Source organism: Mustela putorius, unplaced genomic scaffold, assembly GCF_011764305.1.
Source record: "Mustela putorius furo isolate JIRA1106 unplaced genomic scaffold, ASM1176430v1.1 tig00000596_pilon_pilon_pilon, whole genome shotgun sequence".
NCBI classification, from domain to species: domain Eukaryota; kingdom Metazoa; phylum Chordata; class Mammalia; order Carnivora; family Mustelidae; genus Mustela; species Mustela putorius.
In genome coordinates, this window is record NW_025421428.1 from 12,716,008 (window position 1) to 12,824,788 (window position 108,781).

A 108,781-nucleotide genomic window follows, 5' to 3' on the forward strand; every position below is an offset into this window, starting at 1 on the left:
CTTGTGTCTTCTTGCTATCTAGAAATTATTTAGTGCTCTGATATTGACACGGCTTCTGTAGAAAGATTTAAAGATAAAAACGCAATGTATTCAAGTGCTGATCATTTTTCATTGTCACTTAGTGACAGTACAGCCTGGAGTCAATTGCAGCAGATTTATCTTTTGTGATATTGATTGCGTGCATGTGTGCCTAAGCTGTTTGCAAATACCTGGCTCCATCAGCAAGGGGGCATTGCGGCAGGGGCGGGGGGCACGGGGAGGTAGCAGGCCAAAGAGAGGGGCCCAGTGGGGACCCTGCCCCAGTACCGGAGTCTGGATGGGCACTGCCGAGAAGGTTCTGGACCAGGAGGCCCAGAACAAGCCGGTCATTAAATGCTTGGTACGTGTGACTTGATGTTTCACTGTCACTCGAAGCCCCGTGGGACCCAAGGGACAAAAGCCCAGAGCGCCTCGAGGCCTGAGCAATAGCTTCTTTGAAGTTTGTCTCTCTTCCCTAAACATGTGGGCAGCTCCCCAGTTTGGGAGGACACTGAGCACTCACATGGCACCCTTGTCTTTGTAATGACATTGACTGGGCACCTACTGTGTGCCAGGCACGACACAGGAAGTTCCCGGTGCGCCCTCCTTACCAACAGCCACCCCATGGGGGAGGGGAACTGCAGAAGACAGAAGGGGGCTGGTGGTCGTGACCCTGCATGGTACAGAGGATGCCGAACCTTTAGCAAAAGACTGGCCCAACCACCTGCCTTTTGCTACCTAATCATTTCTTTTATGTTCTCTCCAGCGATGGCCCCTCCCTAGCTGCCTTGGCAGTTTTCCCTCAAAGCCAGCCCCAAATCTCACCGTGCCCCTAGTAGGGAATGGTTCTCACCAGATCTCAAGCCCTCGGTAAGAAAATAATAATGATGATGACGATGATGACAGTGCAGTATAAAGAAGAGAAATCAAAAAGAAAGGAAACCATTGGCCTAGAAGCTGGTCATTAGAATTCTAGACCTGGCTCTGCCACTAGCTTCTTGGGTGACCTGCCTAGTTAGCATCTGTAGAAGTCAGTTTCCTTACCTGTAAAACAGAAATGAAACAATATATTTCCCATTGCAGGGGGTTAACCTGAAGGTGCACTGAGATGAAAGCAGTTAGTGTTATTCTTTAGTTGATCCCTGTAGCATATACTTGCTGGGACAAGGTTAAGGGTTTTCACCTGTTGTGCAGCACTGGTACGCCTTCCATGGCAGGGGAAGGTTCTGAGCTTTAGTGGGTGAGTCCCACTGTCACCTCTTCCTTACTGTGTGGTCATAGGCAAGTCATGGAACCTCCCTGACCCTCAGTGTCTTTATCTATGCTGTTGAGATATTTACTCCTGTTTTGGTGGCTTTGGGGATAGGAGGGCCCTTATGTAAAGATTCCCTGTGTGTGTGTACGTGAAGTGTGTGTGTGCCCAGCAGGACACAGGTTGAAAGCACAACAAACATGAGAGGAGCGCAAACACGGTATGTTCAGGGTCTCCGCTCTCCACCCGCCCATGCCTATTTTCCTGCTGGCAGGGATGGGGGCTCTCAAGTGCTCCTCCCCAAACCACCCACCTCCAGCCATCCTGGCCTTCAACACCCCGGGTCCTGCAGAGACCAGAGGCCCAGCCAGCGAAGATCAGCTCAAGCCTGATGTTAGGACGGCTGAGCGTTCTGGCTGTAAGTGCTGGGACTTTCTAAAAAGGCTGGTCTCTCGCTGTCAGGGAGCTGGTTTTCCATGCTTCGTCTCTACCGCCCGCTCCCGGGTCTCACAGTCAAGCCTCCCTCCACCCCGACTCTGCGCTTTCCAAAGCTGCTCCACGCTGTTGTGATACATGTTTGGGTGCTCCAAACACGACCCGGAAAATGAGGGCTCATCTCCTGCCCCCCTGCAGCCACAGACCCTAGGCTTTTGGAGACGAGGGCGGGGAGACCTTAGAGGTCATCGCATGTCCCGTCATCTTATTTTATAGCTGGGATAACCGACGCCTGGAGAAGGGATAACCTCAACAGAGTTTCAAGGTCACGGTTTTCAAGACAGCTTGGCCTTTGGAATATAAATAAATAAGGATTTTTTTTTTAATTTGAGCGAGAGAGAGGGGGGCAGAGGGAGGGGCAGAGAGAATCCTCGAGCAGACTCCCCCGCTGAGTGCAGAGCCCCATAGGGGGTTGGATCGCACAACCGAGGTCATGACCTGAGCCGAAAACGAGAGTCAGAAGTTCAAACACCCAAGTGCCCCTCCACCTTTAAAAAAAAATAGATTGATTGATTGATTGATTGATTTTAGAGAGAGAGTTGAATACAAACAAATATAAAATTAAACAAAATGAAACAAGTCATTGGATTTTACTGGCTAAAATAATGCATACTATGATCACGGGTAAGGTCACCTGACTGGAGCTTTTAGCTCAGTCACAGCTTAATACTATTTACTGAGCACTTACCTCCTGTGAGGAAAGGAAACTCCCCAGGCAGGTGATTTCCCTCATTCGATCCTCCCAGCAATCCTGGGAGATGGGCCCGATCATCCCCATTTCCCAGGTGAGAAGACTGAGGCTCAGAAAGGTTAAGTTCACTTCTGCACGGCCACACAGCAAACTAGAGGCAGAGGTGGGTGTCCAATTCCAACGCCAAAAAGGTCTTACCTCAAGCCCATCATTTCAGTCTTGATGACATTTGAGATGAGAAGGCAGGAGAGCGGCAATAAAGCCTGAAGAGGCTCAAATTTCAAAGATGGAAGAAGAAATGGCAAAGTGCTGTCCTTGGGGACCAAGTCTCTTGGCCCAGGTCCCAGGAAAGAAAGGGCACGGCAGTGTGTTGCGCTGTTCCTTCTGTGCTGGGAGTGTCCTGGGCACAGGCATGGGGCTTACTCATCCTCGTATGCACAGAGCCCGGCACAGGGAAGGCACTCGATGAACGTGTGGTGAGTAATAAATGCAGAGTCTGGAAGATGACCTCACCGAAAGGGAAGGCTGGAGAAGAAGCACTACACAGAAAGCGCACACTACAGTCCGCGCCTCCCAACGTGACACAGCGGGGAGGACACCAGCGTGTGGACATCACCCCAGACAGAAAGGATGAACAGCTGGCCGAGATCCCGCCTCAGACACGCAGAAAAGGCTGGTGTTGCCGACTGTCTTGTGCACAAGGTCCTAGAAGCTGCATTTACTGAAAGCTTACCGAAGGTCAGACACGGCACTAGCAACTCCAAGTGCATTATTCCATTTAAGACTCACACCAGCTCCCAAGAGGTAGGTGCTGTCGGTATTCCCACCTGACAGAGGAGAAAACGGAGTCTCAGAGAGGTTAAGTGATTTGCCCAAGGCTGCACAGCTAGTCAGAGTTGAAGCTGGAACATGAAACTCAGCCTGTTAATTTGAAGGTAACCAGTTCACTTGAAGCTATTGGCTGGTGGTTCTTCTCATTGGATTGCACACTTGAGACCCAAACAGCCATCAGCCTGGAAGCACCACTGGAAAAATGGTATTGTGATATCAGTGTATCAGAATTTGACAAGGATCCATGTCTTACTTTCTTGTTCTTGTGATTTATCTTCATCTTTTCAGATCCCTCTCCCTACTTCTTTAATCACTGCTTGTCACCTGCTCATCTCCTGGAGGGGTGTGTGTGTGTGTGTGTGTGTGTGTGTGTGTGAACTTCTGCAGTCATCTGGAGGATATCTTTCTAGAAAATAATACAATCACATTACCACTTTTTTCTTGATTCTTTTAGAGAGAGGTGGCCATTGAAGTACCAGGGTACCATTTGTCAGAGTACAAGCTCCAGGAGGACAGGGACAATGTCCGCTTGGATGCCTAGAACTGTAGTGAGTGCTCACAAAATATTTGTTGAGTGAATGAAATTCCAGAAATGGTACTGATATCTCCAAGCAGGGTAAGATGCCTTCTACCCTGCATACAGCCCAATCTCTGATTTCTCAGTCTCTGGGAAGATTTTCCAGAAGCCTACCATTTCTCCTTCTTTGGTCCAGAAACCATAAAGGACTGCCTGTTGGGTCAGCATGACTGGCTATCCAGGAGCCGAATTTTCCTGTACCAGAGCACCCTCCCAGAGGATGATGAGCCTCTGGGAAATGGATGTCTGGCCTCCAATGAGCCAGGTGACCTCATACAGAAAACCCCCTGTCCTCTGTAAGGACACGTTCCTAAGTAGAGGGTCAGGAGCCCAACCAACCTGTGTGACCCAGGATGGAGTCTCTGGGGTAAATAAAATTCTGGAGGAGAAGAGGGGCATGGAGGTCCCACCCAGGGCACGCATATCTGCTCTTTGAGTGTTCTCCATAATCTTGACTATTTTTCCCATGTCACTCTTCTAACTAAGGTTGCTCTCTGCCTTTCTTTCAGCATTATTTTTGCATTGTTCTTCTCTCCAGGGAGTATCCTGTTTTAGACTTTCCTCCCAATTGAATTTGTCTTTCTCTCTCTGAGCCAAATCTTATTTTGTTATTTTCCATCAATATCTTTAACCCCCTTTGAGGCATCTGCATTCCTTCTCTGCCCTTCTTGGCAATAGCAGCACCTCCCAATTAAGAATCTTATGCAAATTTCATTAGTGTGCTGTTTACTCCGTCTTCCAGATCATTATTAAAGATGTTACCTAAGAGCAGAACAAACATCAGTCCCACACACCGTCAGGGAGGCCGCGCTCTGTCATTTATCTTTGGTTTGCCTGTGTGCGTTATTTCATTTCCAGAGGAAGGTTCTTCCAGGTTTCAATTTATTTTGTAAGAAAAGTTTCATAGGAAATTATGGCAAATGTTTTAATAAAACCTGATCTTACAGCCATCCACAGCACCCCTGACCTTCAGGTCCCAGCAGAAGAAGGAGCGAGCTGAGGAACCTGCTTGTTTCCAGTAAAAACTCTGCCAGGGAGTCAGTGGTCTTTGGGATGTTAGCTGAATTTTCTCTAGTATCTCCATATCTCTTGGTTGACCAGCCAAGAAGATATATGAAATACCTACAAGCTTCTGGTTTCCAGGGCTCTGGGGAGACACAAGAAAACAGAGGAAGCGGTCCTTGTCCTCAAGAACCTTACAGTCCAACTGAGCAAAGGAACATTGGCACACATTCACCTGCCACACAGGGAGACCAGAGCAGACCAGGATTCTGATGAAAGTGGCATGCGATCAGGTATAAGCTGCATTTAAAAATATCTGAGTGTGGCATGTGTTTGAAAACTTGAACTCTTCGTTATGGAAAATGTCAAACACACACACAAAAATGGAATGAACATGAGCCTCCATGCACCCCTCACTCAGGGTCCATGGCGGCAACATTTTGCTGTTTTTATTCTATCTCTTTGATCCTCATCTTCCTTCTCCTTTTTATTTTCCTGGAAAGCTGTGTTTGTTTGTTTGTTTGTTTGTTTGTTTGAAGTAGGCTCCATGTCCAATGTGGAGCCCAACGTGGGACATGAACTCAGGACCCTGAGATCAAAACCTGAGCTAGGATCAAGAGTTAGACATTTAATCAACTGAGCCACCCAGGTGCCCCTTCCCTGGAACACTTTAAAGCAAACCCCAGACATCATATTGTACCAGTAATTACTTCAGAATACACCTGTAACAGATAAGGATTTCTAATGTGTGTGTGTGTGTGTGTGTGTGTGTAACCACGAGACCATTATCACATCTAACCCAATTAAAGGTAATTTTTATGACACATCATCTAAGATCTGGTCCTTGTTCAATTTTTTTCTTGGATTTTCTACAAAATACCACTTTGCAATTAGTTTATTTGAATCAGGACCCAAAGAAGGACCACATTTTGTATTTGGTGGACATGTCTCTTTAATCTCTTCATCTACAACATGTCTTTTTTAAAATGCCATTTACCTGTTGAAGAAACTAAGTGATTTACCCCATAGAGTTCTCTGTGTAGCCCATCTTAAAGGACATTTGTCATGTAAAATAAACACAGAGATATATAAATTAGGAGACAGTCTAAGAGAAACTAAGAATGTCAAGACATGTGACCTTTGGAGCTAAAAGGAAGCACTAAAAGAAAGCCTGGAGATTGTTCACATGAACCCAGCCCCCGCTTCACCCCGACTTTCACCCCGAATACAACCACCTTGTCAGCAATGACCCTGACAGATGTCTACCCTCTTAACTTTGCAGAGGAACTCACTTTGGGATTCTTTTGTATGACAAATCGTTCCTCTGCAGGTAAAAAATACATATTGTTCAGCTTAGCAAGAATGACAAAATATGTCTATACAGATGTATAGCGAGCATCTACTGACCCAAACGCTCTTTGCCGGGAAAAGCTGTGGAGGGAGGAGGAGGACAAGATAGAAACAAAAGGAAGCAAGGGGCCGGAGGTATGAGGAAATCCTGACCTGAGTTAGGGAAGCTCAGAAGGCTGAGCGTGGGTGGTGTTTGAAGCAGAAGATGCTGAAATCTGCTGAACTAGAATATGGCCCTACTACCTGCCAAACTGTCTGCGTCTGACCCGTTCAATCACTGGGTAAGGCCTCAGCAACGCCAAATGTGTAATACCCAGCTAAGATGGACCACCCCAATACCACACTCGCTGGGTGGGATTCCTGAAAAGGCTTCAGGTTTCTGAGCTCATCTCCTCCTCATCTGAAGGGTCATTGCAACCACGAAGACAAAGGATGCAGGACACCCCACACAGGGGTAAGACACATGGCTCGAGCTCCGCGGCAGAGCGCTGAGATGCGTGCTTGCTTGGGCTCAGTTTAGTCTGTCCCACACCAGACGGACGGCCTGTTTGTTCCCTCTGGCTGACAACAGGTCCTTGTCTGGGGAAAACCCATCAGCTTGACTGGCTCTAGTAACAGTCTGACGGGGGTGAGGGGAGCAAACAAAACATCACCAAGGGGAGAAAGGGAGCAGTAATTCTGTGAGTCCTTTGGGGAGGTGGCCTTACGGGTGGCATTCTCAGTTTGGGCGAGCGACTGGAGAGCAACTTCTCTGTCTTTTCTGAGATATTTGTATCACACACAGATCATCTTGCGTTTCCCGTCTCAGCTTCAGCCTATATCATTTTCCCAAAATACTAAGTAGGTTAGGTAATTCCTCCAGGGCCCTGGGAAGCTCACCGCCCTGATGTGCTGATGGCGCATTTGTTTACCCAGAGGGAACCAGGCGAGGACCCCCCTCAGCCTCCTCCTCCCTCCCAACTTCTAGCACGTGTGCCCCAGGCTTCCACAGCACCCCGGGCTTCCGCGTGCTCAACCTTAAGACAAGGGAGCAGGACCTCAGTTTGCCCCATGCCCCTTCCGTCCCTCCCCACAGGGATCTGGAGCCGGGGAAGACGTGAAAACTGCGTAAAGGATTTGGGCGATCACAAAGAAACAGGAGCTGCTCTTGGTGTCATCTCAGTATTGATCAGGGCTCCTAAGGCTTAATTCCTTGCCTTCTCCCGGGGTCCTGAGCCCCCCCAGTCTTCAGTCCTTGTTGATTTCAGGGTTCTGCTGAAACCGGGTCAGCCCGCCAGCTGTTTGCTGTCTCCCTGCCGGCTCACCCCCTCCTCCTGTATTAGCAGACTCTCCACCCCTCTGTTCTTCTCTTTTCCTGGCCGGCCGGCCCTCAGCAGGTGGTCTGGTTTCAGGACCACCAGAGACTCAGCAAAGCTCTCCTTAGTCTAGTAGAAACCCATCATTTAGGATGGTTACCCCGACTTCCTCCCTAATCCCTCTCCCCTGACCTCAAAGATCGGAAGACCCCCCGAATCAGGGAACCGGGTGTTGGGTTTCCTTGAAGGAAAAGGCCTGCCTGCATCCAGAAACACGTCAGAACACGGGTCTTCCTTCCTCTGTAGGTGCAGGAGGGCAAACTCACTGCTCCCATTAGGCACCATCGACTCCAAACGCACCTGCGGGCCCACGAGAGCTCTCCAAGTCCTGGCAGAGAAGGAAAGTGAGAAAGGGAGTGATTTCTGAGTCCTTCAAAGCCGGTGATTCAGCCAGAACTCCTCGCTGCTATTGATGTCCAGCAATCAATAGTTTCTTTTCGATAAGCAAGTCTCATATTCCATCCTTCTCTCCACAAGCCCCCAAAATAGACCCAGCCGGTCCCTAAGAGCCTCCCCTCCCCCGCTTCTGGTGCTCAAGGCTGACATGAGTTTCTTTTTGAAAATGGGGATTTCCTCCATCCCCTACCCCCCCATGAGGGACCCCCTGGTCCTGAAAATACAGAATAGAAAGCAGCCACAAAGAGCTGATGTCTCTGTAATTAATAAAAACAGTGACAGCCAGCCCGGCCCACCGCCTCCCCGAAGATCAGCAAGCTTTCAGGCTCTTTCTCTCGAAGCAAGGTCCACGGAGGCCTCAGTCTAGCTTCTCCAATCACATCGTCAGTGTATTAATAATTTAGCCCCGGGGTGGGGTTGTCTCCGCTGGTGAGTAGCTTCGGGGCCTCCAGTTATCAAAATACTAATGCTACCCATTTATCAGAGCTGGCGGATGGAGTGCCAGAGGCTGTTGGAAGTTGCAGGGGAGGGGGTCCTGTCATAACAGGGAAGACCTTGTCCAGATGGGTTTGGAACAAGATTTCCTGTGTGAGGAAACACACACTTGCCCATTCTATGCCCCTGGCCGTCCTGGGACTCTTAGGCTCAGAGCTCAGAGGCAGTTAGCCCCACTGCCCCCCCCATCAAGGACCAAGGGCAAAGGGGCATGGAGGGTGTGACAAGCCTGGCGAGTTGGATTTCTGTAATCTGGCACGGGGACCCCCACCAAGTCTCCTTATGGATTATTTCGCCGCCTGCCAACGTGTGGGACGCGTGGCCCCAGTGGTAAGTGGAAAGGGTTCGGTGGAAATCGGGCATGACGTGGATAACGTCAAGTCAGAGTGAGGATTTCTCCCTCTCCAATTCGCTTTCAACCTGCACGTTCCCTAAAGGGAATTCTGTGACTGGGGGGCTCCTGTGTCATCCCCCCCTCCGCCGCCTCCCTGTGTCTTCTCAGCCTCCCTCACACCCACTCATCTCCCTCCTTACCGAGGAGAGCCGCCCCCGGGCTCCTGGCCTGGAACAGGAGCATTAACTCTGGAGACTGACAGCACTGTTTGGTTTCGCTGTATTTATTTTCACAGTTACCTGAGGTTTGCAGCGAGTTGTACTGATTTTCCATTTACCATTGTGATATAAAACGTTCTTTTGAACTGCTTATTTCTGAGTTACACATCAGATCATTCAAAATACAAATATGAAGTCGGCGATAGGCCCGGGGGTGCATGGATGCAGCGGTTCGTGTGAGGGCGACATGGCAGCGCGTGGGGTTGAGGAACTCGGAGCCGGTTTGAGTCGGTTTGACCCCGGCGGGGTCAGGGCTGCTCAGGGAGACTGAACACCACGGGCTCCTCTCTGGCTGCCAGCAGCCCCATCACAGGTGTTGGGGGACACACAGTATACACTTCGTGTCTACCCGTCTGCCTGATACCAAAAACTCACTTTCCTTCGGGGAAGTGCAGGGATGATCCACTAACTGGGCGTGTGACCCCAGCCAGGCCCACAGAAGTCCCGCCCCAGGAGTTTTCATGCTGAATCAGGAGGGGAAAGTCCCCTTTTCCCTAGAGTTCTGGAACTGGAAGGCTGTGGGCTGCCTACAGCTGCTCTCTCCGACAGACAGGGGGGCTCAGAGTTGAGATGACAGAGGGACAAAAAGATACATCTCCAGTCCCATCCGAGTCGCTGGATGCAGGGAGCCCTTCTGCTAACTCATATTGGCCTGTTCGCCCAAACCAACAAAAACACACTCCTTCGTGCTGACGGTGGTTTGAGGAAGGTTTCTGTCTCTTGCGTTTCAGAGGGTCCTGATGAGGACGCCTGGGTGGCTCAGGTGGGTGGGCGCCTGCCTTCGGCTCGGGTCATGATCCCAGGGGCCTGGGATGGAGCCCCACGTCAGGCTCCCTATTCAGCGGGGAGCCTGCTTGTCCCTCTGCCCTTCCCCTGCTTGTAGTCTCGCCCCCTCTCCCTCTCTCTCAAACAAATAAGTAAAATCTTAAAAAAAAAAAAATAGAAGAAGAAGAAGACGGAGAAGAAGAAAGAGAGGGAGTGAGTGAGCCCTGCTGAGATAATTCTATGAAAAGGCGCTCAGTAGCCATCCAGGAAATGAAAATCAAAGCCAGGGAGGCAGCACTTCACACCCACTAGGGTGGCTAGAATCAAAAAGAGAGTGACAGGTGCCTGTGAGGAGACGTGGGAACCTCAGGCACTGCTGGCGGGAAAGTAAAATGGTGCCACCACTTCGGGCAACAGCCTGGCAGACCCCCAGAAGGTGAAACACAGAACTACCGTTTGATCTAGAAATTCCACTCTTGGGGACATACCCGAGGGACACGAGAACGTGTCCACACAAAAATGTGTCCGTGCACGTGGACGGAACTTCAAGGCGTTACGCTAAGCGCAGGATGTCAGAGAAAGAAAAATGCGATCCGATGTCCCTCGTTCGGAAGTTAAGCAACAAAACAGATGAGCATAGGGGAAGGGAAGGAAAAAGAAGATACGATGAGAATTAAGAGGGAGACAAATCCTAAGAAACTCTTAACGATAGGAAACAACCAGAGGGGTCCTGGAGGGGAGGGGGGAACGGGGTAAGTGGGTGACGGACATTAAGGAGGGCAGGTGATGTGGTGAGCACTGGGTTTTGTCGGCAACTGATGATCCACTAGATTCTGCCCCTGCAACTAATAATACGCTATTATGTTACTATTATATTATATATTACATTATTATATTTGTATATTATTTTATATATTATAATATATATCTTATATATATTATATAACTAAATTGAATTTAAATAAAAGAGTGAGTATGAGCACATTCATAACAGCATCATTCATAATAGCCCAAAGAGCAAAACAACCCAAGTCCTCACCCGCCATCCACTGGATAGAGAGAATTCGCCCTCCGTCCACATAGTAGGGCATCTTTTTTTGGCAATGAAAAGGAACAGAAGCCAGGTACATGCCACAACATGGATGAAAGTTGGACACATTCTCTGAAGTCAAAGAAGCCAGGCACCACAAAAAAAATGCCGTGTGATTCCATTTCATAGGAGATGTCCCGAATAGGCAAATCGATAGGGACAGAGGGTACATGAGTCATTCCCAGGGTCCCGGGAGGGAGCCCCACATCAGGCTTCCTGCTCTGCAGGGAGTCTGCTTCTCCTTCTCCCTCCGTACCTCCCCCTGCTTGTGTGCTCTCTCTCTCTGACAAATAAATAAATAAAATTGTAAAAAAAAAAAAATAGGTTTTAAGAGCCCCAAGTGGTATCATGGTTACTGGCGTACTTGGGGAGCCGAAGCAATCTGTGCAAACGCTTCTCTCCAGATCAGCGCCGCCGTAGGCAGCCCTCGACCCCCATGGCTGGCTGGGTCACTTCCGGTGCCTCTGCCAGCAGGTCCTTGGGTCCTTGACCTAAGTAAGGGAGATGACTCCAGGACCTCAGGGGCCTCGGCGACAGGTGACGGGAGCTGGTGGCGGTGACCCTTTCAACCTAGGTCTTTTACGTTGCATAGAATTTAAACGTGCGGATGACAGCGGGGAAGGGAACGGTGTTCCAGGCAGAGGAACAGCACATGCGCTGTTGAGGTGAGAACTTGCTGCTCGTGTGCCGGAGGAACGGGCAGCTGGATTTGGAGTGGAGGGTCCCTGGGGTGGGGGAAGGAGGAGCTCGGCAAGGGCAGAGGGGCTAATTCTCTTGAGACCCCAGGGTATTCGTCTCATGATGGTCCTCAGTAAAGTCTCACTGACCGGTCACGTCTGGGAGCCTTGACCTTCACTCCTACCAAGACTGAGATTTCTCACTGTCTTTCCACCTCTTTTCTGCGTCTGCCTGAGAAAGCAGGATATGAGGGCTGGGCCTGCGGGATGCCAACATGCGGGCTGAGGTGATCGGCCTGCAGAGAGCAGGGTTTGGAAAAACAGAACCAGACAGCTGCTTCCTTAACGAATCATCATAATAATCAGTAACGGACACTTCCCGTTCCCTCGTAAGGCGCCAGGATCGGTCCCGCTCACACACAAGCCTTGTCTCTCCAAATCTTCAACCAGCCCTTGAGGTGGATGTGATCCCTGTTCTATAGATGAGGAAACAGGCACAGAGAATTTCAATAAGTCAGTTATTAATGTATTAATTAATATATTAACTCCAGATCTCTGCCTTGGTGGTCCCCTTGTAGACACGGTTCAGGTGACGCATAGGTATGTTGTGTCACTTCCTGAAGAACACGGATGATGGGGAGAAGCGAGTGTAGCACTTTACCGTTTACGGAGGGTCAGGCATGGTTCCAAGGTTTCAGCGTGTGGGATCTGGGGGAGTCCTTTCAAGAGGACTAGAAATGGGGTTTTCTTACCCATATTTTGCAAATGAAGGCTGTACAACACGATTTATGAAGTTTGGGGTCTTGCCTGGGGTCACTAGTGTGTGACAGAAAGAGGACCCAAACAGGGCCACGTGGCTCCAAGTCCCACACGGGTGAGCCCGCTGCTGAACGTGGGCCACAAGCCAGAGGGCCCCAGCACAGGTCCAGCCTGGCCTCAGGCCTCTGCACACCCCCCCCCAACTCTCTCTCCAGCCTGGGTCCCCATGGCTCTTTCCCCGCGCAGAGCAGGAACTCTGCCAGGCTGGGCCCGGGCACAGGTCTAGTCCCGGCTGGCGTGGGAGGCGAGGCCGGGGTGGGGGGCGGCCAGCAGAGGACAGGGACCTCCTCCGCTTCCCTACCTATAAATAGGGATATTTAGGTTACATCAAGAGCAAATGAGAACAGTTTGGGAAAGTTCTAAACATAGGGAAATTGCTATAAAAAGGTAAGGGGTATGGTTGATGATGTCATACGTTATATTTCCTTTCCCCACGAACCCCTGGACCCAGCTTCCTCCCAAAGGACGGAGACTTGGGAGATGCTGATGGGGTCTCACTCGTGCCATGCTCTGTGCAGAGGCTTTTAGACACGCTCACTCGCCTTCCCAGCCCTCGGAGGTGAAGGGGGCCGTCCTCACCCTCAGGTGAAGGTGGAACAGGTGTGGAGAAGGCAGGAGAATTACCGGGGAGCCCGGGCTCACAGCCCAGGATTCTCTGCCAAACCTGCCTTCCTACCCCCAACACCTTCCTGCCTGATCTTCTTATCAGCAAGCAATTGCATGATTCCCAAATCTCAACCACACAGGAAAGAGTACAGACCCTGAGACGCCTGCTTCCAGGGGTCTTCCCCCCACCCCGACCACCCCACCCTGCAGACAAGCATCACGTTACCTTCCTAGCTCCCTTTCTAGGTTCTCTATGCAGACATAAATAGAAATATATATATATATATATATATATATATATATATATATATATATATTATATCTAATATACATATTCTTATTTCGCTTCTCCCTTTTGCTTACAAGAGTAGCATGCTGTGAGCATGGACCCTTCCCTCTGTGGCCGTTTCGTTGAGCGATGTGTCCTGGGGAGTCCCCAGCGGCGGCGCGGGCTGCTGCTCTCATTCTTGGCAGCTACATCCTCTTCCCCTGGGCAGCTGAGTGTCCCATATCCAACCAGACACTCACACGAGACACCAGAATCGTGTCTGACCATTTGTTCTTGTAAATAGCACAGGGCAAGATGTCTTGCCCATCATTTCTTATTTGTGCAGAAAGACCCGTAGATAGATTCCCAGACGTGCAGTTCTTGGGTGAAAGGGAACATTACGGAGAGTGTCTGTAGGCAGTCAGATGGCTCAGACCAGGGGTCCCCATGTCTGCCTGGGCATCCCAGTGCCCTGGAGGACTTGGTAACAATACAGATTTCCGGGCCCCGTCCTAGGCTTGCTGAAGCCTTAGCTCTAGAGAGGGAGCCTAGGAATCGTGTATTTCATGCAGGTGTTCTTACAAACCGTAATGATTCTGTTTGCTTGCTTCGGAGTTTTCTGTCTCTCCCGCTGGAATGGTAGCCCCCAAGGCAGGAGCCGTATCAGTCTCACTTGTGCTTGGATCCCGTCTGGCTCATCAGAGCTGAATATATGAACGGATAGATGAAGGACTATCAGAATGCCAGCCAGGCGAGGGGCCATGAGTTTTCCTCTGCTGCCTCCTCAGTAGAAAGGGTCACCTGCATGGCACTAAGGTGTCCAATTTCTGACAGCAGCAGGGGGGTTGGAGGGAACTGGAGAGGCAGGGTGATGTGTGTGGTGTGCTGCCGGGGGTTGGCTGGACACAGAGAGGGGTCAGGACCCCGGCCATCTGGGAGCTGCTGCATCCCTGTCAAAGTCCGGCACGCAGCGGGCACACCGCGGCATGCACAAAGACGCCGGCAGCCCCCTCCCCCCAAACATGGTTCCTGACGGCCTTTTGGACAGTGTGCCTTGGAAGCTAACCCATCCTTCCTGGAATGATGAGAGCAGGACCATCCAGGGACTCAGTCTCGTCAGCTGGGGCGCTCCTGGAAAGATGGGGGACCACAGCGCTGCCCTGGTTCTCAGAGTGCAGAGCTCACCAGTTTCAAACATGCGAGCTGATTATTTTCCTTCTTGAGTAGGGAGGATGGGTTTGCACTGGATTACTCTCAGTGCTGCCCAGAGGACCCATGTTTCCGAGGGGGGATAGGCTTGGGCGTGGACCATGTATCCAAAGTGTGGCGCCGTGGCACTAATGAGCCCCACAGCCCAAGGTTAGAGAGGCGGGTGGGGGTAGAGCCTGGGGAGCTGCAGGCTCACTGAGCATGCTCGCTCTAGATTTTAAGGGTCTGGGCGCAGGTCCTTAAACTGCCACAGAAAGAAGTGAGTGCTGCCTGAGAAGGCCTGTTTCAGGCACCAGGGCAGCGCAAAGTGCAGTATTTCCCTCCGGAGGGATGACGACCCTCCCCTCCTGCAGCTGCCCTCACTTCTGGGCGTCGCAGCTCGCTAGCTCTTTCGAGGAGCAGAAGGCACCCTTTAAGCCCTGATATGGGGTGAACCGTGCCTGCCCCCAAAATCTGTATGTTGAAATCCTAAACCCCAAGACTTCAGAATGGGATTGTATTTGGAGATGAGGGTCTTTCAAGAGATAAAATGAGCTCATTGGCTTGCCCTAGCCAATATGACTGGTGTTTTTATAAGAACAGGTTAGGACACAGACGCAGGCAGGGAGAGGAAGGCCATCTATAAGCCAGAGAGGCCTCAGGGGAAACCAACCCTCCCCACACCTTGCTCTTGAACGTCCAACGTCCAGAGCCATGAGACATAACTTCCTGCGATTTAACTCCCCCATCACCCCTCATCCCTGGCTGCAGTCTGTATTACAGCTGCCCTGGTAATATAATATAGGGTCCCTCATATAGGGCGTACCTGGCCAGCCACCTGCCCTATTCTTTCCTGCTTTGGGTATTTTTGACCTGCCTTTGGTGATGGAGATGCGCTCAGGTACGTTCAGCCCCACTTTACCAGGGAAACCTGTGGCCCAGGGCACAGGCAGACCTGGATATCATTCCTGCCTGAACCACTCTCTAGCTGGTGAGCTCAGCCCGTTTCTTTGCCTCTCTGAGTCTCCTGTTTCCTCGCCTGGGGTGTGAGGGGGATGCGGCATCACTGGTGCGAAGTGAAATCACGGGCGTAAGACACTTCGCATCCAACACTTGCTTCGATAAATCGCCATCCCCTCTCTTTTGTCTGCAGTATATACTAAGCCCTTCTTAGGTGCTAAGCACGGTTCCAGGCACTGGAGCACAGCAGGGAGCACTGTGGGCAGCAATCCCTCAGGAATGAAGTCCGGAGAGACTGGCGGTAAAGGCGATGGGTCCTGCTCTGCTCTCAGCCTGGCTCTCCTTGCTTGGGGCCGACCGAAGGATGGCCTCCCTCCAGCATCCCCGGCCCCTTCCCCACGCACTCCCCAAAGATAGACCCAGGAAGGCGGGGATTGCGTGAAATTCAGCCTGGCGCCCACAGCTCCTGGCAGAGACCTCGGATTTGTAGCATCTTCCCATCATCGTGGCTGGAAGCGTGTTCTCACCTCAATCCTCGATACCACGTACCCTCCACGAGCTAAGCCCCTCAAGCCGAGCCTGAGGGACGAGTTTCCGCTTCAGAAACTCTTCCCTGTACGCCCCTGTACCCCAACCCCCCAACGGATGCTCAGGCCTTTGCATTTTGCCAGCAACGCCAGCCTTGGTCTACCTCCCCTTGGTAGGCATCTGTGTCTTCTTGAAGGTTCTAAGCGTCTCGCCACGCCCGTGGCTGAGCTCCAGGCAGGTAGAGCTCTCGGGTAGATTGAGAAGGCCAGACAGCTCCTGGCCGGCGACTTCCCCTCCCACGACACGTCAGGGCGTCAGGGATGGTGGGGGACACGCTCCCCCCGCTGCTTCTGTTCCAACTTATCATCTGCAGCCGGCTCCTGAGCAGGGCTGGGCCACGAAGGGCAGCCACAGCCAGCCCCCTCGACAGCCGACTCCCCCCTTGTTCTGCTTGCTCGGGCATTTGGCTAATTTCAACCCAGAAATATGTCTGGAGCTCCCTAAGACCTTTCTCAAGTTTCCATCCTGCCCTTAGCAGACCTCCCTTCCTTTGACCAATGGACCCCATCACCTCCCTTTGGATGGAGGTTCTGCTGATTTGTGTAAAATCTACATTATAAGGTACTCACACTGCTCAGCCCTGGCCGTGGCCTTCTCTCAGCTTCCTGGCTCTGTGCTTTCCCAGGAAGGTGAGGAAGTGGGCAGAGTGGTGAGCAGCCACGCCGTGGACACCGCCCCCACCGCCTTCCACCACCTCCCCTTTCAGTCTGGCCGCACAGCTGACCAAGGCACCCTCGTGCTGGGCTCAGAGTCAGGCACTGTGAGATATCCGCACCTGAGCAAGGGCTGTCCCCGGCTGGACACACTAGCATCCTGGTACGTGGGGCGGGGCTGGAAATAGAAAGCTCTCCCTGGGTCAGCTGTGATGAGTCATGAGGAAGGTCCAGACAGAGCCCTTCTTGGCTGCCAGCTTCGGGGGGACAGAGAGAGCGGCCCTGGGAACGTGGCACTCGACTCTAGGTAGAATCAGAGGCGGGGGTGGGGGCAGGGAGGGGCCATGAGTGGTGACAGGAAGCAGGTGGATCGGATCGTTCCTAAGGAGAGAAGGAAAGTTGCTCCTACCGGGCATCTAGTCTGGGCCAGTGTATTAGTTTCCGGTGGCTGCTGTAACACGTTATCTTACACTTACTGTCTTAAGACAATACAAACGTATTATTTTATGGTTCTGGAAGCCTGAAGTCCAAGATTGGCCTCTGACACGTCAAGGTGTGGGCAAGGCTGGGTTCCTTCTGGACACTCTGCAGGGGAGAGCCTGTTCCTGCCTTTCCAGCTTCCATAGGCTGCCTGCACCTGTGCCCCAAGGCCTCACATTGCCATGACCTCTGCTTCCATCCTTGTGGGTCCTCCTCTGACTCTGACCTTCCTTCCTCCCTTTTATAAGGACCTTGGTAATTACACTGGCCCATCCAAATAATCCAGGGTAATCTCCCCATCTCAAAATTCTTCATTTAAAGACATCAGCAAAGTTGCTTTTGTCATGTAAAGTAGCATATTTACAGGGTCTGGAGATTAGGACAGGGACATCTTTGGGGAGCCAGCAGTACTCAGCCAGCCACAGGCGGGAGTTTACAAACAGCCTCATTTAGTTCCCGCCTAAGTGCCCAAAGCGGCTTCTAATTCCCATTCGACAGATGTGGACCTGGGTTTCTGAAGGTTTACTAGCACTTGGAGGCTATAGCTAGTGAGAAGTTCATGGGGGATTTGAACTTGGTCTGCCTGACTCCAGAGCCTTCTCCGCCCGTAAGGGGACCATTCCGGGATTCTCTGGAGCAGGGAGGATTTGCAGTGGCCCTGGGGAGATGTCGCCAAGAGCTCTGGTGGCAGGTGAAGTCAAGAGGAGTGCAGAGGGGAGGGGTAGAGGGGGACGAGAAATCCTGCAGCGGGACACCCGCGATTCGGCCCATCTGTTCTGTGTGGGGGAAGGCCCAGAAGGAATGCGATCAGAGGCTAAGTGTAGGGACGTCTGTAATGCAGAGTTTGTGGGGCTGACCAAAGAGTGGGGAGATACGGCTAAGGATGGGCTCGGTTTGGGGTCGGGGGGAGGGCAGAACTGGCAGATAGGGGCCAAAGGTGGAGCAAACACGGGCTGGAGACAGAGTTCGAGGGTCAACCACTCGGGTGAACAGGAGGCCATAGGGCGAGGGGAGGTCGAACCAGGGGAGGGAACAGAGCCGGGGGAGACGGTGGGAAGGATACCAAGATGCTATGAGGAGAGGCTGGCAGGTGGTCGGGGGCACAGCACCAGACTCTGCCGGGGTTGGGGGGAGATGCAGACTCTCAGGAAGAGGTGACCAGCCGTGGCAAACACCAAGCAAACCTCTTGGGTTTAGCAACTCTCAGGTGGTCTCGGGAAGGGCTGAGTTCGGTGCCGCCCAGGCCAGGATGGCCACGAAGACTGACCCAACCCTGGGGAGATGGGCAAGCCCGACAATGACCCTTCTCAGTGGGGGAACGGAATGCATCTGAGCAAGTGACCCGTGGTGACTCGCGAACAAGTCCTCTAGTCCTCTGAGGTTCCTCCCGTAACAATTCTGGTCCCTGAATATGGGCTGGATTTCCTGACCCACTTCCAGCAAATGGATTGCCTCGGTGCGGATGTGACTTCTGAGACCGGGTTAGCAAAGGGGTTCGCTCTCTCCTCTCTCCCCTCACACGTGCACACGGGCTTGGGGCGCTGAGCTGCCCTGTACGAAATCTGGGGGCTCTGAAGCCGCCCAGCTGAGCTGATGAATGGAGCGCGCGGAGAGACAGGCTCCCCCACTGCTGTGCCTTCGCTTCTGGCAGATTCTGGCCTTAGCCACTGTCTAGCTGCAAGCACGAGAGGAACCCTTAGCCAGAACCGCCCCGCGGAACCGAGTCAGGCCCCTGCTGTGGGAGGAACAGTCACATTTTTTTACAGTTGAAGCCGCTGAGCTCTGGAGAAATCTGTTGCACACGGTTAGGTGACTCGGCTCAAGGGCGCTGTTGGCAGTTTGGGGTGAAAATTTGGCAAGACAGTCAGGGGTCCGTCGGCAGGCTCCTTGGTTCCCAGTGCCCCACCCCCGCCCCACCGTGTTCACTCTATGCTCCTCCCTCTCCATCGGCACAGCCCCCCACGACTCCACAGAGCCCTCTGCAAGGTCCAGCTTTTGGCGACCCCATCCATCAAGTCTGCTTTAGGGAAACGATCTGCATTGAATCCGTGGCTCTTTCCTTCCAGGGGCGTGAGCTAAGCCTACACCTTACACCTGAGCCATGCCTGGGAAAGGAAAAATTTTACTCCACATTAAAAGGATTGAAGAAACCAGGAAGGGGGAGGGGAGAAGTGTCAGTGGATGAGGGAGGGGTCCGCTCTGTGCTGGAGGGCCCATCTCCGGAGCTGGTCATTAAAGGTTAAAGAATTGGTGAGCTGGTTGTTAAACACATTAGATTATAAGATTAAATTAGATTATTAGATTATTATTATTATCTAGTAATAAGCTATTATCCATAAGCAGACTCCCCGCTAAGCACAGAGCCTAACACGGGGCTCTATCCCAAGACCCTGAGATCACAACCTGAGCCGAAACCAGAAGTCCTGAACACACCCATTATTAAAAATTAAATTATGTAAGGGTCGGCTAAGTGTCTGACTCTTGGTTTCAGCAAGAAGTCTGCTTAAGACTCTCTCTCTCCCGGGGCACCTGGATGGTTCAGTGGGTTCAAGTCTCTGCCTTCAGCTCAGGTCATGATCCCAAAGTCCTGGGATCGAGCCCCACATCAGACTCTCTGCTCCTTGGAGAGCCTGCTTCTTCCTCTGCCTGCCTCCCTCCCTACTTGTGATCTCTGTCTGTCAAATAAAGAAATAAAATCTTAAACTTATAATTAAATAAATTATGTTAAACACATTAAATATTCAAAACTCCTCCCTCCTAATTATTTTACCACATTCCGCTAGCCCCTTCCTCATGCGGTTGTTTGTGTGGTGGAGGGGGGCCCAAGGATGGCCGCTGAGCATCTATTCCCAAACTCACATTCAGCGTGAAATCAACCATGGCGGGAACATTTACACCATGGAAATTGGCCAACTCTATACACCAGAGCTTTTTTTGCTTTTTTTCTTCCCCTCCCAGGGAACAGGTTGTAGAACTTTTACAGATTTTGAGAGGGGGCTGAGAGGAGCAGCCATGCTTCTTGTAGCTTTTCACTTGGCAGCTGGGGATTTCGTGTGCCTGCCGTGAAAGTGTGCGTGCTGTTTTCCTCCGGCCTTGTGTGAACAGTCTCTGGGCTGTGGATCCATGCCTTCTGCTCACCCCGATTCAGAAGCAAATGCCCTGTGGTCCTCTCTGAGCCACATTCAGGAGGTGAGGGAACAAAAATGAGGTGAGATCAAGATTTCCCCGAGGTCTTGCTCCCTCCATGCTCTTACTTAGAACTTTAGCTTTTCGCTCCCCCATCCCATGATTAGGGGGAGCTCGACAGCAATAAAACCCACACTATTCTTTTCTTTAAAACATAATTTATTTGGGTGAAACTCAAGCGATATAAAATTAAATACTGTAAAGTGGCATTCACTAACACTTAAAGTGTTTACAATGTTGTACAGCCACTACCCTATCCGGTCCCAAAACAATTCTGTTACTCCCCACCCACTATGTACTCTTCTCCCATCCAGACCCCGGTGACCACCGGGCTGTGTTCTGTCTAGAGATCTGTTCACTCCAGAGATCTCCTATAAGCGGAATCTTACAATATTTGATCCCTTAGCATATGTTTTCACACTGCGGCATGTATCAGTACTTTGTTTCTTTTTGTGGCTGGATAATACAACGAATCCACTGTGTGACTCCATCGCGTCCGGATCCATCCTCTTGCACCTGCTGGCCGCAGTGAACGTGCCGTGGGAATGCCTGCGCTGGTTTCCATGCCTGTTTTCAGTTCCTTCGGGTCTGTGCCTAGGAGTGGAACTGCTGGGTCCTACAGTGATTCTGTGTTTAGATTTCTAAGGAACCACCAGCCCTCCACCTACTCCTGCCGGGCGGTACTTCTGTCATTGTGCCCCGTGAGGCACACGGATCTGGGTCCCCCCACTTACTGGTGGGAAACCCTGAGCTCTTTCTTCAGCTGTGCCAGGCTTCAGTCCCATCCCCTGCGAAATGGGAATTATCAGGGCACTTATTACCTCTTAGGAAGGTGGGGAGCATATCACATTCTTCGTCCAGGGCTTGGCCCACCCGGAGCCCTCCATGAACGGTCACAGTGTTCAGACGGTCCTGTCTGTAAATGGGGCTGACATGAAAAATGACAGAGCTGTGAGAACTTGGGCACCATGAGGACATAGGGGCCTCCCTTTCCTAGTGTCCTTGACCTGCTATGAGAGCCCCTTTCTCCTCTGCCGACTCTAGGAACCCACTCAGGGGGAGCCACTCACACTCTCAGCCCACTGGTCCCGCTCAGCCTGGGCAGCTGTCAGGAGAGGCAGCTAAGCTAGGGGGTGGCTGACTTAATGGACCCCACAATCCCTGAGGCAACAGAAGCATCAGAGGAGGGCCTGCCCTCTCCTAGCTCTGCCGCTGGTCACATCTCAACTGGTCCTTGACTCCCAAGGGCAGCACCATGTGTAGCATCTGGGAGCCGGAGCTCTGGAGCCCAGAGGATGGAGATCAGCCCCAAGGCGGTCATGGAACCTAGGAGTGTCTGTCTCCGCTCCAGACTAGGGTGGCAAGGGGACGGCTTCACAGCGTTCCGAAGGCTCCGGCCTCACTATTTTCACATCCACTCACCTAAATCACACCCAGCGGCCGGCGCCGGAGCAGACACGGGAGCAGACACCCAGGTAATGGGCTTCAGTCAGTTAACAGTAGGTTCTAAGAAGGCTGGCATCATTAACGATCATAAAGAAGAGTGAGAGGGACAGTCTTTTAATAGGCCTTGAAAAGGAAATTCACTTGTGCCAGGAGACAGAGGCCTGGAACCTTCTAGCCACATGGCCTCAGGCACTCTTTTCCCCTCTAGGGTCTCAGTGTCCCCATCTATAAAATGGGAGGGAAGGGCCCTGAGGAGGTTTCCAAAGTCCCGTCCAGCACAAGCACAGTGAAGATTCCAGGAAGGGCTCCCGTGGACTGTCCGATGCCCTCAGATCCCCGAGGGGCAGCTGACCCACCACCTCAGCCCGCCCCCGCAGGCTGGGATTCAGCCGTGGTCCGCCCCTCCCCCACTCCCTGCCAGACACAGTGCTCCTTCCCAGAGAAGGGTCCAAACAGCTCTCCTGCCACTTGTCCCCCCCACTGATGGGGGAGCAGGCTTTGTGGAGAGGCTTTTAAACCTTCCTGGTTGTGGCAAATATTGATTAGCTTTGTTCTTTAATGGGATTCTTCTGTGCTCTCCGCTGGTCTCCCCTCCCCCAGCCCCCATCACTCCGGCCCACGGCTGCTTCGGGCCTCTTTCCTGGCCCTCCACGCTGAAGACACTCCTCACAGACAAGCCAGGTTGCTGTTGGGGGGCGGGGGGCGAGGCGGTGAGCAGTGCCAGGGCCCTGAGCCCCTGTCACGGGAGATGGCTGGCAACTGAGCTTTTTGTCCTAGAGGTTCCTGGCTATTTGGCTACTGCCCTATTGGGGTCAAGTCCTCGGAGCCTCTCTTTCCTTCCCTCCTGGGTCCCGGGGAGTGGGGACCTCGAGTGGGGGTGGCCTTGCCACAGCATGGGGCCTGCCTTCCCCACTGTTACCAAAAAACTCCCCAAAAATGTATTTCTAAACATTCCACCACGGCTTGGGGGAATGATGGTGGTTTGGGGCCGTGAGTTGCTATGGATTCTAACTCTCTACAATTTGGTGCCTTCACTGGCCGCCTGCCTTGGGTTCTCTGACTTCCTTTACAACCAAGTCAATAAAAACGTCACCTCACCCTCCTCTTTTAGCATTTATGTTTCAGATCAATGTGAGGCCCGAAGCCCGTCGATTACCCTCCGATGAGTTGCAAAAAAGTGCAGTACTAAAAACGGCTGGTTCTGAGATGGACCCAGGGAAGTCTCCAGTAACACGAGTCCAATCTTTTTCGCATAGGGCCACATCTTTTATTTATACGATTGCGATGCCCGCCTCTGTTTCAGCCCCGTTAACCTCCCCGGCGGCCTTTGGGGACCGCACGTCCAACCCTCTGTGCTCTGCGTCTGTTGGTTGCAAGCCCTTTGCAGCAGCCTCCGGTCTCTGCAGGTGGCGTGGCACTTTTTGGAACCACCCCGGAGGGGACATCTTCTCCAAAGAGACGGCTCCTGGGCAGCTGCCCAACTCATGGCACACCAGTGAGGCTGAATTTGCCTCATGAGGCTGAAGATGCCTTTTCTGGGTACACGTAATACTCCTGATGGCCAACCGATATGCAAGGTACGGGGTCAACCCCCCTCAGTTCACATGTTCCAATAGCTCCGGCTCCAGCCATTGATAAAGTGGTAAAGACAATGGTCATCTCCAACTTTGTACTGGGCCTAGAGCCCCTTCCACAGCGGACAGCATGCCTCCAATGTCTGGGAAGGGGACACAGGTGTGTGCGGGGCTGGATTTAGGCACCCACGTAAGGGATGCTGCGACAGGGTCTCTAAGATGTAGGCTGGAGACAGGGAGCCCTGACCTTGCTCCCACCAACAATATCCCCCAGGGGATGGTGTGACGGGGATGAAAGAAATGAGTGTGCAGGCTTTCAAAACAGAAAGAAAACATCCTGAGGATTTGGCAAAGGGGGCAGAGTGCAACCAGGTCTGCAAAAGATCATGGTTTTCTTTTTCTTTTCCTTTTTTAAAAAGATTTTATTTATTTATTTGACAGACAGAGATCACAAGTAGGCAGAGAGGCAGGCAGAGAAAGAGAGGAGGAACCAGGCTCCCCGCAGAGCAGAGAGCCCGATGGGGGGCTCGATCCTAAGACTCTGGGACCATGACCTGAGCCAAAAGCAGAGGTTTTAACCCACTGAGCTACCCAGGCCCCCCGTGGTTTTATTTTTCTTAATAATTTATCATTTAGGAAGCAACAGAGCATAATGGCAAAAGAACACAGACTGTGGACCTAGGTAGACCTGAATTCCAGACCCAGTCCTCTCCTTCTTAGCTGTGTGATTTTGGGCAAATGACTTAACATTTTTGAGCCATTGGTTTCCTTATCTGTAAATTGGGGATAGTAATAGTGCCTGGTTGATGGGGCTGGGGACCGTGCGTGGAATGGAATGACACAGGGAAAGTCTGGCCCTCATGTCTGGGCCAAAGGACACACCTGATTCTTTTTAGCTGGTGCTATTGCTTCTGTGCAAGATGCTGTTTTAGGCACTTTCCTGTGCATTAATTCTTTGGATCCTGGATAACGGTATGGCCAGCCAGTCATCACCATAGTTTCTAGAAAAGTGCTTGTAAATCTGAGAATCTGACCAGTGTCGGTGCGGTGCTGGGTCGAGAGGGCTCTCTCTTGGTGGGGGCGGGGATTGGCAAGGGGCTCGTGATTGGAAATGCAGGGGCAGGTGACCGAGGACTCCTGGCTGGGGGTCATTTAAGGAGGCGGACCACATGCAGCTTTGTCTCTGGCTTGGCTTCTCACATGTTCTGTTTCTTCTCTCACTTGTTTTATCTTTTTTTTTTCCAGGCAAAATTCACATAACAAATTAGCCGTTTTAAAGTGAACAATTCAGGGGCATTTAACACATTCTCAGTGCTGGTCAACACCACTTCTCCCTCATCCCCAAACATCAGCCCAAGGGAAAGCCCTGTACCCTTTGGCTACCCTCCCCACTACTTGCCCCAGCCCCTGGCGGCCATCTGTCCTGTCCCCGTGGACCACACTTTACATCACGGAATCATACAACGCATGGCCTCTCGTGCCGGACTCTCGACACTCAGCACAACGACTTCAACACTCATCCACCTTGAAGCAGGTGTCGGCAGCCCATTCCTTTTCAAGCCCAGATAATAGTCCACTGTACAGACCTAATGCATCTCACTGACCCATCGCCCGTTGGCGGCCAGTTGGTTTGCTTCCGATTTTGATGGCTGTGAGTCACGCAGCTGTGAACATGGGGGTGCACCTCGCTACTGATCGACGACACTCAGAGGTGCCCTCAAACCTGTCACTTCTCTCTTCCTGCTTCTGGGCCTCTGCACGTGCCTGTCTATCCCTGAGGTCCTCTCTCCCCTCTTTAACTCCTACCCACACTTCAGGGATCGGCTTCATGCCACTTCCTCCAGGAAGCCTGCCTGCTACTCTCGGACAGATGGGTGGTCCCCTTCCTCAGGGGTTCCCATAGCACCTGGGATCTCCCGGGAAGCCCTTCCATGTGTGGTTATGGCTGCTCACGCATCTGTCTTCCCTGAGGGGGGCCGTAGCTGGGATTGTCGTCGCTAACAGTGCAGCCTCAGAGCCTAGCCGAGGACTAGATGCACGACAGGGACTTCCAAAATGTTTGCTGAATGAATGCGTGACCGTCACCTCTTTAACTGCCAAGTCTTGGTGGCAGCCTCATGGATATTCTGACCTGGGAACAGTCGCCGGACCACAGGCTGGCCTGCGGTCCCTCTGGCAGGGGAGAGGAGCAGCCACTGCCACTTAATATTCCCAGTGGCGAAAGGCCCTTTGGGAGACTTGTTGATTAAAAATGCAGTATGAAAATGGGAGCAAAGCTGCCATTAAAAATGATTAATTAGAGTCCAGCTCATTATTCTGTTTGGAATGATGCTATTAATATTAATGACCCTTAAAAATACTTCGCATACAGGCACTTACCCCTTATTTCTTCACTTCCTGCAGTCGGGTCCCACCCCTTACCCAAGCTCTCCAAACCTGGGACTCTTCCCAGAATTGTCCTCTCTGGAGGGCACACGGCCAGCATTTCTGCCACCCACTGACTCAGGGACGGTGACCATTGTCTGCCTGACCCCCAGCTGCAGGTGCTGGGCAGCTCAGAAAGCACCCACTCCAGCCAGGAAGCAGGGACTGTGTGCCTTTTCATCGTTCTATTTTGTCGTTCAAAGCCATGGTGGTTTCTGGGAAGAGGAGGACACTATCGGACCCTGGGGAGCAGGGCTCAGCTTTCCCTAATACGGTGGCAGCAGAGATGACAGAGACGAAAGGACGGGGCCGCTTCCTCTCGTATGTGTATGTTTCCTGCCCTTGCGGCATTTTTATCATCCGTCTACCACTTAGGGTCTCCTACCTCCGAGACCAAAGGTGATGGCGTGGACCCAGCTAAAAACTCTCACGGGCCGGGACCCTGCCCGCCGGGCTCCCTGGCGCCCAGCACATAGATGCGTTTTCAAAATCCTCAACAATGATCATGATGACAGTATCATATCCCCAGAGCACTGAAAGCGACTCTCAGTTGTCTGCGATTGATGGGGGGAGGGGCAGAGAACATGTGAACATCTCTACTTGGCTTAGGAGGGACTTTCTTTCCTTTTTTAAAGAAGATTTATTTATTTGAGAGAGAGAGAGAGAGAGCAAGCACGAGCAGGAGAGGCAGAGGAAGAGGGAGAGAGAGAGAATCCCCAGCAGACTTCACGCTGAGAGTGGAGCCCAGCACGGGGCTCGATCCCATGACGCTGAGATCCCAACCTGAGCCAAAACCGAGAGTCAGATGCTTAACTGACTGAGCCACCCAGGTGTCCCAAGAGTGGCTTTGCTTGACCATGTATTTCCTTACAAATCTATTCATGTCAGGAATTTAGCAGAAATTTTCTTCTCTGGGTTCAAGATAAGTCCATCTTTTTTTAATGCAAGTGACATTTATTGAGCACTGGGCATGCCCCTGGGCCTGCTCTGACCGTTTCCGTTCACGAGCTCACGTAACCCTCGGACACGTAGTATGACCGAAGCCTCACTCTCCAGCTGGGTGAGCACCTAATCAGTGTGTCCCAAAGAAGAGACAATCTGCTCTGCCCCCGCCGCGTGCACACCCCACCGCCACAGAGCTGCAGGCCATTTTAGCGATTGTCTAATATAAAAAGGGTTTACAAAGCATCAAAGGTTAAAAAGACTCCCTCACTTTACCCAAGAGTCACATTTCTCACTTTCTGACCTTGATCAGGGAACTGAGGCTCAGAGAGGTTAAGGAAGCTCTTAAGGTCACAGACCTAGAAACCGACAGACCAGAGGCTACGGTGCTTGTTTCCCTGCAAACTGATTCGAAACCTAGGCTAACAGGATCTTTCTCTGATTTGCTATCCCGTGATCTGCTCCCAGTCCTTAAACGGAAGCGAGTTGGTGCTCCCTCTGGTGCTCCCTCCGCCTCCGTGCCCAAGGCAGCCACCAGCAGCCCACGGCAGCGTTTGCAGGCACGGCCGCCCCTCACCTTGTCAGATTGCTTCAATCCCTCCAGCCGATCAAGCTGGTCTTCCCCGGCTCCCTGGTTCCGCCTTCAGTTCAAGTCCTCTTTAATTAAACAGCAGCTCTCCCTGGAAAGCAATTGAATTATCTAATTATGCGCTCCTAACCTGATTGCTATCATTAATGCAGGACGTGGTGACTCACGTGTTGATGGGGCTCTACAGGAGCCAGCGCTGGTGAGCTGCGGTGACGGATGTGACCCCCACGCCCACTTCCCGCCCCCACCCCCAGCCCGGGGCTCGCTTCCTTGGGGTTGGGGCAGGGCCCCCGCAGACCAGCCCCTAGCCCCAGGCAGCAGCCCCTGGAGACTTGGCCACCACTGAACTCTCCCAAGTGACTTCTAGTCCACCTGTTGGTGGCCGCGAAGGACGGGTGAGGTAACACAGCCCCCAGAACCCCCACCACTCCCACTCGGACAGGGCTCCTTGGACCACTCTGCAGCACCTACAATTTTTGGGTCCAGGACCTCCTGGGTCATCTTGTGCGCTCAGCCTGTGCGGGCTCGCTGCCAGGACCAGGGTGTGGCAGCGGAAACCTGCTGTCCCCTGACTACAGTCCCAACAAGACCTTCCCCCCACCCTGCCCCCGAGCCCCAGGGCGGGGGGTGCTGCTGACTCACCCTCGCCTCCCCTCAAATCACACCCAGAGGAGGGTTCAGAACATACCTGCGAAAATAAATCATAACTATGAGGGTGAACGTCTACTATTGCATGGGCGCACAGCGACAGTAACCACATTATTGAAAGAGCTCCCTGAGACGCAGCCAGCGCGCGCTTGCTTTAAATTAAGTGTCCTTGTTTTCTGTTTTCTGCTTTTTAATCCGAAAAAATTTCAGACATCTGCAAGAATAGTAAAGTATAGCCTTCGCCTAGACTCCGCTGCTCCCCACGTGCGCTGTATCCCCCCCCCCGCCCCCGCCCCCCCCCCCAGTGCTGGCCTTGGTGGTGGTGTTTTGCTGAATCATTTAGGAGTAAGTCTGTGGACGTTGTGCCTTTCACCACCAATCACTTGCAGTTTGTGTCTCCTAAGAATAGAGACGCTTTCTCTCTCTTTTTCCCATATATTTTTGAATGCACAGAGGTGAAATGTGTGTCCCCTAAAACGGACCATTCCAAAGTGAGCAATTTCGTGGCGCTCAGCACATCCAGTGTCTAGTCCGGAACACTTCCCGCAGCCCATCCTCAAACCGGTAACCACGACGGGGTCGCTTCCAGTCTCTTCCCCCGTCCCAGCCGCACCTGCCTGCGTTCTGAGGGCTGCTCCCGTTCACCGCTTCAGGATGGTCATCAGGGCAGGACTTTCCCACCGATGGAACTCGACCCCCCGGTACACGGCCCATGTGCACATTTTGCTAATTTCCGCAGCGCTGTTCCTTCTGGTGATTTCCTTCTTTTCCTTGGCGTGGGATCCAATCCAACAACCCACGCTGAGTCGGGTTGTGCTGCCTCATCTTTAGGGCCCCTAAGACCAGTGGCTCAGCCCTTAAAAATTACAGACATATATGTTTTTTTTTTAATTTTGGAAAAATTCTAGATTTACAGAAAAGTTGCAAAGATCGTGCAGAGAGGTGCTCCAGGCCCTTCACCGAGTTTCTCCCGGCGTCAGCATCCTGAGTAACCACGACACAGTGGTCAAAACACAGAAATTAGCGCTGGCACAGAACCGGTCAAGGGTTCCACCCCTTTTTCCGCTGACATCCTTTTTCTGCTCTGGGATCTGGCTTTGCATTCGGGCCCAGCCATTCTGCCTGTCGCGAGGCTGGCCGATGTCAGGTTCCTGCACAGCAGTCATTTTAATCTCAACGACTCTAAGACGGAGGGACTTTATCGCCGCCCTGGAGAGGAGAGGAGGCAGGGAGCAGAGGTGAAGTGACTCGCCCGGGACACTGGGTAAATGAGGAAGCCTGACTCAAACCCCATTGCTCTGGCCCCAAAGCTTCCTTCCCTCCATCTGCACCGTGACTGCCACACGCACACTCTCTCACACACGCACAAACACACACCATGTACTCACACACACAGCTTGCTGCCCTATTTAGCACTGGGCCTGTAGGAAAAGTGTTCACGGAGCATCAGATGGTCAAATAATAGCTCCCTTAATACAACAGGTACGTTCCTGAGAAGTGAGCTGTGGTTCTCTAGAAGAACTGACCAGAAAGCTGGGACACGTGGACTGCGTACTGTGCGCTGCGTGCTGCGTGCTAATTGCTAAGTGCTGCGTGCTAAGTGCTGAGTGCTAAGTGCGTGCTGCGTGCTAACTGCTAAGTGCTGCGTGCTAAGTGCTAAGTGCTGCGTGCTAAGTGCTATGCGCCGGCATGAATCTCTTCGCTGGATCAGCGTGCAGCCCTCGGTGGGGTGTGCTGTTACACCCATCTGACAGATGTGAAAACTGAGTACAGAGAGGAGAATTGACCCATTCCAGGTCTGATAGTTGGGTATTAGCCAACACAGTTCTTTAAATGGCTTTTTCTCCCCAACTCCTCTCCGTCTCCAGGCCCCCGGGCTCAGTAGGACCCACTTTTAGGTCTCGGGGTCCCCCGGTGTCCTCAGGCACCCCGGTCCAGTGGCAGTCACAGACTCTGGGTGGAGTGGCCACAGAGTTTCCGGGGTCTGGCGGAGCGAGGCTTCTCGCGACTCTGCCTCAGGGGCCCCCGCGCCTCCGGAGGCCCGTCCAGCCAGCTGGACGGCAGCCGCAGGCCCTCCGCACTCACGCAGAATGTGCCGATCCTGGGGCTCCTTTTTAATGACAGGTCTAGCTGGTAGGAGCTTTCATTTCAGTAAAGTGTGAATATTGTTGCCAGGGAATGCAGCCTTACGCCCGGGAGCAGGAGTCACCGGGAGGAGAAGCCGCTCGGTTGGTTCCATTTCTCCAAATTTCACTTCCCTCCGTGTGCTTTGCCACCGGCTTTCATTTTCGTCTGCTTGGAAAACTGGCACACGAATGACGTTTGAGTCAAGGCTCAGACTCTCTCTTCCCCACTCTCCATATGTTTACAAGCTACCCCTTCTGGGGCTGGGTCGGGAGAGGGGAATGAAACGGTTCTTTTTCCCACCACGCGTGAAAAGAGCATCGGTGGGGAGAAGGGAGCGGGGCTGGTCCACCGCGGCCCACGTCGAGTCCCGCTTCCCATAGGACGGTGGTCCCCGAACTGCTTCTCCGTCGCTCTCCGCTCCTGTTCAACCTGGTTTGAGAGTCTCGGACAAGAAACGCTGGCTGGGAGTCCTCAAGCCTGCTTGGCTGGGCGCGCGTACACATGGGAGCGCCCTCTGCAGCCACTGTCCGTGGTGGCCGTGAGCACCCCTTTGGGACCCAGCAGGCTGCTTCCCACCAGCTGGGTGATCTCAGGCCAGTGACTTCACCACTCTGAGCCTAGTTTCCTCGTTGGCACGCAAGGGGGCTACAGCACAGTTCCGGGGGGTAGAGGTGATGGTTGTAGGGCGCACGACCCCACACAAACCAGCTGCGTGGCTGGGACTTGGCAATTGTCTTTCTGTTCTAGTACCACTTCCTCCTTCCTTCCTCCCAAGGGAGTGGGGGTGTGAGGGCAGGAAGGCACGGGAGGGAAGGAAAGACTAAAATGAGACATGAGTGGTCCCTGACGTCAAGTTCTTCGCAGCCTAGAAGAGGAGGGAGCCATATGTGCACTCGCGGCAGCGTAAGTCAGACCGTGATCACGTCCTCACGGCCAATGCCTGCGAGCGCTTACGACGCGTTACCCTCGGCTCGGAAGTCACACAGTCACGCTCGTGCGTGATTTCTTCCCATCTCCAGAGCCATCCCGTGGGAGACCCTTATGCCCGTCCCGCCGTGGGGGAGGCTGAGGTTCAGCTGACGTGTCCAAAGTCATAGACGTCCTGAAGGCGTGCCTGGGACCCCAAGCGTCGGCAGTCACGAGTTTCATCGTCACACTGTGTCTTCTCCCCAAGAGAGTCTCCCGGGGGCCTCAGGGCGAGGGCTGGGGTTTGTTCTTCCAGGACGAAGGCCAGGGTTGGCTTCTCCGGGAAGAGAGTGTGGGTGCCACAGCCTTTGAAGCCGAGCAGAGCTTCCTGAGACCCACGGAGGCAGAGGGACCCAGCCAGAGAGCTTCGGATCTGCTCGAGTCCACTTAAGTGCCTGCTTCTCTGTTACCAGTGGCAGGCAGATCTGGGCAGGGGACATCCCAGGCATGTTTGGGACCCCCCCCGCCACTGACTGGGGCAGGAGGGGGCAGGGGTGGGGCCGTGAAGGGATCACGCAGGTAACCTGGGCAGGCACCGACGTATCAATCTCGAGCCTTATTTTCCAGGCTGAGAGCTGAGTGTGGCCAGGTATGGAACAGAAGCGGGGAGGCAGGGGCCTGGAGACATAGAATCAAAGAGAGGAGACAAGAACTAAGCTGTCTGCTGGGGGGGACCCCACGTGGTGAGCCATTTATTCCCTGGACGCACTTTTCCTTTTTTTAAAGATTTTTTATTTTATTTATTGGACAGACAGAGATCACAAGTAGGCAGACAGGCAGACAGAGAGAGAGAGGGGAAAGCAGGCTCTCCACGGAGCAGGGAGCCCGATGAGGGACTCGATCCCAGGACCCTGAGATCATGACCTGAGCCAAAGGCAGAGGCTTAACCCACTGAGCCACCCAGGCGCCCCTCCTTGGATGCACTTTTAAACTAAGCTGCTTTCCACCCCCCCCCCCAACTCAAAAACTCGCTGAGGTCAGACGGAAGAACATTCTTCTTGGGCGTTCATGGAGCCGCAGGTCACACACACCCCATGATTAGACGCTCCCCGGTCAGAGCATCAGAAGCGCCTTTTGTGCTCGTGCAATCACAAGGGAAACCTGGAAACGGGATGGCAAGACCAGGGCCGTGTGGCGGGCGGCCGAGGTGGACCCCACGTGGCCGTGGTCCGTCTCGCCCATGGCGGGAATTCCTGGTGCCCCCGGACCCAGTGTGGGAGTTGCAGACAGGGTGGGAGTGCTCAGACGGGCCCCGGGATGCATGGGACGCCGAGTGAGGCACACGTAGTCCTCCACGCTTTTTATCAGAGTGTGTCGTCCAAGTCAACGCCGACAGTGGAGACGGTTCTATTTGGGGGAGAGGAAGCGAGAGGGGAGAGAGGAAATGAGCAGGGCGCAAGCAGGAGCAGAAAGGAAATTTGATTTTAATATTCCAATTAGCAGCGATGCCGAGCCTATTAACCCACTAATTACTCAGCTTTACCTGTGCACACGCGAATGATTTAGAATCAACAGCATCACACCCTCCTGTTCCCCACTGCCTGTCCATTTTTGCAGGCAGCGAACACTGACCGGGCACCTACCGTGGGTTAGACCCTGGGAGGTCCCCGTCGGCCAGATGGGCACAGCTGTCGCGGTGGAAATCACGCTCCAGCAGGGGTGTGGGGAAGGGACATCGGGAACCAGGAAATCGCATACCGCGTGGGAGCCTCCATGCGAGCGAAAGCCTGGGCTCTGCTGGGAGCTGCCAGGCCCTGGGGTCCCCATCAGAGGCCCCATAGCTGTCTCCTGACCCATCTGAGTTTTACGACCATAGAACTATGTGGGTCTGGTTCTCTGTCCCACCCCCAGACAAGGCACACAGAGAGGCCCCCGTGGGCACTTGGAGGAACTGCCATCACTTTCGAACGACTCCTAGGGGCCGGCCTAAGGCATCAGCAGCCCCTCTAACGCTGTGGGGGTGCAGCCCTTATCTCCTTTTTGTAGAGGAGGGGACTCAGAGACGTGACTTTTTCACGGGGGCCTAATGAGTGGCAGAACGGGGATCTGCGCCTGTTCTCACCCACGGACTCTCCCAAGGTCTTCTCTCCCCGGCACTCTTTCCAGCAGCACCTGCAGCCCCTGGACAGCCTGCGGCAGGTGGAGGCTTCATAAGGAAGGGCAGGTGGAAGGGAAGAAGGAGGGAGAGGCAATCAGGAGCCGTGGGTATCTAACACCTTGTGATTCGGAAGCTCAAGGGCCCCCTGACTCAGCAGGATATTAATAAGCCCGGCTGGTCCTTGGAGGGCGGCTCAGCTGGGGAGGCGAACAGCAGGGCCGTATCCACCCCCTGCTACCAACAGCAGCTCACACACCGCCCATAGTCACCTGTCTGTCTCCCCACACTGGCCGGGAACATCCTAGAGCTGGTCTGTATCTCCACCGGCCGGCATGGAGCTCAGCATACAGAAGGAACTCAAAAAACAGCTGTGAAGTGGGTGGGTGGATGGATGGAGAAATTAACTGACCCTCAAATGTCCCCGAACTATCACTGCTCATTCCCCTCCCCGCTAATCGTCCGCGTAAGCATGCACAGGACGTCCTCGGTCCGTGCAGGGGACTGAGACCAGGCTGCACGTCCTCCTCCACGAGCAGCATTTCCCAAGCACCTATTTGTGTCTTGTACAATTCTGGGCTGTCCAAGGGGCGGACAGAGACTCATCCACTCCCTCCCGATCACGGAGAACGATGTAAGGTCGAGCACGTGTCCCCAGATCCATCCCCAGAGAGCCAGACCCCTCAATCGCAGCACTGTGTCCTGATAAGCTGGGGTCCTGCTTAAGACAGCCCTAAGGGTCATCTGGTGAACTGGACCCTGAGGGGTGCCTGGGAGTGGGGTCTTCCTGAAGACATCCACAAGGGACCCTGTGAGATAGCAGAGAACTGCACAGCTGGCGTCTGGGCTCAGAGAGTGGGGAGGGGTTTTGGCCAGCAGTGATCATTAGAACAGTTCATGACCCGGAGGCCCCAGGTGCTGACCAATCTGATCATTTGTACTGGGTGATCTCAGACTGTGGCCTTGGTACAGAACCTGCCAGACCAGTAGTTCGTCAGAAAATGCTTGTGCTGGGAGGACCTCCTCGCTTGCAACCGTGAGGGTCCTGAGGCCCAGCAAGGGAGTGTGAGACTCAGGCAGTGTCCCAAAGCTCGCAGGGGACAGATTTGGGGTGAGAAGCTCTGAGCCAGTGCGGTATGGGGGCGGGGCAGTCAACAGCATGGGCTGTGGGGTCAGGCGGGTCTGAGGTTGAGTCTGAGCTGTGTCACTCTCTGAGCCTCAGTTTCCCCATATGTAAGGCAGAGGCAAAGAAAGAGAACCTCCCCCTGAGGTTGGACACATGGTCTGTTAGCAGTTGATAGAGATTTCTTTCAGCCCCAGTAGTCTCTCCAGAACTCTGCTGTCCAGAGTCGCCCTGGCCGCACATACAGGCCAACGGGTGAGCTCAGGTGATCGGGAAATCCCAGAGAGGCAGGGTTTGGAAGAGAGAAGGTCGTGCTCCCAGCCCTGCAGGGGATGGTGATTTGAGCCGACCTCTGGGGGTGGGGGGGTGACGACAGGTCCTCTGCACAGTGGAGGACTTGAGTGATTCCCTACTATCCTGGACCATGCAGTAGTTTGGGACTTCAAAGCACAGCTGCTATTTCCCCTTTGAGGTACAGGAGCTGAGCACATCCTGTCGCTGGAGGCTGTGTGGGATCAAGGGCCAACCTGGCCCACCAGCCTGATCCCAAGGGGGGCCCCTTGCAGCCCTCCGAGCACACCCCACAGCACCAGTTAATGGCTTCATTATGGGATCCTCATCAGGAGCCTCAGAGGCGAGCACTGCTGTGGACCCCGCTGTACGGATGGAAAATGGGGGGCAGTCAGGTGTCCAGGGGAATAAGCCGCAGTGCGGGGATGCTGCGCCCGGCTGTCGGGGTCTGCTGCTCTGCTCGGAAATGCCAGGCCAAGTGCAGATGTGGCCAGAGACCCTCCCTCTGGGTCTGAAGGCTGTGCCTGGCGGGGGAGGTGGGGCATCGCCCCTAGTTCGGCGAGCGGAGGCCCCACAGCGATGTCCGGAGCAGTGAAACGAGCAGGTCAGAGGCAGAGGGATCCATGCGCGATGCAGACACATCTGGATTCGGGAATCGGCCGAGGCCAGACAAGGAGGACATTGATCTGGAGCTTGTGTTTTTCCAGATTAAAAAATAGTAATAATAACAAACATTTCTGGGAGTCCTCCGCTGGGTGGGACGTCAGAAGCCGTGACACAAAACGCAAAGCATGCGGTCAGGTGACCAGCTGACTTGTCGTCCCCAGCCCTGGACACATCTGTTAGTGAGAAGGGGGAGCAGGGAGGGGACCAGAAGGCAGAAGCGCCAGGAAGACCCCAGAGAAGACAAAGGGTCATCAGGACCTCTCGGAGTGGGAGGAGCCGTCCTGGGAGCGGGGGCTGGGTGGGTTAAGTGTGGACAGTCTGGAGGTCGCGGGCGACAGACAGCAGTCCACCGAGCGAGGGCAGGGCGTCAGCTGCGAACTGTCCCTGTCCCATTAGACCAACTGCTGTTAGGAGAGAAATCGAAGCAGGTTTCTGGGATCAAGAGTCACGCTTCACGCGTGATGGTGCCTGCAGCTTCTCGGGGGCCCTCATCCCCAGGCCCCACTCCGGGCAGAAGAGCTTGGCCAGGAGTGACAGGGAGAGCCAGAAGTTCCCAGAGGCACAGCCGAGGGCCCTTCGACCCCGGAGCCGGAGTCCTAGAATTCAGTGTTTTCATGGCAGAGAAGTTTGTACGCCCGGCGGCCCCCAGACGACAGCCTGATGAGGAAATTGTTACAGGCAACGTGACGCACGTGCGTGTGAATGCCCAGCAAGGACCAAGCTGGAGGGAAAGGCTTTCTGCGGTTTCTTTCTCTCCCCGGGAGCTCTTTTGGAATTTCCAGGCTCCTTGTGTCGCAGGGACTCTTGTTCCTGGCTGGTCGCCATGCAGAGGTCGGTCTGTCCAGGACGCAGCCTGTCTGCTTGGTGGGGGACGTGAGCCCCTCCAGGGTCCCTGCGCTCACAGGGGAGCAGGAAGGAGCCGGCCAGCGCGGTGCAGCAGGTATTACTATAATTGGGTGAATTATTTTGTGATCGGCACATACCGGAGAGGAAAACCACACCGGCCAGCTGTCTGGAGGCCTGGATCACCCGGTCGGCAAGAAAGAAAAATGTTTTCCTCCAGGCGAGGAGGCCAGGGTGGGAACAACAAGCAGCTTCCTCTGGCTGACACGGCCTTTTCCCTCGGATTGCCGGATTGCTGCTCCGACTCGGCTTCCGTCTCCTGGCTGGTGTGGACCCCCACCTCCAAACACCCCTCACGCCAGGCAGCCCCGCCAGCTGCCTGCACACCCGGTTAGCACGGGGAGGACCCAGGTGTAGGATGGCACCTGTGAGAGTGGGCGTGGCTCCTTCCTCAGCGCCCCCGGCTCTCCTGCCCCCCACACTGACAGCTGGGAGGAACATCCCACGTGCCCGGGGAGAGGACCGGGTGGGGATGGGGGTGGCCGTTCAGCCTTCGGAGAGCAGATTTCGAACTGTGCGGATTTCGAACTCCTTTTGCTAGAGGAGCTGCCTGGGCCTGGAGGAACACTGGGGCTGGTTTCCCACATAGTTCCCAGACTCGAGCGGAGGAGTCCCCTCTGCTGGTCCCCCGGCTCCCACGGGGTCCTGGACTTGCCCTCGCAGAGATGCTCCGGGGACACTCGCCAGAGCCAACATTTACTGAGCATTTACTACAACCAGAGCTGGGGATTCCTAGGCCCCTCTCCGAGAACCCCCCGCCCCCGCGACGACCGCAGGGAGTAGGTGCTGAGCCTCCCCACTTGGCCGATGACAAAACTGAGGCTGGGAGGGCGGAAGTCAAGGTCTGGGTTCCCGCAGAGCCTGGTTCTGGTTCTGGTTCTGGTTCTGGTTCTGGTCGCTTCCTCCCTCCCGTCCCGAGAGGGAGGCCTTGCCTCTGCAGTTCCCTTGGATTTGTCTAGTGTTTTCTGGCAACTCGGCAGCGGGCACACTTACATTGGGCCTTACACACACGCGTGTGCATGCACACACACACACACACACACACACACACATTCCTATTTCCCCAGACTCAGCCACCCCCCCTTAGCTTGACCTGACTGTGTCTGGCACACGGTAGGTGCTTAGCAAACCTTTATGAGGTGCACGGGCACCTCGGCGCCTGGGACAGGAATAATCTGAAGGCGGGACCCAGAGGACTTGTGATCACTCGCATCCCCAGGCCTGGTGGGGTGCCAGCACACAGTAGGCCCTCCACGGGTAGCCCACGGTCTCCTGCAGGGAGACGTCTCCACAGATGGAAGCTGGCAGGGCCAGGGCGGTTACCCGCCCCCACTGATCTCCGCCCCTGCTTCCCTCCATCTCGCAGGCCTGAAGGATTCCCCCCGAGACTCCGGAATCCACAGGGGTGAACAGCAGTAGGCTAGAGACTCCGACTGGGCTGAAACGCGGGCTGTCCACTGGCCTCCCCAGGAACTGGAGGGGGGCGTCCTCTTCGCAACAACCTCCCCCCACCAGTTCCCAAAGGAGCCAAGCCGCTGTGCCTGGAGGAACCAGGCTCTTCCTCCTGGGCTGTGGTACACCAGCACATCCTGCCATGCTGCCCGGGGCTCAGGGATGGGACTTTCTCATGCAGATCCCGGGATCCGAGCAAGGCTTGGGGTTGTGGGAGAGACCAAACACCAGAGAGCCCAGCCATGAGACATGAGTTCAAATCCTGACGCGGCCCTAACCCAATCACCCAGGACAGGCTCCTCAACCTCGGCATTCTCATCTGAACAATGGAGAGGATCAGAGCATTTTCACAGGGTGGTAGGAAAGCAGAAATGTGAGAACATGCGTAACATGCTGAGCACCATTCCTGGTGTGGAATACCAGAGCCACCTTGTGTTAAGCACTTTCTAGAAGCCAAACAGGTCTCAAGCATTAGCTCATTAAATCCTTCCACCAAGCCAAGGCACTGGATACCATCATTACGCCCATTTTCCAGAGCAGACAACCGAGACTTGGCAAGGTGAGCCCAAGACCCAAGGTCACACAACTGGGAAATGGTGAGCAGGAGTGTGAGCCCAGGGTTGCTTGTCTCGGAAGCCTCGAACCCCAACCTTTACTAGAGCGTGTGCTCATTTAAGACCTGGAATTAACCCTCAAAGCTGGTTGGCGATCCCATCTTACAGTGGATAAGACCGAGGCCCAGAGATGAGAAGAGAGCAGTGCGGTCACGGGACCGCTGCAGGAACAGGTGTCCGGCCCCCACAGTCACTGTTCCCACTAACCTAGCACTTCCCATGTGCCAGGTATGAAGCCCTCCCTGTGTATCATTGCACGTCAGCTTTATAATAACCTTCGGTGGAAAGATACTTGTATCAATCCCATTCTTTGTTTGGGTAAACTGAGGCAGGGAGGAGCAGTAGTTTACTCAAGGTCACACAGCTAATTCACGGGAGAGGTAGGACTCATACCCAGTGAGCCAAACTCTAGAGCCCTTCTCCAGGGCCCCCCTGCGGCACACAGAGCTCAAGCCAGCCTTGCCCAGCCTTGCAACTTGGGTCCTAGGCAGAATTACCTGCCCGGGGCGCCTGGGTAGCTCAGTGGGTTAAGCCACTGCCTTCGGCTCAGGTCATGATCTCAGGGTCCTGGGATCGAGTCCCACATCGAGCCCCACAGGGCTCTCTGCTCAGCAGGGGCCTGCTTCCCTTGCTCTCTCTCTGCCTGCCTCTCTGCCTACTTGTGATCTCTCTCTGTCAAATAAATAAATAAAATTCTTAAAAAAAAAAAAAGAATTACCTGCCCGGAGAATGGGTTCTGCAAGGCCCCCAGGGCACGGCCACCCCCAGGCAAGGCAGGGTGTAGCAGGAGCCCCCAGCTGGGAGAGCATGGCGTGAGCTACACTACCCAGGGAGATGGGCACGGGGCTGGCAAGCCCAGTCTGCCCGAAAACCATTAGCCCCCTGCCTCTGCGAAGAGAAGTTTTTCCAACAAAATGCAGGCGAGCAAAGAACACGTTCTGCTTTATGTGTCTCTTGTTGTAGGCAGTGCACATCTTGGGAGATGTGTGGATGAAAGGCGCCATATAAAATGCAATCAATTATGAATCACCATTACTGAATTAATCACATGTATGATTAATACAGTAATAATAATTAATGGGACTATGGTCTGGAGATTGGAGCGGAGAACTGGCAGGGAGGAGTCAGGGTGCTTCTTGAAGGCTCTGCTGCTGCCTGGAGCTGTCACCTTGGGGAAGGCCCTGGGCTTGGGCCTTGGTCTCTCTCCTGCTGCCTTGGCTGTAGACGTAAGGGCCCAGAGATGGCTTGAAACCCCCTGGATGGTCCTGGGCTAGTTCCCTGGATCTTAACTATTCACAGCTGCATCGCAACTGCTCAAGTTCAGGGGGACAAATCAAAACCTTGGTCTGGCAAAACAGAGACCGGACGGAAGGAGATGAAGGGTGAACACACAGTGGGGGTGGTCTTCAGCGTCCCCTTGACTTGAACCAGTAACGTGAGCTCATTTTTATCTGTCTTTTTGTCTGTCTGCAGCAGGATTCGCCTTCTCTCAAAAATCCCAGAGGGCCTGGACCTCATCTGCTACCTCTCGTTGCAAAGCTACTAGATCCTTTTTGAATGTGACTTTATGATTTCCTATGACTCGTCTACCTCCATCCATGCAGATGTCCTCATTGTACAGGAGTCAAGCACACGGGGAGATTATGTATGTAATAAAGCATGTCATTCCCCACCCCCATGTCTCCTGTTCATACTTTGGTATCTTTATATTATATATAGCCTTAAAAAAACATAGATGGAATAAAATTAAATGCATTGTTCTGCAGCTTTTTGGTACTAAGATGTGACATACACAATTCAAATTAAAACTGCATCTCAGAGCCAAAATCACGCAACCGGGGAGGGTGGTTGGGCTTCTCCGGAGGGGGGGCCGTCAGCAACAAGGATTTCCATCTTATTTCATTTTATTTTGGTGGGGGGAGGGGAGATTCATTAACCCTTTCCTGCCCCTGGTGCTCAGCTTCCTTTCATTACCACCAGGAAGAGGTCATTTGTCATAAGGTACCTTGATGAAGTTTTAAAATGAACGTCTCTTGACCACCTGGTCCCTACACGGCCAGAATCCTATTTGTTTTCCATCTTTATAGTGCACTTGACAGGACCCACGTCTTCTGGATGTTGCCTGCGGCTGCTGTCACAATCATCGCAAAGGGACCACCTTCCCAGGCAAACCTCTCCTTATGCAGATGGGGAAACTGAGGCTGACAGCCGGTAAGTGATGACCCCATGCCACATACCTAGTTAGGGGCTGAACGGAGAAAAACCCCGGATCCTGACTCAGGTCAGTGCTCTTTCTACCATCCCGTCATTTCCAGGGCCTGGAGATGGGGAGACCAGAAGATAGTTTCCAGATGGGTCCCTGAAGACGTTTGTTGGCATCAGCGTCTTGGTGAGGCACGAGGACAGGGGAGAGCAGGGCTGGAGAGGTATTGTAAGCGTTGTTTCCAGTGGCCCAGAGCTTTGCCTGTGGGCCCCTTAAAGCGTAACAAGAGGACACGCCCCAGCCCCTGCACTGTATTTAGATGAACCACAGCCTCGTCTTGTTGGCCCTTGTTGGCATCCCGTGTCAGGGATGATGGAGGAGCAGGGCGTTTCCAGGGAATTGATGTCCCTGCCTGGGGGCGACAGCAGGCTGAGGACCGACCAGGGTCATCACTCACCCTGCCTCCACAGAAGCCCCACACTGTGCCCTTCTCTGCTGCCTGCAGGCCTGGTGCCTGCAAATCAAAGGGCTGGGATCTGTTCGACTCTGAGGAGCCTCCTCTGACTAGATGCTTTGGGGCCAGGGAGCAGGTGACCAGGCTGGCACCGATCTGCTCTCCGAGACAGCTTTGCGGAGTGAGCCCCCCTCCAGCGAGAGGGTTCCCAGAGCCCGTAAAGGAGGAGGCACTCAAAGGCTGTTCTGACCCCTCCTTGGAAAAGAAAGATTCACATCTCACAAATGGGTAAACTGAGGCCCCAATCTGTGCTGGGCCCCAAGTTAACCGGGAAGCCAGGCAGTGGCAGAGGACCCCCTGGGAGCCAGAGAGCCCTGCCTACAGGCCAGAGTCTTCCTGGGCTGTGTGACCTTGGGCAAGCTACTTACCGTCTAACTTGGGACTTTGCTAATAGGAGTTAAGTCAAGGGGTCTGTTGGGAAGAATCCGTGGCAGATACACAAAACCTGGTTTGCATGAAGCCTGGCCTAAAACAGGTGTTCAAGAAATGTCAAATTATTGTTACTGTTATTATTATTAAAGCAGATGACAGTCTCTAATTCCGCATTGTCTGCCTGCTTTGCGACAAGAGCTGACTGAAATGGTTCTCAGCAGTAGGGCCCCTCTCCAAGCTAAGGGAGGAGCCAAGGGCAGGGAGGGGTCAAGGTGGAGGTGAGAGGCGGCAGAGGGGTGGGGCACTAAGGTGCTCTCTCTTGCTCCTGTTCCTGGCACCCTCTGTGACCTTGGACCAGTCCCTCTCCCTCCCTGTCCTCGGGCTTTGTTCTCGATGCATCCAAACAGCAGGGCTGGCTGCCTGAGCACTGCAGTGGGAACCCACCCCGGAGGAGGAGGCCGCCGGGATCACCTGAAATCCACATGTCCCCCTGGAGGGTGGAGGCAGCTCTCTGCACAGCCCTGGAAGACAGCACTGGCAGGAAACCTCCAGGGGGGTTCAAGAGCCCGGGGCTGCCCAGGGTTGCCAACTCCTTGGCCTCTCCCCGGGCCCCCTGCAGGAGTCCTCCCGCACCCCTCCCGCCCTCTCACCAGGAGTGAGGCCCCTCCTGCCCCCCTACTCTGCGCTCCCTCCGGAGCTGGCTTGGCTTCATCAAAAGCAGGGCCCATCAGGGTGGAGGCGGCGATGTGTCAGCTGGTATTCAGGCTCTGGTTGTGCGCTCAGATCGCTCCCCCTCCCCATCTCCCCAAATCCACCCACCCACCCTTTTACCCGCTGCTTGGGGCCTTCTGGGTGGCAGCACTTCACAGAGGGAGTCAGAGCGGCAGGCTTGAGCCCTTGGCTGTTGGGGGTGGGTGGACTGACTCACTTGGCCCCCTCCCTGGTGCCGATGGGGCAGCCCCCACACCCCTGGGCGCTGGCACCCCGTCAGGCCCCAGGGTTTTGGAAAAGGAAGCTGCAGCCCCGCGGCGCCTGACCCGGGCCGGCTGAGGATGCGCCCTGCGCGCAGGGACCCGCCGGCCCCCGAGCCGGGAGGAGATGTTTAGGCAGCGACCCCCCAGAGCAGGCTCGCTCCCGCGGCCGCCTGCTGGGGCCATCCTGGCCGCGGGCCCGCCGGGACGCCCCTGCTGGCGGCGCCCCTCCCCGGGCCGTGGCGCGTCCCCCGAGTCTCGCAGTATTTCCTTCCTGCACCTTTAAGAAGACCGTTGCTCCGTGGTGGGATGGTGTGTTAAAGCCACACAGAGGAAGTTACGCAGCCCGGATCAGACCGAGAGATAAAAGCCCCGATGGTGATCGTGAGAGATGGCAAGAGGATTTAGCCCCGGCATTAACTTGGAGCGGAGTGCAGGGGGGCGGTGAAGCGCCCCGCCATCTGGCCCGCGCCGCGCCGGGGGGAATGCCCCGGCGCCCCGACGAGCCGCCGCGAAGCCCACCCGGGCCGGGGGCTGCCCGGTGCCCGCGCGCCGGTCCTCTCCGAGCCGCCCAGGGGGCCCAAAAAGTTTGCACTTGTTAGAGGCGACCTCCCGCTCGGCCCGGGGCGGGCGATGCGGGCGGCGCGGGCGGCCCCCTCCCCCGGCCCGCGTCTCCGGGACGGCTGCGGGCGGCCCCCCCGGCGGCCGGAGGGCTCCCCAGCCCCGATCTGACGGCCGCGGCGGCGGCGGCCACAGCGGCGAGCGGGAGCGGCGCGCCGAGGAGCAGCGGCTCGCCGCCCTCCGGCCCGCGCCCCCACCCAGCGCCGGCCAGGGCAGGCGGAGCGCCCGCGGGCGGCGGTCCTCGGCCTCCCGGGTCTGCGCTCCGGGAAGCTGCTCCGAGCCGGGGTAAGGCGGGCGGGGAGGGCCGGCGGGCGCGCGGGGGGGGGAGAGCGGCTGCAGCTTGGCCAGCCTGGTTTCATTTTTAAAGGGCTTCGGTGACCGTGCAAGCTCCCCGGGGGCCCGGGAGCCACTTAAAACGGCCCCGCAGAGGCTCGGATGCAAAAGTTATTTGGTGGCTGCTGTTACTAGCGGAGGACTGGAGTCGCCCGAGAGGGGTGTGTGAGTGTGCATTTGTGGCAGCATCTTAAAGGAAAAGCTTGTCTTTCCGGCTGGCGTTTTCCTACCAGGGTCTTTTTCCATCGTGTGTGTGAGCGCGCGCGCGCGCGAGTGTGTGTGTGTGTGTGTGTGTGTGTGTGTCCGCGCGCGCGCGCGTGTGTGGTGGGGATAGATGTTGCAAGAATGCGTGCATGTGTTTGTGAAAAGGAAATTAACCCTTCTCTCGCGCTCCTCCTCCGCCCCAACTGAATCGCCACCCTCGACCGCCACCCGCCAGCCCCGCTTCCCCGCAGCCCCTGCCCATCTCCCCGAAAACTGGGTCTGTGCGAGTTGCGCAGAGAAACTCTGGGCCAGCCAGGCTGGAAACTTCTTTCTGCGCCGTGGAGGGGTGGGCTAATGGGGGAGGGGGACGAGCAGGGACCGGCTTGGGGACGCGTGGAGTGGAGCCTGGAACTGGGCTGCGCGCAGACTGGGGGAGCAGAGGCAGCGGGAAGGCGGGAAGAGGACCGTGGGCTCGCGGGGTCCGCCCGCTCGGAGTAAGTCGCCCGCCCGGGCGGGGGGCGGCGGAGGCAGGGGCGCTGCTGGAAGCCGCGCGGGGTAAAAGGAGGTAGCTAATTCCCGGGCGCTTCGCTCGGTGTCTTCTAATTGAGGGAGGCGGTGCCAACCGAGGGGGCACCCTCGGTGCCGGCGGGGCTTTTATTAAAGTCCTGCTTATTAATTGCTGCCGGGGCATGCACTCAACTTGGGAAAGACAAAACGCAGCTGCGGGACTGGGGGGCACGCCCCTGTGCGATGCATACCCCGGTGCAGCCTACCCGTCGCTCGGACTCCACCCCGACCCCTCGCCCTGCTAAGACCGACCCCCGACCCCCGCCCAGCCCAGGCCTCTTTTTCGCGTCCCACCCCCCAGCCCTCAACTTTCCGGGGCTCCCCGGCCGCCAAGAGGCACTTGGGGGGGGGGCGCCAGGAGCCGAGAGGGCACCTGTTCCAGGGCTGGGGGACACCCGGACCGCGGGTGGCAGGATGCTAGCTAAGCCAGCGGTGCCCGGAGCACCCCGGAGGACCTGGCCCGGGGTGGAGGGCGGGAAGGTGACCCGGCGGCAGCGGGCTCCCCTCTCCTTCCTAGACCCCGGGCACCACCCCCTTGATGGCAGAATTCATTCCGCCCCGCTGCCCCCATGGGAAGGGAGAGGGAACCTCAGGGTGGGCAGCCCACCCCCCCGGACCCCTCTTCCAGTGCCCTCCGGGGTGCCCGCGCCCACAGCGCCAAGTTTCCCACGAGGCGAGGGCGCAGCGGGCAACTCCGGGAGGAGCCCGCTCTGAGCCCAGCCAGCTCCGAGAGGCGCTAATTCAATAAGACAGAGAAATCAGAGTTCAGAAATCCTGGTAAAATCTAATTTTCGGGTTTTAATACCCTGGCTATCAGCCCCCCTCGGTTCCTGAGGACTCTTAAAAGAAATAAAGCGCATTGATTCTATTTGTTCCTGGGAGCTGCAGTTTCTTAATAATATCAGGTGAAGATTTATTTTCCAAGGAGAAAACGATCCACCGGGATACAACCTCTTACTCTGAAATTTCCCGGCTGGCTTCTCACTCCCCGCGCGCCGCCTCCTTATTCCGGGGCCTCTTGCTTCTCTCCTCCCTCCTTGGTTTTTGTTTTGTTGTTGTTACTGGGTTTTTTGGGTTTTTGTTTTTTTTGTGTTTTTTTGCTTTTTTGGCAAAAGCCGCTGTAAGATTCGCTTGTTGAGCTCACTAATCTCGCTGTACTACCAGCGACGCCCCGCTGATTGACGAGTTGTAAGCACATTTGCTACCCCGCCCCCAGCAGATTGGGTTGTACTTGGCTTCCCCCACCCCACCCCCGCCCCAACCACCACCCCATTTTCCAGGGAATGCGCCCGCATTTAAACCGAGAGAACTGCAAAGCGTTTCCTAGATTTTCGAGTTGCTCCGCACTTGGCTCTCCGTGGCCTCCGGGCCTCCCGGCCTCGCTGCCTCCCCGCCGCCGGGGGAGGCTGCCCGCGGCGCAGTCAAAACCCTGGGCAGCGGCGGCTGGTCCTGCAGAGGAAGGAAGCCCGCAGCCAGCGCCCTGGCGTCGCCTCCCCCGTCAGGAGCTCTCTACCTGTCCGTGAACAGTTGGGAGTCCTGGGCTGGAAGAATTAATTAGGGACGTGCTGTTTTCTGGGCAGCTCGAAGCTTGGGGAGAGGCATCCAAACCTTTGCCGGCCGCGCTATTTTATTTTTACGACATTTTCTCAGGTTGTAAAAATAGTCGCCAGGCGGGTTCTTTCTGAGAGTTTTCTAGCAAGGAGCGCATTCAAGGCCAGGCAGGTTCTAAGACAGGTTTCTCTTTAAACAGCCAGAGGTGAGCCCTGAAAATGTGGTCCCCACTAGGCTTCTCATTCATCTCCATCTGGATCCCTTCAGCGAGGGAGAGGGGCAGGGGCGGCCTTAATGCTGATTTATGACTCCCGGGGACTGACTGGGGGCTACTGTAGGAGCCCAGGGGAGCCGCCAGCCCCCTCTGGACAAAGTCCGCCCCCCTGGTTTGTCATTTTTGGCAGCAGAGTGTCTGTGTCTGGGCGGAGAATGGGGTTTCATGGCAAAGTGATTAACTCTTTAGGGAGGCTTCCCTGGAGGGGGTGGTCCGAGGGGGTGGCAGGTGAAAATCGCTGAGGTTAGTTAGCACCAAAGCCCAAGCAGCATGGGGATGAAGAGACAGTCATCGTAGGTCTAATAACCAGAATAATTAATAATGGGGCTGTCTGGTGTGACTCATCGCATAACCTTTGCCCTACTGGCTTGTGTTTTTGGCCAGGATCCCACACTGGTCGGACTCAAATTCTCCTGGTGATGTACACACCACGATACCAGAGTCATGTTTTCTGCAATGTAATATTTATCTTCGTTATAGCTATTTGGGCTCTTAAATAATTATCAGTAGCTTAAAATAGTAAAGCAATAATCATAATAGTGACTCCTTTATAGACACACCCTCCAAAGATGATTGCAGAATTTTGGCCTTGATCAGAAACTCTAACATGACCAACCATCGTCACTTCTGCGGTAGTCTTCACCGTCCCTAGTTTCTTAGCGTTGAAAATCCAATGGACCGTTGTAGAATTTGGGGAGAGACTTCTCAGCACCTGGTTCTTACTTGTTGGCCCACACTTGGATCTGTACCTGTCTGTACAGGCTTGTTGGTACTCAGGGTGACAGCTTTGACATTCTGACTTGTCAGTCGCAGTATCGAGAGCCACCACTCCATCCTGACCCCTGAGCATGTTTTAGGAAGTCGGTGACCCCAGGCAAGGGCGCTTCTGCTGCCCTAATAACCTGAGAAAAGAGGGGGGAAAAGCGAATCCCCTTCTAAATAATGTGCCGAGCCTGCAAATGTGCAAACCTAATATTAATAAAAATAACCCGGCTTTCTCGGGAGACCTTGCTAATGCAGCCTCATTTGGTTTTTTTTTTTTTTTTTTTTTTTTTTTTTGTGCACATTTTGCCAGAGAGCTTTTATTCTTATGCATCTTTATCGCCCCCCCTTCTCTTTTTAATTTGTTGCAGGTGTTGTTGCTAATGAGCTCTCTTCCTCCCCTCTTACAATGAAAGACAAGCCAGCCCCCCGGTACCTGGATGGTTTGAGAGCCGAAGTGTCAGAAACTTCATAATAAGTTGCCGATGGCTACCAGCCAAGGTCAGCTGGCCCCCATTAGTGCCTGTCCCCACAAAGCAGAGCCAAATAAGCTTCTCCCCAGTTAAGAACCTCAGTCGCTTTTTTACGTGGCAGTCCAGCCACACAATTGTTGTCACTTTAAGCCCATGTGAAAAGAAATCTCTTTTATGGGTCTGAGATGCCAGTCCAGTCCCACAGAGGGAACACGGTTCCAGCTAACACGTACACCTCCTGATTTTATTTTATCTTTACAACGCAGGCTGGAGGGTTGTTTTGCAGTTCTGTTGAGCACATCACACATTTAAGGGCCCTTTAAAGACCTGGATTGATTGGAAGGACAAAAATTAAAAGCAATCTGATCCGGCCTCATGCCAGATCCCTGAGGATTTGCTCCCTATCCCATTTCCATCCACTGTCACAATTCGAGAGCCTGCCTGATTTGATCAGATTCACCTCGGGGAGAGGTGTAATGCCAAGGTTAGGAGGACGCGAAGTTACGGGCAACTTTTTGATCTGCCCATCAGCAGTCTGAGAAACGCTGGCTCTGAGTTTTCTGAATCGGCCTTTGGGAAGAAACAAGTTGCTCGCTCTTCACAAGCCCGCACTGCTCCCGTCCCTGGGACATCCAGCCACCGGTGCCTGGTAGATGTGGCACTTCCATGCTGAGGCCGAGAGTCCCGCCTGACCCAGTCGCTGCCTCTCCAGGGCCTGTCTGGGCCACGCCCCTGCGGACTGCGCAGCCATGCTGCCCCTGCTCGCACTTTTCCTGCACTGCCTCCCACTGGCCTCGGGGGACTACGACATCTGCAAATCCTGGGTGACCACGGATGAGGGCCCCACCTGGGAGTTCTATGCCTGCCAGCCCAAGGTGATGCGGCTGAAGGACTACGTCAAAGTGAAGGTGGAGCCCTCTGGCATCACGTGCGGAGACCCCCCTGAGAGGTTCTGCTCCCACGTAAGTCAGCCCCCCACTGTTCTGTTTGCTTAGGCCAAGGGGGAGGGGGTCCGGGACAGACTCTGCTGACGGGTGGGCAGAACGGCAGGACCAGAGAGATGCAAGGTTGACTTTCCCGAATCTTGGGTTGGGAGCAGATGGCTGTCCCACCTTGGAAAAGGGCCCAAACCAAGGCCACCCCCAGGGCTCTGCGGTCATGTGACATCATTCTCTGGGGTGGGTACCTTCTTGACCAGCTGACCACCAGATCCTTTTCTCTTGGGAAAACCATAGTAGTGATGGGTCCTGGGCCGGGCCGTGCAGACAAGCCCCGCCTCCCCTGAGCAAGGGAACAGGGCACAGAGCGCTCTGTGCATCCCTTCTATGGTACCACGTCCTAGCCCACCTGCTCCAATCCGGCAGACGGTGTTGCCAGGCCAGTGCATGCCACAGGCCAACTGGAGCTCTGCAGGGGAAGGTCTGATGCAAGTGCAGAGGGGGTGCATAAGGGGGGCTGGCTATTCCATCCCTATGTGTGGTGACTGCAGTCACTGGTTAAGTCAGGGGGACAGCAGCTGTTCAGGTGTTGTCACCTGAACCCTTAATTAGAGAGGGACGGGGTCTTAGAGCCATGGAGCACTTGAGTAACTTGTGTTACCAACCACAACAGCGGTGATAATAGGAGGGACCATTCATGGGAGCCCCTCATGTGGGCTAAGAGCTCGATGTGCGGGTCCTCCCATTGGCTGACCCAGACTGATTCTCTGTTGTATCAAGGAGGAGTTTTAAGGGGTGGGCTCTGAACCAGTGGCATCTCTGGGCCTCTGTTCCATGGTCTGTAAAATGGGCATTGTAAGGGGCAAGTGAGCTGATTCATATGTGTGAAATGCCGAGTAGGGCCTTTCACAGAGCAAGTGCCCCATAGGTATTAGCTGTTGTCATTCCTGTGGTTCAGATGGGGAAACTGAGGCTCCAGGTCGCACCAGCAAGTGGTAAAGCTGTGATTCAAGGGTCTGAACTAAGCTGCCCGCCGAAAGGGACCTTCCCACTTGGCCAAGCCTTAGCTCTCCATCCCCACCCCCTGTGCCTGGCAGGAGCCTGGGCTGGGCAGCCAGGCTGCAGGAGCTGCTCGGCAGCATCTTCGGGGTGACTGCTGCCTCTGTGTGTCCTTGAGGGAGCTTCCAGGTCTCTGGGCTTATGCCTGGACTGAGCTGGTATTCCGCTGGGCTCCTGAGGACGCCTCAGTCCCACGGGCGGCAGCATTCCGATCACAGAGCAGTCAGCCTGGGAAGGTAGCTTCCTGTCTGGACTGTCAGCAGTTACTGTGGCTGGTGGCTGGGCCGAGGGAGCAAGCGGGGGGGGGGGGGGAGGCAGCAGAGGGCTGGGAGCGGGCGTGCGGGCGTTGCTGGATAGCTCATGGGGATCGCTGCACTGGAGATCCCAGGGCTTCACGGTTCAGGGATGAGCAAGGGGGTCAGCTTGTAAAGGTCAGGAGCAAGGCCACACTTGGGGGGCAGTGGAGCTCAGTTCTGAGCCTATGTACTCAGAGAGCGACCCAGCCCAGCTCATGCAAAGACTTCTCCACACACTCCCGGGACAGAGTCAACCTCCGCTTCTCGCATTAGAGTCCTGACTGTATTTCTTCTCTTAAATATTCATCAATACTTTAATGTACTGGGGGGAAGAGTGTGGGATGGGGCCACTACATCATAACTCACTGGACCAGCATCTGGTCAAGGGCTTGAGGGGTGGAGATGACCATCAAATGCAAGTCTGAGGCCCTCTCCTGGCCGAAGCTGGTTCACGATACCCTTAGCTCTGGGCCTCTGCCCTGCCCCCACTCTCATAGGGAGGACCCAGGGCACCTGCCAGGGTGGGGTACTCACCCTCCCCCAATCCTACTGTTGTCCCGCCTGAGCCCTGGCAGGGGTCATTGAGTGCTGGGGTCTGGGAGGAGCTGCCGTCCCCTCTCCTTCTCTCCCAGGACAGGAGGAGAGGAGGAACAGCCTCTTCAGCATCTCCTGCCTCGGTCCTGCCTAGGGTCCTCAGTGTCTCCACACCTGCCTGATGGACTTAAATGTTTCATCACAGGCTGCCATCCCGCTCTGCCTATTACTACAAGTGTGCGGCCAACAAGAGTGGGGACTCTGCCTGGCCAGTGGAGGGGGGCTGGCTTCTGCAGGGAGCGGTGGGGGAGGGGGTCACATCCAGATAACTTCAAGCCCGCACCCCCCCACCCCGCCCCGTGCTGCCGCCCCAGGGCCGGTCCTGCCTGTGTCTCATTTAATCATCTCTAGGATGCTCTGAGTGGGTCCTGTTCTAATCCTGTTGTAGGGATTAGAAGGGGTTGCCTAAATCCCCCCAAGGTCACTCCGTTTGGAAGGCAGACGGCAGCCTGTCTGCAGCCGGAGCCCACGCTCCCCCACCAGGTGGCTCCGCCTTCCCTCGCAGAGGTTCAGCTTCCTGCCGGGTAAAGGAGAGATAATCCCGTATGCGAGGCATGGAGCCGGCCGGGGAGAGCGAGCTGGCACACAGTGGGTTCTCAATGTGCAGTAGGAGTTGTGTGTTTACCATTATCGTTAGGACGGGCTCAGCAGTGTCCCTGGCTTTTCTTCTTTGCCTCTGTCCGGCCTCCAGAATGGCACGCCCTGCATTCCCAGTCCCTGGGCAGCTGGCCCGTCCTGGGTGGTCCGGGAGCTCCGACTCCTGCAGGCCCAGCCGGCGGCATGAACCACCAGGGGGCGCCCTAATGGTATCCGGCTTCTCACTGACCCGTTAGCCAGGCCAGTGCCCAGTGGGTCCCTGCAGCGACTGCTGGACCTGTCCCCACATGCAGCCAGTGAGAGTGTGAGCCCTGGAGCACCCCCCCCGGGTGCACGGGGAGGGCACGAAGCAGCCACTGTTTTCAGGGTTCAGGGTGCGGACCCTCCCTCCTGCCAGGCTTCCCGTCCTTCCGCAAGGCCACCTGAGACCTGAATTGTAAATTCCAGCCTGGTGAGGAAGGGGAGCGGGGAGAAGACCAAGATAAATGAATAAATAAAAACCTATTGGCTCTAAATGCACAATGAGAATTAATAGGGATGAGCTCTCAACCAAGGATCCGAGGGCAAGGGCAAAATTTCAATGAGGACTGCAGGAGAGCACGGGCGGCCCCCCACCCTCCATTCCAGGCCGGCGGGAGAGGGCCAGCCTGGCCACGCGGCAGGGCCCAGGGGGCAGGAGAGGCCGTACCCGCTGAGGCTTCTCATCCCCTGTGCTGTTGGGTGTCAGGATCAGCCCCACGGTGCCCCCAAACACTCTCCTTGTGCGTCTGGAGACAAAAGCTGACCCTCGGGTCTCAGGAGAGAGATGGTGAGGAAGAGAGGGGGTGGGGTGCTGGCCACAGACCAGGCAGGTGGTGGTTAAAGCGACCCTACGGGTCCCCCCTTGCTGCCTAAGATGTAGTCCTTGGATTCACCTTATTAAAAATGCAGAATCCCAGGCTTGCCCCAGACTGCTGAGCCAGGAACTGCATTTTAACATGCGATCCAGGGATCTCAGAGACATCCAGGGTATGGTCCGAGGTATGTAACGGCCTCGTGGTGCGCGTACCCCACGGCTGACGTTCCCAGGCAATCCGCGGGGGCTATGTGACGAATCCCTGTTCAAGGAGATGGTGGGGAGCAGCAAGCCCAGGAGTGAGGGCTGGAGCTGGGAGCTGACGTCCCTGAGACCCTCTGGAAGCTTCCACAGAGAGGCTGTGGGTACCTCGTCTAGAGCCACAGGCCTGGGGTCTGAGGACCCATCCCTGCTCTGCCATTCTCTGGTCACTTAGATTCTCTGAACCTCGGTTTCCTCGTCTGTAATGGGGGGCGATCCTGGGCTGCCTTGCCCGCCCCACCAGCTTCCTGGAAGAAGGAAATGTTTCTCTCAGAAACATTGAAGAGGGTGAGTTCTGTTCTCGCGTCAGGCTTTGATATGATTATTTTTTTTTAAGATTTTATTTATTTATTTGACAGAGATCACAAGTAGGCAGAGAGGCAGGCGGAGGGGGGTGGATGCAGGCTCTCTGCTGAGCAGAGAGCCAGATGTGGGGCTCGATCCCAGGACTCTGGGATCATGACCCGAGCCGAAGGCAGAGGCTTTAACCCACTGAGCCACCCAAGCGCCCCTGATATGATTATTGATCCAATCTTGATCCTCTTGATTTTGAAATAGATGAACATTAAACTTTTTATCCAAGGAGACTTTACATGTACAGGACCCTTGGTCTTGGGCTTGATGGGAAACCAGGAATAGGCCATGAGCACCCTTTTCCCTCAAGCTTTACCTTCTCTGTGCCTCGGTTTACCCAGATGCAGAGCACATGGTCCTGTCCCCCAACCCAAGGGGACTGCTGGGTCATGGGGATCCTTGAGTCCTCAAGCCCCTCCCGACCGTGACATTGAACACCATATGTAGAATCAAGGTCATAGATGTCCCTCCTCCCGCCAGACCACCATGTTCACAAAATGTTCCCACCAAGCCACACTGACCTGACGGCTCCGCTGGCTCAGCCCTCCTTCCCCCTCTGTTTTCCTGGTCCCCAAGCCCGCAGGGGACTCTCAAAGAGACAGACCGGCAGACAGATGTTACCCATAAACACTACCAACAGGTGGGGAGACAGAGCTGCTGTGGTGGGAGCCCCCGAAAGGTGAAGATGCGTCTCTTCAGCTCACCCATTGTATTCCAGCCCGCCACGCTTCCCACCTCTGCACCCTTCCCTGGGCCGCCTCCTCCACCCAGAATGTCTTCCCTTGCTTCCTTCATTTCCAAGGCTTCCACATTTACCTGGAAACCCCAGCTCAGTCTTCAAGGTTTAGGTTGGACCCTCCCTCATCCAGGAGGCTTTCCCTAATTCCCTAGCCCAGGTGGGCAAAAGGCCCCCATCTGGTCACATCCCCGTCTTCCTGCTCACGGATGTTGGCCTAGTGGTTTAGGGCGTGGGTCCTAGGGGCAGAGAGAGATGGAGGTTAGAACCTCATGCTGTGTGACCTTTGGTATGAGGCTTAACCTCTCTGAGCCTCAAATTGCTGCTATTAATAGGATAGGCAAACAGGACTGTGGTGCACAGCCCCTGGCATATGGTTGACGCTTATTCACGAGGGCTATTGTACTCCTGGTGCTTCGTTTGCCTTGGACTGTGAGCTCCCCAGAAGGAGAGCTGTCCCATCTTTCTGTCTCCAATCTGTGCGAGGCACGCGTTTAATGAACAAGTGGTCGGGTAAGTGGAAGGTGAGTGTGATCCAGGAAAACTTCTCAGAGGAGGAGAGATTAGAACTGAGTCTTACAGGAAGAACTAGGGTTTTGATCAGGGCAAAGGAAGCACCGGAAGCTCCCGCTTGGCTCCATTGGAGCCCCTGCTTTGTGGGACTGGCATGGGGTGACAGCAGGCCGTCTGCACAGCTCTGTCCTTAAGTAGAAAGTCCTTTGGAACCAGAGCTTCACCCAACCCTTAGTTAAGGCAGCTCATTCTGTTGAAACGCCTGAGGCAGGGCCCAGCTTGGGACAAGAATAGTTCCATGCATGACATCTTCCTGCACAGTGAAGTCTCCTTCCTGGGGAGCGGATGAGTGACAGGCTGGGGGCAGCGTTGCTGGGCGGTCAGTGCCCGCAGGTGTGAGATCCTTGCCCCTGACCTTTCTTAAGGGAATGGCTTTGGGTCCAGACACCCCCTGGAGGGTGGTGGAGAGGGGAAGGAGCCTGGAGGTGGTAGCCTCCAGAGTCAGAAGTGTCAGAAGGCAGTGTCAGAAGCTCTAGAACTTTCCAGCATACACACCCCTGCCTTCCCCAGGCTCATCTTCCTCTTCCATCTCTATCTACACTCCCCAGCTTTGGTTTTTAATATATTCTCACGTGTCTCCGGCGTTGCCTGTATGATCCCCGGCTGCCTCAAATCCCGCATGCGGGGAGGAAGGGGACGGACAGCTGGACAGCCGGGCAGGCGACCCCCCACTGTGGGTGAGAATCTGGGATCTGGGAAGGGGCAAATGAGAGGGCTGTTACCCCTAGGACTTTGGCCGAGTCCCTTGCACTCCGAGGCTCCATGTTCTCATCTGATCGTTGGTCAGCGGCCACAGGCTCAGAGGAAGGCTGACGAATGAGAGGAGACAAGCCTCGGAGAGCCCTCAGCTGGGCGCCTGGCACAGAATGAATGTGCCAAAAAAAGGGATTTTCTTTTTCCATCCCAGAACTTAGCTGGAGAGACAAAAGGAGGGACAGTAGAACATAACACATAGAAGGCGATGCTGTTGGCCAGGCCTGGAAGGGGAGGTAGAGTCCGCGTGCACGGTGCGAGTTCAGAGATGGGGGGCCTGGGGTGGGGCGAGGGGTCGGAGGGATGCCGAGGCGTGACAGCTGGCGCGAAGGTCGTGGGGTGGGGGTGTGCGGGGGACCTGCGGAGGGGGCGTGGATGCCTGGGGGGAGGGGGGGACGAGCCATGTCACCGCCTTGTCCCATCTAACCCCCCTCCCTGTAATTCTGTGCGGTGGAGCGCTTGCGGTTCCATTAGGCAGATGAACAGAGACACCGAAGCTTCCCTAGGTCCACTCAGTGGTGCGGCTGGGATTCTGCCTTCTTCTCTCTGGCTCCTAGTGTTGGGGGACGGCTGGGGGGTTGGGCCAAGGATGTGGTGGGAGGGAGGGGGGAGGGGAACAGTGGTCAGGCAGAGGCCGGAGGGGCTGGAGCAGAGTGTGGCAGGCCCAAAGGAGGGGGGCCCCTTGCCGCGCAGCCCTGGCCACCCCAGGACCGGAGCCCGGGCTGCAAAGCTCCTTTCCCATCCCACAGCCCCCATGGCCCAGGCTCCCCGGCGTAGACCTGGCCGGGGTCCATCTGGCCCACGAGCGCCCCGGGCACCAAGTGCCGAGGAAACTAGGAAGCGGCGGATGATGCAGAAAACGGTTCTGCTCGGCTTCGCTTTGCAGGTTCTGATCTGTTTTTCCTTAGCGGCAGATTTGCTTAAATATATGAAAATGTGTTTCTAATTCCCTGCGCACACACCAACTGCTGGCGGGGGGTGGGGGAGCGTGCGAGAGCTGAACAAGCCCCAGAGGGGAGCCAGGCGGTTCCAGTTCTGCAAAGCCTCCTGCTGCTGGCACGCCAGGCCGGGCCCCCTTGGCCTCAGTTTCCCCCGCTGCGCCATGATGCGGTGTGCCTAGATTCACCAGCACTCCAGGTGGATGGCCAAATAGATTCTGGGAGTTTGGAGAAATCTGGGCTAGGGTTCAGCTTTGGTCACAGGCAGAAAAAATGGGGGATCCCAGGGCACATAGAGGGGTTCTGAGTGCCGAGTCCAGCGCTAGACTTTTTTTCAAGTTCAAACTCTTTTATTATAGTAGTTTCATAAATGAAAATCAAAACAAAGAAAAATAAAGATGAGCACTAAAAATACAATGGTACATCACATAATTTCCTTCTGGGTCTATAAATTCTTTTTTTTATTGAGATATAATTAATGTACAACACTGTATTCGTTTCAGGTGTATAATGTTACAACTTGATATATGTAGATATTACAAAATGACCACTATGATAAACTTAGTTAACATCTATCCCCGCACATGGTTAAAGGTTTTGGGTTTTTGTTTTTTTTTTCTCCTTTTGGTGCTGTTTTTAAAAGAACTTAAAAAATTTTTTCTGACTGAGGTGAAATTCACATTACGTGAAATGAACCGTTAACATTTTTTGTTGTAGTAACATACACAGACCATAACATCTGCCTTTTTAACTATTTTTAAGGATCCAGTTTCAGAACATTCAGTACACTCAAAATGTTGTGTGACCACCGCTTCTATGTAGTTCTGAGACACTTTTCATTACCCCAGAAGGGAATCCCTTCTCCACTCGCGGTCACTCCCCAGGCCCCCTCCCCCTGGCCCCTGGCGACCACGAGTCAGCCTCCCGTCTCCATGGGTTTGCCTCTCCTGGACCCTTCGTGGAAGTGGGATGATACAACACATGCCTTTTTGTGCCTGACGTCTTTCACTTGGCATCACATTCTCGAGGCTTGTCATGCGGTGGTAGGGGTCACTACTTTGTTCCATTTTTAAGGCTGAGGAATATTCCACTGTATGGCTAGACCACATTTCTGCCTCCGTGCCCCAGTCAGTGGACATTTGGGTTGATTTTGCTTTGGAGCCGTTAGGAATAATGCTGCTATGTCCTTGTGTGTGCACTTTTTGTGTGGACATGGCTCTGGGGCTACACCTGGGAGTGGAATCGCTGTGTCATATGGTAATTCCATTTTTAAGTTTTTAAAGAGCCACCAAACTGTCGTCCACAGTGGCCACACCACTTTCCATTCCCGCCGGCATGGGACGTGGTTCCAATTTCTCCACACTCTCACCAGCACGGCATATCTCCGTTTTTTTTTTTGTTTTTTATTATTATGGCCAACCTAGTGGGTGTGAAGTGGCATCTCCTACGGGTCTGATTCGCCTTTCTCTAGTGACTGGTTTACTGATTACTTGTGTATCTTCTACGGAGAAATGTGTATTCATGTCTTTTGCCCATTTTTTCACAGGATTGTCTTCTTTTACATGTCCTTGATGTGTGTGCTAGGTGCTAGATCTGTATCAGACATACAATTTGCGAATATTTCCCCAACTTGGTGGTTAGCCTTTTCACTCTCTTGATGGTGTCCTTTAATGCACAATATATATTTTTTTTACTTTAGTGAAATCTAATTGATCTATTTTTTTCCTTTTGTTGCTTGTGCTTTGGGTGTCGTATCAGAGAAACCCTTGCAAAGTCCAGTGTCACAAGTGTTTACCCCCATGTGTTCTTCTTAGACTTCTAGAGTTTTCGCCCTCATGTCTAGATCTATGATCCATTTTGAGTTCATCTGGGTCTGTGGTGTACAATAAGCCTCCGGCCTCCTTCTTTTGCACAAGGATAGCTAGATCCCCCAGCACCGTGTGATGGAAAGACTGTTCTTTCTCCACTCCGTGTTCTTGTCATCCTTGTGGACAACCCATGACCATCCGTGCGAGGGCGGGCCTCTGGGCTGTCCATCATTTCCCAGGAAACACTGAGTATCCCGTGCGTGGTGTATCCTCGGGTCCTCCCAGAGAGCCTACAGGATAAAAACCACTTTCCCCATTTTACAGATGAGGAGACTGAGACCCCAGCATTAAGTGGAGAGTCTGGGCTTGGACTCAGATGCCAGGCATTTAATGCGGTGCCGGGGTGAAGCCGGAGGAGGGGGAGCCCCAGTGCTCCTGCCCTCCCCCTCCCTTTCTGTCCCTCGGTCCTTTCCTCCTCTGTGTCTCCTTTATTCCCGACCAAGCTTTCAGGCTGGGACGTTAGCGCCGATGCTCAGGGGAGGGTAACGGGAGGGGTGCCCGGCCTGTGCTTCTTTCCAGTCTCAGAGTGGCTCCTCCTTAGCTTCTACAGCAACCTGCTCCCGGACCCACTCAGCAGGGCACCGGAGCCTGGGTCTCCCTTCGCCCCCCGACATATAAATGCCACTGCTAATTATCCTGCATCTCAAGTAGGGAGTGCAGGTTGGAAGGGGTCTGAGAGATTAGAGGAACCGAAATACCTAGGAGCACATGCCCGTGGGACTGATGGCTCAGGGGAAAGACGGCTCCTTGGACGGGGCTGCCAGTGACCCCCTGCCCCGACCCGAGGCCCTGAGCCCCTGACCCCCAGGCAGTCCCAGGACTCCTGTGAACACAATGGGAAACCACTAGTGACTCCAGCTCCCTCGCTTCCTACATGAGGGAAACGGAGGCCCCACAGGATGCAGTGACTTCCTCGGGCCCCCAGGGAGGGACGGCAGACCCACAAGGGTCAGCTGTAGGTCCCGGGCTCTCCTGAAGGAGTAGACCGGAGCCCTGGGGACAGGTGGCGTTCCACACCATGTTTCCGTCATGCACTTGTGCCTGGGATTTGACCTCACGGCATTTGTCGGGGGGGCGTGGGCTGCCTGCCTGAAAGCCACCTGCAGCCCACGGGGTGGGGGGGGCTCACTCTTCAGTGTAGATGTGACATAAGGTTAACACATTCCTTTCTGGGCCCCTTGGGTGAGCCTCTGGTGACACGGCTGTTCTCAGAGCTGGCTCTCCAGGGTCCTGGGGAGCTCCAAGGCCCCCATGCCAGCCTGCCCACGAGCTGTGGTGTTGTGTGCTGGGGCAGGGCTGTGAGAGGCAGACAGGAAGGGGCCCGGGACCCCAAGGTGTGGCTGCGCAGGGGTCACCTCCATTAGAGAAATGCAACCTATCTCCCCCTGCAGAAATTTTGCACATCTGATCTGCCCTCCACACCTAACCCGGGGATGCTCTAGGGCTGCCCTCCCCGGCCCCCCCAGGAAGGGAACTCGGACCATCAACAACGATCTGGCATCCTTGTCCCCCAGCCATTGCCAGGGTGCTGTGGGACCATTTGGACCCCTCCGTCCCTCATTCCAGTTCCCTCCTTCTGCCCGTGTCATTCGTCCACTTGACTCCAAGTGTCGACCAGGGAAATAAAAGGAAATGAAACACGACCAGGACATGTTCCCCCCGGTCACAGCGGAGGCTGTTGTTGGGCAAAGGTGAAAAGGAGGCGGGGAGACGCAGCCTGCGTGTAACCCTCAGGCCCCTCCCTCTGCTCCAGCCCACGTGGATGGTGGTGCCTATTTGGGGTTCTTGGGGTGTCCCCTCCCTCTGGGTATCAAGAGACAGCCAAAGGCAGGTGACAGTAGAAAGAGAAGCCAGCCGGCCAAAGGGCACACTGTCTCTGCCCCTGTCCCCACTCCAGACAGGCATCTTCGAAAATCCTCACCAGCAGCTCTGGGGCTGACACTGGGCGGGGTCTGGGCTCCCCACTGCACTAGCTTCCGGGAGCTGGGTGACCTCAAGGCAAGTCTTGGGGTGGAGATTTCCTGCCTGCACACTCCCCTCAGAATCCTACTGCATTCCTTGGTTCTGTTTCTAGCCTTTGGAACTTTTAAACTTGGAGAGTAAACCAGAGAGGGGAAAGGAGAGGGAGAGAGAAGGAAAAAACCAGTAATGTCCCAGACACGCAGGAGGACCCGGAGGGGACAGGCAAAGCTAGAGCCCAAACCCACACCTCAGCAGCCTAACCCCAGAGCAGAGGTTCCTGCCTTTGGGGATTCATGGTGCTCATTCAGGAACAGTGTGTGCATGTGCACACACACACACACACCTGCAGGGCACACATGTATGGCTGCAAATACTCATGGGGCTTCCCAGACCACCCTGAGTCCACCGGTGGACCCCTGTGGTCCGTCTGGGGGCCCCTACACTCAGGAAAACCAATGTTTGTCTTCCTGTAACTGAATGGCCCCGTTATCTGAGGGTTTTCTTGATTTTACCTCTTTCTCCTCAGAGGAGCAACAGCTTACACTTATTGAGTGCCTATTGTATACCAAGCACTCAACCTAAACAGCTCATGGAATCCTCACAGAAGTCTTATGGTGGATCCTATATTTATACCCATTTTGAATACAAGGAACCCAAGGTCCAGAGAGGTTAAGGCACTTTCCCAAAGTCACACAGCATTGAAATAGAGGAGCTTGGCCCCTCTACCCTGAGCTGCCTGGCCCCAGCACTTAGCTGCTAACCCAGCCATCTACAGCTGATATGAGGCACTCTGGGTGTCTTAGAAGGCTCCAGATGGATAGAGCTAGTTGTCATCTGTGTGCGCGCGTGCGTGCTGTGGCCCTCTGCGCTGGGTGAGCGTATGGTCCCTGTCAGCGGGAGGAGGGAGGGCAGGGGAGGAGTGAGCGATGGTGGCAGTTACGCACCCCCCCACCCCGCCCCACCCCCGCCGCCCTTTGAGACATGGCGGAGTCTGCTAATCCACTTACTTGATAATTCACTTATATCATGTCTGTTTGGCAGCGTGCACGCTCCCACGCACCAGCTCTGGGGAAGGCGAGATGGTTTTGCCTGGAGGAACCCGAGCTGTTTTTCTGGGGAAGGAGTGGGAAAAGAAATACACCCAACAATGGACAGTAATGGACCTAAAAATAGAGGGGCGGGGGAGCTGCGGGGAGGGGGAGCGTGGCGACCGCCTTCCACCCAGCACGTCTGCCTGGAACGGGCAGCCCGGCCCTTCCCACCCGGGGTTCCCCAAATATCTGGCCGCCTCTCAGTGTGGGGGATGGGCATGGAGAGAGCAGAGGTAGGAAGGGGGGAAGAGGGGCCCCGGGGCCTCTCCCCGGTGGAGAATTGTCCCATGACAGTGTCCTGGGGCCAGTGGCCCCAACCTTGGCCGCACGCTGGGAGGGAGTTTGTTCTTAGAACCCATCCTTGGGCCTGAGCCACAGGCGCTCGCTTCTTGCTCCAGCCTTGGGGGGCAGTGGGAGGCCAACCTTCCCCTCCGATGTTCTGAGCCTTTCGCTCCCAGGCTCTTAACCCCTCTTCCTTGGAGGAAGGACTGGCCAGCCAGAGCCAGGGCCTTCCGGCAGCTGCTAAATGTCAAGATGGACGCTGGCTCCCTTACCTCCCAGGCTCCCCGCCGGCCCTGCCCTGCCAAGCGCATTAACTCTTTTCTCCCTGCATCTCTCCCTGTGCAAATTCTGCACAACCCGTCTGCCCTTCACTTGGCCTCACGGGGCAGGGCACTCCTCTCCCGGCCCAGTTAAACCTTCCTCCACCTGTCCACATCCTGCCCGCCCTTCATCCAGGCCTGCCGGAACCCCACCTTCCCGAGGAAGCCTTGCTGACCATCCCAGCCAGTTCCCATCCAGGCTTGTCATCGGGGCCATTTGTGGGGACCAAGCCACAGGTGGCTTTTCTGGGGTCACCTCAGAGGGCTCAGTTGCTCTCGTAAGAGCTCAAAGTGCCCGGGTTACCTGACCTTGAGTCAGTGCCTGGCCTCTAGGGGCCTCAGGTCCCTCCTCACCTATGGGGGTGACGGTGAAAGCGAGGCTCCTGGCGTAGAATCGGACCCCTTCTTCGGATCAGCTGCACCAGGCTCCCAAATCTGGCCGGGCATCCGAGTGCCTGCAGACAGGGTTGGTGGGTTGGCTGGTTGGCTTTCAATCCGGAGCAGAATTTCTGGCCTTAGGGCCCGGGCATATTTGCCTCTTCCAGGAATTCTGATAGCAGCCAGGTCTGATGGCTGCTTCCCACGACGACTTTGCACACAGCGGACATTCCGAAATAGTGGATGAAGAAGCGAGCGAGCAGATGAATGAAATCTTGCAGGCTCAGTCTTACCACCCCCCCCACCGGTTCCTGCACAGAGTGACACACCTGTTCAGGGGTGCCCAGCTGGGTCCTGGGGGAGCAGGCCCAGGGGTCCTTCCTGTCTCCTCTGCCCCACCGCTCCTTAACTCCTTGGAGACCAGGAGGGAGAAGAAACCCTTGCCGGTCCCAGCTTGCGGTTGTTGGCACGGCCGTCCCCACCCATCGCCATCCGTCTGGGTGCTGTATGGACTCCGGAGACTTCTATGGCATCCGGAGGACCCAGACAAGGGACCTGCCGAGGAGGGGAGTCACTCTGCAAGCCTTAATTAAGCGCCTTACAGGTACGGGGCTCCGCCTTCCGGGAGCACACATTAGCCCCAGAGGGTGCTAAGGAGAAGAAAAGGTGCTCATCTCCAGACTGGGGGCCGGCCTGGGCGAGGGCAGTGGCCAGGGATGCAGGCCCTGACGAAGGGACAGTCAAGCAGACACCCTCGGGCTGGAGGGGAGGAGCTCCAGACAGGCTGCCCCACGCTGAAAGCCAGGGGTCAGGCGGGGGCAGCAGGAAAGGGAGCTGAGCCCAGAGGACTAACGAGGCAAGAAAATGACTTCAATAGGACCATAAAACAGTTTGTCAAGCCATCTGTGGTGCGAAAATCCCCTCCGTTGCCCCTAAACCAGGGAGTGCTCGGGGCAGCGCGTTCGGCTTCCCGGCTTCCCGCCGCCGAGCGCGTGATTTGGAACTTCTAACCCCGGTTCTGCCTTTTGCTCACCAAAGTGACATTGGCCACGTTGCCTGGCGAGCCTGACCCCCGTTCGTCATGGGAAAAACAGAATTCGGAGTTGTGCCTTAGCTCACAGGATTGTCATGCATAGAGGAAATGAAATTTTGCGGGAAAAACCAGGATCACGATGTCCGGCGCCAATAGCAATACTCCGTGTGGAAACCGAAGGCAGGGGGAGCCAGGGGAAGGTCGGGACAGTTTGGGTTTGGACTTTATGGGAAGGGGCAGCCTCTAGGGTTACTGGCGGCTCATACGGGGCGTCTGGTGGGGGATGGGGCAGCCGGACAAAAGTTAGGGGAGGGGCTTCGACCTCACCCCTCCTGGACCCGCCCCTTTCCGTGGGTGCTCCGCCCCCACCGCGCCCCCCAGTCCCCTGGCCTCTTGAGGGACCACCAGGCCCCATTGTTCTGTTCTCCTGCAGGGAAGCCAAGGGCCGCTCCGGGAGAGGAGGAGGGCGCCCCTCGACCCCCACCCCAGTGTTTAAATCCTCCATGCCCAATTTTTTTCTCCTCCGTGATAAAATATTCATGTCAGCAGAGCAGGCCCTCTTTGGGAAGGCTGCATGTGTCTGGCTTAGGCTTTGCACAAGCTTTTAAAGAGCAGGACGCTTTTCCTACTCTCTAAGCATTTTCTGAGTCCTGAATCAATAAAGCACTTTACTGGGCTTCTCCGGCTGCGGCTCTTCTCCTGCCGGCACCCTGCCCCCCTCCTGCCCGTCTCTCTCTCTCTCTCTCCCCCTTTCTCTCGCTCCTTCTTTCTTTCAGCCTCGTGTCTCCCCCTTCTTTACTTCTCTTTACTTTTTAAAGAGGGATTAAATGAAAGGGTTGGCTCTTCGGGAAGGGGACGCAGAGAGCAGCTCGGCCGCGCCCAGGCTGGAGGTCCTTGGCTGAACAGGTCGTGTCCCTGCACAGCAGGAGGAGGCCAGCGGCTGAGCCTTCCTGCTGGCCCCGGTGGGGAAGCGTTTTTTTGAGCTCTGGGCATGGGGGAGGAGGAGAGCTTGGGCGAATCCTGCTTCTCTCAGTGCTTTTTCAGATCAATTAGAAAGTGTTTACAGCATGACCAGAGAACACAGGACCAACATGTGACAGAAAGGGAGCCCGGAACAAAGAGACATGTGCAGTGTGAGCCAAACCTATTGCCAGACTTCCTAGGGAGCAAGCCGTCTCCTTTGGCCCTTCTGCTTCTTGTGGTAATGAGCCCCTGTCACTGGGGGCATGCAAGGGGCCGGGGAGCCATTCCTTGTCTGACTCAGACGCCGACGCAGGTCTGCTCAGTTACGTTCCGCCGGGTGAGGGGCTGCGGTGCAGAAGTGGCCCTTGCGGGAGGGGGGGGGGGCACACAGACCAGCCCAGGCTCTCTTCAGTTGGGATAGAACCTCCCACCCCAAACATTCTAGAAATTTGGCTGTGGGAAGAATCCACACATGCCAGGGCAAAACAGAACGTACCCTTTTTTTCTAATGTTTTTTTTTGAACAGTACAGCTGTCCCCCGCCCCCACCTTCTCCGCGGTGTCAGTTAGCCACAGTCAGCCAAGGTCTGGAAGCAGGTGATCCTCCTCCTGGCATGTAGTGAGAAGGTCCCTCGTAGCCTAACGCTTCGTCCCCACGCCCACGCCCTGCCCTCGCTTCATCACATCACCCAGACATTTTATCTTCTCACGTCACAAGAGGGGAGAGGGCGGCCCAGGGAGGTGTGTGTGGAGAGGGTGGCCGCATTCACGTAACTTTTATTCCAGCATTTGGTTATGATTGCTCTATTTTATTATCAGTCATCACTGTTAACCTTACCATAGGCGTGTCCATACAGGCAAAAAAAACAGTCTATGTAGGACTTGGTGCCATCTGGGTTTTCAGGAATCCCCTGGGGGCTTGGAAAGTATCCCTTGTGGATAAGGGGGGAGACCACTACAAGAGTTTAAGCTCCTAGAGAGACGAACTCTTGTCTGGCCAACCAGAGCCCTGACAAGACGTCGCCCGAACCCTCTGACCGTTCAGCCGTGGGAGGAAATCGGTCTTTCCGGGTCTGCGATCCCGGAGAGCAGCATCCGGCATTGGCATCCCTGCCCCTCTGCCCGGGGCTTCCCAGCTGACCCTCTCCTGGACAGTCCTCCAGGGCAGCCTGACGCCCTCGGGTGGGCAGAAGGTCTTGCTGGCTGTGTCTGGTGGGGAAGCCAGAGGTCGGTACGGGACTGCGGACCCGGCGTCCGCGCTCGCTGCCGCTCCCCATCTCTCAGTAGTCCCTTGACCACGCTGTCCTCCCTGGGTGGCGCTGGGCAGGCCGCTTACCCTCTCTGAGCCGCACCAGAGCGATGAGATGGAGTGAGACGAGCGAGAAAGTGCCCCTCATGTACACTCTCGTGGGATCCAGGTGCGGGGGTAGGAACGTTTAGCAAATACCACTACGTGCAAATAGTCACTGGGGGTGTAGAGCAAGGGGGGGCAAGACCTGGTCCCTGCTGGCCTAGAGTCCAGCCCTAGTCATGGAAGGTTCTGGAAGGAGGTCTGTTGTGGGCAGGGCTGAAGTGAAAGGCCTCCCTTTCCTCCCAAACAATTTGGGGAATTGGGCAGAGGAGAGGTGCTCTGGGCAGCTGAAGACCTGAGGGCAGGGCAGGTTCGGGGGGTCTAACGTGGCTCCTTCATTAGCAGATGTCCACGGTGGCTGGTTCAGAGTCGAGGTCTGGGCATGACCTGGTGTGGGGAGGCGGTGGCTGTCGCCGTGACCTCTGGATGCTCATTGCCAGGGTGGATGAGCCCGGGGAAGACCCCTCATTCAGGCCCCTGGCCTTCCCAGTGAGTAGTGGCTGGGCTGGGAAGAAACACATCTGACAAGAAACCAAACCCAACAGCAGCAAACCCCACCCCAACAAGAGAAGCCTCCCTGGCCAGCTGCCGCTCCAGCCCTGAAGCAGCGTTCTGGTGGTTTCCGCTGATTCACGGCGGGGGTGGGGGGTGGGGGGGTGACCTTGCTGAGGTCCAGGCTTCGGCTCAAACAGAAACCCGAAAGGGAAGGGGAGCGAACCCCGCAGGCAGAGGGAAGGGAGAGAGAGAGAGAGAAACAGGACGGGGTCAGTGGAACCACCCAAGGAGCGGGACGGGGAGTCTTGCGGGGCCGGGGGAGGTTAGAGACGGGCAGGGCAGCGAGAATTAGGATCTGTTCCCAACAGAATCTCGTTTCCGCTTTGTTAATAATTTATCCCCGCTGCAACTCTTCTCTTACCAATAAATAGGAAATAATTTGTTAGGGAGAATTCCCCTGATACCCCAGCTTTCTCCATGGAGTAGAGGTGGGGATGCCAAAGGGTGTGGGAGACTGAGGAACGTGGGCTGGGGAGGCCAGGGACAGAGCGTGATCCTTTCATGAATGGGGAAACTGAGGTACGGATAAGGCAAGGCCCCACCCAAGGTCATACGTGGTGGTTAAGAACGGTCTCCTGTGTCCCAGCTCCATGACCCTATGGGTCAGGGAACTTGTTATTGACCTACACACTTGCCCAGGCTGGAAGAGTCCCCCCCAGAGTTCTAGAAGCATCATGCAAGGTGGAGGCTGGGGCTAGCTCAGCTACCGGTGGGCTTCCCCCACCTTTGCTCTTCCCTGAGTCCTGTTCTGCAAGAGGGAGCTGGCGGTGCCTGGATGACCCTCAGAGCCCCCTGCCCCGCGTCCCTCCCCCTTGGTGTCCCCTGCCACCCCTCCCTAGGGCTCCCCTTGGCCGCCGTCCGCCTCCCACAGGCAGATGCCTCCAGCCGTGCCGAGGTTGATGGGCTGAGCACGAGACGGTTCAGTTGGCAACTCGGCAGACAGGTTCAAAAAAAATCTGTCAGCTGCTAAACTGTTCCCTGGGCCTGCCCACACGCCTGGGTGGCAGAGCCATGGGCTGTCTGCCTCCGGGTGGAGCCCGAATCTCAAGGGAGCGGCCCAGGTCTGGAGGCGGTGTGTCCTTCCCTTCTGGGTGAAGGGCAGAGTTTCCTGAATTGCCCCTGAGCCCGACTCCCCAGCTTCTGGTCCCCCCTCAGCCACTGGGAAGCAGTGTGACCTTGAGACATTGCTCGGCCTTTCCTCATTTACAGAGTATAAATGGAAGGACCCCATCTTCCAGGATAGCGCACGGGCGGGGCGTGGACCCTGCTTTCGTGCTCCAGCCGCAGGATTGGTGACAGCCGGCCGGGACGCTGTCCCTCCACCCGTCGCTGGGGAGCTGGGACCACGCGAGGTGCTCGCCACGCAGCACCTGCTGTCGTTCTCACAAGGGCCCCAAGGAGTCAGCCTGCCCACTCCCCTGGAGTCCATCCACTCCACCAAGGTCTCCCAAGGAGCCCCTAGGAATGCCAGGGTCTTGGCTGTCGTGGGGAAGGAAGCCGATGAGGCCACTGCCCTCGCGCCGCTTCCCCTGCAGAGCAGGCGTTGAGACTTGACTCTGGGAAGCAGAGAGACTTGTACGTGGCCGGGGGGGAGCCTGGAGGAGGGCTGTCCCATTTGCTTATCCTGCCACAAATCCAAGGGCCCTTCCCACCATGCTCTGGCCCGCTGCTGCACACATTCCCCAGACCCGCCGCATCGGAGCCCAGCGAATGAAATTTCATCTCGACACAGGTTAGGATGCAAGGCTCGTCCGCACAGAGCTGTTTATTCCTCTGCCCGAGACTTGGTTACGACTCTGGTGGCCGCCCCTGCCCAGGCTCCTTGGTAGGGACCCCAAGGTCCAAACAGCCAGACTTCCCCTGGGCTCGGTTACCAGCGTCCCTGCTAATAGTCAACTTTCCCACTCAGTTATATTTTTTTGCCCAGAGCTTGTCCGCACTGTTTACAGCCTGGCCTCTGACTCCCAGCTGTACCCTTTGCACAGAAAATAGCGCAGGAGCAAAAGCATTCAAGAGACCATTGAAAGGTCTGAAATTGGTGGTATGAAATGGCTTCTCCGTGGAAGAGTTCTTTCCAGGCGACTCCTGCTCAGTGTCTCCGTGGGTCTGTTCCCATTCCACTCCCTGGCGCTGTGGTCCTGGCTGTCCGCCTTCCTCTCGCCCTGCACCCCTGCCTTCACCCCTCCCAGTCACCCCCACCACCTAACCTCGCAGGTGACTTGCCTTGGTGCGTCTGCAGAGACAGGAAAGGCATGATAGGACGGGCTCGGTGTCCCCAAGAACTCCTTGGCTAGTCCTACTCTGTTCAGAGGAAGGGACGTGGGGCTGGCAGGTACTGGGATTCTCGGCCTGTGAAGAGGAGGCAATTCTGCAGCCCTGCCCCCACCCCAAGGGGCTGCTGGGAAGATGCCATGCAGAATGGCTGTGATGCGCCTCGCCCAGCCTTGGTCTGAATGCCATGGTCATTACCCACTTCTGAGCCCGCAACCCCCCAGGCAGTCTGTGGCTGGTGTGACCTCCTGGTTTTACCGTGAATGAGCCGGTTGGCCTCCGCCTTCCTTCCTCCCTTTGAAGGTTGCCGGGGGAGCTCCTGAGCTAGCGTATTGGGAGCTGCTCTGGAATAATTATTGCTACCATTTGGAGAGGTTTTCTAGGTATTTCATACACATTATATCACATGCTGTTGGATGAGAGACTACATATTCAGAGAGGTAAAGCAACTTCCTCAAGGTCACACAGCTTCAATGGATAGAGCTGAGGTTAAAACCCAGGAGTTTTAGACCCCAAAGCCAGTTTCCTTAACTGCTCCAGAACAGGGGTTCCTCCCTGGGACGATGGGACCCCATGTGTCCCCAGAGTTTGCATAGAAAATGTGGTGTGTTACATATTTCGGAGGGATAAAGTTTCAAAGATGGAATCAGGTATGGTTTTTATTTATTTACTTTTTGGGAAATATTTATGAACCGTCTAAAAAAATAATTACTGCTTTCAATAATATCAAATGTTGGCTTTGGTATCATCCTAAAAAGTTTAGGGGTGCCTCCAACACCCCTAACTTTCTCTCTGGCTTTAAGTCAGGTGTTGTCTGGATTGTGTTTCATGATTAGTCTGATCTCATGGAGATGCGTGGAAATGTGCGGACCAAGAAGGCGCGCAGCCGCGGGCCCTCCAGCCCGGCCCCTCCCTCCCCCGTGCCATCTTGAGCTGTCAGATTGAGGCACAGCTCTGGGGGTGGGGGGCTGGGGGTCAGCTGGGCTCCCAGGCCCAGGCTCCTCCTTGGGAACCCTCGCTAGGGGAGAACAGAAGGAAAGCCAGGGAGAGAGCAATGATGCTGGGGAAGAGCTGCCGTTTCAGCAGGGTCGGTGCCTTGAACAGGAGACGCACGCCGCACCCCGAAGCGGTTAAACGGGATTCCAAGATCTTGGGGCGGGAGGGCGGGGTAAGGGAGAAGAGAAACAGGAGGGCGAGAGAGAGAATTGTGCTGGCGATGGCTGGGGATTTATTTATCGTGCTCGCTGTTGATTAAGCCCGCTCAGCAGCAGGCGCGGGGCTGGTAAATACACAGGCTGATTCATTACTTTCTGACCATCTGCTTCCCGGCCCGGGGGGCGGGGGGCCAGCGGGCCCCGCAGGTGATGGCAGCGTGGTGTCGGCAGCCGGGCCGGACCCCCGTCCCCTGGCAGAGCTGGCTGTGTCAGTCTTGCTGGTGACAGCCGGGAGCTGTGTGGGATCCCACGGCCCGTGGTGGGGACTGCCAGGAGGCTGGGCAGGGTGAGGGAAGTTAGGAAGGGGGGGTGAAGCAGGACTGGGGGAGGGGGAGGTGTGGGGTGACTCACAGCAGTCCGGGCGTGACGGGAATAATACCAGCATTCAACATGAAATACAGTAATACTAATCCAATGGTCATGATATTAATGACTAATTAATGGGATGAGAGTAATAACTGTAATTGAGTGAGCGGCTACTGAGGTCCAAGCCCTATACAGAGGATTTACTATGTTGTCCCAGATAAGCACAGATGTCCCATGATGGATGACAAGTGGACTGGGTTTAAATAGGGAGTCAGGCAAGGAGGGCTTCCTGGAGGAGGCGCGTGGGGGAGGGCTCTGAAAACGCTGAGGAGGGAGAGTGGCTGCGGGAACATAAGCTCAGAGGTCAGAGGGGTTGAGGCAGCCAGAGAAAGGGCACAGCCTTCGGTGCTGGGTGGATAGGAGTTATCCGGGTGGGCAAGGCAGCTTGATGTCCGGTACCCGTGGGCTCGACACCAGGCTTGGAGAGCGACGCTCCAGACAGAGGGTCTATGGAAATCATCAAAAACTCACATGTCAGTCCTCGCACCCTGACCTTCCCCTCGCCCCAGCTTTCTAGGGCCCAGGTGGTGTCGGAGATCTATTTGCTCGGGGCTCTGGCAGCTGGAATCTGAGATCAAAGTCGGCCTGACCCCTGAAGACCAGGGCGGGGCCGGTTTCCTCAGAGGCCCCTCCCCGGGGCTGGCAGGTGGCCGCCCTCCTGGCCGCCCTCCTCCTCTTCTTCACATGGTTTTCCTCCGTGCACGCTCGCCTCTGGGGTCCCTCTACAGATCTCAGTTTCCTCTCTTTCCAGGGACCACAGTGGTGTTGGGTCAGGACCCACCCTGACGGCGTCTGTCGGGCCCTCTCTCCAACCAGTCACATGCCCACAGCCTGAGGTTTAGGGAGACACAATGCAGCCCCCAACAAGGTGCCGGGGACAGTGGAAGGGGGCCTGGGAGTGAGAGGAGGGGTTGCTGGATGGTGGGCAGGGATGCCAACCTAGGGGCAAACTGTGTCCTCCTGCCCCCAGTGTCCATGCGAGAGCTCTGCCGGAACTCCATCCCAAATGGCATGACCATGACCAGAGCCCATTCTGCCTCCGGACTGGGTGTCCTTCAGAGCTGTCGGCCGAGGGACTGGGGTGGGCGCTGTCCCCCACCCCACAGGCAGGCTTGCTTCCTTTAGTCACCAGGCCTGGCCTCTGCAGGCCAGTGAGCCAACCCCAGGGGCTTCTCAGCCCCTTCTCATGCGGGATGGACAGTGCAGGGTCACTCCTCTGGAGCTCAGGGAAGCTGGGACCTACAAGGTAGACCCTTCTCCCTGCTGGGAAGCCTGTGAGGACACTAGCGTTTCAGGACAGCCCCGAGGTTGTCTGGGACAGGAAGAGTTTCCTCCTCGAACACCACCTGCTGCCAAGGAGGCCTGGGCCAGTCCTGCCTAGTCCCCGGCCTCCAGCAGTTTCCCCATCTGCTGAACGAGGCCTTGGACTCGGTGGTAAAACCCTTTCATCCTGAGGTTTGCGGGTCCTAAGAATCAGCAGGCCTGGGCCAGGTGGGGTGGATGGTGGCACCACAGGGGACCAAGGACAGATCTATTTTGGTCGAGGAGGGCTTTGTGGAACCTGCCTCAGTAAAACCCTGGGCCAGCCTGCCCACCGAGGACCCCTGGGCAGCCCGGGAGTGTGTCCCCCATTAAAGGGCATCAGCGGCGAGGCTGCCGTGGTGTTGCCGGTGGGGGCCTCAGCTCAGCTGCCCCCCAGGGAGGCAACAAGACCAACCCCCACCCCCCGTGGGAGACGAGGCGCTCATCTTGGAGTGAGAGACTTTAACTCAGATCCAAGCTGTTTGTCTCTGAGCAAACCAGAGACGTGAAATATTCATCACAAAGAGATATGAGTGGTCTGGGCGCTGTGGTTCTTCATGACAGTTTTGGGTTTTTTTTAAATTAATAGACCCTGTTTTAGAGCAATTTTAGGCTCACAGTGGTGGGAGTTCCCAGCGCTGCCCTTGCCTCCCCACTACTACTCACATTTGCACTGGTTTGGTACGTTTGTCACCGCTGATGAGCGACGCCTATAGTTACGGTCAACCGGAGCCCTTGGGTCCATCAGGGGCCGCTCTCAGTGTCGTCGGGCCGGTGGGTTTGGACCGATGCACAGTGTCCTGCCTCCACCATAACGTGTCACACAGAATCGCTTCACTGCCCGAAAATCCCCCCGTGCTCCTCCTAGTCACCCCTCTAGCCCCGGGCAGTCCCTACACGGGTGACGTCTCTAGGCCTCCGGGTGAGTTCACGCTGTGGGCAGACTCGGGAAATGGATCTGAACCACCAGGGAGGGGAGCCACGGCGGGTGCCCGCGGGGCCCAGGAGGGGGGGGCTGCCAGCCTTCTCTGGGTAGGACAAGAGGAGAGAGAGCAAGTGTGGGCAGTGCCCTGTGTCCCGCAGCCAGCATCCACCCCTGAGCCTGCCGGGCCTGTGCCAAGCCCCGGGAAATGATTCGCCCCCTTGAGAGGACCCTACAGGCACTCAGTGTCCTCCCAGGGTGTCCCGACTGCACACGAGGCGGGCACACCACCCGGGAGGCAGAGGCAGGCCTGACTGCTATGCTGGGCAGCAGAGCGGCCCAGGTGTGGCTCCCAGCGCCTGGTGGGTGCCTTGGGTCAGCCCCCCCCCCCACCTTCCCGAGCCCCGGGGTTCCTTCATCCGGAGCCTGGAGCCTGGAGCTAATCATCGTGTTCTTTGTTGGGGGGTGAGACAGCAAGCGGGAGAAATGAGACACTGAGGTCTATAGCTGGCCTCGCGAGCCTGGCATTGCAATGTTTGCCGGGACTTTGACTTCCTCTCCCAGGGCCACGCCTGTCGCTCTCATGCCGCTGTTTTAAGGGTCAGGAAGGTGTCTTGGTGCAGATGTTTGAAGAGTTAAGAACCTGAGTAGGAATTTTCAAAGCAGACAGAGGGGAAGGGTCCGTGGAGGAGAGGGAGTGCCATGTGCGAAGGCTCCGGAGGGCAGGGAAGCGGGGTGCGGAGGGTAGGAGTACTGGGGGGGGCGGCTGGGCAAGGCAGCCGGGGTGGGGGGGGGACTGAGAGCAGGGCCTGCGGGTCCCGAGGAAGGACTAAGGACTAAAGAGTTGCATTAAACAGGCGGGACTTTAGGAGCCACAGGGGGCCTCGGGAGTGGGAAATGGGGCAGATCACCAGCCCAGGGGAGGCTCCTGGTTCTGGACCCCAAAGCACAGGTTCTGCCTCGTGGGGTCAAAAGCCCTGGCGGTGCGCAGTGGGGGCCGGGTGGGTTGGAGGCTCCCCGGGCCCCGCCCCCGGCCCCGCCCCGGCCCTGCCCCCCGCCCCCACGCGGTCAGCGCCAACCCCTCCCGTCTGCTCCTCCGGCAGGAGAACCCTTACCTGTGCAGCAACGAGTGTGACGCCTCCAACCCGGACCTCGCCCACCCGCCCCGGCTCATGTTCGACAGGGAGGATGAGGGCCTGGCCACGTACTGGCAGAGCGTCACGTGGAGCCGCTACCCCAGCCCGCTGGAAGCCAACATCACCCTCTCGTGGAACAAGAGCGTGGAGCTGACGGACGACGTGGTGGTGACCTTCGAGTACGGCCGGCCCACGGTCATGGTCCTGGAGAAGTCCCTGGACAACGGGCGCACGTGGCAGCCCTACCAGTTCTACGCCGAGGACTGCATGGAGGCCTTCGGCATGGTGGCGCGCCGCGCCCGCGACCTGTCGTCCTCCGGCGCCCACCGCGTGCTGTGCACCGAGGAGTACTCGCGCTGGGCCGGCTCCAAGAAGGAGAAGCACGTGCGCTTCGAGGTGCGGGACCGCCTGGCCATCTTCGCCGGCCCCGACCTGCGCAACATGGGCAACCTCTACACGCGGCTGGAGAGCGCCAGGGGCCTCAAGGAGTTCTTCACCCTCACGGACCTGCGCATGCGGCTGCTGCGCCCCGCGCTGGGGGGCACCTACGTGCAGCGGGAGAACCTCTACAAGTACTTCTATGCCATCTCCAACATCGAGGTCATTGGCAGGTAAGGAAGACCTGCTGGGGGGCGCTGGGGGGTTACCTGGTCCTGGACTGCCGCCTGGCTCTGGGGATGTCAGCTGGTACTCAGGGTGGTACCTGGTTCCCAGGATGTTACCTGGTTCCTGGGATGTCAGCTGATGCTCAGGAGCTTACCTGGCTCCTGGGACATTATCTGGTACCTGGGGTGGTACCTGGTGTTACATCAGGGGGCTGTCTATGGTGGCCAGGGCTGCACAGACAAGACACATGGTTTTTCCTTGGAAGGAGGTGAATTATGGCTGATGATGTCCTCTGGAGGGCCTGGAGAGCTGGAAGGTCTAGAGAACCAGTGGAGCTGGGCAGTGTGGGCAGGGCTTGAGTGAAACCTGGGCGCTCAGGAGATGCTCTGTAACTGTCCAGCCTCTTATTGAATTGGTGCTAGTGTCTGGGGGTCCTCAGGGCTGCCCTCAGGCTCAGTGATTTTCTAGAAGGACAGAATCTAGCAAAACAGTACACTCTCAATTACAGTTTATCACACTGAAAAGACATTAAAATCAGCAACCCAAAAAGGTACGTGGGTGGCTCCTGGAGACACCAGTGCAAGCTTCCGGTTTTCCCTTCCAGTGTAATCCTGCAGACCGTAGTCAGTCCTCCTAGCAATGATGCATGATAACGTGTAACATAGCACCAGCCAGGGAAGCTTGGCCACGCCTTAGTGTCCGGGGTGTTTTGTTGAGAATTGATCGTGTTGGCATGGCTGAGTGCCTGTATGGTTGACCTTGGTCTTCAATCCCTTGACCTAGAGGCCCCCTGCCCTAAATCACATCACCACCATCAACCAAACTAATGTGTCCCAAAGCCCCAGGTAAACAAAGACACTCTGACCAGTCAAGACATTCCAACCTCTCAGAGATGACCTCCGTGGAGGCTGATAAAGGACCAAACTTGTCTTTGGCATATGCAGGGTGTGGACAGCCCACACCTGCTGAGCTAATCCTTTACTCACAGCTTTGGAGAAGAATATATCTCCAGGCCACTTTGGGTGGAGGCAAAAAACTATCTAGATTTAAAAAAGCCTTTGATCCCCGGGAAAGGTGGCAGATGATTAAGTGACTGCATGATACCTGAGTCATTTGTTCCTTGGACAGATAATGTGCGGGTCTGCGGAGACAAGAGCTCTGCCCCTGAGCCAGCTCCCTAACACCCCGGTCTGCACTCAGGAGAGGCTCGGGAAGGCCTCATCCCTGGGTCAGCGAGGGCTCAGTGATAGGGAGCAGCCCTCTGTGACGCTGTCCTCATTTGACTCTTGGACAGGCAGCCTCAGCGGTACTTGGAAACTTACTAGAAATGTACATTCTCGGGTCCCACACCAGACCTACTGCATCCTAACCTCTGGGGTGGGACCAGCAATCTGTTTTAGTGAGCTGTGCAGGGAATTCTGATGGGTGCTCTAGTCTGAGAACACTGGTGCGCCAGGTGGGAGCATGGTTCTGGAGCCAGACAGCCTGGCTGGATTCCCGGCACTGCCAGCCACTAGCTGTGAGGCCCTGGACAAGGACCGTTCTGTGGCCCAGTTTCCCAGTCTGTAGGATGGGGATGATAACAGCCATGTCCTTCTCATGGGATGGTGGTGACAGTTAAACAGGCTAACGAGGGGCTTAATTGGGATAGGGAGCTTGGCTTAGGCCATGTGGGCAGGGGTCCCACCAAGAACTCCACTGGGACAACATACACTGGGGGCATCTTTCCACAGCGGGCTCCAAAGACCCCAGGTATAGAATTGCTGATGAGAGGAAAAAGCAATTTGTTGCATGGTGTGTCTGGTATAACCCCTTTTCTGTAAAATGTATAATACACCCGTGTGCATAATTTCTACATCTTGGGGAGGCACTGGAAAGAAATCTGTCTGGACATAGGAAGAGCATCAGGGCTTCGGGGCAAAGGCTGGGAGCTTGTATGCTGACCGATCACGATGGTCCTGCCTGCAGAGTAGGGCTGTCGTTTTCAGCTCATGTTTGCATTTTATTTCCTGTGGATTCTGCGTGTGTATAACGGGGGGGGGGGCAAGGCAAAGACAAGTGGTTGATGAGATGGTTCAGGGTCAAGGCTGGCAGGTGCACATGCGGGGTCCTGTGGTTCTGACACCTGTGACTTCTAACCCTCCCCCACTTGGGGCAGGATATGTTAAATCAGGAATGTTCTGGAAACCACCTGACAAATGGCCACTGTTGTGGAAGCTCGGGGTCAAGGTGAAGCTAGCTCTCTGATCCGTGTCCAGGCTATGGGCCACTGGTCCTCTCCGTGACCTCTGCCTGCCCGGGGAATGCAGTGACTGCTTCCTCCACCCGCAGTCCTAGCAGGCTTAGCAGCGTGGTGGGGATTGGGGATTGTGGTCGCCTTTCTGATCTGCCTTTAGCTGCTGCAGGGGGACCCCCCTCTTCAGGAGTCTGGTCAACAGCCCTCCTTCCACCTCATTGGGCGATCTAGGGCAGGTGAACAGGTCCCAGCCCGACCCCTCTGTGCCCCTCTCTGTGCCTCAGTTTCCCACTTGTAACTTGAGGACTGGGTACCTGGAGACCATGTCTCCCTGGCAGGATGGCAGGGCGGCCCCCGCTCAGCAGCTCCCAGCTCCCCTTGGCACCCAGCCTCTGCGGGCGGCGGGGATCAGACATAGTGGTGGCGAAAGTAGGGCTATCAATTCACTGAGGGAGTAAGTACTCTTCAGGCGGCTGGTTGGCAGGAAAGTGGCAGCTTGGCTTATCGATTAATTAGGTCTGGTTAGATGGTTCAGCAAACGGCTGCAACTTCCTCTGCTTTTCCTTTTTAAATTCCGGGTGGGAAAGCACAGCAGTGCCAGGAAGCCAGAGAGGGCCAGGGAGACAAGATGGGCAACAAAGGCGTATGGAGGAACCGCCCAGATGGTGCCCTTGATGTTTCTGAGTGGGCACCTGGGGAACCTGGGGGTTCTCGGGTTCTGGGATCTCAGACTGAACCGTTCTGGGATTTCCTGAGTCTCACAGCCCGAGTGCCTCCCCCTATAGCCTGCCAACAAAAGTAGCTGATACTTACTGAGCATTTGCTACAGTCTCATTGACTGAGTCTCACTGAGCTCCGAGCTAAGGTCTGCATGGGCATTTTCTTATTAAATTAATAGTCGTTTGACTCCCCAGTGGGTTATTGAATTGCTAAGATCCCACAGTCAGAGAACGTGACATTGAGCAAGCCGGACCTGATCCCCACCTTGTAGAGCCTTCCCTATAGAGACAGCACTCCGCTCTACCTCCTGTTTTCAGATGCAGAGGCTGAGGTCAGGGAGTATAAGGAAATCACACAGCTAAACTAAACACCAGACAGCTAAGACTCAACCCAGGCATGGCCAAGCTCAAGTACATCTCTGTACAGGGCCATCTCACTGAGCAAAGCAGCTGGAGAAAGCCCAAGGACCTGTGGAATGAGGCACAAGTACAGAGCAGGCGTGAGGGGAGAGGCTTCAGCACCTTGAGGCCTCCTGCCCCACTGGCCTTGCCTCCCCGCCTTCCTGCAGGCTCCTGCCAAACAGCCTTGCCCATCCTGCCCACTCTGGTCTGGGATAGAGGGAAGGGGGGGGTCCTACCTCTTATTCATTCCCGTTCCTGGAAGGCCGGAGGGGGCAGGGAGCTCTTTTCTCTTCCACACGCTCGGGTGTGGAAACTGAGAGCATCAGGGTTTAACTGCGCAGCAGATCCAGGGTGACATCTGGGTGGGGAGGCGCTTGATCATCCCTTTACTGTCCTTGAAGCAGAGACAGAACCCGCACCTCCGCCCCAAGTGGCCGGCGCAGCAAGGCCCAGACCCGGCCGGCGCCCCACAGGAGAGCTTTCCAAGATGACGCGTTCCCCAGACCCACCGCGATGAGCCTCGGATCCCGTAGTTTGGAGCAAGGTCCAGAAAACCATGAAGCGAGCTGGAGAGGCAGGGCGCCGGCCCTGATGAGCTCGATCTCCTTAATCGAACTGGGCCTCAGTGTTCTTATCTGCAAAGTGGAAATTCAGGAACTCCCTCACCAGCTCCGGGTGAGGATTCAGTGCGCCGGTGTGTGCGCGGAGCTGACCCAGCGTCTCCTTCCTCCCTAGGTGGCAGGAGAGGTAAGGGAGGGAGGTGTTGGGGGCCAGCGCTGCCTGGGTGGGGGTCCACCGCTACATCCATCCCCAGAAACCGGAGCTCAGAAGAGATGCAGGGAAGCATGCGTTCTTGGGTTAGTACGGTGGCAGCCTCTGTGTCTGCAGGGGCCCGGAGGACAACATCCCTGGGTGACGCAGACCCATAGAGACAACAGGGAAGAGTGAGGTCTATGGAGAAATGGGGCGAGCAGGCCCTTCGCCGAACAAGAGACCAAACATTGCCAGGTCTTCTGAGGTTGCAAGAGAAGGCAGGTAGCAGGTATCTATGTAAGGTCGCTTGGTTTTGGGTTTTTTTTTTTTTAAGATTTTATTTATTTGTTTTACAGACAGAGATACAACAAGGGAGGGAACACAAGCAGGGGGAGTGTGGAGAGGGAGAAGCAGGCTTCCTGCTGAGCAGGGAGCCCAGCATGGGGCTTGATCCCAGGACCCTGAGATCATGACCCGAGCTGAAGGCAGACACCTAATGACTGAGCCACCCAGGTACCCCCAGATCTCTTGATTCTTAAAATTTTGGCACTTACTTCAAAATTATTTTTGAAAACCCTGCACAGGTACAACAACAAAAAAAAACACTGGTGGCCCAGGGCAGCTTCTGGGCTGACCGTGTGCCCCTCATGCGCTGAGATGTCCCTGTTCTGTCCCAGCTGTGACAGCAGAGCCTCTGTACTAATAGGATTCAGGAGGCCCCCAGCAGGGTGGGCACCCAGGGGCTGTGGCGCAGGCAGACCAGCAAAACGGTGTTGCCAGTCCCGCCTACTCTGGGTCTAGAACAGAGAGTAGATGGAGGTCATCCAGTTCTCAGCCCTAAGCCCTGACCAGGGGCAAATTGCCCTGCTCAGAAAATTCTTGGAGGCTCCAGGGAACCAGGCCAGCTAGGCCTTTATCACTGGGGACAGAGAAGGAGGAGTGAGTTCCCTGTTCCTGGAGGTATTCAAGCCCAGCTCCGTGGTGTTTGTGGGAGACGATGGAGAGAGCTCGGTGGGTCACATTAAGGTCCTGTGCACCTGTTCCATACAACAATAATTAATGTTGATGAAGTGAGCAGGAGCTTATAGATACCACTTAGAAATTCACCGGGTGTTAGACTACAGGCCTTGGGTCCTCACTGCCTTTTTACCCAGAAAGAGCTTGGAGAGGGGGGAGACATTCTCTGTCCCAGAGGCAGAGCTGGGCCCGGACGGGCGCGTCTGACCCCGGACTGGCGGAGCCTCCCGGCTTCACCAGTTTCTGCTCGGAGTCCCTGGGCCGGCGGACACGCGCCTGGTCTTGTCCCTCCCCCTCTTCCCCCGTCTCGCTTTCTTGTCTTTTTCCACAAACGTCCTGTCCCTATTGGTCACCCGGTAACTGGAGATGGGCGGAACTCAGGATGAGAATAGAAACCTCAGAGGGAAGGTTTCTGCTCTGGGTGTGAGTGCAGAGGACAGTGGGGGGGGGGCGGGGGGCGCATCAGAGAGCGGCGCTCCCCCCCCCAACCTGCGTGCCTGGCCCTCCTTCTAGACTCTTCCCCGGGCCTTTCTGCGGGGAGTGTGTGAATTCCTGCAGATGCTGGGACCCCGCTCGAGGCAGAGCAGTTTCACTCCTAGGTGTGACTGAGAAAGCAGGAAAGACGGGGGGTTCTGAACCTGCTACAACGTGGGGGAACCGCGGGGACCCGAGGCTGAGTGAGGCAAGCCGGACGCGAGCAGGACAGCTGCCGTCTCCCTCTGCTCAGACGTGGTGCCTGGAGAGGTCAGGATCAGAGCAACAGAACAGAACATAAGGGCTTGGGGAAGGCGGGGCGCAGAGTTACCGTGGAGCAGGGGCAGAGTTTCGGTGTGGGATGATGGGAATATTCTGGAAGCGGACAGCAGGGGCACTGGCCCAGTAACGCGAATGTCCTGACTGCCCCTGAACCACCTAAAAGTGGGAGAATGGTAAATTGTATGTTATGTGTATTTTGCCTCGATTAAAAGAAAAAGAAAGAAAATTGTTGATCTCGGGGTCAGGAGTTCAAGCGCCGATGTTGGGTGTAGAGATGACTTAAAAACATAATTACATAGAAACCTGGGCGGGGGGGAGTAGAAGAAGGAACAGGTGGTGTGGACGGCTTCCATGTCAGACGGCCTGGGGCAGACGCCGCCCGAGCTGTGTCCCGGGGCGGGGGACACCAGCTGTCCGGGTCTTCTTTCCCACCTTGCTAAAATGGAGACAGCGACCATGGGGTGTAAGTGAGGGGAACCAGGAAGAGGGTTTGGGGCTGTGGCTGGGCCCCGGGGAGCATCTGGAAGCACCGAGGCCGGCATCGTGCCCGGGAAACGCCAGGTGGTGGGGGGCATCCCGGAGGCCCTCCCCCGCCGGGCTGTGTGCTTTTCGGAGGGTCATGCAGGCTTTGGGAGCCAGGAGCCCTGAAGGACTGGCTGGGTATCGTGTGCGGTGTGGGTGGTCAGCCTGCCAGTCGGGCCCCAGGTTCTAGGCCGTTCTCAAAGGGGGCCTGTGATCCCGAGTATTTGGAGAGTCATCCTCGGGTGCTGGTTTTTTTTTTTTAAACTGACACTGGGGACGGGGATTTCGTTAGGGGTCCGTCATGTCCCCTTAGCTGGATCTGCTGAGCTTCCTGAGCCGTCCTCCCCACCAAAGAGCAGATGTGCACAATTAGGACAGAGTTGTCTGTCTGCTGAGAACTGGGGGGAACAGGGGTTCTTGGGGGAACTGCATGGGGGGTCCCTTGCCCAGGGCAGCTCCCCTGTTCCCCGCCCAGATTTGGCGCCCTCCATGAGTACAGGGGGCAGGAAGGGCTCCTGGTTCGAACGAGTCACCCAAGATGTGGGGTGGGTTGGGAGTGGACCCCCGACAGTGCCAGGAGAACCGTGCCCCCCTTTCTCTTGCTGAAGGAGAAGGATTTCCTGAGAGTTTTCTCACTATCGTATTCAGTCATTCCACAGATATTTTTAATGCACACTTTTATTGGTGTCCTAAGGCCACCAGAACCAAGTACCACAAACCAGGTGGGCTTAAAAAAACCAAAACATATTGCCTTGCAGCTCTGGAGGCGTGAACTCTGAAATCAAGGGGTGGGCAGGGCCACCCATGCTCTGAAAGGTGTAGAGGAGAACCAGTCCGTGCCTCCCTGCCAGCTTCGGAGGCAGCCGGCGACCGCTGGCCCAGCTGGCTGTCGCTGCGTCCCTCTGTCCCAGCCTCTGTCTCCTCCCGGCTGCCTGTCCCAGCCTGCCGTGCTCACTGGAGCTCTTCTTGGAAGGACAACAGCCCCGTTGGATTAGGGTCACCCTACTGGGTATCACCTTACCTTATGTCTTAGTCATATCTGCAAAGACCCGGCTTGCGTATAACTTCATGCAGCAGGAGTTAGAAGGGCGAGTGGGAGCAGGTGGGAGAGAGACATTGCCGGCAAGAGGACAGCAGGTGCAAAGGCCCTGCTTTCGCACGCATGGTGCCTTCTAAGAACTTCGTGTGACGTGGCTAGATTGTGTGAGTGCCCTAGGACAAGAGCAGAGGGGACGTGGCTGGATCCTGCCGGCCCCGCAGCCGTGGGAGGGAGTTGGTTTTATTCTAAGTTCCTGGAGAGCTCTTGCAGGATGCTAGGAAGTGACGTCATCTGATTTCTGATGCTTCGACATTTGAGTTGGGAAAGGACCAAGGAGTGGCAGGGAAACTAAGCAGGTTCTTCCAAGGCTGACACTGGCCGGTACAGGGTCCAGCAGTGGAGGAGGGATCTGGGGGCCGTCTAGGGATGGGGGGGCCTTTGGCAGTGGCTAATCGTGCGCCTGGTGGGGACAGGGAGCAGGAAGCTTCCAGGGAATTCCCAGGATTCTGGTGTGAGACCCTGGATAGATGGAGATTTTACCTGGTCACATGTGGACAGCTGGGAGGGACATTTCCAGAGGAGGTTGATTTTACATTTTTACATTTTACTTTTTATTTTATTGTACAGTAAAAGTCATACCTTGGGGGCACAGTTCTATGAATTTTAACACCTGCACAGATTCAGGTGACTGCCACGACCCTGTGGTGGCAGGACACGTCCATGTGCCATGAAACTGCCTCTGGTTCCCTGTTGTAGCTGCCCCACCCCCAATAAACACAGATGTGCTCTCTGTTCGGACAGTTGTCTTCCTGAAAATGTCCTATAGGTGCGGTCATGCGGGGCGTGGGTGGCCTCTTTCTCTCAGCACAGTGCCTTTGAGGAACTGGCTGTTTTGTTGCTGGGTGATGTCCCACTGTGTGCTGGGTGGTGTCCCACTGTGTGCCGTCCGTACCTCTATTCCTGTGCTCATTCAGCCGTTGTGGGGTATTTCAACGGCTTCCAGTTTGCGACGATCCTGAGTAAAGCTGCTGTGAACATTCATGCAAAGGTCTCTGGGTGAACCTAGTCTTCACTTCCCTTGAGTAAATGCCCAGGCGTGGGATCACGGTGCCTGTGATGAGTGTATGTTAGACTTTATAAGACACCGCTGCCCGGTTTCCTAGAGGGCTGCACACGGGGAAGGGGGACCTGTGGCTCTGGGCCGCCCTGGAGGCCTCCCTCTGGAGTGCAGCCCAGACCGAGCCCTGGGACCTCTGGGGCTTCGAGAGATTCCGACTCCATGGGAGCCTTCGAGAACCCATGGGGAGACGGGAAGAGCGTCCGGCTGGGATGGAGCCCAGGGAGGCTGGACAGGGCAGGCCGGACGCGGAGCACGGGCAGCCGGGAGCGGAGAGTGGCCAGAGGGACAGAGCCCAGAGCCAAGCAGGAGCGCGTGCCGGTGCCGCCGGGGGTTCCCGAGGGAGGGTTCCCGAGGGAGGAGGGCGACGCGGGGGTGTGGATTCAGCAACAGGGACATCAACGGTGACGTCCCCAAGAGCGGATGGGGTGGAGTCGGGGGACAGAAGCTGTCTTGGGGTGGGCTCCAGGGTGCGTGCCACGAAGTGAAAGAAAGAAGGTGAAGGAGGGAAAGCCGGTGCCGGGAAGACCTTGAAGCCTGCGAATGGGGGCGGCGCCCCAGTGTGGGAAGAGCCAAGGGACCTACGAGGTGCAGGGGGCTGCCACGTGGGGGGGGGGGACGGAGGGGGGCCTTGCAGCCCATGTAAGGGGGAAAGGCCCACGTACGCCACCGACAGATGCAATATTTGGGTTAGAAACCTGACTTCTAATATTTCTGGCAACCAAGGATGGCCATGCCCGCGCCCCAGACCCACCCCGCACCCGCCCAGAGGCTCCAAGAGGTCCCTCTGTGGTGACCAGGCTCCCGGAGCCCAAGGGAAGCCTCCGTTTGCATCTGACTCTTTCCTCTGCGAGGTTCTGGCCCAAGGCAAGTCTCCCCCGCTTGGATCCCCCTGTTGGGAGGCTCCTCCAGCGCCTGCCGGTTAGCTCAGGGCCCCACACCGCGGCTGAGCAAGAAGTAGGCGCCCTTGTTACACAGAGTAACTTGAAAACAAGGAGTCTTGTTTTCACTCACTTGAACGCAAAACTCACTCCAGGTGTGCGGCCCTCACTGGAAGTTGGCAGGGGATCCTCTGGGTCTCATCTGCCCTCCCGTGCGGTCCCCACAGCCTGGCGGCACCCCGCGGACGAACCCCGGGCCCCAGCAGGCTGTGAGCCCAGCCCCCAGTTTTGTGACCCGTGAGACTTGGAGGCGTGGGCATGGAGCCGGCGGGCGGGCCGTGGAGGGGCAGTGCGAGTCGGGGCGGGGGGAAGGGGGGTCCGTCTGAGTCTGTTCTCAGGCCTCGGCCTCCGCAGCGGAGTGAGCAGGGGTCAATGTCGCCCGGCATCAAGCATGGGCTCGAGTCACAGCTGCTCCCTGCCCTGCACCGTGCCACGCCCCCCCACACGGGGGTGTGTCCTGCCCCACCCCACCCCCACAGGCAGAAGCCCGCTTGCCCAAGCACCCCTCGTCGCTGAACTCCTCAACCCCTGAAGCATGGCACACCTGCTGCTCACAGACTCCCAGGCTCTGGGCCGTAGGACGCCCTGAGGCCTCAGTGGGAACCTTGGGTCCCCGAGGGGCCTTGGCTCGGCTGTCTGGGACTTGGGGAGTCTTGGGCTTCCCCCCATTCAGAGTTGCCCATTCTGAGCTTGGGATCCTGGAGGCCTCTTTCCCCTCTGCGGGGCCATGCCCTCCCTCTAGATGCCTACCCAGCCCTACACACCCCTACACACCCCACTCCCGGCCTGAGCAGGTTCCTTACATGAACTCCTGTCACCCCTCTGCCCCCCAGAGAGCGACACCACCAGCGCCAGGATTTCATCTGGGAAGATGTCTGGCTTCTCTGCGTAGTGTTGCCCCTTCCGTGCAGAGGGTTTTTTTCCCAAACACAAGTACAGCTGGGTCCCTTCCCCTTTATGGCTTCCCGCAGCCCCTGTCAAGTCCGGCCCCTGCGGCTCTGCTCCCACGGCCCACGGCCCACAGGCTCTGCCCCCCTCCTCTGGCAGCCTGGGCTCTGGGTCCACACAGAGCTGGGGCCCTGATGTTGGGTCCCTCTGACTCACACTGTTCCTTCTGCCTGGAGCACGACCAGGCCATCTCCGCCTGCCCCTCTGGCCGGTTTCTCCTCGCTGGGGCTTGGCTCAGGCGGCCCCCTCTCTCGGGCTCCCAAAGGCTGGAGACCTGGGCAGCCACCCCTCCATGTCCCGCTTGGGCCTTCATGGAGTGTGGCAGTCCCACTGCTTGGCCGCAGTTTCGGAGGCCCTGCATGGACACATCTGAACCCCCGCCCCCACCCCGCCCCAGGCACGGAGCTGCGTGGGGTCTGGCTCGTTCCCGCCCCCCCCCCCAACCCCGTGAGGCTGGGGCCGGGAGCCGGCTGGGCATGTTGTGCGTTTCTTGAATTCTGTCACTCATTCATTCGTGAGCAAACGCGCTCTCCAGCAGCAGCTCCTTGCCCAGCAGAAGGGAGCGGCCTGTTAGCAGCTCCGGGGCAGGGAGGCAACGCGGACACCCACCCTATAGCTGCTCCCTGCCATCCTACGCACCCAGCAGCCCCGATCACCCGACCACCCGGGCCTGGCCCTCCCTTCACGGGGGGAGGACACAGATCTGGCTTTAGTAAACGGCCTGGCCAGGCTGGGGGGCGAGGTGGCCTTTCCAGGCCCTCCCTGGCCATACCCGCTGTGTCGTCCACAAGCCACACACTCGGGCCCACCAGTTCCCTTCCACAAGCCTCTCCCGGTGGCAGGGAGGCTGCCTCTGGCTCTGTAATGGGTAATAGGATTTATCAATAGTCTGGAGGAGGTGATGTACGTTAAAGCACTTAATATAAAAGGACTTCGCACAGAAGCCCAAATTTGATTTGGCCAATGAACTCAATTGCCGGCCTGACTGCGTTCCAGGAGGAGCCGCCGGCGGTCGTCCACAGGAAGCCGGAGCCCGCCCTGCCGCTCTGCCCTGAGGCTCCTGCCTCCTGTGGCCCCCGCGGCCCCCCCCCCAACCCTCCTCCCTCCCTTCCAGACCCAGCCCCGCCCCCTGCCGCTAATTCACTGCCAGCATTTTACTGGGTTCCCCTCCTCAGTGTCCCTAGTGTGCCTCTCTGGTCCCTCGTCACCTCTTGATCCAGCAGGAGCTGTAAGCTTTCCTCCCACCATTGCTTGCTTCTGGAACGGCCGCCCATCCCTCCACGCCGGTGCGCCCCAGCCAAGCACAGTCTCTCCCTCCATCTTCCCCCCCAAAAAGGTCTATGGCCCCCAGGCCATGGTGTCCCCTTTGTGGGATGTAAGGACACTTCAAAGGATGACCTTTGGCCAGCAGCACCCTGAGACCCAGCCGTTTCCATGGCACCTGCTGGCTGGGAAGGGGTACCCCTGCCCCCGACTCTTCCAGGGAGCCCCAGCCCCCTCCCAAGGCCACATCCTCCCTCCTTGGCATGCAGAGCCCAGCCCTGAAGCCGTGAGCCCCTGAGTGCCCCTGGGGCTGTCACCTTCTCCCTGGTCCTGCACAGCGTGTGTCCAGCTTCTTGTGCCAACACGTCCGTCCACGTCCAACACGTGTCAGCACAGGCTTGGGGCGAGCTTCCCTCTAAACCCTGCAGCCCACTGACATGTCTCCCAGAAAACAGAACCGTCTTTACCCGAAGGCACAGGCTCTATCTGGCAGAGAAATGGGCAGACACCACGACTGCTTCAAAATAGTCGCTTGTCCCCAACAGCTCCAGGCTTCGGGTGTCGGGAACACGCAAGTCCTCTCTGTTCGCCTTGCGTGTAATAACAGTCGGAGCAGCAGCCAACTGGGGGGGACGCCGGGCAGAGAGGACACAGCACCGAGAACCACCAGGGCCCTGGGCTCTCCCTGAGCCCCCCACTGTGTGCCCCATGGCCAAGGGGTCCCTGTGAATGTCCCGAAATCCTGGCGGGTTTGACCTTGGAGGGGAGCCAGCCCCAGGCCCCTCCTCCCTGCTGGGCTCCAGCACCCGCCTCTCTCTCTCTCTCTCTCTCTCTCTCATCGCCCCCACCCCCACCCCAGGAGCGATGACATCACTCTTTCCGGCTGCCAGGCGTTGACCTACATTCCTCCCGCCCTCCTGTCTGGGAGGCGCTCCAAACACCCGCTCCTCTCACCCCGAGGAGGGAAGGGCCCGCTCACGATTTTTCGTGGAGCACTGGTGCCCGGCCCGCGGCCAGATGGCGCTCCTGCCGGCAGCTCCGGGGCACCGCCCGCCCTCCCCCCGGGGCAGGGCACTGCTCTGGTCTGGCTGGGGCCGCTGGCCCTGGGGTCCCCAGGCTCATGCGGCTGCGGAGGCCCCGGTCAGGCCCTGCAGGTGGACAGGAGGCAGTGATGGCAGCGTGCCGGTTGCCTCTTGGCGGGAGGAGCAGAGCGCGGTCCCCCAAGAACTGGGTCGTCTGGGAAGGCCTTGCCATGGAGGTGAGGCCTGGCCCTGCCGCAGACAGTTGCCGGTCCCGGGGGCTCGGGGCTCGTTAGGGACTCATTGATTGGAGAAGGGGGCGGAGGCCTCGGTCTGGAGGTGAGCAGGAGAGCCAGCTTCCAGTGGGAGAGCGGGTACAGCCCATGCCAGGCCTTAAGAGGAGTCAGGGGTCGGGCTGGAAACCCATGATGCAGACCCGTACAGGAGCAGCGTGGCAGGCGAGGTGCCAGAGAAAGTGCTCCGTTAAATGTGAATTTCACAATAATAAAGAAATTTTAAGTATAAGTTTGTCCCAAATATGCCGTGGGATATACTTATACTAAAAACCTATTCATTATTTACCTGCAATTCTAATTTAATCAGGCAACGTATATTTTTATTTGCCACCTCTGTCTCCTCAGGAAAGGGTGGCTCCAAGATGACAGTGTGTATGTCCCCCCTTGGGGACCCCCAGGGCGTGGAGAATAGGCCAGCTGACCTGGGAGCGCTGGCCACGGACAGGCTCTGGGGTAGAAAGGACAGAGGAGGGAGGCTGTGTCAGGCTGGGCACCGGGGGGCTGCCACGTAAGGGCAAGGCCCATCTTTATTGCTAGGAACCCTCCGCTCCCAGCTCTGTGACCTCTCAGCCGCTAGCGATGTGCGCGGGGCTTGCTCTGTGTGGGACCCCGTGCTGTGCTCCCCACGTAACGCTGCCCCTCGTGCCCAGCGGCCCTGTCAGAGGGGAGACTGACACCCGGAGTCTGGTCACCTGCCACCAGATGTAACACTGCCTGGGTCTTACCAGAGCAGCCGCTGGCCCGATGCTGGGATAACCTCACTCATTCATTCCACAGACACGGAGAGCCCATGGGGGCCCCGCAGTGTGTCGGGCACTTGCGAGCAATGAAATAGCAGAATTGAAACTCTCAGATGTAATTCAACCCTTCCAAGCTGCAAAGGAAAGGTCTGAGTCCCTGAGAAGTGACTTGCTCAAGGTCACCCTGCAAATTAGGAGCCCGGCTGTGCGTCTGGATGCTGACTCAGCACCTCTCCTGCCCTGTCCTCTCTTTCTCCGTCTCTCATGGAGCTGCTCTGGCTGGGTCCGTAGACTTAAAGCCTGGGACCCTGAGATCCGGCCGGGGGTGGGAGGGGTAGCAGACCCGGGCGGGCTGGAAGTGTCCGCCAGCCGGTGGCAGGTCCCTGGGGGCTGGCCGGCCTCACGCGGTCCCTCGGTTCATTATTAAATAATGCTTCCTGACGGATGAGCTGGAAAGTGCTGTGTCGTGGGGTCAGGTGGCTCAGGGGATGGTTTTCTGGTGAGACTGATGGTTCTCAAAGGTCAAATTCAGAAAACAATTCCTTGGGAAAGTTGATCCCACGGATGCAGGAGAAACACTCAGGCCGGAGGGAGAGCAGCACCCCCAGGCCTGGACACAGGCGGGGGCCAGTGCTCGGACAGAAGGTGGGAAAGGGGCTTCTTCTGAGGCTGTGCTAGGACCAGGCCTCAGAATTGTGAAGGTTGTGGGTGGGGGCACAGCCTTGTGCCCCCTCTCCTGGCCTCGTGCGATCAGCACGTCCAGCGGCAAGAGGTGGGAAAGGGGCCGTGAGGTCCACCGCAGGCACCCGGGAGCCCTGAGTTCAAATCCCGCCTGTCCACACCCAGATGCCCGGAGTGAGTTACTGACAGGGACCCACTGGCGTCCAGCCCCTCCCCTGTGACGTGGGGGTATCGTGCTTTCTGGGTTTTCACAAGGATTCGGTTAACGATGCACATTTGCACAGTGCCTGTCCACGTAGGCGTGCCCAATAAATTATTGATATGTGCTTGCTTATTTTTTTATTTATGTCATCTCCCGCGGCCTTCTGGAATGGCGAAGAGAAACCCCAGAAGGTCAGCAAGCAGCTTGAGGGAGGGTGGGAAGGGGCGTGCCTGTGTCTGGGCGACTGCGGGTGCGTTGCCTTCCTCTGGGCCCATGTCTGTCCCACAGGCAGTCCTGGACACTCTCCAAGCCACTGTCCCCTGCCTGCTTGCGGCCCTTCTTAAAGGGGACTCAGCAGCTGTGTGGCCTTGGGCAACTCCCTCCCTTTCTCTGTGCCTCCTTCCCTTAGCTGTAAGATAGAGATGACAGCAGTATTACCGTTCATAAGGCTCTTGCAAAGAGTTGATGTCTTCATTCCTGGAAGCATCTCAGGATCCCTGTCTCTAGGAGCTCTTAAGTTTAAGGAGTGAGGAAACCAACCGGTCATAGACCACATCTCCATTGCGTCTTACGACAACCCTGGGGGGCAGATGCCACTGCCACCCTGTTTTACAGATTAAAAACTGAGCCATGGGATGTTCCGCAGCCTTCCTAAGGTCGCATGGACATGCCAGGCTAGTGTGACCCGGGGCCGGGGCTCCCATTGTGCAATCACCAGGAAAGGCTGGAGGAAGCGGCGCAGACCCTGCCTGGTCCCCGCGGTGTGCGGTTAGTGACGTGATGTGGCAGGTGCGTCACTCCTGTCCATTCATTCATTCCCTCACTCACGGGTGACCGGCACCACCAGTCCTCAGTAGGCAGGTGACCACCCTGGGACTCCCGGGCTCCGTGGTGCCCCCACCCCCACTGGCCACCAGGGAGTTCAGGCACTGAGTGTGGCTCTGGCTTCGGGCTGCCTTGATTCGAGTTCTGGCTTCTGCCCCTTCCCGGCGGGGGGACCTCGGGCCATTCACATCCCCATCCCGGGCCTCAGTTTCCCAATCTGCTCAGTGGATATGATCATGGTGTGTTGTTCACGGGATTGCTGGGAAAGGGCGCACGGCCTTTCCCGTGGGGCTCTCAGAGCTGAGCCACGTGTCCGCCTCCTCCGCCGGCGGCCCTCTTTAAGACACAGCGTGATACGTTTGATACGATAGTAAAACACGCCTCTGAAGATTTCTAGGAGAGAGAGGATAATAAAACCCTGTTTCCCGGGCTTCGGTCACATAAGTGACCCCTTCACAATTCTCCCCAGTTATTACCCATCCAACCATTCATTCATTCATTCGCAGCCCCCTGAGATATAATTTACCACGCAAGGCACCCATTTAACGTGTACAATTCAGTGACTTCAGTCCGCTCACAGACGCACCCAGCCGCCCAGGCAGGCTTTCAAACACTTCCATCACCTTACAAAGAACCGAACCCCTCCCCTTCTCCCTCCCCAGCCCCCTGGCCATCGCTAATCTACTTTCAGTCTCTGTGGATTTGCCTAATCTGGACATTTCCTATAAATGGAATCAAACAGCCGTTGCCCTTTTGTGTCTGGCTTATTTTTTGCTAAGCCTCGTGCTTTCCAGTTTCACCCCTGCCGGAGCAGGTTAGGAGCAGGTTATCCCAGTCCCGTTCCCCTTTATGGCCCCGTCATATTCCCTTGCATGTGTTTTGCTTTTCTGTGGACGAGCCCTCGGGTTGTTTCTGCTTTTCGGCTACTGTGAAGGCGGCTGCTAGGAGCTAGGAGCGACCCCGCACACCTTCCTCCCTCGGGCGGGCGTGCCCTCCTGTCTGCGGGGTGTACACCTGTGGGCGGGATCGCTGGGTGGCGCCTTGTCCTTGCCAACACTTGTCACTGTCTGTGCTTTTGATGATCAACATAAGATACGCCTCGGAGGGCAACGTGTGCGGGATTTTGATTTGCTTTTGGCTGACATCTTGTCACGGTCTTGTTGGCCCTGCTTGTGTCTTGGGGAAAGGGCTTGGGTGAAAGCGGATCCTTTCTCCACTTTAAAAACCGGGTCATGTTTTGATTACGGAGGTGCAGAAGCTCATCCAGTAGCGTAGACACAAGCCGCAGCAGTTTTCTCCCGTTCTGTGAAGTGTCTTTTCACTTTCTTGATGACGGCCTCTGACACGCGCCAAGTTTTTCATTTATATAAAATCCAATGTATACATCTTTTTCTGCTGTTGTCTATGCTTTGGGTGTCTTGGCAAAGAAACCGCCGCTCTACCCAGAGTCAGAGATTTGCCCGTATGTTTCTGTTTTTCTTGTTTTAGCTCTTACGTATATGTCTTCGACCCGTTTTGAGTTACTTTCTGTTTGTGGTGTGACCTCACCCTCGTGCATGTGGACATCCCGGATTATTAATTTCCTTGCTTCAGAGTTGCTTTAAGTGAATATGCCTTATTGCCTCACCTGGGCGATGATACGTTTAAGATCCCAGGTCTGATGCGTTCGTCACTTAAAAAAAAAAATACTGTGTTCAAAATAAATACAAACCCCGAAACTGCCTTATGGTTCACGCGTGCCTCTCCCACGGTCACGTCGTGTGCTCCATGGGGGGAGACCGCACCGACGCTGATGCTTACTGGGGTGAGGAACAGTGTAACAGGGGCCCACAGAGCTGGGACCGTGAGAAGTCCCCTGCACAAGTGACATCTGGTCTCAAACCTGGCGCTTCCCCCAGTGGTGAGCTTTAGAAGACCGGGGCAGGGCTCGGCAGCTGCTCCAGGTGGAGGGAACAGCGTCTGCGGAGGTCCAGAGGAAAGCAAGCTCAGAACCCAGGCTGGATGGAGATGGCGAGGGAGAGACAGAGACCCGGAGAGACAGGGAGAGATTCGGAAAGGCCAAGCCCTGAACAAGGGTGCGCACCTGTATAAACACAGAGACAGCGTCTCCCAGTCCTTCCTGCAAAGTCAGGAAGTCTAAGAAGCAGCTCCATTGATGGGGTTCCGTGTCTGTGCCAGCCCTGGTGAGGCTTTCCCCCACTATGTGGGCTTCTCCTGGCAGCCATGCCCAACGGGGAACTTCTCTCCTTGGGGGAGGAGGCACCGAGCTCATTCCAGGCTCAGCCAGCAAGGGTGGAGAAGCCAAGACACCCTCTGGGAGCGGAGGCCTGTGGGAGCGGAGGCCTGTGGGAGCGGAGGCCTGTGGGAGGGCCTGGCCAGTATGGAACTGGGGCAGAGCCCGGGTCAGGATTTGGGTCTTGAGGAACTAGCTGCGTGGCCTCGGCTTCTCCCCAGCCTGGGCCCCACGGGCCTGTCCAACTCTGACACCCTGGACTCCCCGCCACGATCACTACAATCTGCTTCTCTGATTCAGCCAGTCTTTATGCATTTTTAACAAGCCAAGGTCAGTGTTATCACCCAAAGTTGAGATGGCAATCTTTTCTTTATGTAGCTGATCTCTAAAAATATCCCATCTTTGGGCCAGAGGCATGGAGTATGTTCCTGGTTCCACACAGCTGGGGGGTTCCTCTCCAGCTAGCTCAGTGGGATGTTAAATAGGAATTCAGAAGGGGAAAAAAAAAAATCTGAGGTCAAATTCGTTTTGCAAACAAACTTCTGTTAGACAAAGTCAGACAGGTTTCTTTCCTGCAGGACTTGTCAGAGCCTGTGATCTGCTAATGGGCACTGTGGGTGTGGGGGTCAGGGAGGGGGGCGTGAGGGCATTAAGGAAGCATCGTGTGTGCTGACCAGTAAGGTTAAGCACAGGACCTCTCTTTGCCAAGGACTAGCTCTGGAGTCCGGTTGCCCAGGAAAGAAGCGTCACCAGCGCCAACAGGTGCCAGCCCATCCCCCAGTGCCTTTCCAAGAGCCGGGCACACGGTAGGCCCCCTGTGCTTTTGCGGCCGCAGATTGGAACTCTGAAAGAGTGAACAGGCTTCTCCATGCCCCATGGAGCCCAGGTCTGAGCTGCAGTAAGTTCTCGAGAGGGTCAGGCCTGACCGCCTGGTAGAAAATAACATTTGCCATCTGCTTCTAAACCTAAGACCTGCTCATGATAGAGCCTGTAGGAAATGCGCAACGACCAAGAAAAAAAGAAAAGCCACGAATCAGCCCATCTCCTCCCAACCTAGGACAACCACGCTGAAGCCCAGTTACGTTTTTTTCCTGGTGATTTGGGGGTGGATATATGTATTTTAAATGTAACAGGAAGAGATACATGTTAGCGTGCCTGGGCTCACCATGGCTGGATACTGCAGACTGGCCTGACTGGGGGCCTCCATGACTCCATCCGAGCCCAGGCCTGGGCTCTCCGCCTCCAGTCGATGCCCAGCTTTCTCCCTGACCTCCCCAGCCGGGCTCTGGCTCCCCAGGTAAATGACAGAAACAGTGGGTCAGGGCAGACCACCTCCAACCTCCCAGTGGCCTCTGTGTCCTGGCCTGGCCCCCTCCCACCGCTGGGCTCCCCTCAGACCTCAGGGGTGGAACTCTTCTCAGCCCTAGTAGGGGCTCTCCTCCTGTTCTTGCCTCTTTCCAGGAGGTTCTCTCCTCCTTGTCTGGCAAACTCTTGATCCTGCTTCAGGCCTTAATTTTAAACTTTTCTTCCTGGAAGCCTATGCTGTTCCCCCAAGACTAAGTTAGGACCCGCCCTTACACCCTCTCCTCTGTATGGTGCTTAGGCACCTGTAACGAGTGCCATGAACTAAAGATTGGCACAATGACTATTGTCAAACTAACAGACGTCATGTTGGGGAGAGGGTCCCCGATACCCGGTCTCCGTGAACATCCGTGAACACGGCCCTCCATCATTACTGCGGCGCTAGTGGGATCATTCGCTACAGGCGATGAGCAGTGCTGTGTTACTGGGAGCCAGAGCCCACAGGCGCATCGGGGTCCCTCTCAGGGTTGTCAGCTCTGTGGGTTTGGGCCAATGCACAGAGTCCTGCTGCCACCATGACCTTGTCCCACAGAATGGCTTCACTGCCCTAGAATGCCCCCTGTGCTTCACGGATTAACCCAATCGCTGGTTTCATCATTCCCCTACTAGACAGACTGTATACTCTGTGGGAGCGGGGACCCCCCCACCCCCACTTTGTTGGTCATTCCACGATCTGCTCCCCAGCTCAGAGCCTGGCACGTAGTTGGTATCCGATCTCTATAGTTTTTGCACATTTTAACAAAAACAGGATTCTACTAAAGGACGTTATTCTGCAAGTTGCTTTTTACAAACATGGACAATACACCTTGGAAATCTTCCCGTATCAGAACCGAGAGCCCTCTGGCTTTCTTTTTATTCCGGAGGATTTCCACCACGGATGCCAGCCGAGGACCGCCATATACCTGTCCCCCCGAGCCGGGGAGCTACCAACCCGTGTTCTGTCGGGTCTCATCCCCATCTCGGGCCACCTTCTTCCTTTCCGTGTCACTCTGAAGCAAATCCCAGAGCCCGGTTCACTTCCTCTGTAAGTACTCCAGTGTAGATCTTGAAAGGAGAAGGACTTTAAAAAATGTGACCAGTTGGGGCACCTGGGTGGCTCAGTGGGTTAAGCCGCTGCCTTCGGCTCAGGTCGTGATCTCAGGGTCCTGGGATCGAGTCCCGCATCGGGCTCTCTGCTCAGCGGGGAGCCTGCTTCCTTCTCTCTCTCTCTCTCTCTGCCTGCCTCTCAGTGTACTTGTGATTTCTCTCTGTCAAATAAATAAATAAAATCTTTAAAAAAAAAAAAAATGTGACCAGACCACCATCCCCGCATCTAACCAGCGTTAACTTAAGGTCATCAAATACAGTCATTCTCCGTATTTCTGATTGTTTCATGAACGTTTTATTTGAGTTTGGAGGCTGTTTGAATCAGGATCCGGATGCCCGACGCCTGCGAGGCTTCTCTTGGTGTGGCCCCCCCATCAGTCTTTGCCCCCACCCTTCATCCGGTAGAAATGCTGGCTGGTCACTCCCGGAGACCCCTCTGTCCGGGCCGACTGCATCCCGCTGCTGTCGTGTGTGTGTCTCTGGCCTCCGTATTCCCTGGGATTTTGTAGACAGATGCGGAGGCCCCATCAGATTCCAGTTCAGCGGGCTTGGGTGAGACCACGTCAGGGTGCCGTGTGTCCTTCCGTCCGTCGGCCGTCGGGTGCCGTGTGCCTTCTGTCGGTCGGCCGTCTCTGCGAGGTGGCGGCGGCTGTGGCTCCCAGCCTGGAGCCGTTGGCCGGGGCAGGGCTGCTGCACAGCGACCTCCCACTCCCGCCTGCTTCGGTTACTAGCGGGGACGCTTCTATAAAAAGAAACACCCCCCATCCACAGTTCGTTACGCGGGGGTACAGTTTACACAGGACACACAGGACACGCTGGATTCTCTCCCTTTATTTACTGGATTTCAGAATAATGAGTTGCCTATAAATATTTGAATGAAGGAATGAATAATACATGTGTGGACAAACCCACGGGGTTTGGGAGTAGGTAGGGGGTTCTCTCCATCTGCCCTCAGGGGTGTGGGTGTGGGCCGAGGCTGAGAGCTGAGGGGCGGCGGGGGGCTGGGACCGGGTCTGCGAGGGGAGAGCTGGTGAGCGGCTTTTGCTGCCTGTCATCCTGCCTCGGTGGAGAGCAAAGGTGATTAGGACACAGCGTCTGGGTCAAGGTCACCCCGCCACCCGCCCTGGGACAGTGGAGAGCGCCGCAGGCACCCACCCACCGTGGGGTGGACCCGTGGCGGGGGGCTCCGGGCGCAGCTTTAGCCTGGGAAAGGGTGGATCAGGTGCTTTCTGAAGAGCGGGGCGATCGGGGAGTTTTTGTCCCAAAGGAGAGTCCCAGCAGGTTGGACGGGAGGCCCCCACGTCACCCTCCCGTGCCTACCTGTCCAGGATTCACGGACCTCTCTGGCCCTCTGGGTCCCCCCTAGGTGCAAGTGCAACCTTCACGCCAACCTGTGCTCCGTGCGGGAGGGCAGCCTGCAGTGCGAGTGTGAACACAACACCACCGGCCCCGACTGCGGCAAGTGCAAGAGGAACTTCCGCACCCGGTCCTGGCGCGCCGGCTCCTACCTGCCGCTGCCCCACGGCTCTCCCAACGCGTGTACGTACCCCCTGCCCGACCCCGGCCCAGGGGTGGGGGGCTGTGGTCTCCCCCGCTCTCCACCCCAGGGGCTGTGGGTCACACACACACACGCATGTGCGGATACCTGCGAGCGTACGAGCACGCACCTGTGCAGACGGGCGTGCCAACGTGTGCCAACGTGTGCACAGATACAAGCGTGCACACTCACCCTGCCCCCCGCCCCCCCGTTACGAGGTGCCCCTGTCCCCTGCAACACCTAAGCCGCCCTTCCCACCCCAGGTGCCAGGGGAAACCCCAGATGAGCGGCTCAGCGTCTTTCCTGCTGTCCTTCCTCTGCCTGGCCCTGCAGGCTGGAGAGACAGCACGTGGGGTGTTGGCAGGGGGTGGGGGGACCCTTGCCTCCAGGCTGTGGTGGGCAGCACCGTAACCAGCTTCCGGGGCGTTTACAGCCTGCCACTCGGGCGCCGCATGCTGCACGGTCACCACACCCTCGACCCTCAGCGTCACCCCAGGAAGTGGGTCTCTTTTATCCCATTTTAAGGAGGGGTCCTTGGAGGCCCTGGCCCGAGATCCCCACAGGCCTCTTTTCTCTGCCTCTGTGCCAGGGCTAGGGTGCGCCCAGACGTGCCTGCGTCGGGAACAGCCCGGGGAGGGCCACTCATCAGGGCCCCCCCCCCACCAGAGTCCATGGATGTTTTCATGAAATCACAGATCCCAGGGCGCCCCCGAGCTGCTGTGGGGAGGGGCTGGGGCTCAGCCCCAGGGTGGACTCTCCCTGGCCGGCCCCCAGTGACTTGGCTGAGGTCCGACACTTGCCCAGCTCCCTGACAGAGGCGACACGGAGCTCCTCCCGTAGCCCTCACAGCTGCCCCATGGGCGGAACGAGTACCCCCCACTCCCCAGATGGGCACACTGAGGCCCAGCAGCCCTGGTCCAGCAGCGAGCAACTGGTTTGGGCCCAGTTCCCAAGCCAGAGCAGGGCGGCCGCCCCCGGCCCCCGGACCCCCCCACCGCCTGGGCATCCTTGTGGGAGCCCCTCCACTGGCACCCTCCCTCCACCGATGTGAAAGATTTATGTGACTTTACGCTGATCAAAGCTGAAAACCTCACAGCGAGGCCGTGACAGGCATGTCGTGTCTGGGCCGGGCGACAGGCCTTTGAAGGGGTGACGTGCCAGGCGCTCACGGCACTCTGGGCCTTCAAAGGCACCCAGAGCTCTGGGCGCTGACAGCCGCCCCGCCCGGCTCCCTCCTCGCCAGGTGCCGACCCATCTCTCTGTTGGAGCCATTGCCTGAGCCCTTTCTTTAGTGGCTGTCACCTCCCTCCCCGGCAGTCTGCCTCCCCTCATCTGTCCCTCTGGCCTCCTCCCCCTGCTCTCTGCCTCACCTCCTCACCTCCGGGAAGGATCTGCGTCTCCTGACGCTGGCGGGTGCCCAGACCCGCTCGGACCGAGGGGGCCACCCTCTGTCCAGCCCGCCGGGGGCAGACATGCACCCGCACACGTAGACCAGGCTTTGCCTCTGGACCCTCACCCCCCTGTCCTGCAGGGGCAGGCCAAACCCCTTCATCTGGGGGACCTCCTGGAGCTGGTTCCTGCTTCCCCAGAGTCCCCGCCTGCCCCGGGAAAGAGGGGTTTCTCCTGGAATCCCCAGGAGCAGAGATGAGGCCCGCAGAGCTGCGTGTCCTCAGCCTGTCCCTTCCTCACCTGCGACCCCCCCTTCTCTAGGACAACAGGAGAAAACAGCCCCAAGACACAGGCAGAAACAAGTCCCAGCTTAATTTTGCTCCCACCGTGTCCCCATCTCAGGCGATGGCACCAACACCCAGGGGCGCCAAGCTGCAAGTGTGGGGGTCCCCAGAGGCTAGCCCTTCCTCTCCACTGCCCCCACCTGGTCTCCGTACCCCTCCCGTCGGGGCCCCGTTACTCCGTCCTCGCCGCAGGCAAAGGGCTTTCCCCACCAGGGTGCCCCGCCCAGGGCCCTCAGAATCCAGTCCTAACCCAGTCCAGCCCCTCATCCTCCCAGGCCGCCCTGGCGTCCTCTGGGCTCACTCTGGGGAGGCTGTGCCTCACGTAGCCTGCGTCCATACACCCCCCGCGAAGGGCCTCCCAGGGCACCGAGGGGCGTCCTCGTCCTCTGTCGTTCTTCAGGGACACCCCGCCAGGGAAGCCTGGCACAGCTCCTTCCTTCTGGGACTGAGGATTCTTACCCCCGTCTCCTTTCCTCGGGCATCCTTCAGCCCCCGGGGCATGGACACCGGCCACTCCCAGCTCTGTGGCCTTGGGCAGGTCACTTTACCTGGAGCCCGGTGTCCCAGATCTGTAGAGTGAGGACACCGAGGAGCCCCCGTGGGGTTCTGCATGGGGCCACGCTCAGCACGTGTCAGCCACACGCGGCAGCTGCCACGATTCTCGTTTCCGCGAGTCCCTGGTCATCTCCGCTTGCCGCAGACGGAAGCACACACTGTGGTTTCTGCCTGGAGGGCAGTTCCACCAGGGCCTCCGGGAACCCCGCCTGCCCCGGCCGCGGTGGCACCCGGTCCTCCGGCACCCCGGTGCTCCCTGAAGAAAGGCACCCCTCCTCCTTGTCCTGCACAGGAGGGCCTGAGAGTCTAACCTCAAAGACGAGTGCACGTGCTGCCCCCAGTGGAGTGTCTGACACTTTCCCGCAGGCCCCCGGGGGGTCGGTCCCAACTCTGAGACTCAGCTTCTCCATCTGCAAAATGGGCAAAGGGGGCCCCTCCCCCTCAGCCGGCGGAGGATGAAACCGGGCAGACAGAGTCAGTCCTGCATGAGTCTCCAGGCCTCCCTCTCCCAGCCCTGTCACCGCCCCCCCCCCATTTCTCCGGGAGGCCCTGTGACCCTCCTTCTCTCCCCCAGGTGCTGCTGCAGGCTCTGCTGTTGGCAGTAAGTACGCGCCGGTCCTCCGAGGGCGCCCCCAGTGCATGACTCCAACCACACCCCTTCACTCGTCACCTCTCCTGCTCCCTCCTGTCCCCACGCCCCCAAGCCCCCTCACCGCCACCCCTTTCCCCCCGCACCCCGGGCCTGTGGCCCTCAGCCAGCGCCCCCACATTTCTCTCCTCGAGCCTCCTGGTCAGTGCTGCTTTGGAAAGGGCCCTGCAACCCCAGGGTGAACTCCCCATGCCTCCCGCTCCTCCAGGACAAGAATGGGGGTCCCTTCTCCCTGGCCAGGGGCAGAAGTGCCCCCTCCCGCAGCCCGACTGTGGGGTGTGCCTGGCTCAGGTAGTCTGCACCTGTGTGCCTGGGAGGCTGGGGCAGGTACGCCGGGGTCCTGCTGCCTGCAGGCCCTCGCGGAGGGGTCAGACTGTGGGAGGGAGGTGGGGCGTGGGCACCCACGGGCTGACGCGGCATCAGCAGGCTGCGGGCTCTAAGCACGGTGCTTCCCGGACCGCCCCGCCATGGGCTCTGCCACCAGCTTTGAGAGTCAGCAGGAGAGGACTCGCCAGGGTCACAGGGGCTGCCGGTGGCCCACGTCACACTTCAGACATGCTCGAGGGGGGCCACAGCCCACCGTGGCCTGCTCCCTGCTGGGATCCTGGGAGCAGAGACGGTGCCAGAGGGAGCTGGAGCCCGGAGGGGATGCTGGCCCACTCGGTGAGGCCAGAAGTGGCCTCTCTGCAGCGCCCCATACCTGCCAACTCCCCACCCTCTTGCCTTTCTCGTCTCTTGCCAGGCGTCGGCAGGCCCCGGAAAGACCCTGTCCCCAGAGCCCCTGTGGCCACTGTGGCCCTGAGAGGGGACCCCAGCACTCCCGCCCCCTCCACTTCCACCGGGCGGGCCCCGATGGCCCCCAGCACCCCACAGCCCACAGGTGGGTGCTTAGGGACAGCCCGGCTGCCCTGCTCTTCCCCACGTCCCGCCGCAGTCCCCAGCCCCGTGTGTGATGTGTGCTGCTGTCGGTGTCTGCCGTGGGGCTTGGCTCTTAGAGCACATTAGACCCTAGAGCCTGAGAGTGTGGGGCTGACAGAGGGCGCCTGGTCCCCCATGACTGGGCCCGAGCGAGGGGATCTGGGGCTCCCTTCAAGCCCCTCGATGCTTCTTCCTCCTGCCTCCCACAGCACTGGTCAGGCGGGCCCCGAGACCAGCATGGCCGAGAGGACAGAGTGACCAAGGAAGGGAAGGTGCCTGGTGGCACTGAGGAGCTCTCCCAGGAGATTTTCTGTCTCAGTGCTCCGTGGAGCTTGCCCCCGCCCCCCGCCAGGGCCCGCTCTGTCCCCACATCTCAGCACCAGATCCCCTGGGAGTGGGCAATGTACAGTTAGCCAAGAAGGCGAGAGACTCTGGTCAGCAATGCAGAAGGGCACCTCTGGGCCGGGGGTTTAGGAATGGGCCTGCCGAGCTTTTCGGGGCTGAGTGCGGGGGACAGGGCCAGCATCCTCTCCTGCCCCTCCTCAGCCACAGCAGCCACCCTGTGGGGTCTGCAGCCACAGGCAGGCTTGGAAACGCCTGCTCGCTGGTCCTAACTCCCTTCCAAAGTTGGGTGGGTACATACTTGAGGCCTGGGGTGCTGGGTGGCCCCCTGGGCTCACCTGTCTCCACCCACTGCAAATGCTGGGCGTCTGAAAGGACTCGTCCTTCCCAGAGGGTGCCGGGAGGGTGCCGGGAGGGTGGGTCCAAGGGGATTCTTCCTGGTCCCAGCTGGGAAGGGGCGTCCCAGCGAGGAGGAGATGGCAGGGGCGCGTCACTGTTTGGGCAGAGCCGTGACCCTCCCTCTCTCTGCGCACGGACCAGGGGAGGGGCAGGCCACACCTCCGATGGGCAGAGACCCCTCCTTCAGCTGGGGGAAGAGATCCACGCTCAGCCTCGCCCCCTGCCCACCCCTGCCCCCGCCCCCAGCCTGGAGTGGGGCTCCGCCCTCTCCAAGCCTGGCTGAATGCCCTGGAAAAGTCCTCGTTCCAGAGCCATTTGCCTAAGGCCTCCCGGGAACCCGGAGGGTGACCAGCCCCGCTCTTTTTACTTCTGCCCTCCTCTCTTCCGCATGGGAGGCGTTTGCAGGAGGCAGGAGTAGCTGGGGGACTCAGGGATTTCGGGGGAACTTCCTGCCCAGGGATCTTCTTCGGGGTGAAGAATGGGTCCACGCTGACAATTCCAGGGCAGAAGCTGGCCGGCCGCCTGATGGTTTGTGCTGAGCCTGGGACTAGCCGACGCGCGCGGGGACCAGACTCGCCGGGGTGGGTGCCGCGTCTGCGTGCGAACAGCAGCCTGTCTGGGTGGGAGACGCACATGCACACAGGAACCCTGAATCCATTTTCCGAGCTGCTTCTGATTTGGGGCAAGCGGCTTAGGGTAAGAAAGCGGCACTGCTAGGAGGTGACGAGAGAGTCCAAGACTAGGGCAGTGAGCCGAGGCAAGGGGAGCTCGAGTTGTGAGGGTCTCCAGGACCCAAGTGGCAAGAAAGGGGCTCCTCAAGCCCTCAGTGGGTCGTGGTCGGCTTTGCCAGCTGAGCCCAGTGCCAGGCGCAAGAGTGCTCAGAGGGGAAGGTGGTTCCAGCACAGCAGACAGACAATGACCCCAGCAGCCCACGTCTTGGGAGCCGTCGCTCCTCTTAGCAAAGGAAGTCTGTGCCCTGGGCCCCATGTACCCGGACCCCCACTAAGAATGACAATCGGCCCCGCTGGCAGAGTGTGGACTTCTCCTGACTCACAGCTCTGAGGATTAGGGCCCTTCACGGTACGTAAATGCAAGTCGGTTAAGCTGTTGCGAAAGGAAGAGGCAGCTGCTCGCGGTAACAGGGTGACAGCGGCGCCCAGGCAGGATCCAAACTCAGGGCTGGCTGACCGCAGAGGCCGGCTTCCGGGCCCCACCACCCAGCGCTGCCACCCCCAGCCTCAGAGGCCAGGAGCTGGCGCGGTCTCGAAGACGTGGCTTGCGCGCAGCTCCCCAATTCCAAAGGAGCAGACGGGTCCTCCATCTGGCCTGGCACGCGACACGGGCCGTTGTGAGAATGCTCTTCCCGCACACCTGAGCATGTCCCAGAGAGCCCAGCCGGGGGTCTTTCTGGCCCCCAGATCCCAGCCCCCATGTGCCTCCCAACAGGTGCTTCAGCCCTTTGGCCGGAGTCCAGCTGCGCCTGTGAACCTCGGGCCCAGATGTTCCCCCTCCTGCCAGTGTCAAGCTGTCGGCGGGGCAGGGGCTGCGGGGCAGGAAAAACTGCTCAAGATGCCTAATCCTCGCCCGCAGAGGGTGCTAGGAGAAAGGCTCCAAAGCAAAAAGCCTTCGGGGCGGGTTTTATTGTGGCTCTAATTAAGCCCTTGCCAATTTGGGTCCTGCAGCCTCTTCTCCTCATTGAGCACCATATTAATGTCAATTTGATGTCCAAAGGCTCCGGCTCCCAGCTGGAAAGTCTCCTGCACTTTTTAGCTGGTAGATTTCCTTTTTCTCCCCCAACCGGCATCGTGCGTAATCCCTTTAAGAAGCGGAAAGAATCCGATTTCTCCCCTGTCCCTCTGGGTTTGTCCTTTGAAATTCAGCTTGGGCCTTGGCCAGCCCAGCCTGCTTCCCCTGCTTCGTGTCCCCGTTGGTCCCAGAGGTAGGATCTATGGCAGTGGGGTTTGCCTCGCATTGGGGTCCCTGGTGAGAGTGGGTCCTAACCGTGGGTTGGGGAGGTAGGCCAGATGGCGGAGGGGCTCCGGGCCCCGCATTGGTGTCGGGCAGAAAGCCTCCAAGGACCCTTCTGGACACGTTTGATGACACATGTTCCCCTTTGCAGCCATTAGCCAGGGACTTCAGCACAAAGAGGTCTGGACCCAGACACGGAGCTGGATCCAAGTCTACCCCCTCTACCCCCGGTGGGAACAGGGACACATAGGGAGAGTGGAAAAGTCGTGTAAATCAGGAGGCCCACTGAGGAAAGGGCAGCCAAAAGCATGCTCGGGCTCCCCCCGTCCCCCTATCTCGCTTCAAGTTCACGTGTGCCCTCCATAAGCTGCAGTAGTGTAGACCCTGCCTCTCCAGTAGATTTGGACCCAGTTCTAGTTGGCCAGTGTAGACAGAGCCGCTTCTTACCAGGCTGCTGCTGCTGCTAAGGGTGTGTGATGCCTCAGTGTGTCTCCAGGACCCCCCCAGCCCCACCCTGTCCCATAACTGAGTTTCTTCTTTTCTTTCCCCCAAGAGCGGATCAGGCCATCTGCCGCTGCTCCCCTTGGGGAGAGCTCCCCCTGGCCCCAGACGCCCTCCAGTGCAGAAGGTATGGGGGGAGGGTCTGCACGGGCATTAGACACCCCTGAAAACTCCTTAGACCCCAGGCCCCTCCCTCTTTAGTGGAGGCAGCAGGTGTATGTGGTGGGACTCAGGTGGGGCGGGGGGTCCGTGAGAGCTGGGGGTGGGGCTTGGAGCTCTACTTGCCCCCACTTCAACTCGCCTTAGAGATGCCCAGGGTGATACCACCAGACCCAACGCCTATTCATCCTTCATTCCCCTCAAGGGCTTTGGAGCTGAGTGGAGACTCTGCCCTGAGAGCAGGAACCCTGTCCTGCCACTGTCGGTCCCAGAACCCCCGGGGGCAGGGTTGGAGCTCAGAGAGAGTCAGGACTCCTACAGGAGCCGGGTGGAAGTCAGACCCAGACAGAGGGGCGGGCTATGAGCAGATGGAAGAAGATAGCACATTCCAGGCGCAGGGCCAGTGAGGGCAGAGGCATGGTGGTGGGGTGGCCGTGAGCAGGGCAGGAGGCGTAGTAGAAGCTACTGGTACCTAGTTGGGCGCCTCAGTCTCCTGCAGCAGTGGGAGGAGACACACGTGGGCTCATTGGTGGCCAGAAACGGACACGCGCAGGAAGCACACAGGGGCTTGCCCGACTCTCCAGGAAGGGAGGCTGTTCCCAGCCCAGCTCACCTGCTCCCTGGACATCAGTCCTACTGCCTGCTTAGGCAACAGCCAGCCCCTCCGTGAGCAGTGAGCAGGGTTCTCGGCGCCCTCTGCTGGCAGGCAGTTCTGGAGCTGGATCCACACTAGGTGAGGGTCTGCAGGCCCCTGCGTCCCGCATCCTCCCTGGTGACGGAGACCCTGGAGCCTGCCCTGCCCTGCCCTGCACCGCCTAGGGCGCCGCAGGCTCCCAGAGGAACGCTGAGCCCTCTCTGCTGCCTGGCCAGCGTCCTGTTCACTCACCAACATGTGGCCAGGTCCTGGTGGGTTCTGATGCGGAAGGCGGGCGCCGTCTGGGCTTGCGGCTCGGCTCGCAACACCGCTGAGCAGGGAATCTGGGATAGGAAAGGACTCACTTTGGCTGGAAGAGGGGGGATGCGTCAGAAGGGGAGTTGCCAAAGCCTTGGACACCAGGGCCACTCTCTGGATGTGATGCTCGCGGGAGTTTGGAGAAGAGAGGATCTCCTCTTGAGGATCTCGATCGATGCCTGAGATCATTAAAAAAAAAAAAAAATCAGTTTCAGCAAAGCACCTTGCACCCTGTCAGGGGTTGCTGGGGGTTAGAAAAGGAATTGGGGGGGAATTAATCCAGCCGAGTGTGTAAGTGATCTCCGAAGGGGCACCGAAGGCAGGGCTTTCTCCACATGCTCCTGGATGTGCTGTGTCCCCTCACATCTGCCCCAGAGCATCCCCAGGGCACGGTGGAAGCCTTTGCTGGGCCTTCCCGGGGCCCGGACAGCCCGCCCGGGGCAGCTGGACCGTGGCGACGAAGGAGCTTATTTCTCATCTCTCCAAGCTGTGGGCACCTCCGCCGCTGCCCCTGCCCCGGCCTCCAAACCTTTCCAGCTCAAGCCCAAATCAGCTCAAGTGGTGCCCATTGAAGAGTTCCAAGGTAAGAGGAAGGCCCCGGGCCGGACCAGCCCTCCTCTCGCACCTCTATCCTCACCTCCGCTGGAAATAATGATGCGGGACGGAGGACCCATGCCTGGTTCAGAAAACCTCCCGGAGTAGCTGGGTCAAGGTGAAACTGAGCCTCTCTTCCCTCAGTCGCCCCTCCCCAAGGGAGCTGAGAGCAGGTATGAGTCAGAAGCACAGTGGGCAGGCACGGCGCAGGCAGAGCAGCAACCAGAAATAGTCTGTCCAGGCTCCCCTGGGGGGTGTGGCCCAGGGGCTTGTCTCGGTTGAAGCAAGAGCTGGGATGCAGGGATCACTGCCACTACTCCTTGAGACACTTGGATGCCTCACCTGGAAGGGACAGGTGAAGGGGGAGGGTCCAGGAAGCCCAAGGTGTGGCGTGCCCGCCGTCTCCTCCCTGGCACAGCTCCGAGGCTCATTTCTTTCCTCTCCCACCACAAAAGGGAGGTTGGGTCCTCTTGAGATACACAGATGGCACCCTCAGGAGGGTGGCCGGCGTCCTTCCCATTCAAGGGCAGCCACACTGGCTTTCCTTTTGAAGGGGATGTTGGGCCCCTTAGGAGGGACACCAAAGGATGGCCGCCTTCGTGGGGTCAGGGAGTGAAGCCCCAACACCTTTAGGATGCCTCGCCCCGGCAGTCATAGCACTCGCCCAGTGCTGGGAGATGGGGGCTGGGGTGGGGTGGTGAGGCTGGAGGAGACAGCAGGACCGACAGGGATCGCTGTCCTCAGTGCGGAGCCATGTGCACGCAGTAAGAGTCAGAAGCCAGGCCAAGATGATCAGGAGGCGAAACAAGATGGCCCGGGCACAAACCCCAAGATGACATTCATTCTCGGGGGTGTGCAAGAAGAGGCCCTCTGGTGCCAATCACACTTGCAGAACAGCTCAGGCTGATGGTAAACGGTCCAGCAGGTGGGCGTTTCCCTTCCAACCACCTTCCAAAGCAGCACGTGGAGGAAGCCCCTGGCCCGTTGCATCTCACCCAGCGTCTGTGCATGCGTCCGTCCTTCACCGAGTCCCTGGGGGTGCAGTGCTGAGTGCCACGGACCCAGCAACTGCCCTTCCTAAGCTCACGCCGGCCGCATGACCCATCCTCCCCGCATGAATCACTTCCAATTACCCGGATGCAGGCATCCTTCCAAGAGCACGTAATTCTGGCACCCCGCCCGGCAGGTGCTGTCCACAGGCCCTCCCTGGGTTCCTGTCCCCAGGGCCAGGTGGGAACTTGTAGGCTGGGCCCACACGGGTCCTTCCTCTGGCTCAAAGGTGGCGCGCCTGCCTCCTCCCAGATGGTACAGAAGTGTTGGAGGCCCGTGGTACCTTCCCGTGCCAGTCAGGCCTCCCTGCATGTCCTCGGGCTGGTCTGTCCTAGCCCCGTGCCTCAGTTTCCCCCAATACGTGGTGCAGGGGGTGGCAGGAAGGCACAGTCTGCCTTGGCTCACTGACCCGTGGTGTTTCTCACGCTCGGCTGGCCCAGACTGTGAGTGTTATGGCCACTCCAACCGCTGCAGCTACATCGACTTCCTAAACGTGGTGACCTGTGTCAGCTGCAAACACAACACGCGAGGCCAGCACTGCCAGCACTGCCGTCTGGGCTACTACCGCAATGGCTCTGCCGAGCTGGACGACGAGAACGTGTGCATCGGTGAGCCACTGGGGCGGGGCGCAGGGGAGGGGCGGGACGGGCTCCGGAGACCCTGGCGTCAACAGGTGCTGGGGAACCCTGGGGGCGTGGGGCGGATTTCTGGGACCCATTTCCTCTGGGCATCTGGAAGGACAGAAGTTTCTGGAATCTGCTCTATTAATAACTTCCCCCTTCGGCCATCCCCACAGACACTGGAAATTGAGAACCACTCATTAGAGTCAAAGACTGATTCTAGAGTTTGCTGTCTGCCTCAGTTTCCCCACTTGTAAAGTGGGGAAGTGGATTAGATCAAAAGTTTTCAACTCCCTTTTGTGGCTGAAGCTTTTCTCCCAGTGCAGTTCTTCTGATGCTTTATAATCAGAGGCCCAGCTTGTAGGACCCAGTGGGCACTCGGACTGCTTTCTTCAGAGTGTGCTGCAGGACTGGCTTTGGGGTAGAGAAGAAAGCCGCGGGGGGCCCTGGACCAGGGGTGGGGCTGCCCATCCCGAAAGGCCAAACACATGGCCTCGGCCAACACCCGCCCGCCTGGAAGGGCTGCACACCACCTCTGCCTCTGTCTCCAATGGAGGCCAATGCTCAGTCCTAGGGCCCCCAGCCCCCCCAGCCCCCTAAGCCCCGTAAGCCCCTCGTCCACCCACCGGTCAGCGCCAACTTCACAGAGGAGGGGCTGCCTTCAAGGCGGGAGCTGTCAGTCTGAATTATGGCATTGGCTTTCAGATAATTCCATCAACTCTAAAGTGAACCTAACAGGATTGTGCTGCCGGTGTCACAGGAGCCCGCTGCAGGGACAGGGCGGGGCGTCTGGGTGGGGGGCGAGGCACCCCCCTCCCCATACCCTCCTTCTTTCCTTGCCTCTCTCTGCCTCCTCTGGGCCAGCTTTGGGCTTCAAGGCCTCCCAGAGTGGGGACACTTGCCCCCCATCCAGTGCGGAGGCCCCAGGGTGGGGACACTTGCCCCCCATCCAGTGCAGAGGCCCCAGGGTGGGGACACTTGCCCCCCATCCAGTGCGGAGGCCCCAGGAAACTAACTGGGAAGGGACTAGGGAGAGGCTGGGGGCCTCTGGGGCTGCCCCCCCCCACGCCCACGCCGCCCTGGGGAGGAGATGCGGAGGCGGACTGCTGCCTCCCGCAAGCCTTGCCTCCGATGAGGCTCTTCCCACCTGACAAGAATCTTGGAGCCCTTTGGAGCGTGGAAGAATCAGCATTCCCTCCAGTTCCACAGACGGAAACCGCGGCCCAGAGAGGGCTGGGGGCTGCTCCAGGCCACACAGCAACAGGGCCAGGGGAGCAGAGTGGGTAATGGATGCTAAAGAACCAAGACAGAACAGTCTTCCCTAGAGATGTGCACCCTCGGGCAGCCGTGAGCTCCCGTGGCGAAGGTGTGGGGTGCACCGCCCGGGGATTACCGAGAGCCGGCCCGAGGATGGGGGCCGCACCGGGTGGGGGTCGGTGCGGAGGACGCCCACAGGTCGTCCTGACCGCGCGCCGGGCACGTGTCCTTCCAGAGTGTAACTGCAACCAGATCGGCTCCGTGCACGACCGGTGCAACGAGACCGGCTTCTGCGAGTGCCGCGAGGGCGCAGCGGGCCCCAAGTGCGACGACTGCCTCCCCACGCACTATTGGCGCCAGGGCTGCTACCGTGAGTGCGCGCCCGGTGGGCGGAGCCTGCTGCTGCGGGGGCGGGGCTAGTGCCTGCGGGGGCGGGGCTTCGGTTGTGGGTGGAGCGAGGGACGGGGTCCGCTGTGGGCGGGGTCTGCTGCGACGGGAATCTGGGGCGGGTGCCAGGTGGGAACCACCGGGTGGCGGAACTGGGGGTTGGTTGGGAAGGGAGATGGAGGCAGGGGTGGAGCGGGCGGGTTGGGGGTTGTGATGGGGCGGGGGGAGGGCGGCTGCCCGAGGAAATGAGGACCTGGCGGGACCGAAAGGCCGAGGGGGCGCTAGCCCCGGGGGAGGGTGGAAGAGCGCAGGGAACAGCAGGTGCAAAGCTCCGGAGGGGAGAGAGCAGGGGCGTCCCACGGCCCGTGGGCCCGGGAGCAGGGAGACACGGGCGGTGGCGGGAGGAAAGAGGCCAGGTCTCGCCCGGCCGCTGTCGCCGTGCTCGCAGGGGCGTTTCGCACCGAGTGGCCCGGAGCCTCCAGCACCCCCCGCCGCCCCGCCGCGCTTCAGTCGCGGAAGCTCCAGCGAGGGGGGGGGGACGGGCCCCGCCCGCGTTAACCGCCTCTCTGCCCCGCAGCCAAAGTGTGCGACGACGACCAGCTGCTCTGCCAGAACGGCGGCACGTGCGTGCAGAACCAGCGCTGCGCCTGCCCGAGCGGCTACACCGGCCTGCGCTGCGAGCAGCCCCGCTGCGACCCCGCGGCGGACGACGGCGGCCTGGACTGCGACCGCGCGCCCGGGGCCGCCCCGCGCCCCGCCACCCTGCTCGGCTGCCTGCTGCTGCTGGGGCTGGCCGCCCGCCTGGGCTGCTGAGCCCGGCCCGGACGACCCCGCGCCCGGGGAGCCGAGGACGGGACGCGGGGGGGGGGGGGGAGGCTCGGGGCTTCGCGTGGGGGGAGCCCCGGCGTCCGGGGCCGGGCGGCGAGAAGGGTGCGGCCCGAGCTGCTCCCAGGTGCTACTCAGCAGAGTCCTCCCGCCCGCCCGCGCGCGCCCCGCGGCCCCCGCCCCGCCCCGCCAGTGCCCGCCGCAGGGGGCGCGGTGGGGCGCCGGCCCCGCAGCCTGTGATTTGGGTCTTAGTTTTTTCTTTTCTACTACCCGCCGCCCCCCACCCTTTTTTTTTTTTTTTTTTTTTTTTTTTTTTTTTTTTTTGCTGGCGGTGAGATGGGGGTGGGGAGAAACGCTGCTCACCTCGACACCTCCAGGTCCCGCCTCCCAACACACACACACACACACTCACACACACTCGCGCGCGCGACTGTTGCGGACACCCCCTGCGCCTGTCCCCGCTTGCCACCGGCCAGCGGACCGGAGGTCCCGTCGCCTACAACTCTTCTTTGATTTCCTTTGCAACCTACCAGACTCCGTGAGGCCTGGTGACCAAGGGACTCACCGTCTGGGGAGGGAGTTGGGAAGGAGGGTTGGGAGGGCTGGAGACTGTGTTTCGCAGAGAAACTATTTTTGTTTGTATTAACCGTCCCCTGGAAGGAGGACTCGGGCCGCTGCTGGTGGTTGATGGTGTGTAATCCGACGAGTAAAGAGTCTGCTCACTGCTGCCTCCTGGGCCTGTTTTCTTGTTGTTCGTCTGCACCCGAGCTCACAGAGCACCTTGGAGAAAGGTTTTCACCGTGAAGGCCACCACTTCCCCCGGCCTTTCTGTGACCGAGATCAGGCAGCCCTCCTCCCAGCGGTGTGGCTAAGCCCTTCTTAGGGGGGACCCACACGTTAGCAGCTTCCACAGACGGGTGCCTCCCTCTTTTCCCTTGGGAAAAAAAAAAATGCAAAGTTTATTGGCACTTTTCCTCAGCTGTCTTTGAATTTAAAGACACATGGGGGACATTGGTGTCATTGCTAGGAGGTCCAAGGGAGGGGACTGGTGGTTTATAATTCGGGATGGAGGGGTCTCTCAGACCTGTGGGACACCCGGCCCGGGCCCGGTGTCTGCTGCTGTAGCCTCCTTCCAGCACTTGGGGCTGGAATCCGTAGTTGGGGTCCAGAGCCCACCCCCCTCTCCTTCCCCTTTCCCTCCCAAAGATTGCACAGGGGGTGGCCAAGAGGACCCAGGGGCAGCCTGGGAGTTGTGAGACCCTGAAGAAGGGGGTCCATCCGCCGAGGCCCTGTGCCGAGGGAGCGTCCCCTGCATCTCTCCTGCCCTTGGATGCTCGTACTTCGCCCTGCTGACTCTCCAGAAGGTCCACATTTCTCCCAAAGATTCCCAGCGCCATGGGTCAGTTCTGGCTCCCAGCTGCTGCTGCAGCAACCCCCCCAACCCGCCGCCACCCACAATTGCCTTCTGGAATCTGCAGCCACTGTTTCCAGGCTGGGAAGTTTAGACCTGCCTCCCCCACCCACCCTTCCCCCAAACAAGGCTAAGACCCAGTTCCACAGAACTTG

At 57.1% G+C, this 108,781-nt stretch overlaps 1 protein-coding gene across 3 annotated transcripts; it reads left to right on the plus strand.

Moving 5' to 3' along the window:
* The first annotated feature begins 42,148 nt into the window (after nucleotides 1-42,148).
* On the plus strand, nucleotides 42,149-107,945 carry NTNG2 (netrin G2). Of its 3 annotated transcripts, XM_045082637.1 has the most exons (12): nucleotides 42,149-43,180; nucleotides 46,958-47,087; nucleotides 47,326-48,021; nucleotides 71,974-72,617; nucleotides 94,136-94,308; nucleotides 97,169-97,195; nucleotides 97,986-98,123; nucleotides 101,424-101,498; nucleotides 102,970-103,065; nucleotides 104,567-104,734; nucleotides 106,239-106,373; nucleotides 106,968-107,945. In XM_045082637.1, the coding sequence occupies exons 3-12, from the start codon at nucleotides 47,809-47,811 to the stop codon at nucleotides 107,201-107,203; spliced, it is 1,905 nt and encodes a 634-aa protein (XP_044938572.1). In that variant the 5' UTR covers nucleotides 42,149-43,180; nucleotides 46,958-47,087; nucleotides 47,326-47,808; the 3' UTR covers nucleotides 107,204-107,945. The 3 variants fall into 3 exon arrangements, with proteins under 3 accessions (XP_044938572.1, XP_044938571.1, XP_044938573.1); XM_045082636.1 differs by having other exon boundaries at nucleotides 46,958-48,021; XM_045082638.1 differs by lacking the exons at nucleotides 97,986-98,123; nucleotides 101,424-101,498; nucleotides 102,970-103,065 and having other exon boundaries at nucleotides 42,155-43,180; nucleotides 46,958-48,021.
* Nucleotides 107,946-108,781: the final 836 nt, after the last annotated feature.

Coding starts and splice junctions, on each gene's coding strand:
- NTNG2 (XM_045082636.1), top strand. CDS start 47,809: ATGCTGCCCCTGCTCGCACTTTTCCTGCACTGCCTCCCACTGGCCTCG. Junction 97,196..97,985: donor TGCAGGCTCTGCTGTTGGCA/GTAAGTACGCGC, acceptor GTCTCTTGCCAG/GCGTCGGCAGGCCCCGGAAA. Junction 101,499..102,969: donor GACGCCCTCCAGTGCAGAAG/GTATGGGGGGAG, acceptor CATCTCTCCAAG/CTGTGGGCACCTCCGCCGCT.